The sequence below is a fragment of the Capricornis sumatraensis genome, chromosome 1 (assembly GCF_032405125.1).
Source record: "Capricornis sumatraensis isolate serow.1 chromosome 1, serow.2, whole genome shotgun sequence".
In the NCBI taxonomy this organism is placed as follows: Eukaryota; Metazoa; Chordata; class Mammalia; order Artiodactyla; family Bovidae; genus Capricornis; species Capricornis sumatraensis.
Genome location: NC_091069.1, coordinates 241,291,586 through 241,432,645, shown reverse-complemented (window position 1 = coordinate 241,432,645; position 141,060 = coordinate 241,291,586). Strand labels below are relative to the sequence as shown.

The following is a 141,060-nucleotide window of genomic DNA, read 5'->3' as shown; positions in this document are numbered from 1 at the left end:
AAGTTGCTTCCGCTGTGCTGCAGCCAGGTGGTCTGTTCTTTTAGGGCTGTTCAATGAATGTTCATTTGGGATTATACCCTAGATATTAGGGAACAAGTGTGTGTGTGTGTGTGTGTGTGTGTGTGTGTGTGTGTGTGTTTCATTCAGAGAGAAAGGTGAGAAGCAACCTTCATCTCTGGAGTTTTCTAGGGGACATTTGTTGCTCTCTTTTTGACTTACATAGCTGGCTTGGAATGTCTTCCTGTCTGACTCCCTGTTTTATTACTTATAATCTTTCTCTCATTGCTTATTAAAAACTATAGGATGAGTTCCAAATCAGAAGTTGAGTCTCCACTGCTGAATCCCAAAGACTTAACTTTGAGCTTAGGAAATAATTGTTGAATGTTTGGGTGAATATCTAGAACCCAAGTCAGTACAACTGTTCCACTTATTGAAGAGATTGTGTTTTCTCCATTGTATATTTCCCCCCACTTTGTCATAGAGAAGTTGACTGTAAGTGTGTGGGTTTATCTGGGGGTTCCATATTCTATTCCATTGGTCTATGCATCTGATTTTGTGCCATGGCATGCTGTTTTGATTACTGTAGCTTTGTGATATAGTCTGAACTCAGGGAGCATGATTCCTCCAGTTCTTTCTCAAGATTGTTTTGACTATTCAGGGTCTTTTGTGTTTTCATACAAATTTTGAAATTATTTGTTCTAGTTCTGTAAAATAATGCCTTTGGTATTTTGATAGGGATTGCATTGAACCTGTAGATTGCCTTGGATAGTATGGTCATTTGAACAATATTAATTCTTCTAATCTGAGAACATGGTATATCTTTCCATCTATATGTCATCTCCAATTTCTTTACTCAGTATCTTTTAGTTTTCTGAGTACAGGTCTTTAAACTTCTTAGGTAAGCTTATTTGTAGGTATGTTATTACTTTTGATGTGACAGTAATTGGGATTGTTTCCCTAATTTCTCTTTCTAATAATTCACGGTTCGTGTATAGAAATGTAACAGTTTCCCATATATTAATATTGTATCCTGCAACTTAACCAAATTCATTGATGTGCTCTAGTGGTTTTCTGGTGGCATCTTTAGGATTTTCTATGAATGGTACCATGCCATTTGAAAACAGTGACAGTTTTACTTCTTTCTTTCTTTCCAATTTGGATTCCTTTTATTTCTTTTTCCCCTGATTGTTGTGGTTAGGTTGTCCAAAACTATGCTGAACAAAAGTGCTAAGAGTGCACATTGTCTTGTTCTCTTCAATAAGTGGCACTGGGAATACTAGCCAGCTATGTGTAAAAGAATGAAGTTAGAACATTTTCTAATACCATATACAAAAATAGACTCAAAATGGGTTAAAGACCTAAATGTTAGACTGGATACTATAAAACTCCTTGAGAAAAACATAGGCAGAACACTCTTTGACATGAATCATAGCAATTTTTTTTTCAGTCCATTTCCTAAAGCAAAAGCAAACACAAACAAACAGGACATAGTTAAATTTAAAATTTTTCACACAGCAAAGGAAACCATTGACAAAATGAAAGCAACCTACTGTATGGGAGAAGACATTTGCAAATGATATGACTGATAAGGGGTTAATATTCAACATATTTAAACAGCTCATACAACTCAATATCAAAAAACAACAACAACACCAAACAACCTGATTTTAAAATGAGCAGAAGAACTGAATAAACATTTTTCCAAAGAGGAAATGCAGATGGCCAACAGGCTTATGAAAAGATGCTCAACCACTAAGCATCAGGAAAATGCAAATCAAAACCATAATGATATATTGCTTACACCTGTCAGAATGGCTATCATCATCAAAAAAAAAAAAAACCCACAGATAACAAATCTTGACAAAGATGTGGAGAAAAGGGAGCCCTTGTACATTTTTGCTGTGCGTGTAAAGTCGTGCAGCTACTGTGGAAAACAGCATGGAGGTTCATCAAAAAACTAAAAAACTATACCCACTCCTGGGTATATACCTGAGAAAAAAAGACAAGCTAATCCGGAAAGACACATGTACCCCAATGTTCATAGCAGCATTTATTACAATTGCCAAGGTACGTAAGCAACCTAAGTGTCCATCAACAGATGAATGGATAAAAAAGATGTTGTGTATATATACAATGGAATAATACTCAGCCATAAAAAGAGTGAAATTTTGCCATTTGCAACAACTTGGATAAACTTGGAGGTCATTGTGCGAAGTGAAATACATCAGGCAAACAAGGATAAATACTGAACCATGTTACTGATATGTAGCATCTAAAAACTAGAACAAACTAATGAATAAAACAAAAAAGAAGCAGATTCACAGATATAGAGAACAAACTGTGGTTACAAGTGGAAAGGGAAGGGAAAGGAAAGGGACGATATAGAGGTCGTAGAAAAAAGGGTTGTTATGGCATTATGTGAAATCTTCTGTTTGAAACTTCTGAAAGTTGTAAAGCACTATAGAACTTAAAGAATCTTTCATTCAATAAAAGTTTTAAATAAAAATAAATTAAAAAAATAAAAAATACATTCTTTTCCCACTGGGGGGAAAAAAGAACAACTATTCTACTCCTCAGAATGGGCTTTGGTTTGGAGCCCGGTAGACCGTAGGGCATACAGTCTGGGATACAGGCCCTGAGGTTTCTCCTCTATGGTGCCTGGCATCAGGCTAAGGGTCATTTCCAAACTCCCACCCCACTTCTGCTCTGGGGTTTTGCTCTCTCAGGAGACTGCATCCAGATGGGGTTGAAGGAAGCTCTAGAAGGAGACGAGCCTTCCAAGCCACAGTCCATAGGAGGGGCAACCAATGGGGCACCCTTCCTCCCACCCACACCTTCTTCCTAACATCTCTCTTACCATACCTTCCCATACTTTCTCATTGTGTCCTGAGGAAATCATCTGTGGCAAGACAAAGTATAGCAGAAAAAGTACTCCCTTTTAGTTAAGCCTGGACAAGTCCATCCTTCCCTGACGATCCAGTCCGTACAAAGTCAGTGTGTCAGTAGAGGAAGGAGCCGGGAATGCAGCCCCTCTGGGCACTCTAGGCCTCTGCATCAGCTCAGGTGCTTACCAGCCCCAGCAGGCTGACTGTGGGCCAGGATGACCATGGGGCTCTGTCAGAATTCTTCCAATTAAGTGACAGAACCCTGACTCCAGCTACTTCAGACACAGTGACGCGGGCTGGCTCAGGTAGCAGGAAGAGACGGTGGCGTTGCTCACAGAACGCCACTGTGGTCATTGTGCTGTGGGACTCCTTATTTGGAGCCTTGTCCTTAGCCTGCCCTGGAGCAGATAGGCTTTTTCCAGGTGGCACAAAAAAAAAAAAAAGAAAAAAGAAAAAAATGAAGTGTGGCTGCTGTTACACTCAATTTGGCAATCTCACTGAAACAAATTTCTTCCACATGGCATCCTTGTGTTCCATTTTTTAAAATTATGTTAAGCTTCCTGTTGAGGCTGACAATGTATATCTAAGTTGTAAAGAAGACCGGTCGAACTTGCCTTGTGGTACATGGGGTAAAAATGTGCCTGCCGGTGCAGGGGGCATGGGTTCGATCCCTGGTCGGGGAAGATTCCACATGCCGCAGAACAACTAAGCTCATGTGCCACAACTACCGAAGAACACTGCACAGAGTCTGTGCTCTGTAACAAGGGAAGGTACCACAATGAGGGGCCTGGGTAATGCAACTAGAGAGTAGCCCCTAACTCCACAACTAGAGAAAGACCACACGCAGAAGCAATGAAGACCCAGCACAATCATAAATATGTAAAATGTTAAAAAAGAAAGAAGAAAACCTGTCATTCACTTCAGTTCAGTCTCTCAGTCGTGTCCGACTCTTTGCGACCCCATGGACTGCAGCACGTCAGGCTTCCCTGTCCATCACCAACTCCCAGAGCTTACTCAAACTCATGTCCATCCAGTCGGTGATGCCATCCAACCATCTCATCCTCTGTTGTCCCCTTCTCCTCCCACCTTCAATCTCTGTTTCCCTCCACTGCACTCCGGTCTCTTCCTCCTTCCCCTATACAGAAATACAGAGCCCCAGCTGGCTTTTCTTTTAGTTTTATCACACTTTGATGTGCCCTTCAGGAATATTTTCTTTCATTTGCATCTTTTGAACTTTTTCTAAGGTATCAAATGACATGCTTTCTCCTATGACTTGCATTTTTCTTACATTATGTTCCTACGATTTGTCTGTGATAGGTATCGCAGAAGTCCTTTCGTTTTCACGGCGATTTTGTGTTTCACTGTATGCTTTAATTTTAAAATCATTTTCAGTAAAATGTGTCCAGTTTAAAATGTGAAATTCTTTCAGATTCACAGTAACATCTTACATAGCCCTAGTGAAAGTGAAGTCGCTCAGACTCTTTGCGACCCCGTGGACTGTAGCCCTCCAGGCTCCTCTGTCCATGGAATTCTCCAGGCAAGAATACTGGAGTGGATTGCCATTTCCTTCTCCAGGGGATCTTCCCGACCCAGGGATGGAACCCAGGTCTCCCGCATTGTAGGCAGACACTTTAACCTCTGAGCCACCAGGGAAGCCCTACATAGCCATAGTACATTAGTACATTAATAAAACCAGGAAATTAACAGTGAAAGGTACACCCAATTTTCCTTCTGCTACTACAGATAATGCTGCTGTGAACATTCTTCATGTGTCTATTGGTACACCTGTGAGTTTTTCTGAGCTGTGTACTGAGTAGATAAACTGAGATATAGAACCAAGTATGTATTTAACCTTATGCAAAACTACTTTTCAACAGTCAGTTCAGTCAGTTCAGTTGCTCAGTCATGTCCAACTCTTGGCAATCCCATGGACTGCAGCACGCCAGGCCTCCCTGTCCATTACCAACTCCTGGAGTCTACTCAAACTCATGTCCATTGAGTCGGTAATGCCATCCAATCATCTCATCCTCTGTTGTCCCCTTCTCCTCCCACCTTCAATCTTTACCAGCATCAGGGTCTTTTCAAATGAGTCAGTTCTTCACATCAGGTGGCCAAAGGATTGGAGTTTCAGCTTCAGCATCAGTCCTTCTAATAAATATTCAGGACTGATTTCCTTTAGGATGGACTCTCCTTGCAGTCCAAGGGACTCTCAAGAGTCTTCTCCAACACCACAGTTTCAAAAGTATCAATTCTTTGGTGCTCAGTTTTCTTTATAGTCTAACTCTCACATCCATACATGACTACTGGAAAAACCATAGCTTTGACTAGAAGGACCTTTGTTGGCAAAGTAATGTCTCTGCTTTTCAATATGCTGTCTAGGTCAATCATAACTTTTCTCCTAAGGAGCAAGCATCTTTTAAATTCATGGCTGCACTCACCATCTGCAGTAATTTTGGAGCCCCCCCAAAATAAAATCTCTCATTATTTCCATTGTTTCCCCATCTATTTGCCATGAAGTGATGGGACCAGATGTCATGATCTTAGTCTTCTGAATGTTGAGTTGTAAGCCAACTTTTTCACTCTCCTCTTTCCCTTTCATCAAGAGGTTCTTCAGTTGTTCTTCGCTTTCTGCCGTAAGGGTGGTGTCATCTGCATATCTGAGGTTATTGATATTTCTCCCGGCCATCTTGATTTCAGCTTGTGCTTCATCCAGCCCAGCATTTCTCATGATCTACTCTGCATATAAGTTAAATAAGCAGGGTGACAATATACAGTCTTGATGTACTCCTTTCCCAATTTGGAACCAGTCTGTTGTTCCATGTCCAGTTCTAACTGTTGCTTCCTGACCTGCATACAGATTTCTCAAGAGGCAGATCAAGTGGTCTGGTATTCCCATCTCTTTCAGAATTTTCCACAGTTTGTGTGATGCACACAGAGACTTAGGCTTTCCAGTGATAGTCCTCAGCTCATATAGCTCTATGCCTTCATCTATATTTTTCATTTTCTTCAGGAAAGTCTGGACTATTCTCATTCTCAGCTCTTTGCTATTATATGCAATTTAAAAAATCTTTTTAAAATTTGAATTTTGGTTGATTTACAGTGTTTCAGTTGTACAGCAAAGTGATTCAGTTATGCATATTATTATATGTGCTTTAAACTAAAATTTTAACTTTGAGATCATTATAGATTCACAACAGTAGTAAGAAATAAGACAGATCCTGTGTCTGATTTATCCAGATTCCCTCAGTGGTAACATTTTGCAAACCTATAGCATCATATCACAACCAAGATTTCGACCTTGGTCCAGTCAAGGTGCAGAAGATTTTCATCCCCACAAGGATTCTTCTTGAGGTCCGTTTGTAGCCGCACTCACTTCCTCCTGCCCACCCCTTTCCTAGTCTCTGGCAACTGCTAAACTGTTCTTTGTCTCAATAATTTTGTCAGTTTATGCCTTATAAGTGAAATTATACAGTATGTAAACTTTTGGGATTGGCGTTTTTCGCTCACCGTAATTCCGTGGAGATTCACCCATGTTGTGTATATCAACAGTTGGTTCCCTTCCACTGCTGTCTAGTACTCCTTGGTAGGGATTACCACCATTCATTTAACTGCTCGTCCATGTGAGGGCATCTAGGTTATTTCCAGTTTGGGGCCATCACAGATAGAGCTATTATCAGCATTCCTGTATAGGTTTTTTTTTTTTTCTTCCCATTTACTTGTTTTTGTGTGAATGTAAGTTTTTATTTCTTTGGGATAAATACCAAGGAGTGTCATTGCTGGGTCATATAGTAGCTTCATGTTTAGTTTTTTTTCTTTTAAAGGAACAGCCACATTGTTTTCCGATCGGTACATCTTTACATTCTTACAGCATCATGTGAGGTATCAGGTCTCTCCACATCCTTATCAACGTTTGGTTTTAGCACTATTTTTTAAGCTATTCTGTGAGATGTGTAGAGACATCTCACTATGTTTTAAAAACATACTTATTTATTTTTGGCAACACTGAATCTTAGTTGCGGCATCCGGGATTTTCATTATGGCATGGCGGATCTTAGTTCCTGACTAAGGATTGAACCCACGTCTTCTGCATTGAAAAGTGGATTCTCAACTACTGGACCACCAGTAATGTCCCCTCATTTGAGTATTTTTTATTTTTAATCTCCATGCGTTTGTTAAATATATTTTTAACAATGAAACAAAGATGAATATTTTTAATGATAAAAGGTACAATTTGCAAAGAAGATGGACATCATAAACCATTAGACACCTAACAACAAAGAAATAAAGATACATAAAGCAAAAATCAGAAGATATATAAGGGAGAAGAAAAAATATATAATCATAGTAAGACAGTAATATTTCTTTGAGAATATTTTATCAAGTGCAGAAAAATTAAGAATAAAAGCATCTTTATTCTTAAATTAAAAGAATGGCTTTATTCATTCACTAAAATATCATTTGGAGATTCTTATATAAAATAATCTTTATAAATATATTTTTTAGATAATAAAAGGAAAATATTTTTATGTGAATTAATTATGTTTTTAAAATGTATTTATTTTTAATTGAAGGATAATTGCTTTACAGAATTTTTTGTTTTCTGTCAAATCTCAACATGAAAAAGCCGTAGGTATATATATATCCCCTAATAGAAGCATCTTGAATGATGTCATAATAATTTAAATATAATAGATTTCTATTTATATTCATTTATATTAATCTAATATCCTAGCTATCTATCTTATAGTTGCTCAGTCATGTCCAACATTTTGTATCTCGTACATTGTTATTAGATGTCCATAGGACATTCAGAAAACCTGGCAAAAGATAAGCATTACTAAATTTCAAAATGATAATTCTTTTTATTTTTGTGAGTGTTATACATATACACATACATTGTTTTTGAAATTTTCCATTATAAATTATTATAAGATACTGACTGTAGTTCCCTGTGCTATACAGTAAATCTTTGTTGCTTGTTGCATATCTATTTTTTTAAATTAGAAATCTAGCATTCTATTCATACTATGTCAAACAAGGGGAAACAAAATGTCATAAATTTTTTAGTTAGGCTAAAATTCATAAGTTTTCCAAATTATATATTATACATATTATTTATATGTATATATGTGTACAAGGCAATGGCACCCCACTCCAGTACTCTTGCCTGGAAAATCCCATGGACGGAGGTGCCTGGTAGGCTGCAGTCCATGAGGTCGCTAAGAGTTGGACACGACTTCACTTTCACTTTTCACTTTCATGCATTGGAGAAGGAAATGGCAACCCACTCCAGTGTTCTTGCCTGGAGACTCCCAGGAACAGAGGAGCCTGGTTGGAGGCCATCTATGGGGTTGCACAGAGTTGGACATGACTGAAGTGACTTAGCAGCAGCAGCAGCAGCATGTATACAAGAGCTTTTCTACTACACTTGGTAAAGGCTTGAGAAAAAAATCCAAAACAAAAAAGAAGAGATGGAGAAATTGGAAAACATAAACTAAATGAAATGGGAGCACTGAATATGAAATAGAAAAAGTAAAATAAACTGATGAAAATAAAAGGTTCTCATATAGTCCAGTTATTTTTAAACATGGCTACTCTTTAGAAACATATCCAAAGCTCTGGCAAAAAAAAAGTAACACCTGGGCAATTGTATTTTCCGAAAAGTTCCAAGATAATTCTGATATGCATCTGGATTTTAAAAAGTGATTATAGGTTTTTCTATCAAATGATAGTTTTGGTGATATAGAATTCTGTTATTTACCTGTTGACCAGTCATGATACAATGGTATTAAGTCAGTAACAGTTACATAATCACAGTAGTGAAAGATGTTTATCAGTTTTCACAATCAATAGCCAGCACCACCCCCCCTGCCCCCGCCAAAAAAAAGGTAATTATAATTGCAAGCCAAAATGGGAACATGATTAACCTAACAATATAAAATGATTACACACAGTTTGAGGGGGTCAAGCAGAGTGACGTGGTAAGTGGAAGTGCATACACGCACATGTTTTCATCTGCTCAACCAGTCTATGTCTTTTAGTTGGTGCATTTAAGCCCTTTATATTTAAGATAATTGTTGTATGTATGACCCTTTTACTGTTTCAATTGTTTTGGGCTTATTTTTCTGCAGGTAGGTCTTTTCCTTCTCTTTCCTGCCTAGAGAAGTTCCTTTAGCATTTGTTGTAAAGCTGGTTTGATGATGCTGAATTCTGTTAACTTCTGCTTATCTGGAAAGCTTTTGATTTCGCCATCAAATCTGAAGGAGAGTCTCGCTGGGTAGAGTATTCTTGGTTGTTGTTGGTCAGTCGCCCAGTCGTGTCCGACTCTTTGCTTCCCCAGGGACTACCACATGCCAGGCCTCCCTGTCCTTCACCATCTCCCAAAGTTTGCTCAAGTTCACATCCATTGCATTGGTGATGCCATCCAGCCATCTTATCCTCTGATGCCCTCTTCTCCTTCTGCCCTCAATCCTTCCCAGCATCAGGGACTTTTCTACTGAGTTGGCTGTTCAAATCAGATGACCAAAATCCTGGAGCTTCAGCTTCAACTTCAGTCCTTCCAATGAGTATTCAGGGTTGATTTCCCTTAAGATTGACTGATTTGATCATGCTGTCCAAAGGGCTTTCAGGAATCTTCTCCAGCACCACTGTTCGAAGGCATCAATTCTTTGGTGTTCTACCTTCTTTACAGTCCAGCTCTCACAACTGTATGTGAACACTAGAAATACCGTAGCCTTGAATATATGGACCTTTGTCAGCAAAGTAATATCTCTGCTTTTCAACACACTGTCTAGGTTTGTTACAGCTTTCTTCATAAATTAGAGATACCAAGGAAACATTTCATGCAAAGATGGGCACAATAAAGGACAGAAATGGTATGAACCTAACAGAAGCAGAAGATATTCAGAAGAGATGGCAAGAATACACAGAGGAATTATACAAAAAAAATCTTCAGATAACCCAGATGACCCAGATAACCTTGATCGTGTGATCATTCACGTAGAGCCAGACATCCTGGAATGTGAAGTCAAGTGGGCCTTAGGAAGCATCACTTCAAATAAAGCTAGTGGAGGTGATGGAATTCCAGTTGAGCTATTTCAAATCCTAAAAGATGATGCTGTCTAAGTGCTGCACTCAATATGCCAGCAAATTTGGAAAACTCAGCAGTGGCCACAGGACTGGAAAAGGTCAGTTTTCATTCCAATCCCAAAGAAAGGCAATGCCAAAGAATGTTCAAACTACCCCACAATTGCACTTATCTCACACACTAGCAAAGTAATGCTCAAAATCCTCCAAGCCAGTCTTCAACAGCATGTGAGCCGTGAACTTTCAGATGTTCAAGCTGGTTTTAGAAAAGGCAGAGGAACCAGAGATCAAATTGCCAACATCCGCTGGATCATGGAAAAAGCCAGAGAGTTCCAGAAAAACATCTATTTCTGCTTTATTGACTATGCCAAAGCCTTTGACTGTGTGGATCACAATAAACTGTGGAAAATTCTTTAAGATATGGGAATGCCAGATCATCTATCTGCCTCCTGAGAAATCTGTATGCAGGTCAAGAAGCCACAGTTAGAACTGGACATGGAACAACAGACTGGTTCCAAATTGGGAAAGGAGTACGTCAAGGCTGTATATTGTCACCCTGCTTGTTTAACTTATATGCATGCAAAATGCCAGGCTGGGTGAAGCACAAGCTGGAATCAAGATGCCCAGGAGAAATATCAAAAACCTCAGATATGCAGATGACACCACCATTATGGCAGAAAGTGAAGAAGAACTAAAGAGCCTCTTGATGACAGTGAAAGAGGAGAGTGAAAAAGTTGGCTTAAAACTCAGCATTCAGTAAAACAAGATCATGATCCCATCACTTCATGGCAAATAGATGGGGAAACAATGCAAACAGTGAGAGACGTTATTTTGGGGGGCTCCAAAATCACTGCAGATGGTGACTGCAGCCATGAAACTAAAAAACGCTTGCTCCTTGGAAGGAAAGTTATGATCAACCTAGACAGCATATTAAAAAGCAGAGACATTATTTTGCTGACAAAGGTCCGTCTAATCAAAGCTATGGTTTTTCCAGTCGTTATTGATGTGAGAATTGGAACATAAAGAAAGCTGAGCACCAAAGATTGATACTTTTGAACTGTGGTGCTGGAGAAGACTCTTGAGAGTCCCTTGGATAGCAAGGAGATCCAACCAGTCCATCCTAAAGGAAATCAGTCCTGAATATTCATTGGAAGGACTGATGCTGAAGCTGAAGCTCCAACACTTTGGCCACCTGATTCAAAGAGGTGACTCATTTGAAAAGACTCTGATGCTGGGAAAGATTGAAGGAAGGAGGATAAGGAGATGATAGAGGATGAGATGGTTGGATGGCATCACTGACTAGATGGACATGAGTTTGAGCAAGATTCGGGAGTTGGTGATGGACAGGGAATCCTGGCATGCTGCAGTGTGTGGGGTCGCAAAGATTCGGAAACAACTGAGCGACTGAACTAACTCCTGCCAAGAAGCAATCATCTTCTGATTTCATGGGTGCAGTCACCATCACAGTGATTTTAGAGCCCAAGAAGAGGAATCTGTGACTGCTTCCACCTTTCCCCCTTCTATTTGCCATGAAGTAATGGGGCTGGATGCAGTACCTGGGTACAAAAATGACAGAATGATCTATTTGTTTCCAAGGCAAGCCATTCAACATCATAGTCATTCAAGTCTATGCCTCTTCCACCAATCCCAAAGAAGCTGAAGTTGATCAGTTTTATGAAGACCTAGAAGACCTCCTAGAACTAACACCAAAAAAAGATATTCTATTTATCATTGAGGATTGGAATGCAAAAGTAGAAAGTCAAGAGATAATTGGGGTAACAGGCAAGTTTGGCCTTGGTATTCTGGTTCTCCCGTTTGTGGGTCACTCACTTGGAGGGTATGGGACTTGATTTTATCATGATTGTGCCCCTCTTGCCATCTTGCTGAGGCTTCTTCTGTGTCTTTGGACATGGGGTATCTTTTTTTTTTTTTTGATAGGTTCCAGCATTCTCCTGTCAATGGTTATTCAACAGCTAGTTGTGATTTTGCTGCTCTTATAGAAGGAGATGAGTGCACATCCTTCTACTCAGCCAGAAGCCCTCACTGTGTTTTAGTCTGCTTTTCCTTAATGGTTAGTAGTGTTGAACATCCTTTCATGTGCTTATTTGCCACCTGTATATCCTCTGAAATAACTGTTCTTGTCTTTTTCCCATTTTTAAATTGGATTGTTTGTTTTTTCCTGCTGCATTTTGAGAGTTCTCCATATATTCTGGATATTAGTCCTCTGTCAGATGTATGATCTGCAAGTATTTTCTCCCAGCCTGAAGCTTGTCTTTTCATCCTCTTAACAGGATGTTTTGCAGAGTAAATGTTTTCAATTTTGATGAAGCCCACCTTATTGGTTTTTTTCTTCTAAGAACTGTGCTCTAGCCATCATGACTAAGAACTCTTCACTAAGCTCAGAGTCCCAAAGATTTTCTATGTTTTCTTCTACAAATTTAAAAATAGGGACTTCTCTGGTAGTTCAGTGGTTAAGACTCTGGGCTCCCAATGCAGGGGTTGAGATTCAATCCCTGGTCTGGGAACTAGATCCTACATGCCCCAATGAAGAGTTCGATGCTGTAACTAAAGATCCCACATGCCACAGCTAACACCCAATGCAGTCAAATAAAATAAAATGAATTAAAAAAATTTTAAGTTTAAAAATAGGTTTATGTTTTACATTTCAGTCCATGATTCAGTTTGAGTTAAATTTGTGTAAACTATGAAAAGGAAATGGCAACACACTCCAGTATTCTTGCCTGGGAGAATCCCATGGACAAAGTAGTCTCACAGGCTACAGTCCATGAGGTCGCAAAGAGTTGGTCACGACTGAATGCCTGAGCACATGAGACTTAGGTTGGAGGCTTATCTGGGGGATTTTTAAAATCTATGATGTCCAGCTGATTCAGCACCTTTGTAGTTCCTCTATTGAAATTTTTGTCCCTTTTTCAAAGATCGGACTTCAGTTGGTAAAAAAAAAAATCCACCTGCAATGCAGGAGACCCCAGTTCGATTCCTGGGTCCGGAAGATCCTCTGGAGAAGGACAGGCTACCCACTCCAGTGTTCTTGGCCTTCCCTTGTGGCTCAGCTGGTATAAAGAATCCACCAGCAATGTGGGAGACCTGGGTTCAATCCCTGGGTTGGGAAGATCCCCTGGAGAGGGGAAAGGCTATCCTCTCCAGTATTCTGGTGTGGAGAATTCTATGGACTGTATAGTCCTTTGGGTCACAAAGAGTTGGTCATGACTGAGTGACTTTCACTATACCGTTGTCAAAGATCAGTTGGGCTTTGTTACTGTTGGAGAAGGGGTGAACATCTGGACTCCCCACATGGTCTTCACTGAGATTGCAGGCAGGAGGTACTCCCCCCACCCCACCCCTGGTGGGGACAACTAGCCCAGCTCCCACCTTGGCCTTGAACACCTCAGTCTAGCTTAGCGATGATAGAAGTCTATACTCACCACTTGGACTTTGCTGGGGCTGGTAGCTGGAAGTCAGAGGACCTCACAGTTTTCTCTGCAGTGTTTAACTACAAGTTTTCTATATTACTAGGCTGCTCCTTTCCTACTTTATTGACGAGAGAGCTAACTTTGGTTGGGATTTTATTTTTGTCTGTGCTCAGTGGCATTTCTGAGTCACTAGTTTCTTCAGCTGCAAATTCAGGACATAGGCAATAACAAGAAAGCCCAGGGAACGCATCACTGTGTCCTCCTCAGGTTCCAAGGCCCAAAGCTTGCCTGCCTTCTTCTACCTTTTACAGTTTTCTTATGTTTGGCTGTTTTGTAATTATCTAGTGTATTCAATTGTAATTATCTAGTGTATTTAGCAGAAGGAATACAGAAAATTACATTTACTCCATCTTTCTACAAACACATTTTAATGTAAAGTTTTGTTGAAATATATCATGCATGCATCAGTTCAGTAAGGTTGCTCAGTCACGGCTGACTCTTTGCAACCCCATGAATTGCAGCACGCCAGGCCTCCCTGTCCATCACCAACTCCTGGAGTTCACTCAGACTCACATCCATCGAGTCAGTAATGCCATCAAGCCATCTCATCCTCTGTCGTCCCCTTCTCCTCCTGCCCCCAATCCCTCCCAGCATCAGAGTCTTTTCCAATGAGTCAACTCTTTGCATGAGGTGGCCAAAGTACTGGAGTTTCAGGTTTAGCATCATTCTTTCCAAAGAAATCCCAGGGCTGATCTCCTTCAGAATGGACTGGTTGGATCTTCTTGCAGCACGATTACTCATTTTTAATCTTTTTTACTTTCATGACAGTATGCCATTCATTCGTTCATGGCGTACTGGCTGCATGGTGGTGAATAATCTTCTAGGCTGGATAGCCTCTCAGTTCAGTTCAGTCGCTCAGTCGTGTCCAACACTTTGTGACCCCATGACTTGCAGCACGCCAGGCCTCCCTGTCCATTACCAACTCCTGGAGTTCACTCAAACTCACGTCCATCGAGTCCGTGATGCCATCCAGCCATCTCATCCTCTGTCGTCCCCTTCTCCTCCTGCCCCCAATCCCTCCCAGCATCAGAATCTTTTCCAATGAGTCAAGTCTTCGCATGATGTGGCCAAAGTACTGGAGCTTCAGCTTTAGCATCTTCCTTCCAAAGAAATCCCAGGGCTGATCTCCTTCAGAATGGACTGGTTGGATCTCCTTGCAGTCCAAGGAACTCTCAAGAGTCTTCTCCAACACCACAGTTCAAAAGCATCAATTCTTTGGCACTCAGCTTTCTTCACAGTCCAACTCACATCCATACATGACCACAGGAAAAACCATAGCCTTGACTAGGCAGACCTTAGTCGGCAAAGTAATGTCTCTGCTTTTGAATATGCTGTCTAAGTTGATCATAGCTTTTCTTCCAAGGAGCAAGCGTCTTTTAATTTCATGGCTGCAGTCACCATCTGCAGTGATTTTGGAGCCCCCAAAAATAAAGTCTGACACTGTTTCCACTGTTTCCCCTTCTATTTCCCATGAAGTGATGGGACCGGATGCCATGATCTTGGTTTTCTGAATGTTGAGCTTTAAGCCAACTTTTTCACTCTCCTCTTTCACTTTCATCAAGAGGATTTTTACCTCCTCTTCACTTTCTGCCATCAGAGTGGTGTCATCTGCATATCTGAGGTGATTGATATTTCTCCTGGCAATCTTGATTCCAGCTTGTGCTTCTTCCAGTCCAGCGTTTCTCATGATGTACTCTGCATATAAGTTAAATAAGCAGGGTGACAATATACAGCCTTGACGTACTCCTTTTCCTATTTGGAACCAGTCTGTTGTTCCATGTCCAGTTCTCACTGTTGCTTCCTGACCTGCATACAGATTTCTCAAGAGGCAGGTCAGGTGGTCTGGTATTCCCATCTCTTGAAGAATTTTCCACAGTTTATTGTGATCCACACAGTCAGAGGCTTTGGCATAGTTGATAAAGCAAACGTAGATGTTTTTCTGGAACTCTCTTACTTTTTCCATGATCCAGCAGATGTTGGCAATTTGATCTCTGGTTCCTCTGCCTTTTCTAAAACCAGCTTGAACATCAGGGAGTTCACGGTTCACGTATTGCTGAAGCCTGGCTTGGAGAATTTTGAGCATGACTTTACTAGCATGTGAGATGAGTGCAATTGTGCAGTAGTTTGAGCATTCTTTGGCATTGCCTTTCTTTGGAATTGGAATGAAAACTGACCTTTTCCAGTCCTGTGGCCACTGCTGAGTTTTCCAAACTTGCTGGCATATTGAGTGCAGCACTTTCACAGCATCATCTTTCAGGATTTGAAATAGCTCATCTGGAATTCCATCACCTCCACTAGCTTTGTTCATCGTGATGCTTCCTAAGGCCCACTTGACTTCACATTCCAGGATGTCTGGCTCTAGATTAGTGATCACATCATCATGATTATCTGGGTCGTGAAGATCTTTTTTGTACAGTTCTTCCATGTATTCTTGCCACCTCTTCTGAATATCTTCTGCTTCTGTTAGGTCCAGACCATTTCTGTCCTTTATCGAACCCATCTTCACATGAAATGTTCCCTTGGTATTTCTAATTTTCTTGAAGAGATCTCTAGTCTTTCCCATTCTGTTCTTTTCCTCTATTTCTTTGCATTAATCACTGAAGGCTTTCTTATCTCTTCTTGCTATTCTTTGGAACTCTGCATTCAGATACTTATATCTTTCCTTTTCTCCTTTGCTTTTTTCCCTCTCTTCTTTTCACAGCTAATTGTAAGGCCTCCCCAGACAGCCATTTTGCTTTTTTGCATTTCTTTTCCGTGGGGATGGTCTTGATCCCTGTCTCCTGTACAATGTCACGAACCTCATTCCATAGTTCATCAGGCACTCTATCTATCAGATCTAGGCCCTTAAGTCTATTTCTCACTTCCACTGTATAATCATAAGGGATTTGATTTAAGTCATACCTGAATGGTCTAGCGGTTTTCCCTGTTTTCTTCAATTTGAGTCTGAATTTGGTAATAAGGAGTTCATGATCTGAGCCACAGTCAGCTCCTGGTCTTGTTTTTGTTGACTGTATAGAGCTTCTCCATCTTTGATTGATATAATCAATCTGATTTCGGTGTTGACCATCTGGTGATGTCCATGTGTAGAGTCTTCTCTTGTGTTGTTGGAAGAGGGTGTTTGCTATGACCAGTGCATTTTCTTGGCAAAACTCTATTAGTCTTTGCCCTGCTTCGTTCTGCATTCCAAGGCCAAATTTGCCTGTTACTGCAGGTGTTTCTTGACTTCCTACATTTGCATTCCAGTCCCCTATAATGAAAAGGACATCTTTTTTGGGTGTTAGTTCTAAAAGGTCTTGTAGGTCTTCATAAAACCATTCAACTTCAGTTTCTTCAGCATTACTGGTTGGGGCATAGACTTGGATAACTGTGATATTGAATGGTTTGCCTTGAAGACGAACAGAGATCATTCTGTCGTTTTTGAGATTGCATCCAAGTACTGCATTTCAGACTCTTTTGTTGACCCTGATGGCTACTCCATTTCTTCTGAGCGATTCCTGCCTGCAGTAGTAGATATAATGGTCATCTGAGTTAAATTCACCCATTCCAGTCCATTTTAGTTTGCTGATTCCTAGAATGTCGACGTTCACCCTTGCCATCTCTTGTTTGACCACTTCCAATCTGCCTTGATTCATGGACCTGACATTCCAGGTTCCTATGCAATATTGCTCTTCACAAGTGTACAGCTTAATGAATTTTTCAAGAGTGAACATACCTTCCAAACCACCACTCAGATGAAGAAAAGGAATATTACATATATATGTATGTATATGTAACTGAATCACTTTGCTGTAAACTTAACCCAAAATTGTGAATCAACTATACTTCAATCAAAAAAAAAATAAAGAAAGGAATCTGAGAGATTTCTGTAATGCCCCTTCCGGGCATTATTCTGCTCCCACAAAGGAAAGAACTAATCAGATATTTCCGCAAAGATTGGTTTTGCCCCTATGTAAAGTTTGGAGAAGTGGACCCCATATGTACTCTTGCATCTCTGGCTTCTTTCATCAAATGTTGGGCTTTGGAGAGTCACCCATGGTGCTGCATGTAGTAGCAGTTGTTTCATTTTCTAGGTTGTATAGTGTTCCAGGGTGTGAATATATCAATTTATCTATCCATCTATCGTAAAGGGACATTTCCATTGTTTCCAATGTTTAGTTATTACATATATCAGTGTTATGAAAATTCTTAGATGTGTTTTTTGATGAATATATGTGCCAAATACACATGTATATTTCCTCTGACTTAAAACTCAACATTCAAAAAACTAAGATTATGCCATCTGGTCCCATCACCTCATGGCAAATAGATGGATAAACAATGGAAACAGTGAGAGACTTTATTTTCTTGGGCTCCAAAATCACTGCAGATGGTGAGTGCAGCCATGAAATTAAAAGATGCTTGCTCCTTGGAAGAAAAGCTATGACAAGCCTAAACAGCATATTAAAAAGCAAAGACATTACTCTGCCAACAAAGGTCCATCTAAGTCAAAGCTATGGTTTTCCAGTAGTCATATATGGATGTGAGAGTTGGACTATAAAGAAAGAGAGTTAGGCAGTGGGAGGATTCATGAAAGATTTGCCCACAACAAAAATATCAGGCCAATGTCAGAGGAAGTCTAAAGCAGTCCAAATATGGGCAAAATTTCTGCCTCATGCTCTGTGGCTGTAATCTTTGTGATGAATTGCCAATAAAGAAGAGATCTGGTACTGTAAGTTTAGAAGGTTCAGTTATTGGGGAGATTGTTAACAGGGGACTCCATGCTTAGCAGGGTATATCTTAAGATCCACAGGAGCTATTGTAAGAATTTTCATATGGCTGAGAGACAGAGTATGAGCTCACTGACCTCTTTATTGCTCTCATGGAATGCTGTGGTCTTCTCTTGACAATGGGAAAACAGAATGAGATCACAAGAGAATTTTAGGATACTACTCTCTGTTCTGTGGAAGGTATGGGTTACAGAGCTATCTGTGACTGGATAAATTGACACCCTGGTTGGATGAGTATTTGAATTAATAAAAAGGATGAGCAGATCCATGAGAGGTAGAATGGACTGATTTTTGAATGAGTGGCTTTGTGGGTGAATAGATGAATGTCTGAAAGAGTAGATATAATTATGTATGAATCTATGTACTTGGATGGATGTTGGAGTAAATAAATGTAGATAAATGGATAGATAGATGAATGGAAGGATGGTGGGTAAACTGACAGAGAAAACAGAGGGTTAGATAAATGGCTACATATATGTGCATGTAAGTTTGAATCGTATATGTGACATATATATGCATATAAGTTGTGTGTGAATGGAGTGATGAAGAAGTAGATAGATGGGTGTTTGATGGATGGATGGGAATAACAGAACAGAGCTACATAGCTGGGAATGATGATAATGAGCAAGTGTATAAGTGGATGAGGGCAGCGGATAATGGATAGATGACAAAATGGTGAGGTTTAAAATTAGGCCTGTATTTGCATCTTGACTTTGCATTGTAGTTGGGTGACACTAGGTGAAAACTTTGTGTAAGCCTTGGGAAATTTTTAAATATTCAAGAAAAAATAAATCACAAGTGAAAAATTTAAGGGGAAGTATTATTGAAAATAAAATACTGTTGAGAATAAAACCATTCAAGAAATAAATATCAGGGCGGGATTAAGGTCTTATTTGAAGTTAAATGTCTATAAATCAAAATGGTTTCATGAGTGAAGAAACTGTGCTAAGATTTGGAAACATTTAACTATGAAATAATAGTAGTATAAAACATTTTACAAATTATAGTTACAAACTAAAATATCCACTGGCACCACCTGGAAAACCCACAACTAAAATATAAATACTATTTATATAATCGTATAATATTAATATTACAACATGGGGGAGAAAAGGCTCTGGATCAGATGACCTCGTCTTTCACATCAGAGAGTCCAGTGATAATGCCTACATTGAAGTATGGATTGTAAAAATGATTACCCTCATATCAATATTGTTTTCCTCCAAAATCTATTTTTGTAATTACAGAAGCATCTTGTACTTTTGCAAAACTCTTTTTATTTTTATTTATTTATTTAATTTTTTGGCTGCGTTGGTCTTCCTTGCAGTGCCTGGGCTTATCATTACAGTGGCTTCTCTTGTTGCAGAGCATGGGTCTAGGCACGTGGGCTTCAGCAGTTGAGGCATGCATTCTCAGTAGGTGCAGCTCACAGGCTGTGGAGCTCTGGCTGAGTGGGTGTGGCACCCAGCCTGTGGGATCCTCCCAGACTAGGATCAAACCTTGCATTGCCAGGTGGATTCTTAACCACTGGACCACCAGAGGAGTCCCTACAAAATTCTCTTGAAGTGAATAAACACTTATTTGGAATTTTATCATTCTTTCATGTTCATTTTGATTTATTTTTCAAGTTTTAAGTACAAATGAATTCAAATGCAATAACATAACAAAAACCTATTTAAAAAATCACGTGTTTATCAAAATATTTCAATATATCTACATTTGATCTTAGCCAAAAGGTTGAGAAACAATAAAATATTTCAGTATATCTATTTAGCTTTTCTTGAACATACATGGAATGATGTCTAGAATGATACCCTCCTAATGTAAATACTAATTATTTATGAGTAGTGGCATTTAATTTTTTTAACCTCTATGCAGTGATTGAATAATTTGTAATAATATGCATTCTTTCTACAAAACTCATACTGGTTTTCCTTCATATAAAAGAGAAAATTTTTTAAAAATTAATTCTCTGCTTATTCAAATCATTTCATCATTACCTTAAGTAGTTTATTTGTAGGCACACCCTGCAACCTTCTAACTCTAGGCTTACTGTTAATTCTCTTTGGAATGTAACCTTTAATCTCAGGATGCAGAAATGCTATGCTGACTTTACTTTATATGTTTGTTAGGGAAAAGTGTTATTAAAATATTATAAAAAATATTGCAAACTGTATTTGTGGTGGGAAAATAAATTTGCTAACAATCCTTGAAAAATAATCATTGACTGTGTCTCCTCTGACCCTGTTACCATTAACCTGAGAGTATATAAACTAAGTAGAGTCTATGGAGAATAAGAAATTTAATGGTAAGCTTGCTCTTCTAAAAATACATATGCATATTCACTTTTAAATAAAACATAGAATCTGTTTTAGACAATCATGGATTCATGGGGAGTGGGGGTAAATGGCACCAGCTCCCCAGCCTGGGGCTCCATCAGGTCTGGGTGCACAGCAAACCCCCTAACCAGCTCAAGGCTAAGAGGTGGCTCATTATGTTTTATAACCACTACGTCGTATATAGAAAGGAAATGCCTGCCAGCTAAATGGGTTGAGAACCAACATTTTCGAAACTGTCAAGAGGAAGTTTTCTTTAAGAATTTAGGGTTCTGGCTGAGATGTGGTATACTCACTCTCTTTGGCTGCTATAACAAATGACACAGCTTTGGTCAGAATTTTTATATAACCAACAGAGAGTAAGAGAAATTTATTCTGACAGTTCTAGAGGCCAGAACTGGGCTGAAACTAAGAACTGGGCTGGGGCAGTCCCGGTTGGGGTTTAAAGAGGGGGTTGCATGGGGCAGTGCTCCCAGAGGCTGAGGGGAGAATTCACTCCCTGCCTCTTCCAGCTGCTGCTGGCTGCCTGCATCCCCTGACTTGTGGCCTCTGCATCACCGTCTCTACCTCCATGTTCCACTGCCTTCTCCTTTTCTGTGTGTAATCTTCTCTTCCCCTCTCTTAAAAGGACACTTGTGATTGCAGTAGGGTCCACCCAGGTAATCCAGGATAATCTCCCGGTGTTAAGATCCTTAATTACAGATGCAAAGACTTTGCCATATAAAGTAACCTTCACAGGCTAGGGGATTAGGACGAGGACGTGTGGGTCCATTTAGCATTCCACACGGCCTAAGATGGAGAAACAGCTAGCAAAGTTTTTTCTCTTCTCACACTGTATAAATTAAGGTCTCCATCTGAAAGCTGTGAATGTGTGAATTTACTCTGATCTGAATTGTGAAACCCCCACCTGGTAGGATTCCATCTCTGCCCTGGACCAAGGCAGAGGCCTGGCTCTCCTCAGCACTCCCCTGGCACCCACTGGCCTCTCTTCCCTGAAGTTTCTCTGTGCAAGAGGATAAACCCTCACTCAGAGAAGACGCCTATGCTGGTGGTCTGAGGGTTTGCTCTTCGGGACCCTGGGTGAGGACAGGAAGGCAGAAAGCGGTGTATTGATCCAGAAATGGCCACCCTAGGACTTGTCTCCACAGGAGTCCGTTCTGACCACGTGGGTGTCTCTTTCCTTTCCCAAACTGCCCTGGGGTGTTCTGGGGCAGCATCATTCACATGGAAACAATGGGGCCCACAGTGAAAAGGGGACGGTTTCTGTGTGTGTCTCAGGATGTGTAGAGTCTCTCTGGATGTGTGTCCTCTGCTTTGCACCCCACGAAATACCCAAACTTGACGAAGTCCTGGCAGCACCATGCTGATTGGGAGGGTCTCCTGGTACTCTCTGCCTGCACCATGGTTATAGCTCTGTTCCTTTTTTAGGTGTGAATTATTTGTGCCATGAATGTCCCAGCACAGGGAGGTGGGAGGAGAGAGGAAGGTGCATCTCCATGGATCCTTGCTCAGCACATATCATCATGGTCCTATGAGCTTACCCAACCAAAGACATGGAATAGGCTTCAAGGGGTATTCAGACAGACAGTACCCTGATTGGTAGATTCCTGACTCGTTGCCTTAAGGATCAATGAAACTTTCTGTTCGGTCCCCCTGCCCTCCCCCTTGCCCTCCTTTGCAGTCTCATACAAAGGCCAGTGGAAGAGCGTGATTTTCAAATTCTAAAACGTGTTGAAGCATATTGAATGAGTTAAGAAAATTCATGGTTAGAGAACTGAACTTTATAAAATAAAAACTTTGTTCTTGAAAAAGGTAGATTTTGAGAATAAAATTAAACGATGTATTAACAATTAAGATCCCTTATTAACTTGTAAAAGTAATTAAGCTAGTAGTTAATTATTAACAATTTAAATTGTTAAACAATCTAACAAGTAAGTATTGTGCTCTGAAAGAGAGAACAAATGTATGCATATATTTTAGGGTAAAAAGCTATTAATTAATTAGAACATCATAACTGCCAGATGAAGTTTGAACAATAAAGATTAAAATTTATTATAATTCACGCTGAATGTTAAAACTGACAATTCAATTTTTTTCCCACCTAATTTGTTTTCTCCCCAGTTAGACAGTACAGACTGAGAAAGCAGGGAATAAAAAAGTCACTTATTTTCTTCATTTTTTTAAGTTACAAAAAATAGCAGACTTTTGGCTTGGAACCTTCTCTGTCTAAAATAAGTTGCAGAGCAGTTGGTGCTGTGTAACATGATAATATTGGCCTTCATCTAAAAAAATCATAAATGCAAAGGTAAATTGGTGAAACTTTTACAGTTGGAAATGCTTTCCATTTGAAGCACATCAATACAAAGACTATCTATTTTAAAAGATAGTAACATGTTCAGTTCAGTTCAGTCGCTCAGTCGTGTCCGACTCTTTGCAGTGCCATGGACTGCAGCACACCAGGCCTCCCTGTCGACTCCCAGAGTCTACTCGAACCCACGTCCATTGAGTCGGTGATGCCATCCAACCATCTCATCCTTTGTCGTCCCCTTCTCCTCCCACCTTCAATCTTTCCCAGCATCGGGGTCTTTTCAAATAAGTCAGTTCTTCACATCAGGTGGCCAAAGTATTGGAGTTTCAGTAACATGTTACTGTATAATAAAACCATGAGTGTTGATTTTAATACAAAATTTACCAAAAGGCCATAATTAAATAAACCTTTGGAAAATAAAATCTTAGGTATGAGTTTTATCCCAAGGATGATTCTGTGTCTCATCTCTGGATCAGCAGTACAGTTATGATGGATCCCAACAGAGACACATGCCTGCCATTTTGACACTTTATACTGTGAGTGATGATACACAGATGCGCAAGAAGCATAACTGTATGGCTCGAGAATTATCACAAAAGAATATACCCACCAGGCATTCAAGAAGTAGAACATTGCTACAATCATGGCAGTTTTCCTCACTCCTTTCCCAGTTACTAAGCCTTCCTTTCCTCCCAAACATAAATGCTTTTCTGACTTACAACAGGCACTTTCATTCGAGTAGTTCTGGAAGCCCTGTGTGTGAATTCTTTTGTGTCTCAGTTTTTCACTCAGTTAAATGCTTGTAAATTCATCCATGAGCTCTATTAGTTGCTGTATGTGTTGTATAGGTATGTGCTCCTATATATATGGCGGGGTTATTATGGATGATTTTATTATGAAACAGCTTGCCTGTGTCTCCTGCACAAAGGTGGTGCATTTCTGTGGGTATATACCTAGGAGTGGAGCTTCTGGGTCAGATGATATGCATGTGTTCAACCTCAGTGGAAAATGCCAAAATGCATTAAAAACGATCATACCAATTTACACCCCCAACAGCAACATATGAGAATTCCTGTTCTTATCAATCCCAAAGAAAGGCAATGCCAAAGAATGCTCAAACTACTGCACAATTGCACTCATCTCACATGCTAGTAAAGTAATGCTCAAAATTCTTCAAGCCAGGCTTCAGCAATACATGAACTGTGAACTTCCACATGTGCAAGCTGGTTTTAGAAAAGGCAGAGGAACCAGAGATCAAATTGCCAACAGCCGCTGGATGATCCAAAAAGCAAGAGAACTCCAGAAAACATCTATTTCTGCTTTATTGACTATGCCAAAGCCTTTGACTGTGTGGATCACAATAAACTGTGGAAAATTCTGAAAGAGATGGGAATACCAGACCACCTGACCTGCCTCTTGAGAAATCTGTATGCAGGTCAGGAAGCAACAGTGAGAACTGGACATGGAACAACAGACTGGTTCCAAATAGGAAAAGGAGTATGTCAAGTCTGTATATTGTCACCCTGCTTATTTAACATATATGCAGAGTACATCATGAGAAATGCTGGACTGGAGGAAGCACAAGCTGGAATCAAGATTGCCGGGAGAAATATCAATAACCTCAGATATGCAGATGACACCACACTTATGGCAGAAAGTGAAGAAAACTAAAGAGCCTCTTGATGAAAGTGAAAGAAGAGAGTGAAAAAATTGGCTCAAAGTTCAACATTGAGAAAACAGATCATGGCATCCGGTTCCGTCACTTCATGGGAAATAGATGGGGAAACAGGGAAACAGTGGCTGACTTTATTTTTCCTGGCTCCATAATCACTGCAGATGGTGATTGCAGCCATGAAATTAAAAGACGCTTACTCCTTGAAAGGAAAGTTATGACCAACCTAGATAGCATATTCAAAAGCAGAGACATTACTTTGCCAACAAAGGTCTGTCTAGTCAAGGCTATGTTTTTTTTTTTTTCCAGTAGTCATGTATGGATGTGAGAGTTGGACTATAAAAAAGGCTGAGCACTTTAGAATTGATGCTTTTGAACTGTGGTGTTGGAGAAGACTCTTGAGAGTCCCTTGGACTGCAAGGAGATCCAACCAGTCCATCCTAAAGGAGATCAGTCCTGGGTGTTCATTGGAAGGACTGATGTTGAAGCTGAAACTCTAATACTTTGGCCACCTGATGCGAAGAGCTGACTCGTTTGAAAAGACCCTGATGCTGGGAAGGATTGAAGGCAGGAGGAGAAGGGGACAATAGAGGATGAGATGGTTGGATGGCATCACAGACTCATTGGACATGGGTTTGGGTAGACTCCTGGAGTTGGAATGGACAGGGAAGCCTGGCGTGCTGCGGTTCATGGGGTCGTGAAGAGTCAGACATGATTGAGAGACTGAACTGAACTAACACTTAGTATCATCAGTCTTTTTGACTATAGCCATCCTGGTGGAGATGAAGTAAAATCATGTTGGAGTTTTACTTTTTATTTCCTGAAATGACTAATGATATTCAGCTCAGTTTAGCTGCTCAGTCATGTCTGACTCTTTGCAACCCCATGGACTGCAGCATGCCAGGCTTACCTGTCCATCATGAACACCTGGACCTTGCTCAAACTCATGTCCATCGAGTCAGTGATGCCATCCAACTATCTCATTCTCTGTCATCCTTTCTCCTCCTGCCTTCAATCTTCCCCAGCATCAGGGTCTTTTCCAATGGGTCAGTTCTTCGCATCAGGTGGCCAAAATATTGGAGTTTCATCTTCAGCATCAGACCTTCCAATGAATATTCAAGGACTGGTTTCCTTTACGATTGACTGTTTGGATTTCCTTGCAGTCCAAGGAACTCTCAAGAGTCTTCTCCAACACCACAGTTCAAAAGTATCAATTCTTTGGCACTCAGACTTCTTTATGGTCCAACTCTCACATTTATACATGACTACTGGAAAAACCATAGCTTTGACTAGACAGACCTTTGTCGGCAAAGTAGTGTCTCTGCTTTTTAATATGCTGTCTAGGTTGGTCATAGCTTTTCTTCCAAGAAGCAAGCGTCTTTTAATTTCAAGACTGCCATCACCATCTGCAGTAATTTTGGAACCCAAGAAAATAAAGTCTCAAATGTTTCAAATAGATGTTTCCCCATCTATTTGCTAAGAAGTGATGGACCCGGATGCTGTGATCCAGTTGCTGTGATGTCCAGTTGTAACTGTTGGTTCTTGACCTACATTACAGATTTCTCAGGAGACAGGTAAGGTGGTCTGGTATTGGTATTCCCATCTCTGAAAAATTTTCCACAGTTTATTGTGATCCACACAGTCAAAGGCTTTGGCATAGTCAATAAAGCAAAAGTAGATGTTTTTCTGGAACTCTCTTGCTTTTTCTATGATAAAATGGATGTTGGCAATTTGATCTCTGGTTTCTCTGCCTTTTCTAAAACCAGCTTGAACATCTGGAAATTCTCAGTTCATGTACTGTTGAAGCCTGACTTGGAGAATTTTGAGCATTACTTTGCTCATATGTGAGAGGAGTGCAATTGTGTGGTAGTTTGAACATTATTTGGCATTGCCTTTCTTTGGGATTGGAATGAAAACTGACCTTTTCCAGTCCTGTGGCCACTGCTGAGTTTTCCAAATTTACTGGCATATTGAGTGCAGCACTTTCACAGCATCATCTTTTAGGATTTGAAATAGCTCAGCTGGAATTCCATCCCCTCCACTAGCTTTGTTTGAAGTGATGCTTCCTAAGGCCCACTTGACTTCACATTCCAGGATGTCTGGCTCTGGTTATCTGGGTCCTGAAGATCTTTTTGAACAGTTCTTCTGTATGTTCTTGCCACTTCTTCTTAATATCTTCTGCTTCTGTTAGGTCCATACCATTTCTGTCCTTTATTGTGACCATCTTTGCACGAAATATTCCCTTGGTATCTCTAATTTTCTTGAAGAGATCTCTAGTCTTTTCCATTCTATTGTTTTCCTCTATTTCTTTGCACTGATCACTGAGGAAGGCTTTCTTATCTCTCCTTGCTCTTCTTTGGAACTCTGCATTCAAATGGGTATATCTTTCCTTTTTTCCTTTGCCTTTTGCTCTCTTCTTTTCTCAGCTCTTTCAAGGCATCCTCAGACATTTTTGCATTTCTTTTTCTTGGGGATGGTCTTGATCACTGCCTCCTGTACAATGTGACAAGCCTCTGCCCATAGTTCTTCAGGCACTCTATCAGATCGAATCCCTTGAATCTATTTGTCATTTCCACTGTATAATCATAAGGGATTTGATTTAGGTCATACCTGAACGGTCTAGTGGTTTCCCCCACTTTCTCCAATTTAAGTCTGAATTTGGCAATAAGGAGTTCATGATCTGAGCCACAGTCAGCTCCCAGTCTTGTTTTTGCTGACTATATAGTTTCTCCATCTTCAACTGCAAAGAATATAATCAATCTAATTTCGGTGTTGACCATCTGGTGATGTCCATGTGCAGAGTTTTCTCTCGTGTTGTTGGAAAAGCGTGTTTTCTATGACCAGTGTGTTCTTTTGGCAAAACTCTGTTAGCCTTTGTGCTGCTTCTTTTTGTACTCCAAGACCAAACTTGCCTGTTACTCCAGGGATCTCTTGACTTCCTATTTTTGCATTCCAGTCCCCTATGATGAAAAGGACATCTTTTTTTTGGTGTTACTTCTAGAAGGTCTTGTAGGTCATCATAGAACTTCAGCTTCTTTGGCATTAGTGGTTGGGGCATAGACTTGGATTACTGTGATACTGAATGGTTTGCCTTGGAACCGAACAGAGATCATTCTGTCATTTTTGAGATTGCACCCAAGTACTGCATTTCAGACTTTTGTTGACTCTGAGGGCTACTCCATTTCATTTAAGGGATTCTTAAACGGATTCTTAAGGGATTCCACAGGAGTATATATAATGGTCATCTGAATTAAATTCACCCGTTTCAGTCCATTTTAATTCACTGATTTCTAAAATGTCAATGTTCACTCTTGCCATCTCCTGTTTGACCACTTCCAATTTGCCTTAATTCATGGACCTGACATTCCAGCTTCCTATGCAATATTGCTCTCTACAGCATCGGATCTTGCTTCTATCACCAGTCACATCCACAACGGGTGGTGTTTTTGCTTTGGCTCCATCTCTTCATTGTTTCTGGAGTTTTTTCTCTACTCTTCTCTGGTAGGATATTGGGCACCTACTGACCTGTGGAGTTCATCTTTCAGTGTCAAATATTTTTGCCTTTTCATGCTGTTCATGACTAATGATATTAAGTACATTTTAATGTATTTGTTGGCATTCGGATATTCTTTTTTGAGAAGTATGTGTACAAGTACTTTGCCCATTTCTCTGTTGGGTGTATCTTTTTCTTATTTTCTGTATAGAATCTGGATACAGTGTTTTATCTAAATTGGAAATCTCTTTTCTCTGTGGCTTGTTGTTTTACTCTTAATGGTGTTTTTGATAAAAGAAAGTATTGAATTTTCATGTAGTTCAATTTATCAATCTTCTTTTATGGTTAGTGATACTTGTATTCTATGTAAGAGATCATTACTGTGTTTTTCCACTTCCATTTCAACTTTGGAAACAGGTATTAATAGTCTTTATGAAGTTATGCATAAACATACCCTTTGATCTAGCAATATTTACTCCTCGGTTTTTACCCCAAAAGAAATGAAAATATAGATCCATAAAAAGATGTGTGCACAAATATTCATAACACTTTTACTCATGTTATTCTTGTTGGGTCACTAAGTCATGTCCAACTCTTGGCCATTCCATGCACAGCAGTGCACCAAGGCTTCCCTTGTCCTTCACTATCCCCTGGAGTTTGCTCAAACTCATATCCATTGAGTTGGTGATGCTGTCTAACCATCTCATCCTCTGCAGCCCCCTTTCTCCTTTTGCCTTCAATCTTTCCCAGCATCAAAGTCTTTTCCAATGAGTCAGCTTTTTGCATCAGGCATCAGAGTATTGGAGCTTCAGCTTCAGTATCAGTCCTTCCAATGAATATTCAGTGTTGATTTCCTTTAGTATTGACTGGTTTGATCTCCTTGCAGTCCTAGGGACTCTCAAAGATCTTCTCCAGCACCACAATTCAAAAGCATCAGTTCTTCAGTGCTCAGGTTTCTTTACAGTCCAACTCTCACATCAGTACGTGACTAATGGAGAAACCACAGCTTGACTCTATGCACCTTTGTCAGAAAAATAATGTCTCTGCTTTTTAATATGCTGTTTAAGTTTGTCATGGGCTTCCTTGATAGCTCAGTTGGTAAAGAATCCACCTGCAATGCAGGAGACCCCGGTTCGTTTCCCGGGTTGGGAAGATCCACTGTAGAATGGAAAATCTACCCCCTCCACTATTCTACAGCTTCCCTTGTGGCTCAGTTGGTAAAGAATCCGCCTGCAAAGTGGGAGACTTGGGTTCGATCTCTGGGTTGGGAAGATCCCCTGGAGAAGGGAAAGGCTACCCACTCTAGCACTCTGGCCTGGAGAATTCCATAGACTGTATAGTCCGTGGGGTCGCAAAGAATCAGACACGACTGAACAACTTTCATTTCCTCCTCCTCCTAGGTTTGTCATAGCTTTCCTTTCAAGGAGCAAACATCTTTTAATTTCAAGGCTGCCATCACTGTCCACAGTGATTTTGGAACCCAAGAAAATGAATCTGTCACTGCTTCCACTTTTCCCCATTCTTTTTGCCATGAACTGATGGAACTAGATACCATGATCTTAACTTTTTTTGAATGTTGAGTTTGAAGCTAGCTTTTTCACTCTCCTCTTTCACCCTCATCATGAGACTCTTTAGTTCCTCTTTTCTTGCTGCCATTAGAGTGGTATCATCTGTGTATCTGAGGTTGTTGATATTTCTCCTAGCAATCTTGATTCCCGCTTGTGATTCATCCAGCCTGGCATTTCGCATGATATACTCTGCATATAAGTTAAATAAGCATGGTGAGAATATACAGGCTTGGCCTACTCCTTTCCCGTTTTTGACCTAGTCCAGGCTTCCCAGGTGGCGCTAGTGGCAAAGAACCTGCCTGCCAATACAGAAGATAAGAGAGATAGGTTGATCCCTGGCTCACGAAGATCCCCTGGAGAAGGAAATGGCAACCCACTCCAGTACTCTCGCCTGGTGAATCCCACAGACAGAGGAGTCTAACGGGCTATAGTCCCTGGGGTCACAAAGAGCTGGACACGACTGAAGAGACTTGGCACACGTGCACGTGGTTTCAAGTCTCATTCTAACTGCTATTTCTTCACATGTACACAGGCTTCTCAGGAGGCAGGTCAGGTGGTCAGGTATACCTGTCTCCTTAAGAATTTTCTAGTGTGTTGTGATCCACACAGTCAAAGGCTTTAGCAAAGTCAGTGAAGCAGAAGTCGTTGTTTTTCTGGAATTCCCTTGTTTTAACTATGATCCAATTGAAAGCCTTTGACTGTGTGGATCACAATAAACTGTGGAAAATTCTTCAAGAGATGGGAATACCAGACCACCTGACCTGCCTCTTGACAAACCTATATGCAGCTCAGAAAGCAACAGTTAGAACTGGACCTGGAACAACAGACTGGTTCCAAATAGGAAAAGGAGTACGTCAAGGCTGTATATTGTCACCCTGCCTATTTAACTTCTATGCAGAGTACATCATAAGAAACGCTGGACTGGAAGAAGCACAAGCTGGAATCAAGATTGCCGGGAGAAATATCAATAACCTCAGATATGCAAATGACACCACCCTTACGGCAGAAAGTGAAGAGGAACTGAAGAGCCTCTTGATGAAAGTGAAAGAGGAGAGCGAAAATGTTGGCTTAAAGCTCAACATTCAGAAAACGAAGATCATGGCATCTGGTCTCATCACTTCATAGGAAATAGATGGGGAAACAGTGGAAACAGTGTCAGACTTTATTTTTGGGGGCTCCAAAATCACTGCAGATGGTGATTGCAGCCATGAAATTAAAAGATGCATACTCTTTGGGAGGAAAGTTATGACCAACCTAGACATCATATTGAAAAGCAGAGACATTACTTTGCCAACAAAGGTCTGTCTAGTCAAGGCTATGGTTTTTCCAGTGGTCATGTATGGATGTGAGAGTTGGACTGTGAAGAAGGCTGAGCACTGAAGAATTGATGCTTTTGAACTGTGGTGTTGGAGAAGACTCTTGAGAGTCCCTTGTACTGCAAGGAGATCCAACCAGTCCATCCTAAAGGAGATCAGTCCTGGGTGTTCATTGGAAGGACTGTTGTTGAAGCTGAAACTCCAATACTTTGGCCACCTGATGTGAAGAGCTGACTCATTTGAAAAGACCCTGATGCTGGTAAAGACTGAGGGCAGGAGGAGAAGGGGATGACAGAGGATGCGATGGTTTGGTGGCATTACCAACTCGATGGACATGGATTTGGGTGGACTCCGGGAGTTGATGATGGACAGGGAGGCCTGGCGTGCTGCGGTTCATGGGGTCGTGAAGAGTTGGACACGACTGAACAACTGAACTGAACTGAGTGCCATTTAGTGAGATGGGAAAGTCAGTGAAAGGATGTCTGGGGAGAAATATGGGTGTTCTGTTTGGACTTCATTCTCCAGTGGGCCCAATCAGGCACCTGCAGTCACTTGTCCCTCACAGTTTCTTCCAAACAGTCATTTATCCAGCTATTATTTCTTAAACACAACCTTTTGCTTCTGGACTGGCCCTTTCCAGCATTCACCCCGATTTCTGTGGCTTAGCTTGACTCTTTAAGGGCATGTGTATGTGTAGAAACTTGAATACCCAAAGAGGCTGAGCAGGTGATGTGGGGAGCCTCAGTAACTCTGAGAATACAGGGACCACCTCACAAGGTGGTCTCCATTCAGCTGCAGTGCCTTGTTGTAAGACTTGAGTGCTGGTCCAAGTTTTTTCAAAGAAAAAAATCCCAAGATTCAAACTCTCTCAATGTTTGAGGATAATTTAAAAACATAAGCGTCAAGTGGGCCAATTAGACTCCACGTGTTGGACCCACAGACATCCAGTTCCCAACATCTAGTCTTTAACAAGGCACATTCTGGTGCAACAATCTACTCCAGCACGTCTCACACTAACTCCCAGTACTCTGGGCAGCTTGGCCTGGCTCCAGGGAGGCGCCTGGGAGGCTCCTGCTGCTCACTGGTCCTGCCCTCTGCTCTGACCTGTCGGAGCCCCTTGGCTCAGATCTCCTCCTGTGCCTGAGCTCCCCAGCAGCCACAGAGATAAGAAGGAGGCCATCTTCCTAAGAACCTACCTGTGCCAGCCAGGCTCCCTTTCCCAAGTACGAAGCAGCCCTAGTGGCTTTTGAAACTCAGAAACCGGGTGGCATCTTGCCTCTTAAAAACCTGTTGGTGGCTCCGCATTATCCATAGCAGCATCCAGCCACTAAAGGAGCTGTATACACAGTAACCCTCCCTCTAGAGCTTGCCTCCCACTACACTCCACCTCCAGCCATTTGTAACCGTGCTTCCTTCCTGCTACCCTCCAGGCAAACACACCTCAAGCATCTCACCTGAGTCTCCAAGCCTGAAGTTGCCTCTGCCCAGGACACCTTCATTCTAAGGCTCCTGCACCATAAACTTGCTGCCATTTTTCATGATGCAGCTGGAGTTCACCTCCCTACTCCTGATCCTTACTGCACTAGCGAACTGGCCTCTATCACCTTTGTGATATCACCACACACACCTCTCCCCGTTGCGTTCTGATGCAGGCATCTGTCTGCCTCTCTCGTCCATGGCACTGTTGCATCTGGAATTATTAGCCGATCTCAACCACACAATTGGTGTGCCTTCTTGGTTGTCTTGGTTATGCCTTCCTTCCCCAACTTTAAATTCCCCCAGGGAATGGGTTCTATTTGTCTTGTTCACTGCCTCCCGCCGCACCCCCCCCCCCACCCCCACCGTCCCCAGCACCTGCCCGATGCTGGAGTCTGCGACAGGATGGGCAATCGGCACTCCTTGATGGACAGGCCCTGGATCTGCACACAGGTTTCTCTCTGATGCCCGCTTCTGTTTCAGGGCCAGGTCTCACGAGGTGCTCCGGGAGCCAGCCGGAGGAAGGAGGGATGGGAGGATAACTGAGCGCCCTGCAGCCACAGAACGGTGGTTCCCAGGCGGCGGCTCCTCGGGAAGGCTCTGCCACCCTCCACTCCCCCTCCCCAGCCCACGGCACTTTGGCGGACGTCGGGAAGCCGTGTGCGCTCCCGGACCCTCTCGGGCTTCCTGGTACTTTTTTCTCTACCTTCCTCGTTCTTGAATGTGTTTATTACACTCTCGTACTAAAAATACAAATAGACCAAACGGTGCTTTATCGCGCGGCGGGGGTGGGACATCCTCTCAAGGACACGCAAGGCTGGCGCAGGCGGGCTCAGACTGCAGATCGGCGGATGCACGGTGGGGTGGGGGGTGAGCGAGTGGACGCCAGGGCGGGTACGCTGGGCTGCTGGAAGCGGGGCTAGGTGGCGGCGGGGTCGGGAAGCGGGGGCGCGGGGGCGCTGCGGACGCGCGCAGTGGGGATGCGAATCCCGTCTCCCTCGCGCCCCTTTGCAGGGCCCGGCGTGGCGGGTGGCGCCCCCTGGTGGCGCACATGAGGTGCAGTTCTGCAGACCCCAGTGCCTGCCCCTGCCGCCTTCGGAGGAAAGGAGAGACAGGAGGCTCTGACCACAGTCGTTCAGATACTCAGATGACCCCACCCTTATGGCAGAAAGTGAAAAAGAACCAAAGAGCCTCTTGATGAAAGTGAAAGAGGAGAGTGAAAAAGTTGGCTTAAAACGACATTCAGAATACGAAGATCATGGCATCCGGTCCCATCACTTCATGGCAAATAGATGGAGAAACAAGAGAAACAGTGAGAGACTTTATTTTCTTGGGCTCCAAAATCACTGCAGATGGTGACTGCAGCCATGAAATTAAAAGACACTTGCTCCTTGGAAGAAAAGCTATGCCCAACCTAGCCATCGTATTAAAAAGCAGAGACATTACTTTATCAACAAAGGTCCGTCTAGTCAAAGCTATGCTTTTCCCACTGGTCATGTATGGATGTGAAAGTTGGACTGTGAAGAAGGCTGACCGCCGAAGAATTGATGCTTTTGAACTGTGGTGTTGGAAAAGACTCTTGAGAGTCCCTTGAACTGCAAGGAGATCAAACCAGTCAATCCTAAAGGAGATCAGTCCTAAATATTCATGGGAAGGATTGATGCTGAAGCCAAAAAAACTCCAGTACTTTGGCTACCTGATGTGAAGGACTGACTCATTGGAAAAGACCCTGATGCTGGGAAAGATTGAAGGCAGGAGGAGAAGGGGATGACAGAGGTTGAGATGGTTGCATGGCATCACCGACTCAATGGACATGAATTTGAGCAAGCTTCAGGAGCTGGTGATGGACAGGGAAGCCTGGCTTGTTGCAGTCCATTGGGTTGCAAAGAGTCAGATACAACTGAGTGACTGAAATGAACTGACCTGACCACAGTTGGCTATGCCTCAGGTTCCTCATGGGAAATGGCATGATAATTGCATCTCTTTGGTGATGAATAAAGGTGCAAACTTATGTGAAGCTCTTAGGGCAGAGTCTGGGTGCTCAACACCCTGAACTGCTGAATGCGGGGCTGCAGGAGCCCTTCTGGAATCTCAGAGTGAATAGAGAGGAAGCTGAGGTCAAGGAGCCAGATGAGAAGACTGTGAAACCCACCTCAGACTTACCCAGTGGGGACCCAGGGGAGAGCTTCTGCCTCTTCTGGAGTCACTGCTCCCTCTTCTGTAAGCTAATGTCAGTGAAGTGTAATGAGGGCCAAGGTTTAAACAAATGTTGGGCCCCGTCTGGAATCTCTAAGGTCACGTTATGGATCTGGTGTCTGTAGAAGGGGATTCCTGTCCTATCGCACACGCATGGGCCACAAAAAGGAGAAGCGGGTAGCAGCACACTGGGGACCGGATGGATGTTCCTTTGTGACTCCCAGCTCCAAGCTTGAGTTTCCAGGGCTTGGGTGGGAAGAGAAAGGAGACGAGAGGGGACGAGAGGGCATAGAGAAGCTTCTACCCCACCCTGGGCTGGGGCAGCCTTGGAACTCTGGCCAAGAAGCGGACTGCAAATGGGCAGTTCCTCCAAGCTCTAGAGGCGGGACTTCCTGGGAACTGGTGGGCAGGCAGGTGTGGATGGGGTGTCAAGAGGACCACTCCTGGAAAGATGGAAGGGCCCACTCAGGAGCCCCTTCCCAGTGTAGACAGAGTCCAGGAGGGGGCCTGAGTTAGGATGTGTTGGCTGAGGCTCAGAGGCCCTCTGTCAGGCCCAAGTGGGAAGAGGGGTCCTGGACACTGCCCCAGGAGCCAGAGGTGACCCAACTCTCCTTCATGCACCCTATGTCCAGTGAGTTCTCAGAACTCCTCGAATGTCTTCTCTTGCACCTTGCGGTTTCTTGAAATCTAGTCCATCTTGTAAGGATGGATCAAGCCCCTTCTCTGATCTGTCTGTTGAATGTGCTCTCAGTCCTTGCACCTAATTCTTGCTTCTAATTTTGTGACCTTGGAGGTTAGGGACCATATGTGCATCATCTACATCAGGGACTAAGTGAATAAATAAAGGCACAAGTGACAGCTGGGAGAGGTCTTGTTTTCTCCATTCGTAGGACAGGACTAGTCATACTGGCCTTTCAGGGCTGGTGGAAGCTCTGGCTGAGAGTCCTCCACTGAGGATCAACTCACCCTCTCTTCCTCCTTAGGGCCTTTGCCCGGCTCCTCAGCCTCCCTGAGTCTTTGACCCTTTGCCCCAGCAAGTCTCGCCCCAGGAGACCCCGTCCCCAGCCCCACATCTCCCTCCGCCACTACAGCATCCGCTTCCTCTGAGCCAGCCGCCCCCCTCATCTCCTCGTTTTTCTGCAAACTGCCTGGAGGTTCAGCCTTGCCTCAAAATCATCTCCTCGCCTTTGGGGACCCAATGTTTATGTCGCCGCCTTCAGAAAACTTTCTTCCGGCTGTGCCCCCTCCCCCAGCGCCTGGCAAACTTTGCTTACGTGTTGCAGTGAGCACCTGTCTCCATCTAGGTTTGCCCGAGTGGTGGTGGAGCCTAGAGCTTGTCCATCATATCTGCTCTCTGTCTCTTCTGAGCTCACGGAAGGATTATCTTTCCCCATCTCTGTGGCGGTTAGGCAGCAACAGCGACTAGTTCTGGCCAAGGGGCTGGAAGCGGAGGTGAAGCGTGTAGCTTCTGGGCCGGAAGCTTGCTTAGCGGTGCAAGACCTTCCGAGACTCCCTGCCACTGCCTCATCCGTCGTGGCGGTGTGTTATGTAAAGGCGGTGCTGAGCCACCTCCCTGAGTCACCCAGACTGACGGCGGGCTTTGGGTGAGCAAGACGCGAACTCCTGTCGCGTCACGTGACAGTTGGTGAGGTTTGTTTGTTTCCCAGCACAGCCAAGCCTATCCCGAGTTCCCAGTTAAAGGAGTTTGTTAAATGAGTGGATGGTGTTGTGAGCTGTAAAGACCTGTGCACATTTTCGTCACTGTCATCAAGCTGCAGCAGGTGGCTGCGGGGCAGGGACTCCATCAAACTGCAGTGACCCCCTGTGTGGTGTGGCAACAACACGGCAGGGTGGGGGTGGATCGCAGTGGATCAGTGGGCAGGGTGTGTCTTGGGAGAAAAACTTTCTCTCACTTATAATTTGCCAAGGGCTTGCCCACACCTGTATACATATTTAATCTCCGATAAAAGCTTATAATGAATTCTGTGCTGTTGGCAGAAGATGGACATTTCTCCCAGGTATTTAGTTCTTATGGTTGTAAAAAGATAGTGTTTCTCTGTTGGATTCACAGGGGGTTTTTTGTTTGTTTGTTTTCTCTTTTCTCTCTCTCTCTCTCACACACACACAGAGCCCCTGTCAATCTCTGGGAATCTGTAATATAATATTTTAATAACAGTTTGATACTGACTGGACTCAGCCCCCAGATTAACTGTATCTCTCCATCTTTGAAAGCAGCTGGGGAAAATCACAATGTGGCTTTGTTTCCTAAGCAAAACCCTGCTGACTCGTCACCAAGTGGGGGTGTCTCCTTGGAGGTCTGTCTGCCTGTAGCTCTTCCAAGGCTTTTTCTCTTGAAAGCCTTCTCCTCTTTGTCCCTTTTCTCTGTGACTCTCTCTAAACTCGTGGTGCTCTAGAGCTGACATGGTCGTGCTTAATGAACAGCTATAATGTTCTTGTTGCTTGAATAGAAGGTGGGTAAGTGAAATATTAGCTGTTCTCTCCACCTCCATTAACAACTTTACTTGGCCCTCAGTAGATTCTCCCACCTCTGTCTTGTGGTCCAGTGGACCTCCATGGGAACTGACTCAGTAGGGGAGCTGGAGCAGAGAGGGCTGGACAGCCTGATTGGAGTCCAGGCCCAACCAGTTGTTATTTGCATAAAGTTGATCACATGGTTACTTCCTTAATTTCAGATTCCTCATCTTCAAATGGAGCCTTAAGACCAATCTGGCCTCCAACATGGGGCTATGGCAAAGATCACCCAAAAGGGCTTTGGGCCAAAAGATAATTTATGGAGATCTGGCATTTAATTCTACTGCATTTTCCCTCTCCTGTGCCAAGAAGGCTCAAAGAAGGATGAGATGAAAAGGTTCCTGCAGACCCTTCCTTTTCTGGCTTTTTCATTCAGCCCCTGAAGGGCTGGCAGGGGAGTGGGTTTCCTAGACTGGATGGGGGTGGAGGGGCATCACTGGGGTACACAAGACCCTAGTCTTGGGATCCAGCCTCTGCAGAGTTTCCAGGCTCAGGGGAGAAACCGGGCTGCTAGGGGCCTCAGACCAGGAAGGGACCAAAGACTCACAGTGGCAGGACCCAAGGACATGTGGATGGCTCTGAGAGCCAAACCAAGGCTGACTGATGTTGAATTTCCAGCCAGACAGCACCACGAAGACCTGAAGTCAGACACAACCAGGAAATGACTGTGACGCATTCTGCACTTTCAGTCTTGTAGAGGGAGAATGCCACTCTCAGGACTGATAGGACCTAATATAAATGTGGGCTCTTGCATTGCTTTCCATTGCTCTCCATGGAGCCACCCAGGAAATCAGAGCCACCTTGTCCTCCTCCACTCACCTTTGAGTGGACCAAAGGCCTATTGTCAGTTTCTCAGTGGTCCAAGCATAAGTGGGCACCCCTAAGGCTCTGATAACCCCCACCACCCACATCAGCCTCACACAAAGGACCTGTTAAAAAGGCCACTCCTGGTTTCCCTTCAGCCTCATATAAACAGCCCCTGGGGCAGGGTGGAGAGGGTTGGGAATCTGCACTTTATTTTATTTCTTTCTTAAAAAATATTTATTTGACTGTGCTGGGTCTTAGTTGCGACACGTGGGATCTAGTTCTCTGACCAGGGATTGAACCCAAACCCCTGCATTGGGAGTGCAGGGTCTTAGCCATTGGACCACCAGCGAAGTCCCAGAGATCTGCATTTTAACAACACGCTCTATGAGAGTCCAACACTCAAGGAAGCTTAAGCCTTGCACCTGAAGGGAAATGAAGGTGACATCATTACAGGTCCTGCAGGCAGATTTGCTGTAGGGTAGTTGTGCTGGCTGTGACCAAGTGATCAGTGATGATTATATTAGTTCCACTTCATATCATGGAGTGTCCTACCCGACTTCTGCATATAAACTCAAGGGCAGGGATCAGAGATTCTGAGAGCCCAGCACTGTGGGGTCTTGACTGAAGGGACTTCACTGAAGGGACAAGAGGCGCCTGCTGCTTCTCTGTACCAGCATGATAAGTTGGGAGTAGCATCACCTCCTATCCCCATGGCCTTAGGCCCCCAAGGATTGGGCAAGGGACAGTCTCTGGCCAGAACATATAGGTTATGTCTGCTCTCTAGCAAATATACATGACAGTAAAAATTCATGACCAAGTTACATTATATTAATAGAAATATCAAAATAGAAAAAAAGGCTTGGAATAGCAACCATATTCTAGAATCTGAAGGCTGGCATTCATTGTTCATGAGCTCGGCTAAAGGCAGTGCCTTCAGAATTTGGTTAAACTGCAGAGAGAAGAACCAGGGTTAGTTGCAGAGAATCATTTTTCAAGCATGACCACTGAAAGGGCTGAAACTGGCTTCTGAGGTTGCATGGAGCTTCCCTTCCTGAGTGAGATCTGTGGAAATAGAGCTGGTGGCTTTGGAATCAGGCTGTCTCTGTCACTGTGACAGTGGCTTTCACAAAGACTTCAGACAATAGCACTGTGGCCACTGGTGTTCCATCATATGAGGCCTTTCCGGAGGTGGCTTCTGGAAGGGTCTTCTAAGAGCAGTGGCTCTCAAGAGATCTGCACGTGACCATGACTGATGTCCAGCAACTCCAGAGGACACGGTAAGTCAGCTCCCTATACGGTAAAGGCCAGGAGCAGACTCAGTATGCTGAGGCATGGACGGTCAAGGTTCTGTTGATAATCTCCAGGTTCTTGCTCTGTGTCCCCCACCCTGCCCAGTGAGCCTGCTCTGGGAGGCGGCCCTAGTGTAGACGGAGGGCAGGGACGCTCCAGGGAGAACCATGCCCCAGTTCTGCCTTGCACAAAGTTGGTCTCCAATAAACATTTGTGAATGAAAGGAGTCCTTTGTTGGCTTCTGACTCTGAACCTCCACCCAGGGCAGCAGCACCTCTCAGCCCAAGCCCAGGGAAGGCACCCACCTCTCTGGAGGCAGTGAGAAGAGGCTGAGAAAATGCTAATAAGCACAAGCATGTTCAAAACCAGGAAACTCAACCTCTAGGTCCTCTACTCTGTGGGCTACAGGAGGCCAGACAGCTCGAAGGCTTTTGACATTCGCTGGACTTCCTAACCTGATTGCTGACATCCCCGACAGCCTCTCTTTCCTCCACGACCCACAGGCTAAAGTCCAGACGGGGAAGCCCGTGTAAAGCCACCTCATCTGCACCCGAGTCAGCTTAGGGGAAGGTGGTCTTTCCATCACTCTGAGATGAGGAGTCCTGTCTCCCCACTGTGGGGTGGGGGCCAGGTGTCGTGGCTATCCACAGCCAGCTGCAGGTCTTCACCACCGTGTGGCTTTCTTAGTGTGAGATATACTCCTGGAAAGACGGAGATAAACCTACACAGGGCCGGGTACAGAAGAGTCTACAGTTAACGTGAATACCATTTGGATGGCCTGTCTTCAGGTGTTAGTCCGAGCTCTGGTCCTGAGCATGGGTAACTGAGAGGATCAACTGGCCATACTTCCCAACATGAGAGCTTCCAAAGCAGCCTCTTGGGCAGGAAGCAAGGATCGGAGGGGAAGCAAGTTGGTCCTCCTAGGCTCTGTGCTGGTGTTGAACCCAGATACAAAAGGGACTGCAGCCAGCCTCCCCCTCCCCTAGCCTGGCTCTGGTCAGCAATAACCCAGCCCCCTCCCTCCTTCCTCTGGGCAGATACCCAGAGGTCTCCCTACAGAGAAACCACAGAGCTGGTGAGGGACCGGCGGGGCTGCCTCAGTGAGCATGCCCATCGCGCAGGATGAGACTGGGCCTGTGGGGGCCTCGCCCAAGGGGCCAGGAGAGACCCAGCCCTCCAGCTCTGTGCCCACCGGGCCCCTGGGCACCCTGGGGGGGCTCCGGGAGGAGGGGACAGGGAAAGCAAATGGCGATGGGGTTTTCTTTCTCATTTACGAAACAGAAAGGGGGCGCCGTGTTAACGTTAGTAAATATGGGCAGGTGTGGGGCAGGTCCGCTCTCAGGAGCAGGGCAGCAGCTGAGGCCGAGGGTCAGATGAGGCTGGCAGCCTTCTCCTGCACATCGTACTCCTGGTTCTTCTTCACCCGCCAGCTGATGAAGACAAGCAGCACCGCGCCCAGAGCCTTGTAGGCCACCTGCAGGCCCAGGTACCTGTGGGGCGGGAGGCAGGACACGTGAGGGGTATGCAGGCTCTGTGGCCAGGGCCACTGAGCAGAGCAGAATCATTGTCACAGGGGCCCCGGGGTCATGTGTCATCCCCACTCAGGTAAGGATCCGTCCCCACCTGAGTGGGAGCCACCTTCCAATTCCTTTTGTCCACAAGCCTAGAGAGGCTTGTAGGATGTGGGAGCTACCTGGGACTCCCAGTCCAGTGCTCCTTGTTGCCACCTTCCCTGGTGCCGCCCACCTCCCCCCACCCAACACACAGGGCCAGTGAAACACTGCAGCACCAGCCATCTGGGAGGGTGCTGTGTCTCAGCACAGCCAGGAAGGGTGCCTTCTCCCTGCCCTCTTGGTCTGCCCTCCTCGTGGACTTCTATGCCCCTCCCACAGCATTTCCAGACCCCGTCCAGTCCCCGGAAGCCCACTCCCCCCACTTTGTTTGTGACGCAGCAGCAGGTGAGGTGGCTGAAGGGGTGCAGAGCTCAGTGGTGCTGCAGCTCGGCTTGGTCCCACCTGCCCTTGGCCTCTACCAGGAGCTATGGCGGGCCACCTCTTTCTGAGCAATAGGAGGCTGGCCTGGCATCATCGTTCCATAGCCGTGACCTCTTCCTATAACAACCCTCTTTGTGATGCTATCCCTCTCAAGGGCCAACGGGGCCTGAAGACGGGGGCCAGGACACATCAGAGCAGCCTCCAGGTCTTGTTACTTGGATGGCTCTCTGTGAGCCTTGACTTGCTGGTCAGTGGTGGCCCCCACTCCTGCCCATGGCAAGTTCCCCTCCGGCTCTCCCTCACAGGCCTGAGAGCCTCACAATTGCCACCAGAGTGATGACAGCCCTTTGCTCGGGCCTGGGGCCTGGCGCATCGTCCAGGCTCTCACCTGTTCCGGAGAGCATTGTTGTCGTAGTAGGCACAGGCCCCTCTCCTCCCCGAGCACTTCGTGCTCCACAGGATACAGGAGTAGTCGATGGTGAGGCCATAGAGGGCTGGAGCCGGCAGCCAAGCTAGCATCAGCAGGAAGAGAGTGCAGAGAGCTCAGGTCACTGGGAGCTGTCAGCAGAGGCGCCAGGGCAGGGTGGGGAGCCAGGTGCCCGGGGTCCCTATACAGCTCACAGGCATGAGAACAGCTCTGCCCCACCCCTGGGAACCACAGTGACTTTGGAAAGCAGACTAGCTTTCCGTGAAGCCTGAATTGCTCTTTCACTGGAGGCTCAGAAGAGAAGAGGGACCTGAGCCATCCTTCCAGGACAGCGAGCTGCAGGCGTCCCCTTGTACCAGCTCAGACAGGTACCAGAGTTCCCACGCTTGGGATTGCTGGGCTCACCAGGTGGCGGGAGACTCTTGAGGACACCAACTCCTCAGGCCCTCAGGGCAGCCCGGAGGCAGGCATTTTAAAGGGGAGGAAGGTGGGCTCAGCTGGCTCACCTCCAAGCACGGTCAGGGCTGGACTAGGAACTCTAGTTCTTGGAGGTTTGAATCCCACATTCTTCCACAATGGCAAGCTGCCCTTAGACAGCAAGCACCACCTCCAGGCCCCCAACACCCTGGCTGTTCAGAGCCTCTGTCCCAAAGCTGAGTGCTGAGAACTGGTGCAGGAGGGGCTGTGCCCTATGGCTGCTGAATATTCAGGTCAGTCCTGCATCCTTAGCTACAGGTCTAGACAGAGGCAGGCTTGGCCGGATCCACACCCGGGTCAGGCCATCCCATTCTCAGACCCCCTGAAAACAGCCTCCCGACTCTGTTTAGGGCCCTGTGAGAAGCTGCTTCTGGGGGAAAGAAACAGGCAATCTTCTGCTTGTGGCTGTGCTCTGAAGTGGGGACCTTTAAGAATCAGCCTCTGTATCAGACCTGCTTGCTCCCAAATCTCCAGGTGAATGGGGGATGGAAGTTGGCCACAAGGAATGACCTCCCTAAATGACGCTCCCAGAATAGAAATGAAGTCCAGAAAAATTTTCAACTAAGTTCCAGTGGGTAATTTGAAGCTGGCCAAGTCCTTTTCTCTACCCAGGGTGGAATTGCATTCTTGGGTGATGAATGGATCCCTCCAGCCTGCGATTTCTATCTGCGATCTCACATTGAGTTATCTGAGCTCAAATGAAAAAAACAAAGGCAGCAGGTGCTTTGAGCACAGGAGGGGCTGTTTTCACAGTGGTGGGAAGAAGCAGGGCAAGGTGCTCCAGAGCCTATCCTAGCTGCTGTTGAGCTGGGCGGAATGTAAGGTTTCCTTCCCAGTGGAGGTTTCAGAGCAAGTTATAAATGACAAGTTATAAATGGAAAGGCACTGTGGTCCCAACTGTGCCTCTGCCATCAGGACGGGATAGACCCTGGTGCTTTGTGTCCTCTGTGTAATATAGGCCAGAGGAGCAGAGTCTGAAGAGGGGGGCTTTAGGAGCAAGTAGCCAGAGACCAAGAAATTCCACTGAAAAAACTGGTTCACTCCTCCTTATGCCACACTCACCCAACTTTGGTAGGAGAGGGTCCCCGCTGGTTAGGCCCAGGAGAGACATCACCCACACACCCCAGAGTGATCATGGGAGTTGCTACAGAATGAAGTGCAGCCAGACTCCCGAATAATAATGCACCACAGGCTCTGCAGGGATTTCGGCATTTAAGGTCAGAAAGTGCACTCTGATGCCAACTGAAGTCTCTCCACTGAAGTCAGCATATTCCCCACTGCAGTGGGCACCCCCGGGGTCCTTAATAAATCCCTCCTCAATCAGTCCCTTTACTTCCTGTACCTGTCACTGCAAGAGTCTCCATATGAGTGCCTTGTGTTTAATCCAGTGCCTTAGGCATCCAGAGGGGACAGTCCAGCATGAGCAGTCTGGAAAAGGACCTGCAATGTCCCCACACCTGGGGCGAGCTGGGTGTTTGCAGATGCCTGCAGGCAGCGCATTCACAGCCACAGCGAGTCCCGATCCCTGTGCACAGCGCCCTGCCTCCTCGGGCTCTGACTGCTTTGGCAGGGTTTGCCAGCAGAGGGCCCCCCTTTGCTGAATAGAGGTAGGAGGAACGGATTTTGTAAAATGGAAGGGAAGCCAGGGCCGGGCTCTGCTGCGGTTCTGGCTGCGGCAGGAACGCGAGGTTTTGTTCCTACAGTGAATTCTTGGAGAGAGATAAAAAAATACCTACACTCAGCGTTCTGTTAGGCATTTGCAGCTGTGTCCACTTTTCCTTCTTACACAGTTTCGTTTGGAATTAATGCCATAGATGGGAACTTTCCGAACCTCAAGTGATGCGGAAACAGTCCATATGGGATTTGGCATTTGCTGTTGTGCTTATTATGACAGAGATGAGATAGGGCTTTCCCCCTCCCCACCCCGCACCCCACAGCCTTCTGATTTCCCTTAATCTGGGGCCACCAGGAAGGGGGCGTCTCTGATACTTACCCAACAGACGCATCAGCAAGAACTGTACTCCGATGGCGAAGGACTTTTCCTCCTGGTTCACCACACTGAAAAGGCAATCAGGAAATCAGCAAGGGGAGTACTCAAGGCTGAGCCTTCCCTCTGGTGGTGCAGTCGGCCTCGGGGCGCATCAGACCTGCCCTCGCGAGGCCCCCCTGGGTTCACTTGGGCCCTGTGCTCCTATTGTTCCTCTCAGTGGATCTCACAGTGTGATCACTGCACCAATAGCATCATCAGCATCCCCTGGGAACTTGCTAGAAATCCAGATTCTCAGGCTGCACCTCAGATGAAGAAGCAGATGCCCTCTGTATTGTAAGAGGTCCTCCAGGAGATTCTGTGCACACTCAGGTGCGGAGCACCAGTGGCCTAACGTAGATGGTGCAAACTTCTTGTCCTGAAGTTTTATTGGCTTTCCCCATAAACCAAGTTATTCAGCCTCTTTTCTCCACTAAATTTTCCTACTATACTATTTCTTCTTAATTTATTTTATACTTCTAAATAAATAAGTTTTCCTCGCCTATGCCGTCTACCCTTCGAATTCCCTGGATCCACCAGGGCAGGACCCCGGCAGGGTTCAAATGGTGCTTTCCCTCCACTATTTCCTCATCCCTGATGCTTGGCAGTCCCCTGGGAGGCAATCTGACAGCAATGCCCTTCTCCAATGTTTGGGGGCTTCCCTGTGAAATTTCCTTATTCTATTCCCTCTCCTCATCATGGCCACCCACATACCTTTCTCAGGATTACTGGGTCCACTGTGGCCCATCTGACCCGGAGTGCAAGAAGGGAACCACACTCAGGGGCCTTGAGGGAAAGCATGGGTACTGGAATGCACAGATGCAGAATGGTAGAGGGGAGGGTGATGACGGTGTTGAGACGAGCAACCTGTTCTGAGCACCTCTACACATTCTCGCGGAGTATGCTAAGAATGCAAGGGCCTGACTGTGTGCTTCCTGGGTCATTTCCCCAGGCTGTGGTTGCCGTGAACAGACCTAAGGCATGAGGTAAAATTTGCTAGACCAGCTGCAGGCTTGGTCTATAGAAGCAGTGGCTCTCCCAAGCTCAGTGCTCCTCAGCTGTGACCCTACACCCACTGCAGGTGACACATACACCTGAAGCCCTCCACGTCACCCAGTAGGACATGGGGTCACAAATAAATGATGCAACATGAGCTTCACATTGCTTGCTGTCCTGTGAGCAACAAAGTCCTTTCCCTTTGACCTAGGAGTCTTCCGACTTCTGCCAGCATCCTTGTGAAATAGTAACAGAAACAGGAGCTCAGTAGTTTGCACGCTAACTTGTAAATAGGATAAAATCCCAGACCCCTCAACTCCTAGTCTTCTGGGGAAACTAGCTGTTGATAAGAATAGTAATAATAATTTGGTGGTAATAATTTTTCTAGTAGTCATGTATGGATGTGTGAGTTGGACTATAAAGAAAGCTGAGTGCTGAAGAATTGATGCTTTTGAAATGTGATGTTGGAGAAGACAATTGAGGGTCCCTTGTGCAGCAAGGAGATCCAACCAGACCATCCTAAAGGAAATCAGCCCTGAATATTCATTGGAAGGACTGATGCTGAAGCTGAAACTCCAATACTTTGGCCATATGATGTGAAGAACTGACTCATTGGAAAAGACCCTGATGCTGGGAAAGACTGAAGGCAGGAGGAGAAGGGGATGACACAGGATGAAATGGTTGGATGGCATCACTGACTCAATGGACATGAGTTTGAGTAAACTCTGGTAGTTGGTGATGGACAGGGAGGCCTGGTGTGCTACAGTCCATGGGAGTGCAAAGAGTCGAACACAACTGAGAAACTGAACTGAACTGAATAATTTGGTAAATAGAGATAATGAACCATTATGCAGAGCAAAGCAAAGCAAAGCAATTTACCATACAATTCCCACATGAATCCTTTGAGGTCAATATCATTAATGCCCTTTCATTCATGAGGAAGGGCTTCTTAGGTGATACAGTGGTAAGGAATCTGCCTGCCAATGCAGGAGACACAGAGATGTGGGTTTGATCCTTGAGTGGGGAAGATCCCCTGGAGTAGGAAATGGCAACCCACTCCAGATTCTTGCCTGGAAAATTCCGTGGACAGAAGAACCTGGCAGGCTATGTCCATGGGGTCACAGAGCTGGACACGACTGAGTGACTAAGCACACACATACATGAGGAAATTGAGACTTGGTGAACTTGGCAACACCAAAGGACATTTAGCCAGTTTATGGTAGAGCTAGGCCTTTGACCCTGGACCGGGTCTTCCAAATCCTGTTTTTCCATCTCTGTTGCCAGACTGATAAGGACAGGAGGGAGGTAGGCAGGGGGTAAGTTATGCCAACTTGGTTGAAATCGTATTTTCTCCTTTCCAGAGGGTGAGGTGAATGGAGGGTCATTTGACGTCAACACCTCAGGGGCAGCTTGGTGTCACTGTAACAGGACACCTGCCTTGGCCTGCCACCTGTCCTGCCCTGCCTTCTGACCTGGCTCCTAGGACACGGGGGCTTTTCTCATTGTCATCCTTTCCATAGTCCTTATTCTGTCTCTGGAACTTTCCTCGTTTTCCTTCTCTGATTTTATGCCTCCAACTGAATTCTCCCCCCTCCTGTTCTTTTGAGAGTTAAAGATAGGTGAATCTACAGGTGTGGAGTCAAGAGTGGAGCCTGGCAGACTGGAGGGGTCACGTGACTCAGCCAGCAGGCTCCGCCTCCTCTCCAGGCTCCGCCCTCCCCTCCAGGCTCCGCCCTCCTTATACAGGACGGAGAGGCGGGGACACCCACCAAGTGAGGCTGCAGCGTGGGACTCCGCACGGGCTAGCACCAAAGCCCTGGCACTGGTGCACTAGCATTATCTCCCTGTATCACCTCAAGAACATCTCGTGTCCGAGGACTCAGCGGACCAGGAGAGGCAGGAGAACTATGTCCATGGGGTCACAGAGCTGGACACGACTGAGTGACTAAGCACACACATACATGAGGAAATTGAGACTTGGTGAACTTGGCAACACCATAGGACATTTAGCCAGTTTATGGTAGAGAGATAGGCCTTTGACCCTAGACTGAGTCTTCCAAATCCTGTTTTTCCATCTCTGTTGCCAGACTGATAAGGACAGGAGGGAGGGAGGCAGGGGGCAAGTTATGCCAACTTGGTTGAAACCGTATTTTCTCCTCACTTGGTGGGTGTCCCTGCCTCTCCATCCTGTATGAGGAGGGCGAAGCCTGGAGAGGAGGCGGAGCCTGGAGAGGAGGCCGAGCCTGCCGGCTGAGCCACGTGACCCCTCCAGTCTGCCAGGCTCCACGCTGACTCCACACCTGTAGATTCACCCATCTTTAACTCTCAAAAGAACAGAGAGGAGGGAGGAGAATTCAGTCGGAGGCATAAAATCAGAGAAGGAAAACGAGGAAAGTTCCAGAGACAGAATAAGGACTGTGGAAAGGATGACAATGAGAAAAGCCCCCGTTTCCTAGGAGCCAGGTCAGAAGGGAGGACAGGCGGCAGGCCAAGGCAGGTGTCCTGTTACAGTGACACCAAGCTGCCCCTGAGTTGTCGACATGAAATGACCCTCCATTCACCTCACCCTCTGGAAGGGGGCAGCTGGCCGTTAAGTGAGGGGAGCGTTGGGAAGGAGAGGCGCACTCACCGCAGCACCATCATGTAGAGGGGGTTGTGCGAGACGCAGGCTATGAGCGCCACGAAGGAGATGAGGAAGGTGGTCGGGAGCAGGAAGTGGGCGCAGGAGACGGGACACGGGCCTGTCTTCGCTGAAGCAGATCCCCCGCCGACACAGCTGCAGTTCAAGTAGATCTTGGAAGGAGACGGAGGGGAACAGGGGAAACCTGCTGTTATTATTTCGACTCCACACACTTTAAATGGCTGCTCCAACGGTCACCCCTCTGCCCTCCCTGGGGACCTGGTAATGCTAGATGCAGAGGCTGGAGAGGAGACGAGGTGGGGATTTCGAGCGCCCCAGGGATCTCGCTTCTGATCACTGGGCAACAGTGTTTGTTTCACCAAAACCAGTCGTCCAGTGTGCGCTGGACTCCTCCCGCAGTTACACCGCGAGGGGATCTGCAGGAATCTACTGCCAGGTATGGTCCACCAGTTGTGGACCTGGGTTTGGGAGGGTCTTCCTCTCGGCCAGGCCACCTGCTGCCTAGCAGTAGTGGTTTTCTGGGTTTTTGTTTTTGCTGTTTGTGTGTTTATTGCAGGGACATTAAAGGAAGAAAAAATAGAAGGAGACACCACTGGGAATGGGCTTCCCAGGTAGCTCAGCTGGTAAAGAATCTGCCTGCAGTTCGGGAGACCTGGGTTCAATCCCTAGGTTGGGAAGATCCCCTGGAGGAGGGCATGACAACTCACTCAATATTCTTGCCTGGAGAATCCCCATGGACAGAGAAGCCTGCCAGGCTCATGAAGTCGCACAGACTAGACACAACTGAGCGACTAAGCGCAGCGCAGCACAGCACCAGTGGAAACACAGTGAAATCCACTGAACTTTCTGCCTGAGATAAATTCCTCCTGCCTCTAAAGGTCTCTGTCTCAAGTCTATAAGTCCATACAGCTCAACATTGTTGTACAGCTCACCTTAGTGGACTGTGTGTGTCAGGTGGCTTCATCTTCCCTCTCACATCATCTGATGGACCAGCCTATGGTCCAACTGCTTTAAGTGTCAAAGCCATTAGAGGGCAGAGATTGGAGCTAATAAACTGGTATGCTTCCTTCTACCAAGGATTGGAACTATGGACCTTCTTTACTTGGGCTGCTGGGAAGCTCATAATTAAGTTGTATACAATGTTGCTGCTACCTTCCTCATCTGGATTTTTTACACATATTTTCCCTTATAATTTGCTATATTTTTTTCTTGATATTATGCTAATGGATCTTGGTCTTGATGTGCTTGTGCTGTTATTGGAAACTTGTCAAGATTATTTCTGGAGGTAGACGAGTCAGAGGTAAGTAAATAAAGATAAGAAAGCCACAGAAGCCACCACAGGCTCCTCCAACAAGGAGGCAACTGAGAAAGCATCTTGCCCAAGCTCTTGGTCCTTGCACCTCCTGAGAACCATGCTCCTCTGCCAGCAGAGGTTGCCATGGAAGCAGCCTTGCCTGTCCTCTCAGGGAAGATGGCTAGCCTTGCCCATGCCCTCCACACAGGTTTAAAGGAACAGGCTGCATCCTCTCCTTAGGGAGCTGCATAGACTTCCCAGTGTTCTTGGGATAAAGAACGTCCAAGTCTGAAGCCAGAGCCCTGCCTGCTCCCAGGCCTAGCTGGGTATGACCCTCCTCCACACTCTGTGCCAGCCCTAGCCTTCTCACTCTTCCCATTTGCCAGATCATTCATGCCCTTGGGTCTTGCTCTTGCATTTGCTTCACTCCCAGGTCTTCATAGCGTTTTCTTCCTCTGGTGGTTCAGTTCTAATGTCACCTCCTCTGGGAGGTCCCCAGATATTCTCTGTCTCATTAAGTCTCTTCGTGGCATGGGCTACCTTCTAAAAACACTCTTGTGCCTTTATTTGGTGAATACAAGTTCAAGGAGGCAGGGACATGGGCTGATGGTTTCCCCACTGAATCCTCAGCTCCCATGTATGTGTCTGGTGTTCACTAGGTGTTTGTTGAATAACCGCACAGACAACTAGAGTTGGTTTGCTGCTCTGATCTGGGGAGGCAGGGAGCACTCTGAGGGCTGGCCAGGACCTTGCCAAGTGAGCATTGTGAATGTGATCTGTGTGAGTGGGAGGCTGTGGCTGGGAAATACCTGATCTTGCACAGATGTGCCCTGGGCTGAGGCAGCACCCTGGGTTCTAGTCCCAGATCTGCCCCTGAATAGCTACAGCCTTCAAGCCAGTTGTGTGGCCACAGCTGAGAGTGCTCAGAAGGGTTGAACAAAAGGGCCTCTGTCACCACTTCCGGCTCTAACCTTCCAGGTCCACATCACAGGCCCTCTGCCCTCGATCTATGTGGGCCTGTCCATATGGCTTTGCAACACAACCAGGTTGCAGGAAGCTAGTGTGCCCAATAAGGACCCATCAGGGTGAGACTGGCAGGCTTCAGCAGAAGGAGTGCTCTGGCTTGTTTCTGCTTTGAGCATTGTTAGGCTTCAGGAATGTGAATTCGTTGGACATTGGCCAGTCTTTAAATGACTTTGGGCTGTAAGCATCTGATCATGACCCTAGGGTACGGGAGGTGGAGAAAAGGTGGGTGTGGCCCAGAGGCCAGGACCCTGGGAATGAGTGGTGCAGAGCCCTGCCTCTCCCAAATGGAGGAGCAGGCTGTCAGACACACACTCAGCAGAGACCAGGGGCCCCTCCGGCCCTTACCGGTTTCTTGAGAGCTATAGAGCTGAAGTTGACTTCACTGCAGCCAGCGTGGCAAGGGGAGAGGTATTCCACCCCATTGTCTCCACAGACCGGGTGGAAGACAGAATCTGGGCACGAGCAGTCCTGGCGGCAGGCGGGAGGCTGTGGACGTATAGAACTTGATGTGCTGCCAGCAAAACAGGAAATGGGAATCAAACAAAGCAAGACCAAAGGAAAACCTCGCCACTCCAGCCCAGCGTGACTTCCCCGCCTGGTTAGCGTGCTTGTGCTTCTCTGTTTGTCTTGGGCCAGGGCCACCCGGAGATCTGAATCATGTCTACTGGAGCCAAGGGTCAACTTGGCCGGTGTTCATGGCACCTCTGCTTCTTCTGCCAGTAGGAGCCCAAACCTACCAACTAGTCATTGGGAATGCTTGGTTGGCAAATCCCCCAATGCAGAAGGGGTTGAGATGAACAACCTGCCAGAACTCTGATGAGAGAGAAGGCAGATGCTATGGGAAAGCCACAGGTGATATTTCCCTTCCTTTCTCTTTCATCTGGGCTTGGGCTGAGGCCCCTTGAGGTCATCTAGGGTCTCAATGGCTCCTGTCTCTGGGTCTATGTAGCCATCGCCCAGGTTACTGCATCCCCTGAGCTTTAACCCAGGGGTTTCACTGGCTGATCGCACCAATCTCTCCGCCCTCCATGTCCAATATTCATGATCTCCTCTGGGAAGGGTGGGGGTTAGGGGCTGATAAACCACAGTTCAGAACTTTGCTAAAATAATTATTCTAGTACTGGTTAACAGTGATGGGGCATCTCTCATGCTCCAGGCACTGTGCCTCGGGGCTTTTCATGCACTGACATCACAGTAAATGTTCTGATAATGATGCTCCCTTTGTGGATGAGAAACCTGAAGTAAATTTCCCCAACTAGGAAAGAGCAGTGCCAGACCTAGGACCTGGTCTGATGACAAAGCCCTGTGCTAAACACCCAGTGAAAGCATTCTTGGCCTCTGTCAACCACAGCCAGAAGACCAGTGCAGACTGGGAGTGGGCCAGAGTCGGGGGAGGGGCAGTTCCATCCTGAATAACACGCCCCTCCTTCATACCCTCTGGAGACAGGAGAGGTCCTTGCACAGAGAAAGATAAAGCACCAAAGCTGAAAAGTATGCTACCTTCCAGCACTGCAACCTCACTGGGCAAAATCTAAAAGAAGAGGTGTGGAAAGGTGGCTCTGAGGAAAAAAGCAAAAAAGCACATCCCCTCCTTGGCTTCAAAGCCCTTCCTGAACATGAAGCCAAACTTAGAACTTAAAACCATGTTGCTTTATGCAAGCCGACAGGTATCCTTTACCTGCCCTCTTCCTCACCTGCCCTAATTTTTTAAGTCTGCCATCACTTTCATTGTTCTTCTCCAAACCTTTTCAAGTGTCTGTCTCTCATCTTTCCTCAGCAGCTCAATAAGACTCTGTAATTCTAGCTGGTAGAGAGCAGATGCTAAACATAGCTATTGCCTGGTTCCTGAGGCTCACAGCACTACAGATTCATCTTGAAACCGAACAAATTAGTTTCTGGTGCTCCTTAAAACACAGAACCCTAATCCTGATTGCTAGTGGCCCACTAGCACCCCCTGATTTCTTCTCATAATTGAGCACACCAAGACCTGGCTTTCTCAGTTGCCACATACGAGATCAGATGAACAAGGGAAAAGGAGAGAGGACAGCTGAAGCAGAAAGAAGATGTGGCAGCCACCTCCAGGTTCTGGACTCAGCAAAGAGTGTTTCCTCACCCTCGCTCCCCTTACCTGGGGGGGTAGACCTCCGCCACGAGCGGGGTGGAGCAGCCCATGAAGAACAGAGGGGCACAGAGGACCATGGAGACGATGATGATGGTGGCAGCCACACGGGGAATGGTTTGCAGAGAGAAAACACAGCGCTTCATGAGGATCCCTCCAAGCAGCATCCCCAAGGCCGCAGCAGGGAGGTTCACAGCACCTACAGACAGAGAGAAGCTGGTCTGGGCGCAAGGCCTTGGAGTGCAATGTGGACCACCGAGAAGGGGGCATGGCTTCCTGAAGGGACATTTGATATGTTTAATTGCAACAGTAATAGATGACATTAGTTGAGCATTTACTGTTTGCCAGGCATACTGACAGAGTTATCTTGACATGGAGGATTGCCCTGCCTGTGCAAACAATAAAGAAAGAAGTGGGACCCTTACAACCAGAGAGATGTGGGTTGAATGTGCATTTATTAGAAAGTCAAAGTGTTAGTTCCTCAGTCGTGTCCAACTCTTTGTGACCCCATGGACTGTAGCCTACTAGGCTCCTCTGTCCATGGGATTCTCCAGGCAAGAATACTGGAGTGGGTAGCCATTCCCTTCTCCAGTGGATCTTCCTTACCCAGGGATAGAAGCCGGGTCTCCTGCATTGCAGGCATATTCTTTATAGTCTGAATCACCAGGGAAGCCCAAATAACTCTGTGCGTGCATGCTGCTGCTGCTGCTGCTAAGTCGCTTCAGTCGTGTCCGACTCTGTGCGACCCCATAGACGGCAGCCCACCAGGCTCCCCCGTCCCTGGGATTCTCCAGGCAAGAACACTGGAGTGGGTTGCCATTGCCTTCTCCAATGCATGAAAGTGAAAAGTGAAAGTGAAGCTGCTTAGTCGTGCTGACTCTTAGTGACCCCATGGACTTCAGCCTACCAGGCTCCTCCGTCCATGGCATTTTCCAGGCAAGAGTACTGGAGTGGGTTGCCATTGCCTTCTCCTCTGTGCGTACATAGCTGCATCCAATTCTTTGTGATCCCGTGGACTGTAGGCAGGCTCCTCTGTCCATAGTATTCTCCAGGCAATAATACTGGAGTGGGTTGCCATGCCCTCCTCCAGGGGGTCTTCTGGACCCAGGAATTGAACCCAAGTCTCCTGCACCTCCTGCATTGCAGGCAGATTCTTTACCCACTGAGCCACCTGGGAAGCCCTTATTAAGCTTTTCATTACCTGGCCCTTTATTGCACTGTAACCACATGGGGTTAGCAAGGCACTGGTGGTGCTTCCTGTTTGATGTGCTAGTCAGAGGCCAAAGGCTAGAAGGGTGAAGTCACAGCCAAAAGCCACACAGGAGGTCAGGGGTCATGCCCTGACCACCCTGCCACATCCACATGGTCAAGTTCACCAGTGAATTGGCCCCTGTCATTCCCTTGGGTACTTGGTGGGACTGCATCAGTATTTTGAAACCTCAGCTGCCAAAAACACAGGTGCTGGATACTGGCACTCCCTGCCAAAGACTCTGCTTTAACTGCTCGAGGGTGGGGCCTGGACATCTGTATTTCTTAAAGCTCTCCTGGGGAGCCTAAAGTATAGGGGCTTGAGAACCACTGGGCCCCCCAGTCCTTATCCAGGTGAATGTCTTCAAGCCCTTGGAGAAGAAAAACACCCAGCAGCATCTTGCCTAGCCCCCAGCTCAATCCGTGCTCTTTCCTCTCTTGTCCCTGATGATGTCAGGACCTTTGGGAGACGGTCAGGCTTTCAGCCCCTCTGACAGGGAGGAAGCAGCCCCCAACCTCCACCCACTCCTGCCCGGAATGATAGGGGCCCAAGATATCGGCCAAGAACATTCTGGATTGCCAACCAGGAAAAATGTCCTTAAAATCCTTTCTCCTAGGCAAGAACCCTCTGGCTCCTGCCCTTGTCTGGTCTGGCGGTGCACCTCCCTGGATGAACAGGCGGAAGTCCCGGCTGCGGCAGCCCTGGGGACTCACCGATGAGGAAGTTGGCATAGGCTGCGGAGGCGCCGTACTGCTTCTCCAGGAACTTGTTGAGGAAGGTAGAGAGGCCGGCAATGACGGAGGAGAAGGTGCACTGGGCCAGGACCACCAGCATGAAGAGTGGGTTCATCAGGAGCCTCAGGAAGATGCGGGGGAACCCTGTGGACAGACTGCTGTCAGGGTTGCGCCTCCAGGTAGTGGTCCCCGGGGTCCACAAGCCTGACCGCTGCCCTTCCTGCCCCCCCCCCCCCCCCCGCCCCCCAGCAGCTCTCCTCTCTTCCTCTGGACAGAAACCCAGGCCCCAAGCTGCTCAGAGGCCAGCTGGGGGCACACAGCCACTCAGGATCCACTCAACATGCTCATGGGCTAAATAAAATGAGGAGGGGCCTGGAAGAAAGCAGGTGGCAGGTGATTACACAGGACAGCCGCATCCATGTGAAGGGAAGAGAGAGGAGAACGCGGGCCAGACTGTGAGGGTGGGGCTGCCTCTGCCTGATTCTGGGTCTCCTGATCTCTGCAAAGCAGCAGTCAGCAGGGCTGCTGGCAGAACCTCTCATGAAGGGATGGGCCAGCGTTGGTCTTACTGCCCCTCACCACACCCAACCCCACATGGGCCAGGGGACCCTAGACCACCCCTACCCCAAGCCAGCCCACCCAGGACTGCCGGGTCACTCAGTTACTTTTAATGAAATCCACCAGGGATCTTCTTGACTTGGCCTCTTCCATCTTCCTTGCTTCATCCATCATGGGATGAGTCCTCTGAAGGCAGCAAAGGGAGTGAGTATTAACGGCTTCCTTGAATGTTAACAGGTTCCTTACAGTCATCTTTCCCAGGCCCTTGATCCTTCTGGTCTTAGTGGCTCACGGCAGGGTGGTGCTCAGCCACCCTGGAAGTGTGTGGAAGGGTGTCCAAACCAGTCACCACATGCATGTCAGTGAGCCTGGTGCTTCGGCCACTGGCCAGAATGCATCCACGCTAGGGCCTCCCAGATGTGATTTCATATCTGTGCATATTATTTTACATCTAAGTGTTGGCTGATGCCAAGAGGCATCTGAGTGAACATCAGCCTTTGTCTGTCTGTCACGGCTACACTTCTTCCTTGTCCTCAGGTTCCAGGAGCTATGGGCCACACTCTGGTCTATAATGACCTCGTTCCCAGCTCTCTCTTTCAGTCTCCTCTGTGGAGTCCCTTCTTTCTTCTGGGCCCAAAGTTGGATCCTGTCCAAGGCTCTGACCTGGCTCTTAGCCTGCACTTTCTGTGCAACCCCCCTCAGTGAACTCGCCTTCCACTTCTGAACTTGTCAGCTGCAGCCCGAGGCCCAGCTCTGAACCACTAAACAGATGCAAGGCCCCCGAGCTCAGACACTGTTAGGAGCCCCCAGCAGACTCGTCACCAGGCGCAGGCGCTCCCATTTATTTCATGCTTCCTCCATGGTGGGCCCCGTGCCCAGCATTCTGCATACATTGTCCCGTTCCTCACAACCTCCTCCTGAGACAGGTGCTCTTATCTCTGGTACTTTAATATTTACTTTTATTTACTTATTTGGCTGTGCCAGGTCTTAATTGCAGCATGTCGAATCTTAGTTCCTAGACCAGGAATCATTGAGAGCACAGATTCTTAGCCATGGGACCACCAGGGACGTCTCCATCTCCAGTACTTTAAAGTAGAGGAAACTTAGGAGCAAGAAAACTTGCCTAGATCTCTCAGCTAGTTTAGAAGTAGCAGAGCTAGATTTAGGCTCAGGTTTGTCCGACTCCAGCATCACGATGGTGTGCTGCCACACTCTGAAATTCTTCTTCAGGACAAGTTGAGGCCGTCTATCCCTGGCCCTCCCCACTGGCCGGGCCTAGATTTCACCCAGTCTCACACACCTTATTGCAGAATGTCCAGCTCAGCCTCTGGCTCTAAGCGTTGGCACAAACTTTAGCCGCTCACGGCTAAGTCCGAGGACATCTATACTGCCCTGTCTCAGGCACCCGGCAGCCATGGCCCTGGTCCTCAGCTGTATCATCTCTCCACTGGCCTCATCACATCTCCAGCCTTCATTCCTTCCCGACTCCCCAACCACAACCTCATGTAGTTGTCACCCAAGTGGGCGCCAGTCACTTAGAACTTCATGAGGTCAGAACAAGTTTTAGATCCTTCAGGCTTACATCAAGGCCCCCACTCAGACTTCTCCCCACTGTTTTCCAGTCTCATCCTTCCCTGATTTCTTTCCCCAATAGACATGACTGGACGATGCATGCAGGTCAGTCTGCTCAAAATATGCTCCACTCTCAGCCCAATCGCACACTCTTCAGCACTAGCAATGTCTTTTTTACTCAGTCCTTTAGGATTAGACATGACCAGCCCTACTACATGCAAAAGTCAACTGCTCCAGGTCACATATTCAGTTTTTATTGACTCCTAATTCTTTACCTCACTTTAGATAACTCAGAACTTTCCCCAGACTATATTCTCTCGAGCCTGCCTAATCCCTGAGATGCTACCATGGTGAGGGAACACTGATGAGATCACACCTTTCGGAAATTCACAAGCACGCTCACCTTTCAAAGCCTCTGAGAAGTCCTGCATCAAGAAACTTGATTAGATTTCACCCAGAATTAAGTTACTGAAACTTGTCAGCTTTATTATCTATCCCTCCATACCTCCTGGTGGCTCAGATGGTAAAGAATCTACCTGCAATGTGGGAGACCCAGGTTCAATCCCTTAGTCAGGAAGATCCCCTGGAGAAGGAAATGGCAAACCACTCTAGTATTCTTGCCTGGAAAATTCCATGGAAAGAGGAGCCTGACAGGCTGTAGTCCATGGGGTCACAAAGAGTCAGACAGGACTAAATGACTGACACAGTACCTCCTTTTAGGAAACTCTTATAATAGGTGGAATTGTGGGTTCTCAGAAGCTTACCTCTATTCCTGTGGGTATTGCTCGAGGAAAGAAAAAGAAGGGGAAAGAGGTGACAACCAAGCAGGCAGAGGAAATGAGCAGGCCCAACCACCAGGCTCCTATCCATCGGGGGTCCCCGGGGCTCAAGTTAACAGAGGCTGAAGAGAAAGCACAGGACACAAGTATTTGTTGGATGAATGCATGATCTCACTTTACTCATCAAGGGAACTAGCACCTTGGTCAAGACAACATCCTCTCTCTCTTCCCAGAGAACAGAGGCCTGTGGGAGGATCAGCGAGGTTAACCTTGCCCTGCAAGCACCATTTCATCGGCCAGTTTCAAACCCATGTCTATTCGTGGTTTCCAAACCTGCACTCTTGATAACTGAGTGCTCTGCCTCCCACTTTCGTTAACCCCTAAAAAAGGAAGCCTCACAATCCTTAGAAACTCAAAAACCCACCATGAACAGAGTAGGGTCTTGGGTAAGCAGCTGCTTTCTCCTGTGCAGCCTCCCGTCCACGTCCAAGGGGCTGCTGTTGTGTTTCTCTTTGTAAGTAAAGAAGCTCCATGGGCATGCAGGGAGGGGAAAGAGGGAGAACACTGTGCTGGGCACTGTCCCTGGTGGACTGGGAGCTCAGGTGCCAGTCTCTTTGGGTAATGAAGAGCTAGGACCCAGCTCAGGAAGTGCCAGTGAAAGGCAAGCATGGCTTGACCCTGAGCAGACAGCTCCTCCAGCTTTGCCCTTTGATTTAAGTACAGGTGGATGACACTGAGCGGATGACACTGTGGTCTGACAGTCCCAAGGTCAGCAGTCTGTGGTGTCTGGCAGCATGATTGCCCACATTCTTTGAGAGACAGGCAGGCTCTGATCTGAGTGCCGGGCACTGGGGTGGGGATGTTATTTCTGAGGGTCTGGCAGACCTGCCTTCCAGCCATATCAGGCCTGCGGGAATTTACATACCACCCACACGCTCCCCATGCATTCCCCGTCTTGGCTTTGTCCAGATGATCTCCTCCACCTGGGAAGGCCTCTGCCACCAGCCACCACCAACTGTGGAATTTCCACTCACATGGGATGCAGACAAGCATCATCTCCCTGGGAGGCCCTCCCTCATCACCTCACGCAGAAGCGCTTTTCTGGCCTTGGAACTGCCAAAGCACTTTCCCTGTCCCTCTGTTACTGTGCTGGCCCTCTCTGCCTCGCAGGAGGCTGGGGGGTGTCGGGCAGGCTTACAACAGCCACATGCCCTTGTAGGAGTCATCCTGGGGTCGGCTCCCTGAATGGTTAACTCAGTACATGAGCTCTTGTCTGTGGATTGTATTTTCTCATCCTGAGATAGAAAGGCTTAATCCATGTCACATTGTTAATAGCTCACAGCAATTTTATTTCACTATCATTAGCCCCATTTTACAGATGAGGAACTGAGGCATAGGAAGATGAAGGTTTGTGCCCAAGATCAGTAGAGGTGGTAGAATTCAGCTAGTAGAGGTGGAACCGGGATTAGACACAGGGTCCCTGCTATCTGTGTCCACATGGTTAAACTGTTACACTCTTCTGGGTGGGAGTCATAATCCATGTGTATATTTCACATACTGCTTCTTCCTTTCCCTTAAAGAAGTCTCAAAAAATTTTAAACAATCAAAACCATCTTAGAATCAAAGAATTATAGAGTTATTTTTAACACCACGACCTCAAAAGGCAGCTGTGATGGCAACAGCTGAGGCCCCGCCCAGGCCTCAAGGTTTTCCACTGCAGAAAGTGTGTTTTCTTAGGGAAGAAAGTGTGTTTTCTTCAGGGGCAACCCCTGCTCCATCATTCAGCCTGGCCCTGGAGAGGGGAGGTACATGCTATCTGCTCTCCACCATCTGAGGCCGGCTGACGACTGCAGGTGGGAGGGAGGGAATGGGAGGCGAGAGAGCCATAAGCATTTAAAGTTCAGCTTCATCCTTGCCCTGACTGGCTGCGGGCTGCGGTCCTGGCACACACTCACCTGTGTCCACCCTGCCATAGTCTACAAAGATCTGCAGCATGACCGAGCCCAGCAGGTACCCGAAAGCTGGTCCAAACACGGCGATGGCAAACAGGATGGCTGGAGAGGGGAAAGAGAAAGGATGCTGAGGGGGCTGAGAGGACTGAGCAGGGCACCGGCTCTTTCCCTCACCGAGGGGTTCCCGGGACATTCCCCAGATGTCCCCTGGCCCTGACAAGTCCACACATGTAGCATTTCCCATAGACAATGCCAGAGCCACTCGAGACCCTGGAATGTGCAGAACCCAAGCTGCTTCTCCTCTGGCTAGATTCCAGAGCGATCTGCTTGCTGGGACAGAAGCGGCCTCCTGGGCATTTACAGATGAAGACCCAGGCGTGGGCTGGGGGCAAGGCTCCTTGCAGGTATGATGTGTCAGCCGTGGTGGGAGCTTGTGGGCCACAGAGCCTCTGGATGCGGCCTGTCTGGTCTGGGCTCTGAGGATGCTTAGTGTGGCATGTTCTAAGGGAAGAATTTGGTCATCAGCTATCTATTTTGGGCTTCCCTGGTGGCTCAGACGGTGAAGCATTTGTCTGCAATGTAGGAGACCCGGGTTCGATCCCTGGGTCGGGAAGATCCCCTGGAGAAGGAAATGGCAGCCCGCTCCAGTACTCTTGCCTGGAAAATCCCATGGATGGAGGAGCCTGGTGGGCTACAGTCCATGGGGTCGCAGAGTCGGACACAACTGAGCGATGTCACTTTCACTTTATCTATTTTGCATGTTTTTCTATGAGGCCAACTTGTCCTGTGGATGGCTCAGAAGACGCGTGTGCTGGCTGGCGCCTGGTCTGGAAAGCAGTGGTACTGCTCTTGACCAGTGCCTTGACCAGATACTTGACCACGTACTGCTGGCCAAGGAGCTGCCCTGTTCCTGGCCCGGGACCAAGGGGTCATGCAGATCCTCTAGGGGACTCCCACGGCCCCAGCGCACAGAGACCATGGGCCCTGTCCTGCTGGTGAAAAGCTGGGGCCTGGGCTGGGACTCAAACAAGGTGCGTCAGGTCCCCAGACCTCTGTATGCCTTGGCTGTGCCACGTGAGGACCCGCCCCCACCCCAAGCCCTCTTCAAGCCTGACTCACAGATGTACAGGGGCGAGTTGTTGGGCTCCGAGAAGTCATCCACGTAGGAGATCCCAAATGGCTGGATGGGCACCGTGCCGATGCCTGCCAGTAGCTGGGCAATCACCATCAGGCCCCACATGCTGCTGGTCTCCTTCCGAGAGTCCTGGGGGCTGCCGTGGCACTTGCTGGGGGGCAGGCCCTGCCAGGCTTTCTGACAGAGCTCGGTCTGGAGGTGGCTGCTGTTCCCTGCAACGAGAGAGCACACACTCGTCATCGCCACCCTGGTGTCCTGCTGCAGCCTCTAAACCCGGCCTTCTCCCAGGCCTTCTTGGAGTGGCTCTAGAAACAACAGTGAGAGGAGGGGAGAGGCGGGCTCCCTGCTCTAAGGGGACCTAGCCCTCATTGGGTGGGAGAGGCATCTTCCTCTTCTGGGGGACCATTCTTTCCTCTCTCTGGGTACTGGCAGGGGGGTGGTGTTGGTAACACGAAGCTTCTGTCTTGGAGGCAAGGCCATCCAGCAGGGAAATGGGGAGCCAAGATCAACATCCAGGCTTGTGGGCCTTCGGTGCCCCTGTGGGCAGCCTCAGGCTCAGGCCCCCAAGGTGTGTTTTCTCTTTAGCAGGACAGAGGTCATTCTATCCCCCCAGAAGACAGTGTCACCTCCAGCCTGGAAGGCTCCCAGGGGTCATGACTCCCAGAATTCTCCCTCTTGGATAAGCCACACATTGGGTCACAGTAGGGAGCCCTATTGCCAAAGGCCTTGAACGTGCTATCCAGTCTGGCCAAGGATCAAGAATTTGGGATGCTAAAGGGACTTTGACACCCACTGGTTCAAACCTCCTGTTCCAGATAGGAGGTGAGGCTGCACCTACTGTGAGGGCCCCAGAGGCCCCAGTGTGGCCTGCGGGCACCAGTGCCCATGGCTTTGGGGACCTGGCCAGGCTGGCCTGCCGTTCCCATGCTGCTGTTTCCAATTTGGCCCACACTAAACAGACAGCACTGCCAGCTCTCCAAGGCCTTGAGGGCTCCTTTCCATGAGATGCCTTCTTTCCCAGCCTTGAAGAGGCCAATGGAAACCACTAACATCCCTGATCCTGCTCCATGGGGTTCAGTTTCACTCTCATTTCTGGTCCTTTCAGAGAGGACAGAGCTCTGAGCTAGGTGGACCTCAGAGTCCCGTGGAGAGGAAACTTGAGGGTTGTGGACAAGATCTGTCCATCCTCCTCGACTCTGCCTGGTGCTGTTGAGCTCAGGGCTGCTCTGGGCTGTGGGGCTGGGGAGGGGTCTGCCCTCCTCATCTCATCTCCCCTCCTCTTCACCAGACACACATGCTTCATCCAGCCAGGCCTCCCCATCTCCCTTCCTCTTCACTGGAGTTTGTGTTGAACACGTGTGAAAACTGCTGGCTTGGGGGTCCCCTCATCAATCAGCGAGGCCTGCTCAGTAAAAGCGAAGGGGGCCAAGAAGTCGTCTGGTCAAGGTCATCCAGGCCTGACAGTAGCTGCGTGCAAGGAAGCTCTGTGTATCCAGGCCAGTGTCCAGTCCCTTTGGTTAGTGTCCCTCCATCCCACCCATTATCCCGCCTTTCAGTGCAGGGTATGGGGTTCGGGTAGAGTGGTCCAACCACGAGGGTAAGTGGGAGACAGACTCTTAGAGGGATGTAGTTTTGCTAACATGGGAAGGAAGCTATAACATCTTGTAGATTCAAGAAATACCTAGTAGTTTGGAGAAGAATATGATCCCTAATTTATAAAACGTATGTGATCTGATTGAATATGCACAGAAAAAACTGGAAGACCATGGCTGTCCCAGGGTGACGAGATTGTGGCATCTTTGCATGTGTGTGTGTTTGCCTTGGTGTACTTTCTAATTTTTCTATAAGGAACACATGATGCTTTTGGAATAAAGCAACAGTAAAAACTTTTCAATTAAAAATATTTTTCATAAAAAATATATAGCCAAAATTTAACAATTGTTCCCACTTCTTATTTCTTGGTTCCAGAGCTGTTGCCCTGGGCCTGCAGAGGTATGCGTCACACCATGGCCAAGTTTCTCTGACACCCATCTTCCCCGAGGCCTCTCCTTGGTGGAGCGCTGGGCTTTTCTCTGACTGACATGCTCTACTGTAGAGACCCAAATTCCAGCACCAGAGTTTTTAAACTTTCATTTACTGAACAAGCAGAGACTGCCAAGGCTGTGACGTACTTTGTGTCCTGCTTAGAGGTTACTGGCCCATCCAAGTGGCTGCTTTGGGGCAGAGCTGGCATCTGAACCCATGTGTGCCTGATTCAAAGTCCTTAATGAAATCAAGTCTGAAATGGCAGCTCTGCAAAGATCCAACACAGGTTTTGCAGGGATGGGGGAGGCAGGTCTGGGGTGAGTCCTCTGCTCCTCTCTAGTTACATTCAAACACATGAGCCCTCTGATCTCTGTAGGTGGCTGGGAACCTGCTCCCAGAGAGAGGTATCCCGGGAAGGGCTGGCTGCTGGGAGTTCTGCTGAAATCCGAGACAAAGAGACAAAACAAGCAGAGTATAAGGAGTGAAGAAATTGGTTTTGGTGAAGTTAGCCAAACACAGAAAGACAAATACTGTATGATCTCACTATACGTGGAATCAAAACTAGTCAAATACACAGAAGCAGAGAGGAGAATGGTGGTTGCCAGGGACCAGGGGAGGCGACGGTGAAGAGGAAGAAGTTTCAGTTCTGTCAGAGAAGTTCTAGAGATCTGCTAGATGGCATAGTGCCTATAGAAAACAATACCACACTGCAGACTCAACATTTCCTTACAGGGTAGATCTTAAGTGTTCTTAACACACACACAATAATAATTATTATTATTAAAGGAAACTTGGGGACACGATGGATATGCTTTGACGGTGATGACAATTTCATGGGTGTATCCTTAAACTCATTAAGTTTTATATATTAATATGTACAGCATTTTACGTCTCAATCACATCTCAATAAAGGCATTTTTTTTAAGAAAGAAAAACTGATTTTAGCCCTAGGTAGCTGCGTGATCTTAAGCAAGTTTCTGACCCTCTCTGAGCTTCAATTTCCCTTTAGGCAGAGACCATAATGTGACTAGATAGGGACAGCTCCTGTGGGTCACTAAAGGGCTAGAAGGCAATAGTTTCAGAAGGGAGCACACATGAAAAGTCAGACCCGCTGCTCAGCCAGCATGGCTGACGGCTGTGGCGGCCCCCTTGTAGGAAGGCTGGTATGACCCAGCGGTGCTACAAGGCCTGACTCTCACTTTCGTCTGGAAGCACAAAACTGTGAAATGCTCCTGCTGAGAAGGAGGAAAGCCCTTCACTGCACTCAGGAACCCTGTCACCAACACTGCCCCATGTCCAGCACTCAGAACCAGAGGTGCGGTGCTGGCAGACTCATGCCCACCCCCAGGAGGAGACCCAGCTGGCCATGGGCAGGCAAGACCCATAGATGTTGGAATGGCAGGATTGGGGGCCTGGGACCTAGGTCCTAGTCCTGAATCTGACTCCCTACATCTGTGACCTTGACTTTGAAAGACCTCAGAGGATTCCAGGGAAGGGGCCACACACTGCAGAGGGTGGGTGGTTGCTGGTGAGCTCACAGCTCACTCTGGGTCCTCAGTGTGGCAGCCACTGGGACACCCCAGCTGATGAGCATTTACACATGGTGGGTTGTGCTAGTCTTCAAAAAAAGACCCCACTACCCTTCTCAAGACCATGTGGACAGGTTCAGGAATGAGGCCAGAGCAGGCCGCCTGACCTGGGCCGCCTGCTAACCCAGCTGGCCAGGTGCAGCTCTGTGGCCACTCCGCCAGCACACATGCCCCGCTCACCGCCCTCTGCCAATTTTGAGCTGACGCATGTCTAAAGGACTGATAAATTAAAAAAGCTGCCGCCAAGTTCTCAAATGGGCATTTGTTCTCAGAAGATTCAAACGAATTTCAAGTAGATTTTGTATGAGGAAATGAGCGAAGTTTGGAGTTCCCTAAAACCATGCGCTGTTGTCACTTGCAAATAAGCTTGGCTAAGCTGCCTGTCCCTGTCTAGGTGTGACAAAAGCTCCCTCTCGATGTTGTCTCATCAGCTATGGGGTGGCAGGACCAGGCCTCCCTTTTGCGCAAGGTGGCAAATGACCACCTAGGGAAGCATGGCCCCTGCCCCCAGTGCAGCCACTGAGGGACCACGCCCAGACCTGTCAGCCTCAGTGGACGATGCCTGCCTCAGGCTTGGCTGTTCAGTTTCCTGGTCAAGAGTGACTGGGGGCAGGCCCTCTGCTGGGGTGACTGAGACAAGCCCAGGAGCTGCCATTCCAAAGCCTCTGACTGCTGACGGACACTCATCATCAAAGAAGCAACCACAATATCATCAAAATATTGGTCAAATAAAAATCCCATTGAAATACCACTTGCCGCCCTTCGAAAAAACAGAAAACAAATGCTGGGCATTGCTGGTGAGAATGTAAAATAGTGCAGTCACTGTGGCAAATAGTATAGTTCTTCAAAAAGTTAAAAATTGAACTACCATATTATCCAGCATTTACACTTTGGGTAAATAGTATTTCACCCAAATACCACTCTGGGTATTTGCCCCCAAAGAAATCAAAGCTGGGACTTGAACAGATATTTGCACACCAGTGTTCATAGCAAGATTATCCACAATAGCCAAAAGGGGGAAACGACGCAAATGTCCATCAACGGATGAATGGATAAACATAATGTGACACACACATACAATGGGATAATACTGAGCCTTATACACATGCTCCATTACAAAATGAATGACCCTTGAAGAAGCCTGACACAAAACTACAAATATTGCATGATTCCATTTACATGAGGACCCTAGAATAGATAAATTCATAGAGACAGAAAGCAGAATGGTGGCTGCCAGACAGGGGCTGGGAGGAGGAGGAAGAGGGATTAGTGTTTAAGGAGCACAGTTTCCATTGGGAAAGATGCAAACGTTCTGGAGCTGGATGGTAAGAATGGTTGTACATCAGCATGAAAGTGTTTATTGCCCCGAACTGGACACATTAAAATGGCAAATTTTATGTTATGTATGCTGCTGCTGCTGCTAAGTCACGTCAGCCGTGTCCGACACTGTGCGACCCCATAGACGGCAGCCCACCAGGCTCCTCTGTCCCTGGGATTCTCCAGGCAAGGGCACTGGACTGGGTTGCCATTTCCTTCTCCAATGCATGAAAGTGAAGTCGCTCAGTCGTGTCCGACTCCTAGCAAACCCATGGACTGCAGGGCACCAGGCTCCTCTGTCCATGGGATTTTCCAGGCAAGAGTACTGGAGTGGGGTGCCATTGCCTTCTCCAATGTTATGTATAGTTAACCACAATAAAAAAATACAGCCTGGTATCCACTGAGTTGGGCTCCCAGGGAGCACTAGCAGTAAAGAACCCACCTGCCAATGCAAGAGATGTAAGAGATGTGGGTAGGATCCCTGGGTCGGGAATATTCCCTGGAGGAGGGCACAGCAACCCACTCCAGTATTCTTGCCTGAAGAATCCCAGGGACAGAGGAGCCTGGCGGGCTACAGTCCATGGGGTCACAAAGAGTCGGACACGACTGAGGCAACTAGCGTGCACACTCACATCCACTGAGTTAGAAAGGAAAGTGTACCAGCGAGCATGTGGGGGAGGCGCCAAACCCAGGCTCTCTGGGGAGAGGATTTGGGAAGGATTCCTGGAGCACATGGGCTCTGCACTGAGAAGACTCAGTAGGAACAGACAGAAGGGGAGAGCGCAGAGGTTTAGTGGGGTCGGTGTGCAAACACCACTGTGGTTGAGGCCTGGCCAGCCCTGGAGGGCTGCTGTGTCCCATGAAGGGGCCTGGATTACATCCTAATGAGAATCCAGAGGGTCATGATCATGAAGGGGAGATTAACCAATGTTCAAGACTCATATGTAAATAGCGGAATCGACCCAGCCAAGAGCTACTTGAACGGTAAAACAGGTGAGGCTGTGTGCTACGTGAGAGGCAGGCAGGGGTTGCTGGTCCAATCGACAGCTGTGAGCACAGGATTGCTCAGCCCAGGGTGGGTGTGCAGCAGATACACAAGGCCAGGCTGGTTGTATGGGAGCAGGAGCCTGAGAAACAAAGGGCCAGAGAAAAAGTGCTTCTTTTAAGAGTTCTTGTTCTTAATTTTGCTGATTCTTATTATTTGACTAAAGTCACATTCATTAGAACATTGTTGCTGGCAGAATTATTTTCCTGTGAGCCATTTAACAGTGATCAAAGCTCAAAAAAATGTTGACTGGCTTATTAAGCCTTTACATAGCATGTTGCACGGTGCACCAAAGCCACAAAAATCCTCATGAAATTTCACCTAATGAAGTGTCCAGGACGCAAAATTCTCTGGGGATCTTTTAACTGTTTACATTAATTTTTAGAATGCTAGATTATCTGTCAGAAACTGCCTTTATTAAACATGCTCATTTTCAAAAATAATCAATTGGCCCCAGTGAAATCCAACTCTACTGAGTTCCTCTTGGACTATTCTGCACTCCAAATTGATTCAAGGTCTCCCAACAAAGTTTCTTTTCCTTATGCCAGCCCTAAATGGGGCCAGCCCACCCTGACCAGGCTCTGACACAGGTGAAAGGGAACGAGAAGTTCCTCCACCTGGAAGCACCACCCTCAGGAAGGGAAGTGGCAGCTGTCTGTCCTGAGGGCAGGGTGCCCTGGACCCAGGTAGAGTAGGGTGTGGTGGTGGGTGAGACCACTGCTTCCTGACTTATTGTGGAGAAGGTGTTTGCATCAAAGACAGAATGTGGGCCTTCCAAGAACCCATGTCTGGGCCTCCCTGCAGTGGGCAGCCATGGCCAGCTCACTCTGGTGAGGACAGTCTTCTAGAAGTTAAAACATTAGGCTCTTCTCTTAAAAACAAGACAGTGATGGAGTGAAAAGACCTTGTACCAGGATCCTTTGGCAGAAATGGGGGCCTCAACTTTCTGCAGCCCATCCCCTCCTCCTCCCTGGAGCAAATTCAGGAGCTCAGCCCATGTGAAGAAGAAAGAGCAGCCTCTCTCTGTTTCTCGGGCATTCCAGCAAAGGCGGGGCACCCAGTCCTCTCCACTGACTTACAGAACCTCATTGCTCTCCTCCTCCTCAGACCTGCCCACCATCAGATCCTGTGATAAGGTCAGAGAAAAGCCCACCAATTCCAGCCACAGTCTCAGGGGCTGCCTGACTCCGCCTTGAGGGGCCTGGGAAAGGGAAGGAGGGAGGTGTGTTCATTAGCTGACTGTCAGTCTATTTCCCATCTTCCTTGAGGCCCACTTCTGGAAGGCTCAAGCTTATCAGAGCACATTCTTCTTCCCATAAAATACCAGAGATCTAGCTGTGCCAGTTATCACAGGGCTGCGAGACGCTAACTAGAAACAGGCCGGGACCTCTCCCTGCCTTCAGCCATCCCCGTACCAGCCCAGCTGCATGCCAGTCAACCCTCTGACTCATCCCACAATTTACATACATAGAATTTCAGCTCTAATTTCTGAACAGCTCCTCCAGTTTGGAAAGAAGGGACGTAGTAACAGGAAGGGCTACCTTCCTGGAGCAGGACCCACAGAGATGGGCAGATCTGGGCAGACCAAGGTCTGGCCTCTTCACCGGTCAAGGACACACAGTCCAAGTGTGGCCAGGCTGAGGCAGTAGGCTATCAAGGGTCTAAATAAGGATCTCTGCACAAAAATCCAGCACTGGGGCTATGAGAGGATGCTAGAAGGGTTGAGCAACACAGGAAGGCCGTGGCAGCAGTGGGCTTTCCTTTGACTATCTTTCTTGTCATTCTAGTAGAGAAAAGAGAGAATTCTTGCCAGGAAACAGGAGGGCAGCACCTTGAGAGCTACCCATTACCTCCCCATTCAGAAGGCGGCACTGCTGGTGGGTGAGTAGGGCCCAAGGAGGAGGAGGTTAGCAAGACCCCAGAAGCAGCCCAGAAGAGCACAACAGAGAAAGGCAGTGGTGCTTCCGGAGAGTCTCCTGGAAGTGCACCCAATGTGCCAAGCCTCGCTGGGCTATCAGCAAGCTCCTGGAACCTCATTCAGAATGGTCCACTCTGAAGGACCTATTTCCTCATCCTCCTAAATTCAGCTACTCAACAGTTCTTCTTGAAACTCTGGCAACACCCACCAGGAGGCCTGGAACAGGCTGTCCCAAACTCATGATGGAGATCTCCAAGTCATTTATAAAGTGACCTATTTGCAGAGCAGAAGTGGTTGGGTTCCTTGTCAATCCATCACGCCCCTGTGACAACACGTGTTCTTTTCCAACTAGACTAAGCCTCCCCTTTAGACAACAATTCCTATGGGCACATGCCTTCTGCCTTTCATTTTGGGAATCTAAGAGAACATGTTCTTCTGCACCAGCAGAAACAAACAGAGTTGGGGTTGACAGCCAGAGTCGCATGCCTGAGCAGTGTAAGGAATCACATTTTGAAATCAGACAGACCAGATTCAAATGGGAATTCTCAGAACCTTAGTCTCCTCATCTCTGAAACAGATATAGATACTAACATCAACTTTGTAATAGTCTTATTCAGATTAAAACTAACAACAGTAACAAAACCTGGGATACGGTGATTACACACTAACATCAATTTTCATTCAAAGTTTCAAGCCAGAAACTTTGAGAAATTCAGACAGATGAGAGAGATGTCAGGACTCTTGAGACAGGCATTGTTGCCTGGGGTTTTAAGACTTGGGAACTGGGTCCAGAAACTAGAAACAAGTAAGATCAGTGCTGGTTACTAAAAATGAATGGATATAATAAAGGAGCTGAGGGCAAGTGGGTTGCTTGCAAGGATTCACATCCATGCAGGAAAAGAGTGAGCTTAGGGGAGTGGAAGAAGAGGGTTCCTTTGCTCTGTTCTCAAGACTGGGTTTCCAAGGCTGAGACGGAGGCTGGACACCCTTTCCCACATAGCTTTCCAGTATTAAAGGGGCCATGGGGGAATGCCTGCTTGTACTGAGAAGGTCATGTGACCAGCGAGGTCGGTGTGAGAGGGCCAGTCCACGATGCACAGGGTGCTGCTGCAGATAAAGGACGTGCCTCCAGCCTGCCACCCCCGCCCCTGCACCCACACCTGCTCCTGCGGAACTGCCACCAGACCAAGGAAAGAGGAACTGCCTGGCTCATCTTGTCATCAAAACTGTTTCTTAGTGGATAGGAAGGAAAAAAGACACACCTGAAAGAACAGGAGGGAGGCCCAGAGCCATTTAATTTTAGTATTCAAAGAGAAGGCGTGCTTAATTTGCACACTCCCAGTTGGGAGTGAAGCTGAATTATTGTTCACAGATTTATTAACAGGCTGATGAGGAGCAATTTGAAGGGGGAAAAAATGGGATTAGCTGAGCCAACATGAGTTCATCAAGAGCCAGTCATGCCAAACCAACCTCATTTCCTTTGTTAATGGGGCTCCCAGACCGGCAGGAAGCCGTAACAGTGTTACTGGACTGGAGGAAGCCTTTTGACAAAGCCAGTCATGATATCCTGACTGATATCCAGACCAGATGCAGACGCGTGGCTGAGCATCCTCTGGGGAGAACATCTCAAAGCGCGCTCCGCGCAGGTGCCGACAGGCCAGGGTGACCTGGAAGACGGTGGCTCTCAGGTCCATCGTGCAACTCAGCCCTGGGCACGGCTGAGAACAGCTGACATATTTGTGAACGATGTGAATGGCCTGAGGCTGGTATCATTGTTTAATAAGACAGTCCAAAGGCTGAACATTCCAAATTAAGACCAAGGTTATGAGGAGGGGCTCCAACCAAAGGGACTGAATCTAAGGGAGTCCATGGGGCTGCTAAACCAAAGGGTCACATGGGCAGCTTACAAACAGCAGAATGGTTTCTCACAGTTCTGGATGCAGCAAGCCCCAAATCAGGGTGCCAGCATGCTGGGGTTCTGATGGGAGCTGGACTGCTGACTTCCTGTTGCATCCTCACCGGGCTGAAAGAGCCAGCCAGCTCTCTAGCCTCTTCCACAGAGGCATGGACCCCACCAGGGGGCTCCACCTCCATGAGCTCCCTGCCTCCAAATACCTGACTGCCCTTGGCTGCTTCCCCCTTTGATCTCTGAGCCTTACTTACATCCCCTGATGGAGGCCAATCCAAGCTCTGGGTCCTGCAGTCCTTTTGTTCCCTTAGAGAAAGAGCAGGAGCTCCTCCCTGTGTCCCCTGGGGGGTCCTCAGAGGCGGCCTCGATGGTTTCTTCAAACCATAGTGCTTTGCAGGACAGAGTCTGGAACCCTGCTTCTGTGGGGCCATCCCCCTGACAGTTTTCCTGGGGTGACCACAGCCTCTGGAATAGTAACCAGTCTTCCTTTCCAGTCTGAGTGTGGACTCTCCTCAGGAAACCCACCTCCCTGCCTTGGGTGGGCCCAAGACAGTCCACAGTGGGTCCCCAAGAGGCCCTCTTCCCAGAGGAGCCAGGACGCAGGGTGCAGCCTGGCTCATAGGCGCCCCTCCCCTCCCCTCCAGACCCAAGCAGGCCTACACCCCCAGCCTCATTCCTAAGCAAGGAAAATGATGAACAAACCTCCAGGGGAGGCAGAGTGACACTCAGGTCTCTACTGGGGCCTGCACTGGAGACCCAGAGAACAAGGGTTGTGACTCTGCCACCCAGCAGAGGCGAGCACTCTCAGGCCAGCTGCCGGGGCTATGTCTCGGAGAGGCCCATTCTCTGTGGCCCCAGCTCTTTTCCTGGCCATCCCCTGACAGGCAACACAGCAGCCTGGTGTTTTCTGTCTTGTCTCCACACACATTTCTCGTCCTTCCTATACTGTGTATTGAAAATGTGTTCCACATCAAGTCTCATTAACTTCGCTGTGCTCATCTGTTCAGGAATATTTTCCTCTCAGTTGACTTAATAACACTCATGTGTTTTGTGACTTCCCCCCTTTCCCCTCGTTGTTTTCTCTTCCTTTTCAGGGTAAATAGGTCCAACTGACCAGGCTGTGCGATCATACACCCACTCCCGCCTGCATCACACACTGACATTTCTGTAAGTGTAGGACCCCAACTCCTGCCGGGCTGCTCCCCCACGTCCATCCCTGCCTGCACCTCCACACTCGCAAGAACCCCACCCTCTCCACACCTCTGGTACACACCCACACCGCCCCCCATCACACATGCACTTCTTCCCTCATGCACCCACCTCCTCCACGTACAGCCACCTCACCACCACAGAGAATGGCCTCCCTCACACACACTCCCATACACCCCCAAAACACATTCCTTCCCCACTGTGTCCCTCTCACCCCGTGGCAGACGCTGCCCCTGCAGCAGCCCTGAGCTCAGGTCCCTGAGCAGTTCCCTCGGTGCAAGGACCCTGCATGGCTCTGGGGTTCAGTGCCACGGGATCTGCTCTGGGGCTGAGCATCCTCCAGAAGGGGCTCAGTCACTCAGGGGCCTGAGGCTCCCGTCCCCAGGCCTTCCCACCACCCTCCTGCCACTTTTGATGAACAAGCGTGGGTGAAGGGCTGGCAAATTCACAGATAGAGGACTACAAAGCAACTCTTCCCTTTCTTTTCTTGACCGCTCCAAAAATACCATGGACTCCCCCGACCCCACTGTTCCCACAGGAAAGCCCCTCCCGTGTGCATCCATTGTCTGCGAGGAGCTGACTTCCCTCTGGCCTTGGCTCAGGACCTCTCCCAGGTTCCACCTACTCCTCCCAGACACTGGTTTCCGAAGACCCTTCTTCTCTCTCCCGGGGGAAATGGTCTCCTGTTGGCCTGTCTCCCACCTATCCCAACTTCTCCACGCATTCCAGAAGTGGTCTTAGAGGCTTTGGCTCGGTGGCTAGTCTTTTCTCTAAAGGCGCCAGGCATATTTCCGGACCCCACTGACATTTAGAAAATCTAAACACTCAAAAACGTCTGCATGGTCTTTTTAGAATTAGCAATTAGTTGTTAAAGGTCTCTGTGATTCCCACAATGGCTCCGTCTCTAATTTGTTTTTCCTAAAACACTTTTCATTTCCCATGTCCATTTCTGGAGCAGCTCTGCTCCAAAGGGAAAGAATCAGCAGGCAACACATGATAACAGGTCCAGGGGTCACTGCTGATGAGTAAGAGATTTCAAATACCACATTAAGGGCAGGCAAAGAGAAATGTGCTGAACAGCTACTGTGGGCCAAGCACTTTACCTACACAATTTAATTTTACTTTTGCCCTTAGAACATGCTGAGAAGTGGAGAAATTATTGTTCCCACTTTACAGATTAAGAAACTGAGGCTCAGAAAGGTGAACAGCAGCTCGCTTGAGGAGACTTAGCACCCACATGGCTTAGCTGGGATTTGAAAGTCTCTGTTCTCTCTCCCCATTACCAGGTACCTCCAACTTAAGGGTCTAGGAACGAATCAGAACAGCAGCCTAAGCTTGAGTAAAGAGAAATCTTACGGCCTCACATGTGAAGGTGTGGCAAGGACTATGCCCAGGCGGGGCCATGCTCCAGCTAGAGCAGAGGACAGATGGCATGGTGAGGACCAGGGAGAAGCTGCAGTCAGATATCGCAAGGACGCCCAGCCTGTTGGCTAGGAGCTGTCAGACACTCCATAGAAAGCAGGCGCTTCCTCATTTGGAACCCTAGTTTACCCAGCATAATACATGTGTTGTCCCCACCACCACTGGTTATAAACGCCACCACTGAATGGTTGCTGCACGTGCCAGCCACTGGGCTAAACTTAGAGCACACATCCTTCAGTCCTTGCAGCCGGGCGAGGGAGGCTCCATTTTATACAGGGAGGTAATGAGACTCAGCTGTGAAGGAAGTGGCCCACGGCCATGCTGTTAACGGGTCTCAAAGCCCAGCTTCGGACACAGGATTGTCCAGATGCATGTCACCCTTCAGGGTGGTGCATTTAATGAAATTCATTTGTTGTTGATGACTTGCATAGTTCAAAACTGAAGTTCCCATAGGAATACATTTGAAGAATCATACTTCAAATTTTTCCCATGAAGTGAAACTTTATAAATATTTTTGTTTGCACATATTAGCAGAGTACATGCCCTCTCTGCACTGGCACCCACAGCCTCAGCTAGGTCCCACAGTGTGGCTCCTGGGCCAGAGTCCTCCTTAGCCCGAGCCTCTGGCAACATGAAGACGCCCTGAAGGTAGCCCAGCCCTGAGCACTTCCAGCTGCTGCTCTGATCCCAGCCAGCACGAGGGGGACTGTGTCCTATTGTTGCAAATAGAATCGACACAAACAAAAACACAAGGCCCTCACTCTCTTGGCCAGCAGTTCCTTTCTGCGGGCTGAAAGGCAAGTCTTGTTCTTTCCTCTGTCCCTGGAAGGTGAGCTAAAAGCTGGAGTGTTTGCCTAGGAGCAGGGAGGATGGTGGTGGAAAGGACCCGAGCCACCCGACCATACCTAACAAGGGGCAGAGGGGCTGCTTTCAGAGCCCCGCCCGTCTCCACCCACCCTTGCTGGTGGCTGTTCTGTGCAGAGCCAATGCCCTTGGTATGTGGCCCAGGCTAGGGGAGGCCAGGGGAGCCCGCCCTAGGCTAGGCAGGCCACCGTGTGGCGCCTGGCAGGATGCCGTCCCCGCAGCCAGGCCCCAGCGCCTGGGGCTCCCCTGCTGATTTCATTACCCCACTCTTCTTGCTGATGGGGAAGGGCTGGGACCTTGCGTTGGAGCGGGCATGGCACAAGGCTTTCCGAAGTGGCCAGCAAATCCTGATTCTCCTTCAGAGCTGGCCTCAGATCCTTTGTCTAGATCAAGGAGAGGGAAAGAGCTTAGACCCCTAGGCTTGGGTCTGATTTCCTCTTGGGCCTACTTGAAGCAAGACTCAGGCTTAAACAGTCCAAACAGATCCAAGGCCACAATGAATGTATAAGAAACAATTAGTTCACTGGTGATTACCCTGGAGGTGGGGAAAAGAGTCCCACGGCCAGAACTCAACTAACATTTCATCATTAGACGTGGCTGCTCCTGTTTTACGTTTTTTCCATTCCAGCTCTCTACCTCCCCACTGTAGGTCTCACAACCCACCTCCCCACTGCAGGTCTCACAGTCAACCTCCCTACTGTAGGTCTCACAATCTACAAGGGATTCCCTCCTGGCATGCAGAGTGATTCATCTCTTGGACCCGATCTGCACATATGACTAACAATAAGCCTGGTATTTAAGCAAACAGCAATCAGTTATCCCTTCAGCGCACCCCTCGGTGGCCCATCTATCCTCAGACATGCTCAATTCCAATACAGTGGACCAAGGATGAGTACTTAGGGACTGGGCCTCTCACTGGCTGCTCCTCACAAAACCATTGCCACGTACCACATCCCTTAAAACAAGTGCAAATTTATCCCAAGCCAGTACATTATCACACAGTTAGCTCCAAAGCAGTGGCATTCCCAGGATACCAAGTAAATGCAAATATAAAGCCACTCTTGAGGCAATTTCCTACCTAGACCACAAAAAATGTCCACAGGGGGAAGAATTCCCACTATCAATGACCCCGCCATGGAACATTATATAACAGAAAGGAAACACTCCACCATGAACAAGAACAAGCAGACACAGAATGTGGGAGGATTAGCATTCTAAAAATCTGTGCTAATAAAACAATCAGAAAGGGATTATAGAAAGAAATACACTTAAAATAACTGAGGAAACTAAAATGAAAATATAAATCATAAGGGATTATCAAGAAACCATGAAAACAGGGCAGGTAATTTGGAAAACTATTTGAAAGTTATACTAGAGAATGTACTTCAGGAAAAACGAAGTTAAATCCATAAGGGCGGGTGAAGTGCGAGAAGCAATGGTGAGCAAAGAAACCAGAAAGCTTGTGGGTAAATAGAAATAAGTACTGAATTATTCATAAACAATAACTATAGTAATAATGGCCACTGGGAGGGAGTTAAAGACAGGAAAACTAAAATCTTAGTCAACAATAACATGGAAGACGGCAGAGGATGGTGGGCATCCAAACATTACAGGACCCTTATTTTGTTCTGTTGGAGAATAGAGATATTCATCAGCTGTTTTTGTTGTTGTTCAGTTGCTAAGTCATGTCCGACTCTTTGCGACCCCATGGACTGTAGCCCATCAGGTTCCTCTGTCCACGGGATTTTCCAGGCAAGAATACTGGAGTGGGTTGTCATTTCCTTCTCCAGGAGATCTTCTTGACCCAGGGATCAAACTCATGTCTCCTGCCTTGGCAGGCAGATTCTTTACCACTGAGCCACCTGGAAAGCTCATTCATCAGCTGTAGAGTTTGCTAAATCATAGTTCATTGTTAAAATGTAAGGGTAACAGTGATGCACTCAATATGCCAGCAAATTTGGAAAACTCAGCAGTGGCCATAGGGCTGGAAAAGGTCAGTTTTCATTTCAATACCAAAGAAAGGCAATGCCAAAGAATGCTCAAACTACTGCTCAACTGCACTCATCTTACACGCTAGTAAAGTAATACTCAAAATTCTCCAAGCCAGGCTTCAGCAATACGTGAACCGTGAACTTCCAGATGTTCAAGCTGGTTTTAGAAAAGGCAGAGGAACCAGGGATCAAATTGTCATCATCTGCTGGATCATCGAAAAAGCAAGAGAGTTCCAGAAAAATATCTATTTCTGCTTTATTGACTATGCCAAAGCCTTTGACTGTGTGGATCACAATAAACTATGGAAAATTCTGAAAGAGATGGGGATATTAGACCACCTGACCTGCCTCTTGAGAAACCTATATGCAGGTCAGGAAGCAACAGTGAGAACTGGACATGGAACAACAGATTAGTTCCAAATAGGAAAAGGAGTACGTCAAGGGTGTATATTGTCACCCTGCTTATTTAACTTATATGCAGAGTACATCATGAGAAACGCTGGGCTGGAGGAAGCACAAGCTGGAATCAAGACTGCTGGGAGAAATATCAATAGGCTCAGATATGCAGATGACACCACCCTTATGGCAGAAAGGGAAGAGGAACTAAAAAGCCTCTTGATAAGTGAAAGAGGAGAGTGAAAAAGTTGGCTTAAAGCTCAACATTCAGAAAACTAAGATCATGGCATCAGGTCCCATCACTTCATGGCAAATAAGATGCAGAAACAGTGCAAACAATGTCAGACTTTATTTTGGGGGGCTCCAAAATCACTGCAGATGGTGATTGCAGCCAGGAAATTAAAAGACGCTTACTCCTTGGAAAGAAAGTTATGACCAACCTAGATAGCATATTCAAAAGCAGAGACATTACTTTGCCAACAAAGGTCTGTCTAGTCAAGGCTATGGTTTTTCCAGTAGTCATGTATGGATGTGAAAGTTGGACTGTGAAGAAGGCTGAGTGCTGAAGAATTGATGCTTTTGAACTGTGGTGTTGGAGAAGACTCTTGAGAGTCCCTTGGACTGCAAGGAGATCCAACCTGTCCATTCTAAAGGAGATCAGTCCTGGGTGTTCTTTGGAAGGACTGATGCTAAAGCTGAAACTCCAATACTTTGGCCACCTCATGCGAAGAGTTGACGCATTGGAAAAGACCCTGATGCTGGGATGGATTGGGGGCAGGAGGAAAAGGGGACAACAGAGGATGAGATGGCTGGATGGCATCACCGACTCAATGGACGTGAGTTTGGGTGAACTCCGGGAGTTGGTAATGGACAGGGAGGCTTGGCGTGCTGCAATTCATGGGGTCACAAAGAGTCGGACATGACTGAGCAACTGAACTGAACTGAATTGAACAGCAATGCATACTGCGTTCATAGACTGGCAGACTCAATGTCAACTATCCCCAAAGTGACCTACGAATTTAATACAAGTCTAATCAAACTTCCAGAAGGTTTTTTTTTTAAACATATAGGCAAGCCACTTATAAAATTTACATGGAATGACAAATGAATAAGAACAGATGAAGCAATTCTGAAAAAGAAGAATAGTGTTGGGGGAATCACACTACCCAACTTTCAGAGTTATTTGTAAAACTACAGTAATCAAGAGCGTGGCAGTGACAAAGGAACAGACACACAGACTAGTGGAAGAGAAGACAAAGTCTGGAAATGGACCCTTACAAATATGTCCAACTGAGGGCTTCCCTGGTGGCTCAGTGGTAAAGAATCTGCGTGCCAGCGCAGGAGACGAGAGTCTGAACCCTAGTCCAGGAAGATCCCGCACGCCATGGAACAACTAAGCCGACGCGCCACAACTATTACACCTGCGCTCTAGAGCTTGGAAGCCACGGCTGCTGAGCCTCCATGCCACAGCTGCTGAAGCCTGCACACCCCAAAGCCCATGCTCTGCAACAAGAAAAGCTACCGCAATGAGAAGCCTGCACACCACAACTAGAGAGTGCCCCTGCCGCTCACTGCAACTAGAGAAAGCCCATGCAACAAGGAAGACCTGGCTCAGCGAAAAATAAATTAAAAATGTGTCACTTATTTTATTAAAAAAAAAAGTCCAACTGATTTTTTATAATGATGCAAAAAAATAATGGAATAAAGAGAGTCTTTTTGACAAACGATGCTTAAAGGACTTAACATCCATATGCAAAAAGACAAAAAAGAATCTTATAAAAAACTAACTCAAAATGTAAATGTGAAACTATGAAACTTATAAAAACACATGGTAGAAGTTTTTCCTGACTGGAATGTAGCAAAAAATGCTTAAATGTGCACCAGAGGCACAGGAGGATTGAGGGGGTGTCTCACCAAGTTGGCAGCGGGGCTTCTGGATACCTGAACTCTGCCGTCCTATCCCACCAAAAAGTTTCCTTGGCTTCTCTCCCCAGAGTGTATCTGACAGTCAAAACATACAGAATTAGGCACCCTCATCCCCTTGGAGCAGTAATGGGAGGCCACTTACCCATGATGGTCTTGGTGTATTGGTAAGGCTCTGAGAGGAAGTGTGGGAGGGTGAGGACAAAGGCCCCCAAAGCTAGCAGAAGACCCCCAATGCCAATGAGCCTTGGACGGTGCACCCGGCTGCCAAAGTAGCTGACGAAGATGATGAGGATGGCGTTGCTAATCTGCAGAGAGAGCAGAGGAGCCAAGTGAGACCACAGGCTATGTCCTCACCCAGCCATAGTGGACCTGACCATCAAAAGAGAGAGGCAAGACGCTGCCTGCTGTGACCTAAGGGCTCAAGCAGAGCTGTGGTGCCAACTCTGCCCAAAGATTCTTACAGGGGGCCAAGCATGCAGTTTCAGCTTTCCCCTGTTGTCAGAAACCCTTCCCAGCCTCAGCCTTCTAGGCCAGACAAAGGAAGTATCTAGAAACTATGGGAAGTTCAACCATCTTAGGGCCAAACCTTTTGGGGCCAAATTCAAGAAAGCCTCCTATTCTGGCTGGCTCCTAGAAACGTGCATTTTCTCTAAGTGAAGTCCCTATAGACTCTGATTTCATAGTCAGAATAACCACCAAGCAACATGCACTATCTCATTTCAGCATGCAGCAAGACATTTTGCAGGTGGCACAATTGGGACTCAGTATATTAAGTAACTTGCTGTGCCCATGAGGTCAGGAGGTGGCTCAAACCAGGACAACCTGAGTTTAAAGTGCCCTGTATTAAGAGTGCTGGTCTACTGCCCCTTGCAGAAGTGGGTTTCTGCCTCAGAAGCTCTGCTCCTAATCAGCCCTGGCTCTCCCTGGTTTGGTTTCCACTTCTGTGAATGAGGGATGAGGATTCAGTCAGTTCAGTTCAGTCGCTCAGTCGTGTCTGACTCTTTGCGACCCCATGAATTGCAGCACGCCAGGCCTGCCTGTCCATCACCAACTCCTGGAGTTCACTCAGACTCACGTCCATCGAGTCGGTGATGCCATCCAGCCATCTCATCCTCTGTCGTTCCCTTCTCCTCCTGCCCCCAATCCCTCCCAGCATCAGAGTCTTTTCCAATGAGTCAACTCTTCACATGAGGTGGCCAAAGTATTGGAGCTTCAGCTTTAGCATCATTCCTTCCAAAGAAATCCCAGGGCTGATCTCCTTCAGAATGGACTGGTTGGATCTCCTTGCAGTCCAAGGGACTCTCAGGAGTCTTCTCCAACACCACAGTTCAAAAGCATCAATTCTTTGGCACTCAACCTTCTTCACAGTCCAACTCTCACATCCATACATGACCACAGGAAAAACCATAGCCTTGACTAGACGGACCTTAGTCGACAAAGTAATGTCTCTGCTTTTGAACATGCTATCTAGGTTGGTCATAACTTTTCCTCCAAGGAGTAAGCGTCTTTTAATTTCATGGCTGCAGTCACCATCTGCAGTGATTTTGGAGCTCCCAAAAATGAAGTCTGACACTGTTTCTGTTTCCCCATTTTATGTCCCATGAAGTGATGGGACCTGATGCCATGATCTTCGTTTTCTGAATGTTGAGCTTTAAGTCAACTCTTTCACTCTCCTCTTTCACTTTCATCAAGAGGCTTTTTAGTTCCTCTTCCCTTTCTGCCATAAGGGTGGTGTCATCTGCATATCTGAGGTTATTGATATTTCTCCCGGCAATCTTGATTCCAGCTTGTGCCTCTTCCAGCCCAGCATTTCTCATGATGTACTCTGCATATAAGTTAAATAAGCAGGGTGACAATATATAGCCTTGAAGTACTCCTTTTCCTATTTGGAAACAGTCTGTTGTTCCATGTCCAGTTCTAACTCTTGCTTCCTGACCTGCATACAGATTTCTCAAGAGGCAGGTCAGGTGGTCTGGTATTCCCATCTCTTGAAGAATTTTCCACAGTTTACTGTGATCCACACAGTCAAAGGTTTTGGCATAGTCAATAAAGCAGAAATAGACGTTTTTCTGGAACTCTCTTGCTTTTTCCATCATCCAGCAGATGTTGGCAATTTGATCTCTGGTTCCTCTGCCTTTTCTAAAACCAGCTTGAACATCAGGGACTTCACGGTTCATGTATTGCTGAAGCCTGGCTTGGAGAATTTTGAGCATTACTAGCGTGTGAGATGAGTGCAATTGTGCAGTAGTTTGAGCATTCTTTGGCATTGCCTTTCTTTGGAATTGGAATGAAAACTGACCTTTTCCAGTCCTGTGGCCACTGCTGAGTTTTCCAAATTTGCTGGCATATTGAGTGCAGCACTTTGACAACATCATCTTTCAGGATTTGAAATAGCTCAACTGGAATTCCATCACCTCCACTAGCTTTGTTTGTAGTGATGCTTTCTAAGGCCCACTTGACCTCACATTCCAAGATGTCTGGCTCTAGATTAGTGATCACATCATCATGATTATCTGGGTCATGAAGATCTTTTTTGTACAGTTCTTCCGTGTATTCTTGCCACCTCTTCTTAATATCTTCTGCTTCTGTTAGGTCCATACCATCTCTGTCCTTTATCGAGCCCATCTTTGCATGAAATGATGAGGGATGAGGATTAAAGCACCCCAAGTCCCTTCCCAACTGGAAACACCAGTAACTCAAGCTCCTGGTGCCCCCTGGAAGGCCTGCTCTCTGAGCCCCACCAAAGAGGGGAATCAAAGGCCCCAGCTTGGGGAGCAGGCTCTTCAATGGTAAAAGAGGGGCTGGCAGATCTTCTGACCTTGACTCCAAGATGGTCATCTACCCCAGGAAGTAAGTTCACCCAAGCCAGAGGAGCCCTGGATGTTAGCACGCATAGCCCCTGCCCTGTCCAAGCCACAGTCTCCTTCCAGCTATTAAAGCAGGTTCCCCTGTCTCAGGAAATAGGGGCCAGAAGCTTGGTATGTGGCCCTTCTCATGATCATCAGTGACCTCCTCATTGCCAAGCCCACTGGCTAATCCTCTTCTCACTTGATCTCTCAGCACCTTTTGATTCAGTTGACCACTGCTCTCTTCCTAAAACCCTCCTTTCACTGAGTTTCCATGACACCACCGTCTCCTAGTTTGCTGCCCCTGGCTGCCCCTTCTCAGTCTCCTTGGCTGGTTCCTTCTTGCCTCCCTGATCTCTCAGCTCTCAGAGCTCAGGCTCTGCACCTCAGCTCTCGTCTTGGGAGCTCAGCCAGTCCACGGCTTTCCTTGTTCTGCACGTGCTTCTAATCCCCTCATGGGGGGTTAGAAGCACATCTCTATAAGTAAATGTCATACTTATCTTTAGAATGATATGTGAGCAGAGATTTTTTTTTTCTGTTCATTCCTGTCTCCCCAGCACCTAGAATGGTGTTTGACACACCGTTGGTGCTCATGAAATGTTTGTTGAATAAATGAATGGATGAAGGAGTAAACGGTAGGCTTTTTCAAGAAGAGGAAGGATTACCCAGGAGACCCCTCCTGTGTGGCCAAGAAAAAGAATGGTTTATGACACACAGAGCAAGGGAATATGAAGGTGGGTGAGGGTGCCTAGCCTGACTGAGAAGTTGCGCCAGTTCCTGGCCAGGTGTGGTTCTAGGACATTCTGTAACCAGTACCTGGAAACAAAGCTTTGTTATGCTTCTTAGATTTTATTCCCTTCTTGTTTCCCTATCATTTTTCAGGAAGTAATTGTAAATGTCAGACCATATCAGCTAAGCCAACTGAGGCTGACTTGCAAGGTTTTGGAGAGGAATGGGGGAGCGCCCCAAAGGGAGGCTCAGGAAGGACTTGGGGGCGCCCAGCCCCAAGCACTGGGAGCAAACTGGGCTGGGTTATTGGAGGGAACTGGGCCCCTATGGCTCTTATGCCTGGCTTAAGCCCTTGGTTCCCAATCTCTCCTTCAGCAGTGGAGCTCCTTTGAAAAAAATTATTCTCCTTAATAGCAGCAGCAGCTATTCTAGCTGAGGAGAGGAGGGGCTCTGCAGCCCAGGCCACATCCCCTCAGCCCTGACCTGGCCCCAAACAGCTCTGTGGACTTCGTGTCAGAGCATTTGTAACGCATCCCTGCCCATTAATGTCTCAAAACAAAGGGACCCAGGGCAAACCACAGCGGGCATTAAGGGCTACTGTAGGTGAAGCTGGTGCTTCACTGGCAGATGCTGACATCTTCCCTGCCAGCCAAGCCCCTCCTCCTCTGCCGGCCTGATCCGACCAACCCTGTCTCCTCTTCCCCTCACTGCTGGGCCCCACTGGCTTGGAGACTGGCCTGCAGCGTGCAGGCTCCCATCTCTGGCTGGCTGCACACTCCAGGTGATCAGATGGGTTTGCCTTCCCCTCCACCAGGCCTGTTCTTTCTCACACCCTTCATGCTTCTGACAGGCAGCTGCCTTTTGGTCTGTGGTGCCTCCAATCCCCTTGTGGCTCAGCTGGAAAAGAATCTGCCTGCAATGTGGGAGACCTGGGTTCAATCCCTGGGTTGGGAAGATCCCCTGGAGAAGGGAAAGGCTACCCGCTCCAGTGTTCTGGCCTGGAGAATTCCATGGACTGGGCAGTCCATGATGTTGCAAAGAGTCGGACACAGCTCAGCAACTTTCGCTTCACTTAGCCTTCAGTCCTGGCTCAAGCAGCTACCAAATCCTGTCTTTCCTTCCTTTGCAGGATCACCAGGAGCCTCTTCTCCCCCAGCTGCTCAAGCCAGGCTTAGTGAAGGCCTCCTAGCCATCTGACTTCAGGATGCACCGTCCTCTACCTCAGGTGTCTCCCAGACTCCTCTCCAGAGGGCTCATCTTCATTGACTATACACCCAGCCCTGACTCTGTTCAAGAAGCCAGGCCAGTTCCTTACTGCCCACCCTAAAAGCTGGGAGCCTCGAGCTTGACCATGAAGCTCCCTCTTATTTGGCTGCTCTCTGCTTTCCCAGTAAGACCCCTACTTTCCTAGTCTGTTTTTAAATGCTGGGGTCAGAATCAATAGGATTGGGACCTCCCTGGTGGTCCAGTGGCTAAGACTCCATATACTCCCAATGCAGGGGGCCCAGGTTTGATCACTGATCAGGGAACTAGAATCCGCATGCCACAACTAAAGATCCCTCATGCGGCAATGAAGATCAAAGATTCCACATGCCACAACCAAGATAGGGTGCAGCCAAATAAATAAATAATAAAATTTTCAAAAATTTTTTAAAAAAGAATCAATGGGATTGTACTCCACACATTCACCCATTCACTTCCCTTCAACACACACAGATACACATCCAGACACACACAGATACACAAATACACACAGACAGACACACAAATATACACACAGATCACAGACACACGCAGTCATACACACAGACACACACACAGACTCACTCACACAGAGGTAGAAACAGATATACACCCAGAGAGATGCACATTTTCTTACAAAGCACACACACAGGATTGTTAGGTTCGAGGAATTAACTTTCTTATATTTGCCTTGGACTATGCCCATAGGGATGGAGAAGGCAATGGCACCCGACTCCAGTACTCTTGCCTGGAAAATCCCATGGATGGAGGAGCCTGGTAGGCTGCAGTCCATGGGGTCGCGAAGAGTCGGACACGACTGAGCGACTTCACTTTCACTTTTCACTTTCATGCACTGGAGAAGGAAATGGCAACCCACTCTAGTGTTCTTGCCTGGAGAATCCCAGGGACGGGGGAGCCTGGTGGGCTGTGGTCTACGGGGTTGCACAGAGTCGGACATGACTGAAGCGACTTAGCAGCAGCAGCAGCAGCATGCCCATAGGGATGTCTAAAACCTGATTGTTGAAAAACTCATCTGAGTTTGGGAAAGAGAAATCAGATATCCAGAAAACAGTGAAAATATCACGTGGGCCTGGGAGTTCAGAGGAGGGTCTGAGGCCCATGAGGCCAGCAGGCATGACTGATGGGTCCTAGGGCTGCACGTGTGCAAGGGTGTGCCCATCACAGTGGAGGAAGTCCATGGAGGCGGAGCGCGTGTCAAGAGAGGCAGCAGTAGAAATTCCAGCAGTGTGTCCGGGGACTAGCTTTTGGGCAGAGCAGGGCTGGTGGACAAAGAGCAGGGCGGGGGTTGTAGAAGAGGGGCTTTGTGGTGGTGGCGTCAGACAGACCTGGGCTCTGATCTGGTGTGGCCACCAGGATCAGGTAGGCTTTCTGCCTAAAAGACATGACTGCTGTGAAAACAGTCCTCCTGCGAGGACTGCAGGGGGATCTGCCCTGGCGTGGTGGGGCGGGTTCCTGAGGGGCACTCCTGTGTGGGCCTGAGGGGACACAGGACTGAAGGGTAAAGGGGCCTTTCCAGCGGGGAGCTGGCTGGGGGATGAGCTGGCTGGAAGGTGGTGGTTGGGGGCCGCTGGGAGACCTCCCGCCTTCTTTTCCTCTCACCTCAGAAGCTGCCCATGAGAGGCCCTGCATTGGCCTGAATTTAAATCAACAGAAGATCTAACTGCACCTGGGCTCCTGTGAGGGGGAGGCTATGGCCTCCACCCCAGAACAGTAGGCCTCGTGGAAAGAAAAGACAGGAAGTCATAGACCTGTGACCTTGTCTGGGAGTCAAGGCCACCGAGTTGGCCTCCGGGAGCTGCTCCCCTACCTGCGTGCCTGTGGCTCGTCTTCCTTTGGATGGGGATGGACGGAGGGCACATAAACTGGTAGGTGGTCACAGAACTCAACCAGAGGCACGGAGTTTGAAGTCAGCAGGCCTGCACACCTCGGGCAAGCTGCTGACCTTGTTGAACCCCAGTGCCCTCACCTGTTGGAGGAAGTGCAGCACCCGCTCACAGGGGAGTGGTGAGGAGGTCAGGAAACTCCGGAGGCTCTCAGCTCAGTGCCTGGTGCCAGAGGAAGTGTATCTGGCTGTCTCCATCCCCCATGAGCCCCCTGCCCTGATCTGCTCCTCCAGAGCCCCCTCCTGGATCCTGTGAGCACGGTGATGCTCGGGTGGGTTCCAATGGACTAGAGCATCTTGCTTACCTCATTCAAGCTGGAGATGAAACCTGAGGAAGAACTGGAGAGGCCAAATCGCTTCTCGATGGTGGTGAGGCTGCTCTTGAAGTAGGCACTATACAGGAGCTGGCAGAGCTGCAGGAGGCCATGGCACAGCACGAACACCTGGGAGGAGACTGGGCAGTGAGGTTGCTGGACAGGGAGCCCTGCTGCCCACTTCTGCCCTCCACTCTGGGGCACAGAGGCCCAGCAGCCTGGCCCGTTCCCTCCCTTGTTCATTGGGAACACGTTCCCCATCAGGTGGTCCCAGGGTGAAATGCCATCATCCTCAGACCCGTTTCACCCCGACCTTGGTCAAGGCATGGCAGCCATTCCCATCATTTCAGCCATTCTTGTCACATGGCAGAAAAACCGCAGGGTTGGAGAAGCATCCTTAAAGGTCTGACTCATCAGATTGTTCTCTGATAGCTCTGCCCTCCCTCCTGGGTCCCATGAAGGTTGAGGGTCCCCTTCCCAGCCCATTCATGTCACAAACAAGCAGGGGTGTCACACTGCTCCACACCTCTTGATCGGGCCTCCATTCCCCCTCCCCATCAACACCCATCCCCCTAGACTCCCTTCTCACACCCCAGTGAGGCTGCAGGATGGGCTCTCACCCAGGCCGTTTCAGTGAACACACCGGCCCAGCTTGTTACCACCTCTTCTTATACGAGGTGTTTGTGCCGATGCTGGCTCCTCCTCTGGATGAAGATAAAGGCCTGGGAAAGGCATCCCACCCTGTCCCGTAGGCCTTGTCCTGTGGGTGTGAGTAAACGTGACGAGCAAATCTGCTTTCCGTGGTTGACCGGGACAGATACACAGCGGCACGGGTGGAGAGGGGTCGTGGCATCTGGAGTTGGCTGCACGCTCAGTGCTCCTGGGCTCTTGGCTGTTGGGCTGAGAGCAGGCTTGGAGCCCCAAACCCCCTGGAAGTGCCCCTTCTGAGGACAGCACTTCTCCTTCAGGGAAGGGCGGGGTGCCAGTCTGTCTCCTAGTCTGCCAAAGCTCTTCCCTCACTGGAAGGGCTGGCATCTCAGGAAAGCAACAGGGATCCACCCTCATTTCTATTTCCTTGTTAAGCCAAGCCAGCCGTCCACAGGGGCCCCACTCTAGGCTTTGGGGTCAGAACTGACGTCTTCCAACCTGCCAGTGTAAAGCCTCTGGAAGCCCAGGGTGCAGCCCAAGCTGCCTGCCCATACATCCAAATCAAGGTGGCCAACACACACAAAAGCAGACACTTGTCCAAGCACTGCCACTCCCCTCCTGAGCCTGCCTTCTTTTCAACCCATCTCAGAAGCTGCCTGTGAGGGCCTCTGTGTCAGCCTGCATTTCACTAAGTCAAGGGAAGATCTAACTGCCTCTGGGCTCCCGGGAAGGGGAGGCTGTGGCCTCCACCCCAGAACAGTGGGCCTGGTGGAATTTACACTGTCCCTCAGTGATGCAAATCAAAGTTAGAGGGAAGAAGGATGGGCTGAAAGGTCAGAAGCCAGGATCAGCTAGGAGACGCTGTAAACCAGGGAGAGAGAGCAGAAGCAGTGTTGGTGGCTCAGCTGGTAAAGAATCTGCCTGCAATGCGGAAGAACTGGGTTCAGTCCCTGCGTTAGGAAGATCCCCTGGAGGAGGGCATGGCAACCCACTCCAGTATTCTTGCCTAGCGAACACCCATGGACAGAGGAGCTTGGTGGGCTACAGTCCATGGGGTCGCAGAGTCAGACCTGACTGAGGGACTAAGCTCACACAGTCTCTACTTGGTTCCCTAGCAGTTTGAGGAGCGAAAGGTGAGGATGGTGGGGAAAAACATCTGTCTCAGATCTTTTCCTGAAAGATATGTCTTTGATCTTTCCAGTAAATACAAAAATCCCTGCAGACATGACGTGGAAGACTCCACCTAGAGCTAGGGGGCGCCTTTCTCACCTCACACCCCAGCAGAGCCTACTGCACTGCCAGCTTTCAGCCACTGCAGCCCTGTCAGGTTGGGGTCCCTTACTGGCGCCCCAGCAGAAGTGCTGGTGTGTATATGAGACCCCAGGTTCCAGTGGACTCAGCAGATGAAGAGGAATGAGATCTGTGGCTTCAGGGGAAGGAAAGATGAGCAGAAGATGCCGGGTAAAGAGACTGAAGTGGATAGAAGGTTTCAGTGGATTTCTGTGTAGAGCTGCTCAAGGTCACAGCCATCTGCCTCATGGGTGGCAGGAGGAAGCCTGTTCACTCGCCACCCCTGCCTCCCCAGGGAGGCTCAGCTCTGCTTCTTCTCGTGTACTGGAATTCTCAACATTTTGTGATAAAGGTAGTCTAGAAAATGATCCAGTCTCTCTTACAAATGGTGAAACAGAAGTCCAGAGAGGGAGAGAGGGGGTGGATCCTAGCGCCTCAGAGCTGGGGAGACCAAGGGCTCACGAGGGCAGGAACCTGCCATGGCCATTCCACTGTGTGAGAAGCAGGCCCCAAACTGGGCATGCCAGGCACCTGGGGAGCCCAGCGCCTGCTAAGCCCACAGCATCTGCTACGTCCAGGATACAGGCAATTTAGTCTTGGACGCCTTACCAGCTTATCTTCTCCTGATCACCCCCGAAGGTTAATGCCCCCCAACCTGCCCTACTCAAATTGTCTGTAGTCACCATCCCTGGACACGGTGCCCTTTCTGCACACGTGCACTGGAAACCCCGTTTGTGGTGCCCACATCTCAGACTATGCTCCAGAATGTCCCCCAGGGTTTTTACACTCAAGGGCATCACACGTTGTGCTGGACATGTCATTACGGACATTCTCAGACCCCTCCCCTAGACTAATCGCTTCCTAAATAGGGCCCAGTGTCCTCCCCCCACAAATCCCTCCAGTTTTTCCTTCATTCCTGATCATGTTCGCTCAGTGCCCTAAGCCAGAAACCGGAAATCCTCCTGGATGCATGGTCCTCACCTCTGACATTTGGTGCCACTGTGATTTCATCTGGCGCCTCTTGCATTTGACCTGCCTTCACCTCCAGATTATGTCTGGCTTCAGGCCCTCCCTCTCTTATCTCCGGCAGCTTCCTTCAACAGCCTCTCACAGATCTCCTGTCTGCCGCCTTCCAGTCTTCCATCTCATCACTCCAGGAAGAGCTTTATCAAACATCAATGTGAGCCAGTTACACCCAGATTAATACCTCTCACTGGCTCCCCACTTTTCACAAGATGAAAACCAATGCCTTTTGGAGTGTCATCCCCGACGCTACAGGTCCTGGACTCTGCCTGCCTCTTTTCCATAGTCTTCTAGGTGGATCGTGTTTTACAAAGACGGCTACACCAATGTCTCCTGTCCCACATACACCCCTTACAATGTGACATGACATTCATCCATCAAGAAGTGGGATCTGCATTCTCTTCCTTTCATTATGGGTCAGTCTTACCTATTTGCTTCTAAAAAAGAGAAGGAAGCAGAAGTGATGCTCTGTGACCTCTGTGGCTAAGTCTTGAAAGTTAATAGTCAATCCCCCAGCTCTTTCATGGGAACTTAGACCCCAGACATCACATTGTAAGGAAGCCCCTCTTCCCTACTCGTGGGGGATCCACATGGTGATGTTCCAGCTGATAAATCCAGTTAAAGTTTCAGCCTGTAGCCAGCTTAGGATTCCAGCCTTCAATGAAAGGTGAGCTATGCCCACCAAGCCTTCCACAGACGGCGGATCCATGCGCAATCTAAATGTTGCCATTGTTTTAAGCACGAAGTTTAAGGCTGCTTTGTTATGTAGAACTGGAGCTAGAACCTCTTGTCTTTGAAACTTCATCAAGGTCACACACTATCCCACAGCGCACACTCACTGTCTGTGTCTTTGCTCAGTCTTCACGAAATCATCTTTCCCATCTCTGTCTGGATAACCCTTCAGTGGTTCCCTTGCCCAGCACAGGGCTCAGCTATGTGTCCAATTCAAAGTAGCTTCCTAAAGTCCTGGCACCTGATGCTGACTTCTGCGCAGAGGCCTCCGGATGGCTTGGCACGTGACTGGCATTCAGGGTGGCATCCAGCAGAGGGCTGAGGGGTGTCAGAGCAGCCTGGGAGGGACAGAGGGCTGGGCCAATGTCCAAGGCAGTGGGGAGGCAGGGAGTGGCAGCTTAGAGGTTAAGTTGATAAGGCTCTTGTCCTTGATTTGAGGTGGAAGAAAAGGGGCAGAGTTTCCAGCCTGAAGGCCAGGAAGGGGTCAAGGCTGTGTGTCAGATGGAGGCCCAGGAGGAAGAGTCCAGATGGAGAGAGAGGACAGGAGTTCAGGTTTGGAACACCCAAGTTACTGCATATAAAGTTCAAAAATACCAGTCTCCCTCTAACCAAATCAGTAATGAATCAACAGGAGTGATTGATCTCTACTCGAGCAGCTGGTTGGTGGCTCAGATGGTAAAGAATCTGCCTGCAATGCAGAAGAACTGGGTTCAGTCCCTGGGTTAGGAAGATCCCCTGGAAGAGGGCATGGCAACCCACTCCAGTATTCTTGCCTGGCAAACCCCCATGGACAGAGGAGCCTGGTGGGCTACAGTCCATGGGGTCTCAGAGTCAGACCTGACTGAGGGACTAAGCTCACACAGTCTCTACTTGGTTCCCTAGCAGTCTGAGGAGCGAAAGGTGAGGATGGTGGGGAAAAAAATCTGTCTCGGATCTTTTCCTGAAAGATGTCTTTGATCTTTCCAGTAAATACAAAAATCCCTGCAGACACGATCTGGAAGACTCCAGCTAGAGCTAGGGGGCGCCTTTCTCACCTCACACCCCAGCAGAGCCTACTGCACTGCCAGCTTTCAGCCACTGCAGCCCTGTCAGGTTGGGGTCCCTTACTGGCGCCCCAGCAGAAGTGCTGGTGTGTATATGAGACCCCAGGTTCCAGTGGACTCAGCAGATGAAGAGGAATGAGATCTGTGGCTTCAGGGGAAGGAAAGATGGGCAGAAGATGCTGGGTAAAGAGGTAGCAGTGGAGAGAAGATTCCAGTAGATTTCTCTCCAGAGCTGCTCAAGGTCACAGCCATCTGGTTTCACTACTGAGCTTACATGGACAGGACTCAGGCTACTGGAAGTTATCAAGTACCTGTTCCATGGCCAGTGTGACATGGAGCAGCAAACACTTGACCCCATGCAGGGCAGATGGAAATCCATCCCTTGTGAGACTGTGGAGCTTATGAGCATAAGGAGATGGACTGGTGGGAGAAGGAAAGGTTTGCTTATTGGGTTGCAACCCATCCTCCCCACCATTTAGACAACACGGTGTTGTGGGATTTGATAGTTGGGGTTTGGAACTCAAACAAGCCGAAGCTCCCATCCTGACTCTGTAATGAATGGTGTGACCTCTGACTGTGTATTTGACCCTCTGATAGCAGTTTCCCCACTAGCAAACAGGAGCTTTGACAATACCTGTTCCCGCTGCCTTGGTAGGCTTGCATAAAAGGGTCTGTGTTTAAAGCCCTAGAGACCTGCTTGACCCACAGCATGTGCTCCACATTCTGGAGAGATAGCTAATAAGCCCAGGCTCCCACCTCTCCTCCTCCTGCCCAAATAATTGAAACTCTCTGTTGCTTTCCCATCTCCTGTGGCATGAAAACTCTAGGACAGAATTTCCCACAGTGTGTTAGGCAGGTCATCACTTGTTTGAGATGCTCCGAGTTGAAAGAATTCCCAGGAGAAAAAAGTTTGGAAAACTTTGCATGCTACCATCCTTCTTTGTGAATATTTACAGTTCGTATTAGAATATTAAAGTCTCTAAGAAAACCTTCAGTAAAGACTGGCTTTTAGCTTTGTTTTACCCAACTTTCTCCATGGCTTCTTTAGCCATATGACCCCCTGTATATAAATGAAATGTCTATAGACTCTAGCATTCTGAAGAATATGGTTTATGGAAGGATTCCATGTCCCTTTTAAAAGTAGCTTATGGTAGAATCTGGGTCTTGAGATTTCTTCACAAAAGGAAAAGAAAATAAAGATATATTACATGGCTGTATTATCTTTTTAAAAATATCCCACCAGCATTTTCTGTCTCCTCACTCAACTTTTTTCCTTTTCATAGCAGTTATTGCTTCCTAGGAGAGTGAAAAAGCTGGTTTAAAACTCAACATTCAAAAACTAAGATCATGCCATCTAGCCCCATAGCAAATAGATGGGGAAACAATAGAAACAGTGACAGGCTTTATTTTCTTGGGCTCCTAAATCAATGCAGAGGGTGACTGCAGCCATGAAATTGAAAGACACTTGCTCCTTGGAAGAAAAGCTATGATAAACCTTGACAGCCTATTAAAAAGCAGAGACATTACTTTGCCAACAAAAATCTGTCTAGTCAAAGCTATGGTTTTTCCAGTAGCCATGTATAAATGTGAGTTGGACCATAAAGAAGGCTGAGTGCCGAAGAATTGATGCTTTTGAACTTTGGTGTTGGAGAAGACTCTTGAGAGTCCCTTGGACTGCAAGGAGATCCAACCAATCAATCCTAAAGGAAATCAACCCTGAATGTTCATTGGAAGGACTGATGCTGAAGCTGAAGTTCCAATACTTCTGGCCACCTGATGTGAAGAACCGGCTCATTAGAAAAGACCCTGATGCTGGAAAATATTGAAAGCAGGAAAAAAAGGGAACAATAGAGGATGGAACAATAGAGGAACAATAGAGATGGTTGGATGGCATCACTGACTCAATGGACATGAGTTTGAGCAAGCTCCGGGAGTTGATGATGGACAGGTAACCCTGGTGTGCTGCAGTCCATGAGGTCACAAAGTGTCAGACATGTCTGAGCAACTGAAGTGAACTGAATTGCTTCCTAAAATTACATCACACATTTATCACTTATGGTCACCACCCCCACCAAAATCCAGACTTCACAGAGGAAAAATGATGTGTGTTTTTTAAGATGCCATGTCCTCTTGTCTGGAACAATGCCTAGTCCTTAATTGGGGCTCATTCATTGTCAAGTGAATGAATAGGTCTTTAAATAGTCTAACTGATGAACTCTCTTCCAGAACATATGTCCATCAGAGGAGCCATTTGGGAAGCTGCAGGTTTGTTCCAAGGGTCTGTCCTCAATCATTATAAATTTCCCCTTCAGCATTGCTTTTTTTTGTTTGTTTTTTTGTTTTTATCATTTGTTGTTTTTATTAATAGAATTAAAATTTTATTTCGGTTTCCATAAAGAATTCTATACAAAAATGAATGGGCTTCAACTGCCAGCACTTATGTTAGTTTCCACAGTCATAATTCTTCTGTTTATCACAATGTTCCCAATCCAAGCCACATGGCTGAATCAAGCAGTTTACAAAAAAAAAAAAAAAAATAGTATTTTCACTATGTGTAGTAAGCAAAGAAAAATTTTAATCAGCCTACAAGCAACTCATCAATCATTTAAAATCAGTGCACTTTATTATATGTAAAGTGAAATGAAGTGTTAGTTGCTCAGTCGTGTGTGACTCTCTGTGTCCTCATGGATTGTAGCCCACCAGGTTCCTCTGTCCATGGAATTCTCCAGGCAGTAATACTGGAGTGGGTTGCCATTCCCTTCTCCAGGGGATCTTCCCAACCCAGGGATCAAACCCAGGTCTCCTGCACTGCAGGCAGATTCTTCACCATCTGAGCCACCAAGGAAGCCATATAATACATAAACTATACCTCAATAAAGTTGATTTAAGGAAAATTTGACTTCAAAATGATTTGCAACCACCAAGGTATTCAAAATAATCTTCTGAGGCTTTGAAGGGAATTCCACAAACAGTTTTTTTTTTTTTTAACCATGAGCGTTGGCGGTGTCATTGGAATAAATCTGTTAAAGAGTTCACTTTAAAACCATCAAAATCCAAGTAGATATTTAAGTGTGTGTGTTAATGTAAACATCTAGCTTTTCGTGTGTGTGTGTGTGTGTGTGTGTGTGTTAAAACTATACAAGGCTTCAGGCACATCTTGTAGAAGGAAGTGCGAAGGGAAAGTTAATGCGAGGGAACAACATTCTTGCAGGGTGTGGTGGACGGGAAGCTCTAAAACATCTAACTGTTCACGTTCACAGCTCTATTCTTTTTCCAATCTTAACAAACATGGAGAGGAAATTCAGACAGGAAGGAAGCAGAGAGATTGGAGTGGTCATGAAGATCTTTCTTCTAATAGAGATGACTCTTTTCACCACCTTTGCCAAAGAGCTAAGAATGGCTGAAAGATGCTGAGACACCAAGTGAAGGTTCAGAGTGGAACCCCAGGCCCCAGCCAAACTTCAGAGCTCTATGTAAGTAAATAATCAGACTATAAGGGTAAACCATTAGGACAAAGAGTGAAACCCTTATGCTGAGGATGAACAAGAAAGGGCCAAAGTCCAGCCCAGCCATAGTTTCTTCTGCTATGCAGGTTCATGGCCTTCTTTTCTGAACTAAACAGAGAACTATGATCTGAAGCACCTAATTAGAATTATAGGGACGCTAGAAGAATCTCTGAAATGTGGCCCTCACAGGATTACTACCCATCTAATCACTGACTCTGCTGTCAACCAACTCTGATTTTGTCCACACGCATCCCGATGAAGGCAAAACTCTAGAAAATTCAGCCGATGCCTTAGGCTCACCAGGATGTGATGTCTCTGAGATGGTTTAACACACTTATGGGAACCAGGAGTGGGAAGAAAGCCATTCAGGAGCAGGAGGTGGGGCGGGACTGGGACACTGGCTGTGACCTCCCAGTTTAGATCAATGTTCCCATCCTTAAACAGCAGGTGTCAGTAGTCTAAATGGAGCTATCTGGAAGGAAGGAAAGAAGGAAGGAGGAAGAGTAAAGAGTCAAGAAGAGCTCAGGGAAACCTTAATCTTGCCCTGCCCAGCAGAGCAGCAGTTCTAAGTGAGAGAGGAGTCTCAGAGGTGCCACTTGCTTTCGGCCCTCCAACCTGTGTGGGTCAAGATCTGGCCCCAGAATCCCTGTTGTTCCTCCTCACCAGGCTGAAGTGGACTGGGGCAGGGAGGCAGGAAGAGCCGGAGGCTCGCACGTCTCTTGGGCAGCACCAGAGCTGCCCAGCCACGGTGACAACCCAGCTGGGTGTGTGCCACACTGCCATTCAGAAGCCCCTTTTCATGGTCAGCTGGGATCCCTCCTACTTAACCACAAATCCACTTCCATTTATGTTCACTTTTTTCTTTTATTTTGAATTCAATGTATCACATGCACATGTGTTTTTAAAAAGTTGTCATATGGAAGGACTAAGAATGACAAGGTCAGCCCTCTGCTCAACTGTAGCCTACCTCAAGTACTACAGTCCAGGGACATACTCTTTTTAGTGTTTCTGTCGATTACATCCACATATCTCAACATAATATTCTTGTTTGGCAATTTCTTGATGTATCACTTTTGACTGTGTGCCACGATAGAAGAGGATTTAGCTCACTTATTCAGGTCCCCTCTCTCTCCCTCTTCTCCCCAACTTTTAATAATTCTACCAGTATACGTATCCTCATTGGATCACTTCACTTTGTGGCAAGCAAGCTTGGAGCCAGCAGTGGGGCTTACCCCCTGGGTGCCCACCCACACCAGCTGACGGTCCCTCAAGGCATGGAGAGAAGCCCAAGGTAAAGGGCCGAGCTGTATTAACCCCCCAGGTCCAGCTCCACTTGTCTGTCACCTCTGCCTTCTTCCATCCCCACGCACTCTGAACCTGCAGCTCTCCATGACTGTGCCAAGTTCCAAGCCCAGGGGCTCCCCTACCGTCAGCCCCACACATGCACTTCAGAGTCCACTCTCCTCCACTTTGCCTCATCTATCGACACTTTCCAACCACCCTCCATCTTGCTGAAATTTTTTGGATATTTCATCCACTCATAATTTCTGTACTTTTCTTTTTTCTGTTATTAGTTTTCATATTTTTTTAATTCATTGCTCTTACCCTAACGAGGGTATTAGAGGTGAAGGGAGACAAACACATGCTGAGCCTGCCATCTTGAATTATGAACCGAATCCACCTCCTGATGCTAAATCCAATTAAAAAATTAATAATTCTGTCCCCACTTTTTCAAAGGAAAAAAAAAAAAAAAGGTGTATGTACTTGTCAGGGGCCTAAGTAGTCGAGCGAAGAAGTGTACCCAGGCTCTTCTCCACAACCTTCCCTCCCTCACCCCCTAGGACACTCATGCATCCTGACACCTCATTCAGTTGACTAGGATTTTCCAAAGTGGTCAGTCTATCTCCAACAGAAGTCACATGGCTGGAGAGTGGTGCTGGCTTAGGGTGTCTCTCCATCTCCACTTAAATATTTCTATTTTTTTTAGTGTCTTTACTCTCATAGCCCATTCTCAGTCTTGGTTGGAAGTTCACCCAATGGGTAAGATCTGGGAGGTGAGACTCCAGGCTCAAGAGGTCCTAATGCAACAGGGACAAAGAAGGAAACTCCGAAAAGGTGATTTCCGGCTGTTTCCCAATGACCTCAAAGAGGCAGCATCTGAAAGGAAAGGAGGTCTGTGTGTTGGCTCCTCTGAGCTTGAGGGGAGAGGGGAATCTTGCCCCTGTCCTGCCAAGAGAGGAAGCAAAGCAAAGATGTGTCCTGGAGTGAAGGCCTCCTTCAGCCCCACTGGCCTGCTTACCCTCCTGTACCTTCAGCAGGGTGTGACTTTGGATCCAAACCACGGTTCAGTGGCCCCAAAGGGGAATATGTCTTTTAAGAAGTGATTCAGGAAATCAGGTACATTCCCACGTGGGAAGAAAGCCTGAACAAGATAAAGCTCAGAGATTCAAAACAGCCAGCCCAGGGTCCAAGCGGGTGGTAGTCACAGAAGGTACTTGTAGTAGTGTCTTTCGTATTTTCATAAACTAGACAAAGCGTTTGATTAGACACGGTCCTGGGTGCCCTGGGAAGTATGAAAATCAGACAATCTAAACAGAACAACACAGATTCCCCTCACAGCTTCCTTGTTCCCTAAGAGGGCAGTGGCCCGTCTGGAGAGCTGGGACTCTGATTCTGCCCACTGGGGAGGCCCCTACGTGTCTCTGCCCGGCATCCTCTCGCTAGCTTTTGCTCTCCACACCGTGACCTTACTCTCTGGCACATCATCGGAGGTCTGCGGGAGCGGCTCCATGGAGGACTGGAGCCTCAGTGGAGGCCGGGAGTCCACCAGAAGCCACAGCAAGCCCAGAGGGCCACAGCACTTTAGCGGTTTCCCCCACGGGTCACACTGCTTGGTGGGGGTGGGGGGTGGGCCAAGGACCGCTCCAATCCAGGTCTCCAAGGAATTGGGTCAGACCAGGATTTTCCAGCCAATTTTTAGTTTAGCCCACTCGCTTAGAAAAAAAAATCTCACCTAAAGGCCTCTAGGTAAGAGAAAATTGAACAGGACACTGCAAGCCCCAAGCCACATAATTCTGTAGTTTTTGTTGTTACTGTGACTAGGAGAGGCCTTTGATAAGACTGAGTCCTGAGGGCCCTTGGATGTGTAAAAATCAGCACTATCTGTAAAAAAACATGTGGATTTCCGTGGCAGCGGAAGGGCCACTGCAGTGATACCAGAAATCTTCAAACGCTTTTGGCTGCCGTTGTTTTCCTTTGGCTTTTCCCTGCTGGTAACTGTCTGAAGCTCAGCCCCAGCCATGAGGAAGTCAGATGTCTAGACTCTCCTGGTAGCATTTGTGAAGGAGGATGAAAGAGCAAAGGGTGAGAGATGGCCCAAGGTGACCAGGACATGTGGCGTGGGCTTTAGGAATCGCAGATTTAAAAAAATTCTGGAAGAGATGAAACATGAGCACACAGACCAAATGAATTTATCAGATTAGCTAGAAGCATGGTGCTCAAGGGTTCCCAGAAAAATAAAAACTTTGAAACAAAATGATCATTGACATTTATGTAAGTATGTGTCCAAATTCTTTAGAAATTTCCAAAGTCACTTTTATTTTTTAAGTCAGAAAAGTTTTCCTTCTCGGAAAACAAGTACCATTTGTCTTTTTTTTTTGGAAGTTGGCACAAGAGTGATTTGTTAGGTGAAATAAGGCGCCATTCGGGAAACTTTGACTCCATTTGTGGCAGGAAAACACCACTCATACTGTATTAATATAGAAACTTCACCTATTTTATATTCTTCCTATTCTTTGTAAAACAAGATGGGATGTTAATATTTTCCCTCACCTCCCTGAAGGGTTTGCAGATTAAGCCCTTCCCTTCCTGCTCTCAAGGAAGGGGAAGTGAGTTTTCGGAGAGAAAGTAGGGTGTGGAAGCATGTATTGGAAGACCCCAGGATCCTGGGAAGCTGGCCAGGAAGGAGGGACCCCTCTGCCCCAGAAGGCTGGTTCATGGCCACAGGGAAGCACTGAAGGGCAGTTTCCTCACGTCACCTTGTCTGTGTAATGATTAGTTTGTCTGCTTGTTTTTCAGTCTGTATCTTCTGCATCTGGCTGAGAATCTGGCACATGCTGCTGCTGCTGCTGCTGCTGCTAAGTCGCTTCAGTCGTGTCTGACTCTGTGCGACCCCATAGACGGCAGCCCACCAGGCTCCCCCGTCCCTGGGATTCTCCAGGCAAGAACACTGGAGTGGGTTGCCATTTCCTTCTCCAATGCATGAAAGTGAAAATTGAAAGTGAAGTCGCTCAGTTGTGTCCGACTCTTCGCAACCCCATGGATTGCAGCCGACCAGGCTCCTCCATCCATGGGATTTTCCAGACAAGAGTGCTGGAGTGGGGTGCCATTGCCTTCTCCATCTGGCACATAATAGATGTTTAATAAATACCTGTTGTATACAGTGAATCCTCATACCCCTGAGAGGCAAATACGATTCTGCTAGTTTAAGGACAAGGGAACCGAGGTTCAGTTAAGCTTACAAAATTCTTTTATCATACAGTTGGTAAATGGTAGCACCCAAGGTACGCCAAGAGACACCATCATTCTGCTCCACCCGGCACCCTGATCGCATGAGAGATTGGGCAAAGAAGACACCACTGAAGCTGTCTTCACCAAGATAGCTGGTTACCTAACTGCCAAACCCAGTGCCAAATCCGATGGCAGGCTTCCCTAAGTCCTGCAGCACCTGACACTCTTGTTCCCCTCGCCATCTCTGATGCCATCGCTTCCCGAGCTAGTGCAGTCTCTGTAAGTGTTCCTCCTTAGAAATTCCTGTGGGAGCTCCTTCTGTTCCATCCTCAGCCCCCTTGTCTGTCTCTCTGCGCAGACACACCCCATGGGCATCCTGCTCGTCCACCACAGAGCTCACCCTCGTGGCACACCAAAGCCTCTAGTCCATGCTAGACTGCAGACCTCCCACCTCCACCCCCTACTTCCCACACCTCGACTTTACTCCCAACAACCAGTATCTGAAATTCATACCTCAAACGACCACGTGACCCTACGCTGCCTCCTTCGGATTCCAGTTCTCTCCCTGTACTTTCACCTCCAAACCAGGGTTCTAAGCCACGCTGTGTCTCCACCTCCACAGCCGCCTTCCATCCAGAGGCTGGCAGGCCCGCCTGGCCACTGCAGGTCAGGTGTGTCTATCCTTTCCTGAAGCCCACTCCTTCCTCCTTCCAATCTATTCTCTAGCCAGCAGCCAGAGTGATCTTTGAAGAATGGATAACATTCACCACAAAAAGGCACAAGTCAGCTTGATAAAGTGCCAGAGGGACAGCACGCAGAGCGAGAAACTGAACATTTCTAGCTTCCCAGGCAGCCTCGGGCGCCCTCTCAGTCACCCTCCCCTCCAAGGTAGTGATCTCTTGTCCTCTAGCAGCTCACAAAGTTCGCCGGTTTTGGACTTTACAGAAATACAATCACATGGTGTGTCAGCGTGATCTTCTGAAGATGGAGATCAGAGCCTCTCATGACCCATGAAAAATCCCTCCAGTGGAATTCCACCAGCTCAGATCAAGATCAAGCAGAGCACCCCAGCCTGCAGGGCCTCCCTGTTCCAGCTCGCGTCCACCTCTGGCCTCGCTGAGCTTCCCGCCACCACAGCCTCTGCTTGGGTACTACCCTAGCTACGGTCTGGGATAACAGGCAGTAAAATTTGTAGCTGGCTGGAAAACTCATCACCTGTGTGAGATGACGTATTACCTTAGAGCTTCTGGGGGTGGGGCCCATTCTGTCTACCAGGGTCTGGGGCGGGGGGCTCTTCATTCCCACCCCCTCCCTTGTTTAGCTTCTACTCACGTATCTATATGATGGTGAAGAATGTCCCTCCTGTCACACATTCTCCATTGTTCCTTCATGGCCCTGAGCCCAGACTGCAATTACAACTACCTTGAGTGTTTGGGGCCCTACGGCAATCCTGGCATCCAGCACAGAGCCGTCGCCAGCCAGCGGGCGGAGGAGGGAAATTACCGCAAAGAACGGCTGGCTACTACTTTATGAGGAAGAGGTGATCTGCTCAGCAAATATCCGACGATAAATCAAAGGGAAAGAATGAAATTCAGGGAATGTAACCACTGGTTACATCAGCACCTGTAAGCCACGAGTAGGAAGATGTAAAATTATTAAGGCAGATTGTGAATTCCTTGAAGATATAGGGGTTTTTCCCTTTTTTCCTTCTATTGTGCCCATTTATCTCCCAAGGAGATAAATCAATTACTTAGCAAATCCTTGTTAATTCTTTTCAGCAGGGTGACACCCAGGGCCAGCTGCACATCAGAGCTCCCAAACATCTCCATTTGGAAAAATGAAATCCTGGACTCATGTTCACCTCTTGGCCCTGCCAGGCTTTTTAACAGAAAGACTGGAGTCACACTGAGCAGTGAAGGGGGGCAGGTCTGGGTGTCCCCCCCAAGGCTGCCCCATGTAGAGTTTGAGGTTCTATAGGGAACGGTAGGTGCCCCAGCAGGACGAGGAAGTAACCCTCGCCCAGGGAAGCTCTGCCTGGAAGCCTGTGCTCACCCTCTCAGAGGCCGCCGAGTTCCTGATAAACCACAGCACACCCAGCCCAATCAAAGTCCCTGGAAATCTGAGAACCAAGCTTGAAGAACCTGTAATGGAGTCAAAGACAGCAGACACGCCTGAGACAAGGGTGGGCCGGCTGCCCGCCAGGACAGGCCAGGACATGGGCGTGCACGGACGCCAAGCCTCCGGGCCTGCTCATTGTCACTGTCCACCTCGCTGGCCGACCTGATGTTAGAGCGCCTCCTGAGGCTGCAGTGTTCCAGAGCCGTGCACGAGCAGCAGAAAGGCATGCTCGCTGCGACAGGCCGCCCCTGGCAGCAACATTCTCCTGCACAGAGGCATCTTCACTCCCCATCCTGCTCACTCCAGCATTCCCCGCCCATTCCCAGCCACAGTGATCCTCAGGCATGCCTGCTTCCTTCCAAGACCCCATCAATCCGAAAGTGACAGCAGCTCCCGGGAAACTCCAGCCGGCCCCTGCCAGCGGACGAGATATTCAGGGCAGATGCCCCAACAGAGCACAATTGCCACACTTTGTGGCGTGACTTCCTTCTGCTTTCCTGGCCGCTAGTAGGAGCACGGCAGGAGGAAAGGCTGTGTCAGATGCATGAGGAGGATGACGTGTCCTTTCTAAGTGCTGAGTCCCACCCTTGACCTCCTGGAGATCCCCAGAGGGACGTGGAAGCTGGTGGTCTCCATTCCCTACTGATTGATGACAGTCAAAATATCAAGGATATGAACCCAAAGGAACCATGCTACCTGCAGATAACTCTGGCGGGGAACCCAGAATATCTGTCGCCATCATGCCCCATGGGCCCCCACTTCCCCTCCCCACAAGCCCCTCTCCCCTCCAGACCCCAGGTGGTCCCCCAGCATCTTTGTTATGACCCTCATGACTGATCTTACCCCTGTCTCCACCCTCTGCCTCTGCTAGGGACACTTTCTCTGACCTGTGCTGTCCCCAGCCTCTTTGCTGGATATTATGGGCTGAATTGTGTCTCCAAAGAGATATGTCAAAGGCCTAACCCCTGGTGCTTGTGAATGTGACATTATTGGAAATAGGGTCTTTGCAAATATAATCAAGTTATGGTGAGGTCATCCTGGAGTAGGGTGAGCCTTAATCCAATGACAGGCGCCCGTACAAGAGCAAATTTGGATCCAGAGACACAGGACACTGAAGGCAGAAGACACTGGAGTGATGTGGCTACAAGCCAAGGATTTCTGGCAATCACAGGAAGCATGCCTGCAACTCCCTTGGTCCTCTTCATTCTGTTCAATGACAGAATCCTGTCCCTCTGGCCCAGATGTCCTCAGCTGACCCTGCTAGAAACCATCTTTACCTCTCCCGGGCCCACTACATTTCCTCCTCCAGCTTCAGAGAGTCTGCACTCACCCCCTCTTCAGGCGACTGAGAAAGCTGGTTGCTTTCTTAGCTGTTCATGTCCCTCCCAATCCACCCAGCTGTTTTCCTAATTCTTCTATTGCTCATGGTTGTCCTCTGTGGACAAACACCAGGACAGCCAAGGCCTCCTATGCCTCTGCCCCTCCCACCCTTGACTTGATTGCCTCTGGGCTCCCCTGACCTGGGTGCCTCCTTCTTATCCCCAGGCTCTCCCACATTCTCTCCATTCCTGGAGGGACCTGACTCACGTTCCATGAGAATTTTCCCTAAACGTGTGGACCTCTCCTCTGTGGGAGCCAAGCAGTTACAGAAAGCCCATGTGGAATGGAGGGGCCTTCCTTGTCTACACAAAGTGAAACCGCCTCCCCTCCTGCCTTTCGAAGCTGTCCTGTAGGGTGCCCTGCCGTCTTAGCAGAGGGCAAATTCTCACAGGTAGCAGGGTCAGTCTCCAGGCATTTCTCCACAGGCCAGAAACGTCTCCCCACCAATCTGTCTGGACCTTATGAAAGACTGAACTCCAGACTGATTGGCTTTTATTTATTTATTTATTTATCTATTTATTTATTTATTCGACTGCACTGGGTGTTAGTTGCAGCATGTGGTTTCTAGTTCCCCAACCAGGGATTGAACACAGGCTCCCTGCCTTGTGAGCATGGACCCCCGGGGAAGTCCCCTGATTGGCTTTTCTAGGCTTGCTCTAAACCAAAGCCTGCAGCCTGCAAACCTTTAAGAGGTCTTCTGGCTCAGCAACCCCAACACACTGAACTTGTGTCTACTCTTTAAATGTGGCCTTTTTCATCCAGGTTCAGAGTCCTTGTGTATGCTTCCCTATGCCTAGAACATTCTCCCACCCCTTCCCTTGCCTCCTTGCTGGCCTGATTCCCTTTGTCAAGCTCTGTTTGAACATCGCTTCCCTTATTTAGGCTACTCCCCTGCTGACACATCCCCTTAGGAACCTGTGGACCTCTCTCTCTGACACCATCACAATTGGGATCCCAGGGCCATCATGGTTATCCAGCGGATCAGAAAGACCTTACTTAGTTCAAAAAACACACAAGTCAAGACAACCTTCACGGGATGCTGTGTCTCCTTATGAAGACTGAAATGGTGCCTCCCTCTGGCAAAGGTGCAGACACAGTCTACAATTCCCTTGGTCTATTTGCTTTAACAAATCTTAGGGGGGGCTAGAGGAGGCAGGGGATACAGGGGTACATCATTGCTAATTTCTCCCAGAAGGAACACTTGAAGTAATGTGATAAGCAAATGTTTATTGAATATCATTATGGGTTAAGCAGGGCTCAACCCCTCTGGAGCAGTTTGTAAATACGATGAGGTATGTGTACACACATACACCACCCCACACACAACACCTTACATGTTTCCTGAGAAATCTGTAGGCATGTCAAGAAGCAAAAGTTAGTATCAGACATGGAACAACTGACAGGTTTAAAACTGGGAAAGGAGTGTGACAAGGCTGTATACTGTCACCCTGCTTATTTAACTTATATGCAGAGTACATTATGCAAAATGCTGGGCTGGATGAATCAAAAGCTGGAATCAAGATCGCCAGGAAACCTATCAACAAACTGAGATGCGTAGATGATATTACTCTAATGGCAGAAAATGAGGAGGAACTAAAGAGCCTCTTGAAGAGGGTGAAAGAGGAGAGTGAAAAACCTGGCTTGAAACTCAACATTGAAAAAAAAAAAAACTAAGATCATGGCATCTGGTCCCATCACTTCACGGCAAATAGAAAGGGGAAAAGTAGAAGCAGTGACAGATTTTATTTTCTTGGGCTCCAACATCATTGTGGATGGTGATGGCAGCCATGAAATTAAAAGATGCTTCCTCCTTGGAAGTAAAGCTGCTGACAAAAGTCCATATAGTCAAAGCTATGGGTTTTCCAGTAGTCATATACAAATGTGAGAGTTGGACCATATAGAAGGCTGAGCACTGAAGAACTGATGCTTTCAAACTGTGGTGTTGCAGAAGACTCTTGAGAATCCCTTGGACAGCAAGAAGATCAAACCAGTCAATCCTAAAGGAAATCAACCCTGAATGTTCATTGAAAGTACTGATGCTGAAGCTCCAATACTTTGGCCACCTGATGCAAAGAGCCGACTCACTGGGAAAACCCTTTGGCTGGGAAAGACTGAAGGCAGGAGGAGAAGGGGGCAGCAGAGGATGAGATGGTTGGATGGCAACATCGACTCAATGGATATGAGTTTGAGCAAACTCTAGGAGATGGTGAAGGACAGGGAAGCCTGGTGTGCTGCAGCTCGTGGAGTCACAAAAAGTCAGACATCACTGAGCGACTGGAAAACAGCAACCTGCAGCAGAGTAGAGGCAGGGAGGCCAGTGGAGGATTTGGGGACAAGACTGAAGAAGCCTCCAGTCAGGGTGTGTCAGTAGACCAGGGGACATTAGCAAGGGAGAAGGTCATGACTAAGGAGAGGTGGGGGTGGTGAGCATCTGAAGACCAAGGAAAGGGAAGCAGGAGGCTCCAAAGACAATGGGGAGCAGGGTAAGTGGTGGGAGGCAGAAGCGGGCTGCGGGGCAGGGAAAGACCCAAGGGGACATTAATGGAGCCATCCCTGGTTTCAGGCGAGCTGGCAGGTGCCCCTAGGGAAAAAGAGCCTCACTTCTGACAGCTATTTAACCCCACACCCAGGAAGAAAGAAGATCCCTTCAGGACCATATAGAATCCAGGGACTAATCACTAAATTAAAATGGTGACTCAGTAATCACTATTTGGGGTCTTGAAATCAATCCCCTTAGGGCTTTATGTTGACAATCTTTGAGCAAGAAGGCAGCTGTGGGAAGATGTCTTGTCTGATTATCTCTGTTACCTTTTGTTCCACGAGGGCAGAACCTCATGTCTTGTTAGACGTCACACAGAGGCACGACACCATCTATGGATGGAAGGTTTGCTTGCAGTGGAGCCCCAGGGATCTCTCCTAACAGAACATCACTAGCTAAATTTGCAGAAGGATCTGGAGGAAAAACCGGACTTTGATGAGGCTCTCAGGGACATGGGAATTCTGACTTGAAAGATAAAGGATCTGGTGCCTGACAGAGGTGACCTGATTTCTAACAATATATATGATTTGGTCCAAGTCCAGTCTTGTGTCTAGTCTTTAAATGGGTAAGTCTGTTCGTCTGGCCCCCTGCTCCAGGGGTGGGCAGCTCTGTCACCGAAGGCTACATCCAAATGCGGTGGTCAGCACATCTGCTTGGTCTTCTTTGCTCACCCCTGGCCAGCAGAGTGGCCCAGGATATCTCTGCCCCAAAAGGAGCCTCTATTCCAGTTCCCCTCTCTCCACCACTTCCATTTATCTCTGGCCCTTTCTGGACTGAGGGCCACCCCTTCCACAGCCTCACCTCTTGGACTCCTATGTGCCTCCCCTTGACCTCCGCTTTGTCTGCCTTCCTCCCCACTCCACTCTTCAGGTCAGCAAAGAGCAGGGGAAAGGCAGAAACACTTGCAGGGTCTGGAGAGGGCAAGGTAGAAGACACTGGGTGGGATCCAGCCTTCGGCTGATAGGAGAGGACCATCAGCACTGCAGAAAATGCTCAAAACCTTTCTTGGAAAATTTCCTCGGGTGTTAAGTTGGACTGAGAGAGGAAAGGAAACTCTTACGGGAAAGGTCAAGGCAGGAGGCCAAGCAAGGCATGCTAGCCTCCTTCCCATCAAAAAGTACATTAGATAAAAGCAATCGAACATCCTTCCCTGGTACCCGCACCCTTGGCCGCTTCCTCCCACCTCCGCCACCCAGGGCCCCAGGGAGTGCCCAGGGGAGTGGGCCACAGGGACCTCCACTGTTGCCCTGTGGCCTGGAGGGGTCGTCCAGGGTATCAAGGTCTTTTCTATGACGTGAAATGTCCAGTCTAAACACAGGAAATGAGGGCAGAAGCGAGAGCAAGGGGGAAAGCAAGCCAATTTCTCAAATTCCCTGTTCACCTACAGTAAACTTTAAGCTATAAATATCACTAGTTAGAATACCCCTGATCTTGACCTCTGAGAAAATTTGCCATTTCCAAACCACCTGTGGGAAAAAAGAGGTTAAAATGGAACTCAGCCTCGCACAGCACGCCTGTGTGCCCAAGCTCCCCTGGAGATTCTCCCAATTTCAACACGTGGCCACCATGTTCGTCAAGCCCAAGAAGGCTCTGTCCACCCCCTCCCCTCCCCAACCTCCTTTCTCCACGGTGTGCCCTGGGAGGCCTCCACTGGCCTGCCTGGAATGCTTCCCAACGTTCTTCCCATCAATTACGACTCCACATTAGATACTCACATTCCCTGGCAAACATTTCCGTTTAATACGGTTACTTCACATCAGTCACTTTAACGAATACTGTGGGGACAAGACTATCATAGCCACCTCAGTGACCTCTGCTTAGGAATCAGTGCTCTGATGTGTGCTTTGCCTCAGAGCAGAAGTTCTTGAACTTCAGGGCACAGTAGAGTGGCCTAGTGGGTTTGTTAAAGTGGTGTGCCCCACCACCAGCTTTGGATTCAGCAGATCTGCAATAGGGCACAAGAACTCGCATTTCTAACCAGCTCCCATGTGATGCCAATGCTGCTGGTACAGGGGCCACACTTCGGGAACCATCGCCTCAGATTCAAGTAAGGCCCCCTGAACTCTAACCCAAATCCTTCTTTCCAGCCTTTCCTTCCTGGAGACAGGGCCTAACCGCTGTAAACCCATTACAAAGGAATGAGGGTAAAACTGAGAGGCACACCCTTGATTCCTCTGCCCTCCCCTTGGCCATCTGCCCCTCTGGGTGTGGGGTCTGTTTGCATGCTAAGGATCTATCAGCGCTGTCATGGGAGCAGCCAGGAGCATCCCACAGCTAGCTCTGACTGTGCACCTCCATTGGCCTCTCAGCTCCTTGGAACATCCCCACTGCCTTGCCTGGAGCGCTTAACGGCAAGTGCAAGGCAATGTGGTTTCATCATCCACACGTGGTCTGTTTGGCTGTGCTCTCTCCCAGCAGGTTTCAAGACTCCTGAATGAAATCATCAATAAGTATCTGTAGATGGGGAAAGATTAGCTAAGTGAATACTTTACACCTACAAGCTGCAGCCTTGGGGGCGGCAGACGTGAGCTCACCCCCTTTCCAGTATCATGACCAACTCATGTCTGCAGCCCAGGGGGCTATGACCACAGCAGCAGGTCAGAGATGAACACCAGTGGGCAGAGTAGATGTCGGTGATACACTGGGGGTCTGCTCTGTGGAGGGGAGAAAAGCACAGACTGATGACGGGATTTTCACTGTGGGAAGGAGAAGATGCCATGCCCCATTTCAGGCTCCCTTGCAGAAGCTCACCCCTATGTACCCATTCCTCCCATCAGTGATGTCAGCAAAGCCCCTCTGCATATCTCTCCTTTTGCAGGCCTATTGCCCAGGGGTGCTCACCTCTCCTCCCTGCTGCCACATTCTGTTCCATACTTGTCCTGAACGTCACTGCCCTTTGACCCTGTGACAGCACTTTTGATGTGTCCATTTGGCTACACTACAGTCTCCAGTTATTCAATCAAACATTAATCTAGGTGTTGGCTGTGAAGCAAGTTTGCAGCTGTAATTAAAATATATAATGAGTTGACTTTCAGGAAGATTATCTTAGATAACCTGGGTGGGCCTGGTTTAAATAATCAGAAGACATTAAAAGCACAGTGGAAAAAGAGAGAGATTGACTCCCCTCAACAGGAGCTTTGGCCCAATGCCTGCGATCATCCTTTCTTGACTGCTTGCCCTGTGAATTCTGGGTTTGCTTATTCAGCCCCCACAATTGTATAGGCCAATTCCTTGAAATAAATCTCTTAATGCATATATCAATACATACATATGTGTGTTTGTATCTATTGGCTCTGGTGTGATTAAACCCTGCAGTAGGCAAAATAATGGCCCCCCCCAACCCCTATATACTGACACTGTGCTTAGTTTTTCAGTCATGTCTGACTCTTTGCAACCCCATGGACTGTAACCCACCAGGCTCCTCTGTCCATGGGATTCTCAAGGCAAGAATACTGGAGTGGGTAGCCATTCCTTTCTCCAGGGGGGAAATTATAACTGTAGATCAGAGAACTGATGATGCTGGAGAAAAGAGCCCAGAAGTGAGCTACTTTCCTTTCCTTGAGTCTGGGTAGGAGACAGAAGTAAGGGACCCAAGTCAAATCAGCCTGTTAGTTGCTCTGTTGTGTCTGACTCTTTGAGACCTCAGGGACTAGGGCCCTCCAGGTTCTTCTGTCCATGGAATTCTCCAGGCAAGAATACTGGTGTAGGTAGCCATTCCCTTTTCCAGGGGATCTTCCCAAATAAGGGATCACGCTAGGGTCTCCTGCATTGCAGGTGGACTCTTTACCACTGAGGCACCAGGGAAGCTGGTGCAGGAAAGTATACATGATATGTATAGGGATACTTTCTTTTTGTAAATTCCTGTTAGACATTACTGTGCCTTTTTTTTTTTTTTAATTTTGAGGTACTGTGCTGCTACTGCTAAGTCACTTCAGTCGTGTCCGACTTTGTGAGACCCCATAGACAGCAGCCCACCAGGCTCCCCCGTTCCTGGGATTCTCCAGGCAAGAACACTGGAGTGGGTTGCCATTTCCTTCTCCAGTGCATGAAAGTGAAAAGTGAAAGTGAAGTCGCTCAGTCGTGTCCGACTCTGTGCGACCCCATGGACTGTAGCCCATCAGGTTCCTCCATCCATGGGATTTTCCAGGCAAGAGTATTGGAGTGGGGTGCCATTGCCTTCTCCATTGAGGTACTATATGTCTTATTAATTCTGGAGATTTTTTTGTCATGTTTTCAATACTATTTCACGTATTCATTCTGTTCTCTTCTTTGGGACTCTTTTCAGACTTATATTGGACTTTATTTTTACTGTTTCCATGTCTCTTAAACTGCCTTTTATAGTTTCCACTTCTTTTTTTTATTTTAACTCATGAAACTATACTTTCTTCAGCTTTCATTGGGTTTTCTCATGTCCTTTTTCTGTCCCAGAATCCCAGCCAGGACATCACACCACATTTGGCTGTCTGGTCTCCTTAGGCTCCTCTTGACTGTGACAAGACATTCAGACATTCCTAGTTTGGAGGAGTATTGATCAGATATTTTATAAAATGCTCTTCAGATTGGGTTTGTTGATGATTTTCTCAAGGTTAGACAGGGGTTATATATTTCAGGAGGGAAGACCACAGAGGTGAAACGCTCTTCTCACCCTATTAGTTAAAGGGTACATATTTTCAAGATAACTTATCACTGGTGATGCTAAACTTGGTCACGTGGCCAAGGCTGTGCTTGCCAGGTTTCTCCTCTGGAAGTGTCACAGTTTCCATTTCTTTATTCCTCTACGCTGTGTTCAGGTGACTCTTCAACCCTATCTTCCACTTACTATCATTTAGTGCAGATGTCATTAAGTTAAGGACTTCAAATTGGGAACTTATCTAATCTGTTAATTAACCAGTCATTGCATCTAACCTACTACCTAACCATTCACTTTTTACTTTCTATAGCTATGAATTTCTATGTGTTTCTCCAATTTACTTGTTCCTTTGTTCTCCCCTGGTGTTTTCTATTTCTTCGTACACTTCTTTAAATGTGTCAGTATATATTTATATGTATTCACTGGCTCCACTGGTCTTCACTGCTGCGCGTGGGCTTTCTCTAGTTGCCAGGAGTGGGGCTACTTCTAGGCGCGGTGTTTGGGCTTTTCTTCGTGGTGGCTTCCCTTGTGGAGTGTGGGCTCCAGGGCACATGGGCTTCCGTGGTCGCTGCCCACTGCTCAGTAACTGTGGCTCCCGGGCCCTTAGAGCTCAGGCTCATTTGTCATGTTGCAGGGGCTTCGTTGCCCTTCAGCATGTGGAATCTTCTCAGACCAGGGATCAGACCAGTGTCCCCTGCATTGCATGGTGGATTCTTAACCACAGGACCACCAGGGAAGCCCTCAATACAATTTTATAGTCTCTTTCAAAGTGTACCATTATTTCAAAATCTTGAGGTGCTAGTCTTCCTCAATGATATATGTGCTGTCTGTGGCTTATGGGGGGTCGTTTCCTGTGTGACTGTTTAGTGGAAGCTCCTCTTCCATGAGCACAGCCTTCTCTTGGGATACTTTCGGCCTGGATTGCAGAAGTATCCCTCCGGAGTGGTTTTCCTCTGTGTCTACCAGAGAGCAAAGAGTTAGCACCAGTCCAGAAGCAATTTCTTCTGCTAATTTATTTGATTAGAGATTCCCATACTGTGTGGATAGTATACATTCTGCTTCCAAGTTCACGTGGCTCAGACATGAGGTTTTGATTTCTCAGAATTATTTCACCTAAAGGTCCAGTTAGAGATATGCCTCTTACCTCTAACCAGGTGGTGGGCAGAGTTTTTCTGGTTATTTTCTCACCAAGGACTCAATTTCATGCATGAGTCTGTGTGCCAACACCCTATGTCATATTTGGTGCCTGTGAGATTACTAATACCCAATCTCCATCACGAGTTTCTTGAGAGTCTCTATACACAGTTTCCCCTCAATCCTTGCTACAGAGTCAGCAGATACACTGTTCATCACTTCCTGCCCCTGAAGATTTCACTTCCTTTCTTACAAGTTCAGCTCTGTATTCAAATATTTGATGGTATTCTATTTTATCCAAAAACTCTAAGTATTTGTGATAGGAGGGTCCCATGTTATGTAAACCTGTCATATTGATGAAAACCACAATTCACTATAGTTCTCTCATCTTACTGCAACTAACAAGAGCCTTTAGAAAGGGGTTGTTTTATGTACCTATAAACAGAAAAAAAAATTTTTTTTAAGCGTTTGAAAGACAGGCACCTTCAGATTCTCAGTTGTGTTCCCCATGCAGAGGTTAAATAGCAGAAGCATGAAGGTGGCATGTTGGAGTTCAGAGTACATGACCCCAGATGTATTGAGCAGAATCCAGCTCTGTTTCTACCTCCTCCGCCCTCACAAAACCCAAGTCTTTCCCCTCTTATTTGACACACAACTTTGCATCTATCTGTGCATCTGCCCGCTGTTTATGTCGCTCAGGAGGGCTTGGTCCACTCTGTTTTGTTCATCATTGTGAGACTAGGTGATCAATAATTACGTATTGCATGAAGCAGAAACATCACTTTGCTGAAAAAGGTCCATCTAGTCAAAGCTATGGTTTTTCCAGTAGTCACATATGGATGTGAGAGTTGGGTCATAAAGAAGGCTGAGTGCCAAAGAATTGATGCTTTCAAACTGTGGTGCTGGAGAAGACTCTTGAGACTCCCTTGGACAGCAAGGATATCAAAACAGTCAATCCTAAAGGAAATCAACCCTGAATATTCATTGGAAGGACTGATGTTGAAGCTGAAGCTCCAATACTTTGGCCACCTGGTGTGAAGAGCTGATTCATTGGAAAAGCCCCTGATGCTGGGACAGATTGAGGTCAGGAGGAGAAGGGGACAACAGAGGATGAGATGGTTGGGTGGCATCACTGACTCAATGGACATGAGTTTGAGTAAACTCTGGGAGACAGTGAAGGGCAAGGAAGCCTGGCATGCTGCAGTCCATAGCGTCTCAAAGAGTCAGACATGACTGAATTACTGAACAATAATGAATAAATGAATGAATGACTGCATTTCAGGCAGCCATCCTGACACCATTCCTGGCCTCAGAGTTCTGAAACCCCTGCTGTTTATGACATTAGCAGAGTGCCAACTTGCAAACAGTGGTCACCAAATGACTCACGGCTGACCAAAGTGATTGCATGAAAGCCCACCCAGGGATGTTGCCACATTCTACCAGGTATAAACTCCAGACTCAGCACTGGATCCCAGGCACCCCTGAGCAGATGCTGTCCTTCCTGGCCTCTGTCCTCACCACTCAGGCCCACTCTTCCTAAATGGCACAGAGCCCATCAGGTACACTCACTTCCCTAAGATGTTTGGCCAACCCTTAGGACTGGATTCCCAAGCTCTAAGCCAGCCTTTGGGAGTGGGCACCAGAACAGCAGAGAGGCCTCCTGGACAGAAACACTTCTCAATCTTCCCAGAAAAGAAAATGTTCCATAGGTTTGCCTCTCTTTAAGAACTAAGGTATTATTATCTTACTTCTTCTCCATCACTGAGGAGCCATAAAACTAAAAAAAAAAAAAAAAAAAAAATGCAGTGGGAGGACTTCCCTGGTGGTCTAGTGGTTAAGAATCCATCTGCTGATGAAGGGGACACAGGTTCCACCCCTGGTCTGGGTAGATTCTACATGCCAGGGGGCAACTCAGCCCATGCGCCACAGCTACTGAGCCTGAAAGCCACAGCCACTGAAGCCCATGTGCCTAGAGCCTGTGCCCTGCAACAAGAGAAGTCACGACAATGAGAAGGGGTGCACTGAAACCAGAGAAAGTCTGCATGCAACAACGAAGACCCAGTGCAACCAAAAAAAAAAAAAAATGCAGCAGGAACAGTGACCGGCATAGGAATGGTCCTTGCAGACAATCCCGCCCCCTGGCTGCCCTCCTGGCCGCATCCTTGGTCCATCCTCGGGGACCTGGAGAGCAGCCTCCTCCCACCTCACATCTCATTTCACAGACCACAATGACAGACCTCGCTGCACCAGGCAAAGGTGTGTGTGTGGGGTGGGTATCATCACAAACTTCAGGGCTTTTAATTGGTAGTTTCTTCTAATTATAAATGCGGGACACGTTGATTATAAAAACATGAAAAACACAGAATGTCACAAAGAGGAAGAACAAAACCGTTTATAGGCTTCCCACCCAGAGAACGACCTCTGTTCAGGCATATCCTCTTCAAGTCTTGTGGATCCGGATCATCTCTTCACACGGATGTCCATCCTGCCACCTCTACTTAAATTTATGGAAAGAACTCTTCCCTCAAGTCAAAACTGTTCACAATAAATCTTTAAAACCTGACTTGTAAATATTTCATAGGCGGATGTCCCAAGATTTATTTACTGTCTTGCCAAATGCTAGATACACAAGTCGTTTCCTCACCATACGTTTCTGAACAGATGAATTACATGATTAAGCATTGTTCAGTGGACTGGGTTTCCATTTATTCATTCAGGAAGGGTTTCTAAGCCTCTTGATTGCTGCCCCCACCCCATGCCAGGGCCTGTTGTCAATGCGTATTTGCTGTGGGTGAGGGAAGGTGCAGCAAGGGAGGAAAACTGAGGAACAAGGAATTTGGGGGCCACCAGTATCAAGTTTGGCTTGGGAAAATAAAGCAATAAATATAAGTAAGCAGCCTGCTGTGTCTGTCGGTCTGGAGACTGAAGTAGCAAAGGCCTGGCTTGGCTGGTCGGGGTTTGGGGTGGGACACAAACTGGCTCTTAAGACAGTGTCCCTGAACCCCAGCTCTGTCACTGTGTGATGCAGCAGTTCCCTCGAACTGCCCATCAATTTTCTCCACTCTACAACGTGGACATCATGCGCCCCACAGCACAGAGAGCATTGCTGAAAAGACCTGACCTTGTTATGTCCCTAAATTTGGCACATACAGGTGCCCCCCAATGCGCTGGCATTCACAACTATATACCCATATGCCCCATGTTTTATCACACAGATGCGTCCTAATAAAATGCATTGCATTTTGTGGTGATAGCTCAGAAAGTCATAATTGCTCCTAAAAATGTGTTGGTGCTGAGGGTGGGAATTCTAAATACTTGTGACTTTAAGGTAAACCAAATCAGGCCTGACTAACACTTGTCCCCACTCCTTGTGAACTATATGTACACGTTTGTGTATTAAACTTACAAGTTGATTCACAGGACCCAAGCTTTCCCGGGACAGGGAGGCTGGAGCAGCAGCAAGCCCAGCAGGGCAGCGTCCCAGGAGCAGCAGCAGTCTGAAAGGGAAGAGGTAGCCACGGCCCCGAGGCTCACTTGTCCAAGTCAGTGACAGGGTCCAGGGCTGCAGATGGCCCACTAGCAAGGCCAGTTATACATCACTTTGGCTTGCCCATGGGTGGGTGGGATGTGGGGGGTGCAGTCTAGGGTACAGGCAGGGATCCACAGAAGTGTCCCCATTGGCATTAGGGCAGATGCCCTCCGTAAGGGTCTCCGTCCCACTCCCTGGTGATAAAGTCAGGGAGTGTGGTCCCAGCAAGCCCTGTGTCTGCTTGCTCCAGAGAGATGTTGCCCAGCTGGAGCCTGGAGAATGGACCCAACAACCTATCCAGGGCTCTTCCACGCTTGGCAAGGATTCTCAGTAAGAGCTCCCAAGCCGGGGAGAAGTGAGAGAAGACGGTGGAGAGAAGGCAGCGTGTGAGTAGGCCTTGGGCTCCTAAGGGCATAACAAACTGGCAGGGCCTGATGGGGTGAGGATGCCCATCATAGGAAGATTTTTGCTGGTTCCAGGAAATCCCAGGCCCACCAGCCTCCACAGGGCCTGAGACCCCCTTGTGAGTGATGACCAGAACCAGTGAGGTTCTGGTCACAGCTCTGTGATCCGGGACAAGAGCAGTTGGGGTCCACATCTGCCCCTCAGCAAGACCTACCTTCAGGGCCAAACAGGCTTTTAAAGAGGGTAGCCCAGGCCCCTGGGGCTTTCTGTGTCAACCCAGTTAGAGGGACCTGTGGGAGAAGGAAGACTGCCCTTGTATCAGACACAGTGAGGAAAGTGACCAGGAAGAGGGGCTCTGCTGGATCGGCTCCAGAGGATAGACACAGAAGGGCAGACAGGACCCCACATGGGAGAGAGCTGCCTACTGCCTGTGGGGCCACAGCTGTCGGGCCTGCCTGGTGATGTGGTGAGGTCCCCATCACTGCTGTGCAAGGACACTGCCAAGAAGATTCCAGCCTCTTTGAATACATGAGCTTTCGCATCACTGAATTTCAGTTAATTCAGTAATTCTGAAAAGTGTAAAGGGCACTGTGTTTCATATATATATATATATATATATATATATATATATATAAAACTTTTAACATTTAATAGAAACTATATATAATATTTTTTATTGGATCTTACATAAGATAGCCACTACAGAAACTTAACATAGTTTAGAAGCAAGATGGATGGTTAAGAAGGGCCCAGTCCTGTGGGCTATTTTCTCAGAGGCTATAGGTCAGAGACCACTGAGGAGAGGAGCTTCAGATGACTCAATTAGGGAAGAGGTGAGGAAAGGCTAAAATATAGGCTGCTGGACAGAGATAATGAGCCACTGGGATTATCGCTATCCCAAGGCTTGGGAAAGAGCATTGCAAAAATCTCTCTCCCCTTAGGCACAGCCCCAATCTCAGCAGCTATGACGGGAATCACCTACTCTCTTCTTTGCCTAGAGTGGGAAAACATCACAATTAAAAAAAAAAAAATTACAATTTAAAGACACTATTGGTCCCTGCCCCCAACATTTGATTAGACTATATAGCATTCAATAATCCAGAAGAAAAACAAGGTAGCCCGGGTTGTCCTTTAGTGAGAGACAGTCAGAAATACTTCCTTAGAGAATGGGAAATACAAATCCCCCAAGGTCAACTGGTTTCCAAAACAACTATCAGCTGACATGGGCGGGTTCTGGCTTCCCGTGTGCAACAGCCACTCCACTCTGAGGCAATGGTTTGCAGAGGCTTTCTCAGAATTTTGAGATCCCTGTGATCGGCACCCATCTCCAGCAATCTGCGTGTGGTCCAAAACGTCCACTGGACCTTCAGCGATTTCTTTGACCAGATGATCTTCAAGGGCTAGTGAAGGGTCAAAAAGCAAGGGTGAAGGAGGGCACTGCATACCATCACCCACAGCTCGGGCTTATACGTCTGAGGCAACTTGAAATGCAGTGGGCAGCAGAAAGGAGCTTCAGAATGGCTGACAGGGACTGGTTTGTTGCAGGGCACCTGTTCACGCCCCTGGCAGCACTGAAGACAGCCCGATCTGTGTCCTCACAAACAGGAGTCTGGTCACTGGAATCGACAAAGACCAAGCACCTCTGAGTGAAAAGAGTGGTATGAGACTGTTAGGCAGTACCGTGTGTGGCCAGCTTTCTGCGCTCCTACAGCTTGCCTGTGTAGTAAGGCTTCCACTCCATAGTGCTGATGATACCACTGAAGACATTTTAGATGCTTTAATTTCTCTCGTTCTTTGGCCAGAAGTCTCTCCGGGCCACTCAGGAGACTACTACCTAGAGCTTCATGTTCCGCTTTGTAATTATGTAAGCAACATTGCTTCTTCTCTTTGAGCAGATGCTGAAGTCATTTAAACTGGTCAGTGGACAAAAACTTCAAACGAATAAGCTTCTCATGCATAATCAAGGCCACTTCTTCAGCTATGTAGATGCCAGCATGTTCGAAATTTGGCTGGCTTCACTGTGGCTACATTTTGGAGTCTAAGACCCAGCTCTGTCCCACCATGTGAGCTCAGCTGGCACAAGAATGCTTCACCCAAAAGCCCTGGACTGGTCTCCTTCGCTTGAGCATGAAGTACCAGGGCATTCCCACGGGCATGTTCAGCACAGAAGGGCACCACATCTTTCTTCTCAGGCTTTGGGGCAGCACTGGGACATCTTTTCCATTTTTCGCCTCTTGCAAGGCACATTCTTGTCTTTGAGGATATGCTGAGCACAACTCCTGCCCCACCAGACAAGGTTGCGAGCATGGGCGATGGATGAATGAGTGAACAGCACAGGGCCTCTTGAGACCTGGGCACTGGGGTGATCCTCACTCGATCGGTTAGCAAGATGTGGACCTGCATCCTGGTCATACTGAAACCTCTGCCGCTGCGCCGCTCCACTCCAGCGCTGTTTCTATAGCTCAGTTTTATCATTACTTGTGTGGATTCTACACAGTAGGTTAAAAATGTTGTACAAGTCATAATGGGCAATGAAGGCAGGGCCAGACGGGAGGACTTTCACGTACAAACAAGAGGGAGAAGTGGGCCCTGCCACCCGTCTTCTCCTGGAAGCCTCCAATTTCTTCCTGCCGTGAGGTTTATTTCCATCCTGGGTACCGTCCTTGACCTGCCATAGTCTCCTCTCCCACCCTATAATCAGGGGCTGGAAGTCCATTCTTATAAAATGTCACAGCAAGGAAAGCAGTGGGGTGACCCACTTATCCCCATCTGCCCAGAACATCTTCAGTTTTAAAACTGAAGGATGGGGAACACGTGTACACCCGTGGCGGATTCATATTGATGTACTGCAAAACCAATACAATATTGTAAAGTAATTAGCCTCTAATTAAATAAATAAATTTATATATAAAAAAAAACCACCCTGAAAGTCTACATCCTGGGAATCCCCTCGGTCCTACACATACCGAGGCCGTGGGTCACACTGAGAGGCAGGGCGCTACAGATCCTTGTTTCTTGGAAACATGGGGGCCTCTTTGGGAGCTGAGTGCAACCAGTGACAACTGGGGAAGTGCCTCCACAGTAGACATGCAGTACAGGCTTGTGAGCGAAAGATGCTTAGCTCCCCCCACTTCCCTCAAATGCACTGTGAATAAAAGGCAAAGCAGGACAATCTCATCAGGGCCTGGACACGGCAGGAAGGACTCCTAAAACCAGTCGAATCCATCCTGCAGTCTCTCAGGCAGCCAGTAGGGCAGGACCAGTGTGGCCCTTGCTGCCTGCTGTCTGCCCCCAACCAGGCACCCCCTCTCCCCAAGCCCACAGGGGCCTCACTGCATCCTCTAGCCAGCTCGTCTCCAGGGGTGTCCCAGGGGCTCAGCCCAGGCATGGCCTGCACCCACATCCCATACCTATCCCACTGACATTTCCTAGGTATCGTTCCCTCCATGCCCAACAAGCTGGCTGGGTGAGTTAATCACATAAACTAGTTCTAACTTGAGGCCTGTGGTATCATTTCCCAAACTCTACCTGGGGTCACACCTGGAAGACCTGAGCCAAACATGGTGTGGCTTCTTGGAACATCAGTGTTACTACAACATTTGGGGGTAGACACAACATATTATTTGGAAGCACACAGATATATCGTGGGAGAAAAATATAAAATTCACTTGATTCTAGGATAAAATGTCAACTACCACAGAAACGCAATAATCACTGTTAGTTAAACCACATCTCCAGAGCCCACCTTCATCCCCTTATCCTCCTCCAGTGTGGACATCTGGTCACTCCTTTAGAATTCAGGGCCAGTCACTAGCTTACTGAAGCTTACTGGTGCCACCTGCATTTTAACTGAGGCCTTCTGTGCTCCAGGGCACATCTCCCAAGGGCGTTGGATGGGACACACTTCAGAACATACATCAGTTAAGGCTGATGTTTGGGTAAACAAAACTCATCACTGGGACTCTCGGGGTCCTAAAGGACTTGCTGCGGCTGCTGCTGCTAAGTCGCTTCAGTCGTGTCCAACTCTGTGCGACCCCAGAGACAGCAGCCCACCAGGCTCCCCCGTCCCCGGGATTTTCCAGGCAAGAACACTGGAGTAGGTTGCCATTTCCTCCTCCAATGCATGAAAGTGAAAAGTGAAAGTGAAGTCGCGCAGTCATGTCCGACTCTTCGCGACCCTATGGACTGCAGCCCACCAGGCTCCTCTGTCCATGGGATTTTCCAGGCAACAGTACTGGAATGGGTACACACTAAATCTTAAAGAAAGGGTTAGTGTTCCCACATTTCTAGAGGCAGAAGTCAACCCTGTAGGGGTCAGTGCTGATGCTGACCAGACTGAGTGTCCCACAGGTCACAAGTCCTGGGGTTACTGCCCCAGCTGGGGCTCTCTGCTCAACCCACAGCGTCTGTGACATTTCCACCCAACAAGGTGACGAGGCTGGGGAGATGGTGAGAGGGCTGATCACTGCACAGCATCATCCCAGCCATCCAGCCTGCAGTGTAGTCTGAGTCTCTGGGCCTTGGTTTCATCCATCGCTTCTGATCAAATTTAATCCATTCCAGGGAATCAAGGTCCTCTAAATAAAGAGAGCTGAGATTAATTGCAGACAACCCAGCCAGCCCATACCCTCCTCTTTTGCCAGGTTTCAGAGCAAGGTGGTGGCCAAGAAGAGCAACCCCACATCCAAGGAGCAGTGGCTGCACGGGCGCAGGAGGGCTGAGAGGAGCTACTCCATGTTCAGGGTCAGGAGGGGCAGCGGTGAGGAGATACCCCTCATCCAAGGTAAGGAGCCGTGGCTGCGCTTTGCGGGAGCAACAGTGAAGAAATACCCCACGTCCAAAGCGAGAGAAACCCAAGTAAGATGGTAGGTGCTGCGAGAGGGCATCAGAGGGCAGACACACTGAAACCATACTCACAGAAAACTAGTCAATCTAATCACATGGACAACAGCCTTGTCAAACTCAATGAAACTAAGCCATGCCGTGTGGGACCACCCAAGACGGGTGGGTCATGGTGGAGAGGTCTGACAGAATGTGGTCACTGGAGAAGGGAATGGCAAGCCACTTCAGTATTCTTGCCTTGAGAACCCCATGAACAGTATGAAAAGGCAAAATGATAGGATACCAAAAGAGGAACTCCCCAGGTCTTTAGGTGCCCAATATGCTACTGGAGATCAGTGGAGAAATACCTCCAGAAAGAATGAAGGGATGGAGCCAAAGCAAAAACAATATCCAGCTGTGGATGTGACTGGTGATAGAAGCAAGGTCCAATGCTGTTAAGGGCAATATTGCATAGGAACCTGGAATGTCAGGTCCATGAATCAAGGCAAATTGGAAGTGGTCAAACAGGACATGGCAAGAGTGAACGTCGACATTCTAGGAATCAGCAAACTAAAATGGACTGGAATGGGTGAATTTAACTCAGATGACCATTATATCTACTACTGCGGGCAGAAATCCCTCAGAAGAAATGGAGTAGCCATCATGGTCAACAAGAGTCCAGAATGCAGTACTTGGATGCAACCTCAAAAATGACAGAAAGATATCTGTTCGTTTCCAAGGCAAACCATTCACTATCATGGTGATCCAAGCTTATGCCCCAACCAGTAATGCTGAAGAAGCTGAAGTTGAACAGTTCTATGAAGACATACAAGATCTTTTAGAACTAACACCCAAAAAAGATGTCCTTTTCATTATAGGGGACTGGAATGCAAAAGTAGGAAGTCAAGAAACACCTAGAGTAACAGGCAAATTTGGCCTTGGAATACAGAATGAAGCAGGGCAAAGGCTAATAGAGTTTTGCCAAGAGAACGCACTGGTCATAGCAAACACCCTCTTCCAACAACACAAGAGAAGACTCTACACATGGACATCACGAGATGGTCAACACCGAAATCAGATTGATTATATTCTTTGCAACCAAAGATGGAGAAGCTTTATACAGTCAGCAAAAACAAGACCAGGAGCTGACTGTGGCTCAGATCATGAACTCCTTATTGCCAAATTCAGACTTAAATTGAAGAAAGTAGGGAAAACCACTAGACCATTCAGGTATTACCTAAATAAAATCCCTTATGATCATACAGTGGAAGTGAGAAATAGATTTAAGGGACTAGATCTGATAAGAGTACCTGATGAACTATGGAATGAGGTTCATGACATTGTACAGGAGACAGGGAGCAAGACCATCCCCATGGAAAAGAAATGCAAAAAAGCAAAATGGCTGTCTGGGGAGGCCTTACAAATAGCTGTGAAAAGAAGAGAAGTGAAGAGCAAAGGAGAAAAGGAAAGATATAAGCATCTGAATGCAGAGTTCCAGAGAATAGCAAGAAGAGATAAGAAAGGCTTCCTCAGCAATCAATGCAAAGAAATGGAGGAAAAGAACAGAATGGGAAAGACTAGAGATCTCTTCAAGAAAATTAGAGACACCAAGGGAACATTTCATGCAAAGATGGGCTCAATAAAGGACAGAAATGGTATGGGCCTAACAGAAGCAGAAGATATTAAGAAGAGGTGGCAAGAATACACAGAATAACTGTACAAAAAAGATCTTTATGACTAAGATAATCACAATGGTGTGATCACTCACCTAGAGCCAGACATCCTGGATTGTGAAGTCAAGTGGGCCTTAGAAAGCATCACTATGAACAAAGCTAGTGGAGGTGATGGAATTCCAGTTGAGCTATTTCAAATCCTGAAAGATGATGCTGTCAAAGTGCTGCACTCAATATGCCAGCAAATTTGGAAAACTCAGCAGTGGCCATAGGACTGGAAAAGGTCAATTTTCATTCCAATTCTAAAGAAAGGCAATGCCAAAGAATGCTCAAACTACTGCACAATTGCACTCATCTCACATGCTAGTAAAGTAATGCTCAAAATTCTCCAAGCTGGCTTCAGCAGTACGTGAACCATGAACTTCCAGATGTTCAAGCTGCTTTTGGAAAAGGCAGAGGAACCAGAGATCAAATTGCCAACGTCCGCTGGATCATGGAAAAAGCAAGAGAGTTCCAGAAAAACATCTATTTCTGCTTCATTGACTATGCCAAAGCCTTTGACTGTGTGGATCACAATAAACTGTGGAAAATTCTGAAGGAAATGGAAATACGAGACCACCTGACCTGCCTCTTGAGAAACTTATGTGCTGGTCAGGAAGCAACAGTTAGAACTGGACATGGAACAACAGACTGGTTCCAAATAGGAAAAGGAGTGCGTCAAGGCTGTATATTGTCACCCTGCTTATTTAACTTCTATGCAGAGTATATCATGAGAAACGCTGGGCTGGAAGAAGCACAAGCTGGAATCAAGATTGCCGGGAGAAATATCAATAACCTCAGATATGCAGATGACACCACCCTTATGGCAGAAAGGGAAGAGGAGCTAAAAAGCCTCTTGATGAAAGTGAAAGAGGAGAGTGAAAAAGTTGGCTTAAAGCTCAACATTCAGAAAACGAAGATCATGGCATCCGGTCCCATCACTGCATGGGAAATAGATGGGGAAACAGTGGAAACAGTGTCAGACTTTATTTTTGGGGGCTCCAAAATCACTGCAGATGGTGACTGCAGCCATGAAATTAAAAGACGCTTACTCCTTGGAAGAAAAATTATGACCAACCTAGACAGCATATTCAAAAGCAGAGACATTACTTTGCCAACAAAGGTCCGTCTAGTGAAGGCTATGGTTTTCCAGTGGTCATGTATGGATGTGAGAGTTGGACTGTGAAGAAAGCTGAGTGCCAAAGAATTGATGCTTCTGAACTGTGGTGTTGGAGAAGACTCTTGAGAGTCCCTTGGACTGCAAGGAGATCCAACCAGTCGGATTCTAAAGGAGATCAGCCCTGGGTTTTCTTTGGAAGGACTGATTCTAAAGCTGAAACTCCAATACTTTGGCCACCTCATGTGAAGAGGTGACTCACTGGAAAAGACTCTGATGGTGGGAGGAATTGGGGGCAGGAGGAGAATGGGACGACAGAGGATGAGATGGCTGGATGGCATCACCGACTCGATGGACATGAGTTTGAGTGTACTCCAGGAGTTGGTGATGGACAGGGAGGCCTGGCGTGCTGCGATTCATGGGGTCACAAAGAGTTGGACATAACTGAGCAACTGAACTGAACTGAACTCAGAGCAGGTCTCCCAGCAAAGCTCAGATCCAACTGGCCCTACTCCTGGTCTCATCTCAATCAGCAACTTGTTAGCATGAGATGGGAATCTGAGAACCTAAAAGGACCTCAGAGATCACTAAGCTCAGACCCAAATGTTCATGGACAAGAGAATCTGGAACTGAGAGGCATTCTGTGGCCATGGGAAGGAGGGGGTTGGGAGTGAGCTGACACCTGCGGGAATTCCTGCTTTGCCACTGACTGGATATGTGGCCTTGGATGAACCTAGATTTCCAGTATGAAATGGAAATGCTTATACCTCCTTTGCAGGGCTGTTATTATGAATAGAAAAAGTTTAGAAACATATACTGAAAAGTCAAATTCAAGGGAAAAGACAACCATTTAGCTCAAGCCAGAAGTAAAGTTGGAGCATGTAAATACATAAAATTCCATCCAGTTACTAAAAGCAAGCTTTAAATCTGCTCTTAACTCTTCCTAAAAGGCAAAGGAGAAGGGAAACTGAGTGGGTGATAAGATTTGGTAATCATACCATTGCAGGATGAAAGTCAAATTTTACCTGATAGCGAGACTTGCTGTTTAGCTACAGTAATCAACACATGGGGGCAGAGAGATAAACACATATCAATGAAGCATGATAGAAAACCCTGAATGGACCCACACAAGTATGGCCGACTGATCTTCGACAAAGACCCAGAGGCAGTCTAACAGAGTACGGACAGTCTTGTCAACAAACGGTGCAAGAACCATTTATTTGTCCCTAACCACAGGCAAAACAATGAAACCTTGACTTAAACCTCACACTTATACAAAAAATTAACTCAAAATGAGTCACAGATTGAAATGTAAAAAAAAAAATACATAAAACTTTTAGAAGAAACACAGGATTTCTCTTTTATGAGTTAGGATTTGGTGAAGAGTTTTTAGACAACAATAAAAGCAGGATCCATAAGTTTAAAAATGGATAAATTACACTTTAAGTTAAGTGTTAAGTGAAGTGAAGTCGCTCAGCCGCGTCCGACTCTTTGCGACCCCATGGACTGTAGCCTACCAGGCTCCTCCCTCCATGGGATTCTCCAAGCAAGAGAACTGGAGTGGGTTGCCATTTCCTTCTCCAGGGGATATTCCTGACCCAGGGATCGAACCCGGGTCTCCCGCATTCCAGGCAGACACTTTAACCTCTGAGCCATAGACTTTATTGGAATCGAAACCTTTTTCTCTGTGAAAGATTCTGCTGAGAGGATGAAAAGCTACAGACTGGGAGAAAATGTTTGCAAACAGTATGCCCAGTGAAGGACTTGTATCTCATATATGCAAAAGAAAAAAATCTCAAAACAATAATTCAAAAATACAATAAGAAAAGGGACAAAATACATGAACACATATTTCAGTGAAGACGGTATTGCTGCTGTTGCTGGTTAGTCACTCAGTCGTGTCTGACTCCTTGCAACCCCGTGGAGTGTGGCCTGCCAGGCTCCTCTGTCTACTATGGGATTCTCCAGGCATGAATAGTGGAGTGGGTTGCAATCTTCTTCTCCACGGGATCTTCCTAACCCAGGGATCGAACCTCAGGCTCCTGCATTGCGGGCGGGTTCTTTACCAACTGAGCCAGCAGGGAAGCCTGAAGAGGGTATACACCTGGCAAATGAGCACATGAAGAGATGTTCAATAGCGCCAGCCAATTGGGAAATGCAAATCAAGACCACACTGAGATCTCACTATACACCAATCCAAACAACTAAAATACTCCTAGTTCCCTGAGACCTTGCAGGGGTCACCACCCCTCTTTGGGTCCATTTTTTATTTGGAGGAGGTTCTGGCCAGTTTTGACATTCTATTGTTGTATAAAAATGGGGTCTTCCAGTTTATTTTCACCAGTGGCAGTGCCCTTCTGTAGGAGAGGAATTCTTTCAAAAAAAAAGAGGATAGCTAAAATAAAAAACAGTAACAACATCAGTTCAGTAGAGAAACTGAATTTCTCAAACCTTGCTAGTGCAAATGTAAAATGTTATACCCACTCTGGAAAATAGTTTGGCAGTTTCTTTAAGAAAAAAAAAATCAACAGGAAACCACCATGCGACCCAGAAAATGCACTCCTGGGCTTTTCATTTCAGTTCAGTCAACCAGTCGTGTCCGACTCCACGGTCCCAGGGACTGCAGCACGCCCAGTTTCCCTGTCCATCTCCAACTCCCGGAGCTGGCTCAAACTCATGTCCATCGAGTCAGTGATACCATCCAACCATTTCATCCTCTGTCATCCCCTTTTCCTCCTACCTTCAATCTTTCCCAGAATTAGGGTTTTTACCCCAGCAAAATGAGAATTTATGCCCACACAAAAACCTATACATGATTGTTCATAGCAGCTTTATCTGTAATAGCCCCAAACTGGAACAACCCACACGTCCTTCAGAAGGTGAATGGCTGGACAAATCATGATAACATCCATGCCATGGAACAGTATTCAGCAATAAAGAGGAACAAACTATTGATACATGGAACAACTGGGAATGATCTCAAGGGCATTATGCTGAATGAAAAAAGGAATCTCAAAAGGTCACACATATATTTCATGATTTCATTTATATCATGTTCTCAAAACGACTAAGTTACAGTGCTAGAGAACATATTAGCGTTGTCAGAAGGAGATCTCAGTGGCAATGGGATAGTCTTAAAAGCAGAGGGATGGCAGTTCCCTGAATCTGTACACGTGATCAAATGGCCTTGAACTATACTCACACATTACTGCAATGTCACTCCCCTGTTTTTGGTCTTACATTTGCAGCTATGTAAGGTGAAACCCTTGGAAGGAACCAGGTAAAAAGTACATAGGTCCTCTCAGCACCATTTTTCCTATGAATCTGTAATTATTTCAAAATAAATCCTTCTTCCACTTGCCTTCCTGATAGCTCAGTTGGTAAAGAATCTGCCTGCAATGCAGGAGACCCCGGGTTGATTCCTAGATCGGGAAGATCTGCTGGAGAAGGGATAGGCTACCCACTCAGTATTCTTGGGCTTCCCTTGTGGCTCAGCTGGTAAAGAATCTGCCTGCAGTGTGGGAGACCTGGGTTCGATCCCTGGGTTGGGAGGATCCGCTGGAGAAGGGAAAGGCTGTCCACTCCAGTATTCTGGCCTGGACAATTCCATGGACTGTATACTCTATGGGGTCGCAAAGAGTTGGACACGACTGAGTGGCTTTCACTTTCACTTTCCACTTGTTAAATTCATCACCAGGAGACAAAATGAAAACCAGGAAAGGGCTTGAGGCACAGTCACAGGAGGAAAGGATGTGAATAACCTTTGACCTCCACCCCACCCAGTCCCATAATTCTCCCTCCTTGACCCCCAACACCCATAAGCAGAGCAGGGTGGGCCTCTCAGGGGACAGACACCCTGGAGAGCATAACATATGCTGTCCCTTGTGTCAGAGAAACAGCCCAGGAAGGAAAGAGCATGTCAGCTCATAGGCGGATGAGGGCATTCTCTGACCCAGGGGATTCTCTTCAGTGTCTCCCGAGGCATGGATTGCAGGTTGTGGGGATGTAGCACTTTCCTCTGGAAACTGAGAAGTTAAGCCCAAGCTGCTGCCCCACGGCTGGGGGTCAGAAGCCTCTGGACATTATGGACACAGGCCAGAACAAAGCACCCCTCCCTCACTTGGGGGGTCACCAGAGTCACTCAGGCCCAGCTGTGAGCTCTCCTTCTTCCCACTGCTCTTCCCCCGCTTTCCACCCCCACTGACAGCACAGCCATTATTTCGCTAGGCTGGGACCCTGGGTGTGAAAGTTCCCAAAACGTGGGCAGCAATTACCAATCAACCACTCCTTCTATAAGATAACCCCAGTTTGGCTCCAAAAGTTTCATTTTAAGAAGAAACAGATCTCTTTGAGGTTGCTAGGATATGTTAGCCACCAAGGTTTCCCCCTCACCTCTCTGACTCGCGCCCCACAAACATTGAATGAACCTGTTCTTAATTTGGAGCTTAGGAGTTCTGAATGCTGAACTGCTCCCCCTGACAACAGCTGGTGAGCGAGTATTCTGCTGCTGCTGCTGCTGTCGCTTCAGTTGTGTCCGACTCTGTGCGACCCCATAGATGGCAGCCCACCAGGCTCCCCCGTCCCTGGGATTCTCCAGGCAAGAACACTGGAGTGGGTTGCCATTTCTGTCTCCAAGGCATGAAAGTGAAAAGTGAAAGTGAAGTCGCTCAGTCGTGTCCGACTCTTCACAACCCCATGGACTGCAGCCCACCAGACTCCTCCGTCCACGGGATTTTCCAGGCAAGAGTACTGGAGTGGGGTGCCATTGCCTTCTCCAGAGCAGGTCCTCTACTTCTTAGTTTAAAAATTATTTAATAAGAAAAGGAGTTAAAAAAATACAATACACAAAGCAATTATTTCTAAGAACGTGTGTTTATAATTTATATTCAATAACATTCTAATTAGCCTTATGTTATTAAAAAGCATTACATGTTAAAAAAAAAAAAAAAAAAGAATGCTGTAAGCAAGGTGGCTCAGTGCTAAAGCATCTGTCTGCCAGTGCAGGAGACGTGGGTTCGATCCCTGGGTTGGGAAGATCCCCTGGAGGAGGGAAAGGCAACACACTCCAGTATTCTTGCCTGGAGAATTCCACGGACAGAGGAGCCTGGTATTGCAGTGAAAAGGAAAAATGAGGAATGAGTTTTTCTTTCCCTTTCCTGAGAACAAAGAAGATAAAGAGAACAGTGAACAGTCCCGAACTTTCCTAGTTTTTACTTTTAACTGTTCCTAATCTGGACTGCAGCCATGAAATCAAAAGACGCTTACTCCTTGGAAGAAAAGTTATGATCAACCTAGATAGCATATTCAAAAGCAGAGACAGTACTTTGCCAACAAAGGTCCGTCTAGTCAAGGCTATGGTTTTTCCAGTAGTCATGTATGGATGTGAGAGTTGGACTGTGAAGAAGGCTGAGCGCCAAAGAATTGATGCTTTTGAACCGTGGTGTTGGAGAAGACTGTTGAGAGCCTTGGACTGCAAGGAGATCCAAACAGTCCATTCTAAAGGAGATCAGCCCTGGGATTTCTTCGGAAGGAATGATGCTAAAGATGAAACTCCAGTACTTTGGTCACCTCATGGGAAGAGTTGACTCATTGGAAAAGACTCTGATGCTGGGAGGGATTGGTGGCAGGAGGAGAAGGGGACGACAGAGGATGAGATGGCTGGATGGCATCACTGACTCGATAGACGTTGAGCCTGACTGAACTCCGGGAGTTGGTGATGGACAGGGAGGCCTGGCATGCTGCTATTCATGAGGTCGCAAAGAGTCGGACACGACTGAGCGACTGAACTGAACTGAACTGAACTGAATCTGTACTCTGTAACTAAGCTTGCTTTTTTGCCCCCTAACTCTGCATGTCTGTAAATAAGTTTGATTTTCTGCCCCCTAATTCTGCATAAGCTACATTTTGCACCTATTATCTTCTGGTTCTATGCCAATTACATCCTGTATTTGGTGTTCACCTTTATAGCACTCTCTTGGCAGATCAACCCACAGAAGTTTTTCTGTATCAGAAAGAAGGCCCAAGTAAAAATACACAATGGACCCAACTACTGGGCCACCAGACTGCCAGAGGCTACCTGAAGCCAGCCCGTGGCTATTTTTGAAACAATGCAGGAGGAAGAAGACCAGATCCTAACACCTTTGCTCCTCATCACTGACCCTTAACCGCAAGCGCTCATCCTACATAAACCCCTAGGCCCCTCCTCAGGAGGGGTGGCACAGTTCTTGAGGCATGAGCCTACTATGTTGCCCTCTCCGCCAGCTAAGGATTAAAGCCACCTTTTTATATCCTCCAGACTCTGTCTCTGTAATTTTTATCCGGCTTCAGTGGGCAGAGAAAGCCAAGATTTTGTTCCCCAACACTGTGGGCTGCGGTCCACGGGGTCACAAAAGAGTCGGACACAACTGAGCAATTATGCAGGCATGCACACAAGTCAGAAGCAATAGTGACTCTCCAGAGTAAATAATAATTGTACTGACTCCTGCAGAAGGAGGTACCAATGCCTGAGAGTCACCCCATGCCTGAGAGTCACCAGGCTCTTGAAATGAGACCAGGAAGAAAAAAAGATCTGAACCTGTTAGTGCCTATACACATCTGAGCTGCAGCCACTGGTCACAACTGGGGTGTGTCACCAGAGTCTGGAGAAACCCCTGACTGCTCGGAATAAGTACACCCAAGGTATCTCCACGTGCTTATACAGAGCTATCCAGCACTGTGCAATAGACAGGGCCAGGCACACAGGGCTTAGGGTTTGGGGCTCTGACTTCAGAGGCTCACATTCCTGGTTCCTCTACACACCACCCTTTCTATGTATCCACACCCAAGAGACCAGCCTCGCAAAGCCTTGTTTTCCTCATCATTAATGGGAACAGTAACAGTGTAAAGTTGATAGAGCTGTAATGAGGATTGCATATGGGTAAACTATGTCCATAGTTCAAGTACATTCAGACAGATCCGTTGCTGTTAGCTACTATTATTATTTTTGGGATATTATTATTATAAACTACAGTTTCTCTTAACTATTAACTGTGTCTCACAGAATGAGGTATAATTGGTGGAATAACAGATTCGAAATGACGTTTGTATGCTAAGTCTTGTTTGCTGAGGCAAGAACTGACCTCACAATGATGCCAATACCAGAAAGCCCAGCATGATTTACAAAGTTATTTCCTCTGCCTCTTTCCACATAATCCTTAGGAAGCCCTCCCCCACCAGCCCTGGGGGGTGGGGGTTAGGCATTGTTCATATTACCCAGTTTTTTTCACTTAAGGACTCTGAGGCTCAGGAATGCTTTCCTGTATCACCTAGTTAAGTAAGGGGATGGCATGAGGCTTGAGTCTTAGTCCCCTTATTTCATGCCTTTTCCCAAACCATATGGTATGTGGGGTATTACAAGAATGTCATAAAGCTTATTGGGCTTCCCATGTGGTTCAGTGGTAAGGAATCTGTCTGCCAGTGCAGGAGGATTTGATCCCTGGGTCAGGAAGTTCCCCTGAAGGAGGAAATAGCAACCCATGCCAGCATTCTTGCCTGGAAATCCCATGGACAGAAGAGCCTGGCGGGCTAGAGTCTATGGGGTTGCAAGAGTTGGACATGACTGAGCGACTGTAAAGCCTATTGGTCAATCTGTCCCAACAAGGAGGAACCTGGAAAAACGATGGGTCCTCAGGCTGGGTGTCCCTTGTTCCTCCCTTATCACACATGCCACAAAACATGTGCAGTCCACACCTCCTGGGAAGGTGCAGGGCAGCCACCAACCTTCTTATTGGGAGGAGGAAATCTCTCATCAAATAGCAAAGCCCCCAAATGTCAGCAATGTCCCCTGGAAGAAAAGGCTTCAGGGAGTTTAACTCATGGAATTCCAGCCCCCAGATTTGCCTTGAGATATCAAATTTCCTACCTGTTTTCAAGCTGGTAAGTGAAGCTAAGTGAAAGTTGCTCCTAACTCTGGCCTAAGAATTATTATGGATTAAGGGAAGAAATGATTGAAAAAATTCTGGTTTTCAGAGTGCATAAAAACTTTTAACTGGTATGAGTCTTAAGGAGGCCAACTGGCCTGGGCCCAAGCCTCAGGCACGTGTGACTAATTCATCAGCATGTGATAAATTATCTTATATTTATAGATCTTCAAAGAAACTGCTGCCGTAAACTCATTTATTTTAGAGACTCAGGGCGGGTCTAAACAGATCAATCTCATTTGGGGTTACCCTGGCTATGAGCTGTCCCTCCTGCTCCCAACACTAAGAGTGGTGAAAATAGAGGACTTAGCCTCAGTCTGGCTCCCTCCTGGGCCTCTTTCTTTTCAGACCACCTGATGATTACTCTGGCCCTTTCCTCCTATTTGCTAATTTATAAACACCAAATTTTCCACAATTCTCTGCTGAAACCTTTCTAAACTTTCTTAAAATGATGGGACCTAAACCACAGTGTTCTCATCAGGGTCTGGCCAAAGGTGAAGAGATTGGAGGATTATTTTAAACTCTCTCAAAATTTCTGTCTTACTTACATCCAACCATGGAATCAATTCAGCCTAGTGTGGTATGGGGAAAGAACAGAAGCAGGAGTGGGGAGCCCAGCTCTATTGCTAACAATATGTGTAAGTACACAGATGGGTTCCACTGTGACCTCCAGATCCCTTTCTTTTGGACACAAAACCAGCCCAGGGAGACCTTTATCCTTCCTTCGTGTGTTTCGGGTTCCCCTTAATTGTACCACTGGAGGCTTTACCGCCCCAAATCTGACTGCGTGACCGCCATAAACAGCCTGTCTGCACCATCTGCCCTGACTCCAAGGAAACCTGACCTGGGCTCCACCACCTCCCACATCCTCACCACAGGAGGTGCATTTTGCCCTCCCAGAAGAGGCAAAAAAGCCTGAGTGTGCATTCCACCCTTCCAGTCCTCTTGGACCTGTGAGTGGAGGAAAGCAACCTCACCACACAACTGCCTACACCCAGCTTTTCTTCACCCACTCCCCATAACTTGCCAGGCACCTGCCTAAACTTTATTGCATAGACCAAAAGCCGCTGCTTTCCGGGGGCTAGTTCCGGACCTGGAAAGCTGGTCCAAGAGCTGCAGTGTAGGTTGCCAGCCTCGGGGGAATTCTTAACATTGCAGGCAGCAGCCCCATCAGGTAGCAGAGCCCACGCGCTGGCTGCCGCCCTCAGGGACAAGGAAAGCATAGTGGAGAATGGCTCTTCCGCCACCCACTCAAGCTGAGACGGGCTCTGATCTTCATCTCAGAGGGACCACAGCCTGTCCCCTACAAGGCGCCAGACCAGGCACTTCCAAGCCCACGCCTTTAACAAAGTAACTCCCACAGGAGCCCAAAACCGTGTCCCGGAGATGTTCTTGTTCAAAGAACTGGGCAATTCCCTTCCCTAGTGCCAAGACTACCTGAATAGAGTTGGCCCAATAAGCAGGTAACTTTCATCGCTGCTTCCTACCCCGAGGAGGGCGTGTGAGTAAGCGCACGCACACACATACACACGCACACGCACGCCTGCACACATACATGCACACACACGCATGCACACACACGCGCACACGCACACACCACCGGCTTGCCTGGCAGGGCGCCCCCTTGCCCGCGGTGCGGGGTCCGCGGAGATGCGCTGGGGAGCGCAGCACCGACCGAGGGACTGCGAGGGTGGGCGCCCGCACCCTCAGCGGCTCCCAGGCGCCTGCAGCACCGACGCCGGGACCGCGCCGACAGAGCGCCCTGTGCGGCTCGGGCTCGACGGCCCCGCTTCTCCGCTCACCTTAATGTTGCTGAAGATGGAGCGGGGATGGCAGCCGGCTCGGCCCGCAGAGGCGGCGCTACCCTGGCGCGCGCCGGGCTTGGACAGGAGCCCCATGGAGGCGGCAGCACGGGGCGGGAGGCCGGGCGAGCGGGGCCGGGGCTCCTGGGCTGCGGCGGGCGGCCAGCGGGTGGCGGGCGCCGTGTCGCTGGCCGGAGGAGAGTGAGCGCGAGGGTGCGCGCCTAGAAGTTTTATAAGTGGCCGCCGATGATGAAACGCGCGCTCCCTCCTCCCTCTTTCCCTTCGGTGTCAAAGGCGCTGCGAGCCCCCGCCCCGCCGCCGCCGCCCCCCTCAGACAGGTGTGACGCGGCGGCCGGCGGCGCTTGACCTCTTTCCGGCCGAAGTTGTCTCTGCGTCCGCAGCTGGGCTGGGACCCGCAAGGCTCGACCGCCCCGGGAGAAGGGCCCGCCCGCCGGAGGGTGGGGGCGGGGGGTGGCGGGCCGGGGAGACGGAGGTCTGCAGGGGGGGCGGCCGGCTGCAGAGCGTGGGGGCACCCGGGGCGCTGGCGTGGCAGGGTGGGCGCCGCGGGCCCGCAGGCTCGAGGGGGCCAGAGAAGGGATCGGCAGCGCCACGGAGGTGCAAGACAGGAGGCGGGGGCGAGGGGAGCTGAGGGAACCAACGGGAGCCAGGGTGGTTGGAGGGGAGCCGACGTTCGTGAAGGGAGGGGGAGCTTCCGCGCCCCTCCCGATGCGATCTGGGAGATTTACAGAGCCGGTCTCTGCTTGTTTGCACTCGCCGAAAACCTGGGCTCTCAGTTCCGGTGATGGCTCTGAGACTCGCTGAGGCTCTGTTTGTGTCGAGGACTGATTTATATTTAAACTGCTCTTTGCACTAGAGAGGGGCCGGGTAACAAAGGTGGAGAAGTGGGGGCCGCCCCGGGCTGGACCCGAGCCAAGGTAAACTGGAGGTGCTGTCGAGTGTCAGCATGGCTCGCTCTGGCCTGGAGTGTTGCCAGGAGGGTGGGAGTGGGGAGGAGCGGTGAGAGTGGGGCCGTGGACAAACGGGGTACACCCACTGATCTCCTTTTCAGGGCTGGAATAGAACAGACGCTTAGTTTTTTTCCCCCAAGATTTTTCCACCAAGATACATAGTGCTGGAAAGAGAAAGAAGGGGAGACTTCCAAGGGAAGGATAAGAAGGTTCTACCCAAAGCAGCTGCACTGAGAAATCTAGTTCTGGAGGTGTTTTTCCAGTTCCCTAATTCCTGTCATTCTTGAAGAGCCAACGTTTTCAAGCCACCACCCCCCCACACACACACACATCCCCGCTCCCAACTATTCCGAGGAAAAGATGCTCCTCAATTACCAGGAAGATTTGGCTAAGACAGGAGCCACAGGACAGATGGACCACGTAGGTCTCCTATTTCTACCCAAGGCTTGATTGATGCCTTCCTGGGCCTGGTCTGGGCTGTCTGTGTCCAGGGGCTTCTCCTTTCCACCTGCAGCCCCAGGACCCTGGGCACAACAGCACATAGTGCTGGAGGAAAAGCCACTGGACTGTAGGCGGCTTTGGGCCAGTTGGCTCACCCACAGATCAAGGGTCAGCTAGAGAGGCTTTCAGGAGCCCTGCAGCAGGCCCAGATCCAGAGGAAGCATGGAACCGGGTTGGTTAGTAAGCCAGCTTGGAGAATTTGAAACACAAAGATGGCCCCCTACGGAGCACTCAGCGTGTGCTGGGCACTGGGCTTTCGCAGCCGTGGTGGACTCCACAGGCATTCTGCTAGCACTCCCAGATGCGAGGCCACAGAACCCCAGCATTAGCCCGACAGTTACTAGCACTGTTATAATCTGGATTTTACAGATGATGATGAGGTCAACCAAAAAGAGTGCCTGGAAGTCATAGAGCTAGTAAGCCATGAAGATGGACCTAGCTTTCCTGACTCCAAAGCCCAGACTTATAGCACTATACCTTTGAAAAGTTATCTATTCTAAAAGCCTCATTTCACAAGTGAGACCAAGCAGTTAGCAGAGAAGGCCCAGGTCAAGGTTATGGTCATGTTAGGGCTGCATCACTAGAGCATCTTCCTCACACACTGAGTGAGGCCTTGCTGTGGTCCTCTGATAGAATCCCAGGCAGGGTCAGCCTCTCCAGCCCCACCTTGTCCTCCTCCATTAATCTTGCCTTTGCCCATTCTCAGGACTAACATCATCTTTAAAGGAAAGGTCTATTCAGATGTCCACAGATGGTTAGCTGCCATCATCTACCTTTCCTAGGGGGAGTTCACCTAAATGGAGTGGAGACCCAACAGTTGGGCTAACTGAAGTTGGGACTTCAATGAGTTTTATTGGTCTTTCGTAACAAAAAGACACTAGTAGGTAGTCCAGAATCACGACCTAGGTGCCTTCAAGATTCTTAAGTGTGTACGCTTCCCTGGTTGCTCAGATGGCAAAGGATCCGCCTGCAGTGCAGGAGACTTGGGTTTGATCCCTCCGTTGGGAAGATCCCCTGGAGAAGGGAATGTCAACCCACTCCAGTATTCTTGCCTGGAAATCCCATGGCCAGAGGAGCCTAGAGAGCTACAGTGCATGGGGTCACAAAGGGTCAGACTCAGCTGAGTGACTAACACTTTCATTTTCTTGTCCTCATGGCTGGCTCCTCTACCAGCTTCCTCTCCTAATTCCAGGGAGAAGACGGAAAATAGGAAGGGGCTGTGATCACTTCAGGGAAGCAGATCTCTCCTGTGCATGCTCCGCTGCTTTTCCTTAAATCTTGTTGGCCCAAACTGGGTCACACGGTCACCCATTAGAAGGAGGCTAAGAATTGTAGTTAATATCTGACTGCTTCCTTTCAGTGTCTACAGCAACCCATTTCCCCTAAAAGAACACCCTCAGCGTCTGTTTCTAAGATTCTTCTCAGATCCTGTGATTTCAGCAAATACTTCTCAGCACTAGAAAAATAAAGCGCAAGGACAGTTCCTGACTTCAAAGATTCTAGGATCTCAGGGTGGGGAGCAAGAAGAGAAAGCATCAGAGTGAGGTAGCAAAGAGCTGTTGTGTACATTGGCTGCGGGAACACAAAAGAAGGGCAACAAGAAAGCTGCCTGGAGGAGGTGACTTTCAAGCTGAACCCTAGGGACTGTAAGGCCTGGGAGGATTAGAGTGAAAGAAGGTAAATCTACTCCATGATTTCAGTCTGGCTGGAACTGAGACCAGAAGACAGTGAGAAGGTGTGCAGTGAAGATGTTGGAGCACCGAGTGGCATGCAATGAAGTGCAGGCCTTATTTCCAACATGCTGCTGCTGCTAAGTCGCTTCAGTCGTGTCCGACTCTGTGCGACCCCATAGACGGCAGCCCACCAGGCTCCCCCGTCTCTGGGATTCTCCAGGCAAGAACACTGGAGTGGGTTGCCATTTCCTTCTCCAACGCATGAAAGTGAAAAGTGAAAGTGAAGTTGCTCAGTCGTGTCCAACTCTTCACAACCCCATGGACTGCAGCCTTCCAGGCTCCTCCACCCATGGGATTTTCCAGGCAAGAGTACTGGAGTGGGGTGCCATTGCCTTCTCTGACCAACATAATGGAGAGCCTTTAAAGGCTTCTGAAGTGACCATGCTGGTTTGCATTTTACATGGGCCTATGGGGCAGTCTGGAAGACATCTCAGGAGCTCTGCAGCAATGGGGATGATTCTGGGGAAGAAGGAAAGGCACAAAAGATGTTGGGCATCCAAGTGTCAATGAGGGAGATGTTAGGGATGACTCCCAGGGTCTGACTTGGGCAACCTGCTTTGGTGATGCTGAGTGCTGAAGAAGGACCCAGAAGGAGCAGCAGCAACTGGGGGAATGTGGTGAGTCCCTGAGGCTCATTAGAGTTCAGATTGCCTGGAGTACGTGCAGGAAAGAGATCCAACAGGCAGATTGGCATAGCAGTCCCGTGCTCAGAGGATATGCTGGGCTAGAGGTCGGGGGCTGGGTATCCACATGGAGGCACTGGGTAAGCCTTGAGAACAGATGTGTCTCCTGGTGAACATGTGTTGAACTAGGTCCAGAAGCAGCCACAGCAACACCCAGTTGGCACAGGGGGTGGAGCCAGCAAAAGAGACAGAGGGGAAGAGTCCAGCATGGAGAGGAGCAAACCCCAGAACACACGTCTGCATGTTGATAGAGCCCCGGGGCAGTGTTCTGAGGAGGAGGTCAGGAGCATGCCTGGGATGCTGAGAAGGGACGATAAGATCCAAGGATGGCCATTGGACCGGCAGGAGTGTTTGTGCTGGGTGATATGAGCAGAGGCCAGACTATGTGGCCTGAGGAAGACCTGAGAGGGAGAAAGTGCAAACAGGGGCCAGTAGAACTGGCTCCAGGGGTGCAGAGCAGAGGAGAAAAACAAAGGAGCCAAGCAGCTTCTCATCTTAGCCCTGAAACTTCCTCTCTGCCTGAAACTGGAGCAGTCACGTTCCTCTCGGGCTTTGGCTCATGCTTCTCCCCCTGCCTTGTAGCGCTTGGTTTCTGCCCTTCAAGGGTGGCTCCTGTTACTATCTGTTCTGGGCCCCCATAACAACAATAGAACTAAAGGAAACTAAAGGTCATTGTGCCCATTTCACAGATGAATAAACCGAGGCTTGGAGCTCTTCCCTAACACACACCGTGTGTTCCTCCTGCCTTCATTATCACAGGTAGCAGTGGAGACAATACGTGTGTTGCTGAGGGCACAGACCCCCGAGTCACACATAAACGCCACTGCCCCTCCTCACAAGCTGTGCTACTTTAATAAAGAGGCCTGCATCACCTCTCAGTGCCTCTGTGCCCCTTCCCGGCTGTCATAAGTGTGCATGAGGCCGTGCTAAGTCCCCAGTGCTCGTGCGGGAGTTGCTGGTGCCCAGTGGGCGCCTGGTGGTTGGCAGGATTGAGCTTGGTCTCTTCCTCTAAGTCAGTTGTGAGCCCTTTGGGACAAAGCTTCTGTGTTCATTCTCTTCGCCAAGCATATCCTGTAGCTTTAAGATGTTTATTAAGTGGAATCAAGCTGAAATGAATCCCAGAAAGACCCAGTGACTGGGGAAGGCCTCATTGCTCCAGAGGCCTCCAAGCCCCTCCTGCCGCATACCAGGCTCCCCTCTCCCGCTGCCCTCCCTTCCACTCCGCTGCCTCCACCCCCTACCCTAGGCCTCCCTAGTCAGCCTTGTTGTCACTGTTGACTGGCCAGGGGCCCCTTGGTGTGTTTATTGGTCCCCGGGCCACACCCACCACTCCTGCAGCCGCAGATGGAGGTCTATGACAGTTTGGACTTAGCTGTGATTTGGGGCTAACTCTGCCTGGGTTGGGAAGATCCCCTGGAGAAGGAAATGGCTCCCCACTCCAGTGTTCTACCCTGGAGAATTCCATGGACTGTGTAGTCCATGGGGCTGCAGAGAGCTGGACACGACTAAGCGACTTTCACTTCACTTCACTTCATTGCCCACCTAGCTCCTTGTGTGCCAAGGTGATGGGCGTGGGGTGGGGTGGGGTTGGGATGGGGCAGGGGTCCCCCAGTGACTACACCCCCAACTAGGTGCAGGGTATCTCTGCATCCAGATGACACTGGTGTGGCAGCCTCGTCCCCAGTGAGCGGCTCTGGCCACTAGTCTATATTTTTATTGAACAAACGCTCAGTGTTGACAGTCCTTGCCTCGCACTGGCACAAAGCTGATTCACTTAATCCTCAAAACAACCCAATAAGAGGAGTTACTTCTATTAGTGCCATTTTATATTTGGAGAAACTGAGGATTAGAGAGGTTAAAATAGCTTGCTCAGGGCCACACAGCTAGTAGGTGGCAGAGCCAAGATTCAAACCCTGGCTGCTCAGAGCAGAGTCTCAGCTCCTAAGTGCATCCTCTGCTCCCCACTCCCCCACCGGAGGGCTTTTCAGGGCTCTGAAGTCCACCTTGGGCCTCACCCATCCCTGCCGCTGAGGACCTCCGCTGCCAGCAGCACACCAGCCTGAGTGGGGGTTTGAGCACAGCCTGGGGCCACTGGGATCCTTCTCAGTCCAGCTCTGAGGGCCCTTCATGCCTTTCTTCTCTACCCACACCTTCCCTCCTGCGGCACCTTCGGCAGGCCACCTGAGCCTCACTCAGGGGCTGACCTTTGCTCCCCTCTCCCCACGGGAAAATGCAGCAAAGAGAGGGAGGGGCAGGGTGTCCCACTCCTGGGACCCCAGCTGCATTGCATGTTACCTATGGGCCACCAGTGTTTGCTCAGGGTGGGCACACTGATGGCATGTCTGCTTTCTTCCCAGAAGGGCTTTTCACGGCCTGATGTCTTGTTCCAGCTCTGGGTCTCACTCCAGGTCACTTGCTGCTTTGAGAGGAGGTATGGCGGGAGATTCAGCAGAGGCAGGAAGAAGAGAGACCCCCACAGCCCTGACTCTGCACCCCTCCCCCTGGGCAAGGAGCCCCAGCTGGCCCCCATCCTCTGTGCTCCGTCCATCCAGGTTCAGGTTGTCCCCAAGCGGAGTTATCACAGCCAGTCCTCCTGTGTGATCACCAGCCAGCCTCCCTGCAGCGCACCGACTTCACTGCAACCTCCTGATCCTGCCATGTGAGGGCCCCGGGCACATGGATCCTGTCCTATGGATGTTGCCAAGTAACCAGAAAACTAGTGCTCTGTCTCTTTGCCATGGCGTTTGTTTTTGAACTGTTTGTTAATCTTTAGGTTATAGTCTTTCAAAAATAATTTAACTGTGTTTGAACTCTACTCCACCCATCATTTGGCACCGCTATTAAACCTTTACTGACTTTTCTATTTTTCCTGTTTCTTTCCAATAAGCATGTTTTTTCCTAGAAAAATCACAGTGTACTATTTGGCTCCTACTTTTTACAATAAGCATTTTTCCATGCTGAGAGGGGCTTGTCACCATTTTTTGAATGGCTGTGTGGACAACCAGGAGTTATGTAAGCTTCCACTGCTGATGAATGTTGGGGGTGTCTCTAACTTTTGTCTTTTGTACACAGGGACTTGATGGATAACTTTTTGCAAAAAAACTCTTTGCCTTAGGACTGATGGCCAGCAGTGTCATTTGAACACCGCTAGATATTTTTCTCTGTGATATTCAAAATTATGCCTCCTGCTATATTTCTACCACTTAGGTCTCTTCTCCTTACCAACGACAACCCTCCTGGCCCCTGTAGAGGGTGGCTGGCCCCCAGGGGAAATGGCCTGACTTGCTGTAAAGTCCACCCAGGTCCTGGGGTCCTCCTAAGGTCTTTCTTATTTCCAGTGGCTCAAACAGAGCACCAGAACTCAGAGAGACACCTTTAGGCTGACCCACGGGTGCCAGGTGATGTGACTGCCTTGATCTGCAGCTCTTTCCCCCTCCCCCAGCTCTGGAGAAAGAACTGTAGGTCAGAGGTCTTGGGTAGGCATCTTCCCAAAAAGAGCTGATCCGCACGTGTATGGTCCAGAGAGGCACCCCTTTTTCTCTCTGCCCTGTCAGCTTACTGGCTGTGTCACGTAAGGCAAGTCGCTCAACCTCTTGGTGCAGCATCGGCCTCTCGGAGCTGCATGAGGAGTGAGCGGGACTCACAAGCCCTCGATATGATTACCACTGTTAGCATGGTTGCTTTCTCCCGGCTCAGCAGTGCTCCCGGCTCAGCAGTGCTCCCTCCTAGGCCCTGTTCCATCCTCAGCTGTTCCCTGCTTTTCTCCTTAGGAGGCCTCCTTTCTCCAGAAATGTCTTCCCAGAGGGAGCCTGGCAGACCTTAATCCAGCCCCTGCTGTGGAAGCTGCATGCGGGGTCAGGGGGGGTCACCTGTCACCCAGGCCTGAGGTGGCTGAAGGCATGAAAGGCCCAACCTGCCTGTCCCTAAGGAGCTTAACTGGAGCCCCATCCTCTCCTGATGCTGGAGATGAAGTTGGGGGGGGTCCAGGAGGGGCACTGCAGAGTGAGGCATCCTCCTAGGTCCCCTCTCCACTCTCCCCACTGAAGCATCCCCTCGTTCCCTCCACGTGCACTAGGAGAAGCTGGGCGTCCCAGTCCCCGCCCTGGAATTCTACCCCCACCACCCCCTGCCTGGGAGCCAGAGGCCTGGGCTGCAGCACAAACACATAGACAGTTCCTCGCCCCGCCCTCTCCTTGAATCTTCACACTTGTCCACAGCAGGGTCAATCCACGGGAGCCCCGATGGAGGCTGTGCTAAGCACTGTTCGAATTTCTGAAAGTTCCCACCCAGCCTGGACAATTTTGATTGTCCCCCGGGGCACCGGATCCTGCTCTGCTCCCTGTCAGGCTCTGGGTCAAGGTCTGGCTTCATGCTCCCACCTGGCTTCTGAAGGCAGTCGATTCTTTTGTCAGTCTTGCTTCTAGACCCAAATCTCCTCCTCCTGTATTTGTCCAGGTCTGGGGCCTCTTCACTGGAAAGGCCTCTGGCTCCCTCTTTCCTTCTCTCCTACCCACCATAGCTCCCAAGTGTTCTCTGAGGCCTGCTTCTGTCTCCTCCTCTGAGAGGGAATGGGTCCCACCTGGCTGGAACACACCCTCTGTGCTGTTTGGACGGACCCCGTATCAGGTGGATTGTGAGCTTTCGGGGCAGGGACCAAGGACAAACACACGGCGATAGCAGGATGCCCGGGAGACAGAACAGGAGTCCCCCACCACACCTGGGATCCCCATTGCACTGATCACACAGACCTTACCTCCCAGATAAACAGACCTGGGCCTTCTGGGGCACCTGACCTGATGCAGCCAACCCTTCCTCTGACAGTTCCCCATTCTGTCCTCTGCCGCCCCTGCCCTTCCAGGAAGAAACAGCTCTGCTTTCTCAGTGGTAACTTTGGGGCCTCTAGAGCTCTGTGGGGCCCTTCAACTGGGCCAGGGTCCCTAACACACCCTGGCCCGTGTTCCTCAGGTGCTGAGTCACCTGGTGAGGTCACTTTCCAGTGATCTCTCCGTGAGGCCTCCTCCCTGGTCATGGGTCACCAGGCGGGAGCGCTGGGGGGTGTGGCCCCATTGCTGGGAATTCGGGAAGAGAATGTTGATTGCTTCCGTGTGAGGCCATTGGGGGAGGAGGAGGAGGGCCAGCCGGAGTGTTGGAACCCAAGACCCGGGAGCCCACAGCTCCCTCACACTGAGGTGCTCTCGCTCTGGCCACAGTGGCAGGAACGATGGCCAGCAAAGTGGACATCTCCTGCCGGCCCTTCCCCACGTCGCCTGGTTCCCCCCTTCCCACTCTCAGGTTACGAGCTGAGGTGGGTGGGCCCCACTGGGGCAGAGGGCATGGGGCCTGGGCCTCTGCTGGAGCAGTCGGGAGAGCATGCTTTCTTCGGGGGCTGCCAGCAGTGGGGACGCCTTCCTGGAGGCGGGGGTGGGGGTGGGGCGCAGATTCTGGGTGAATCTGCCCCAGGATGTGACCACTGAAGGAGCAGGAATGTGGGACAAAGTTCACTGAGGCTTGTGACTGTGTCCCTCAGGCACTGGGGACCTCAGCATCTGGACTTTGCAGTTCTGTGAGGCAGTGAGTTGATCTTGGCTTCCTGTTGCTCACAGGTAAAGTACGCTGATGAATCCAATAAACCAAGGTTTGGACAATGCCAGGCAATTCAGAGAGCGGCCTCAGAGCCAGAATCTCACATAACCTCGAAGCTGCCTTGCTGGGCAGGTCTCGCTGTTACTACTCGGAAGAGTAGAGGAGGAAAGGTCAGAGGTGAGTGTGGTTTGGCACCTGCGTCTTCTAAACACAGACCTCATCCTTCTGCTGGGTCTCATGTGCCACGGAGCTCTACTGCCGTGCTGGAGTCAGGCCCTGCCCGTTGAAGACACAAGGATGGGGGCTGGACTGCCCACCACCGGAGGAGATAGCCAAGCTGCAGAGGCTCCAGAAACATGTGGGGAAACAGCTCCGGGGGCGGACATGGTCACTAAAATTCATGCTCAGAAAGAATCTGTAATAATGAGGAAAACACTATGTCATAATGTCAAATAAAAAATAGGACAAACTTATAGATTACACACACATATATATATTTATATAATACTCACAATTATGTTTTTCAAAAGGCATAGAATTTTTTTAAGACTAAAAATATAGCAAAATGTTAAAAAGATGATCTTTCCATGGTGGAAATGTGAGTTTTTTCATCTCATTTTTTCTACATCTTTCTCATTTCTTTGATAAATTTGCTTTATAATGAAGCAAATATAATAAGCTTTATTTAAAGAAAAAAACAGAAAATCACTGGGTCACATAGCAGTTTTCCATAAGTACCATTTTCAGTATTGAAAACAAACCAATCCTTTGCCTGAAATGACATCAGGGAAGCTACTCTTGGTCCAGTCCTGCCTTGACCATTCTCCCCTGGCGTTCAAGTTCCAGTCAC

The 141,060-nt window shown here is 48.1% G+C and overlaps 1 protein-coding gene, 1 long non-coding RNA gene and 1 pseudogene across 2 annotated transcripts in view; 1 reads left to right on the top strand and 2 right to left on the bottom strand.

The window, feature by feature from the left end:
• Positions 1-36,709: 36,709 nt before the first annotated feature.
• SLCO2A1 (solute carrier organic anion transporter family member 2A1) lies at positions 36,710-130,865 on the bottom strand. The gene is made up of 14 exons (XM_068970013.1): positions 130,743-130,865; positions 84,838-84,975; positions 77,955-78,117; positions 60,186-60,413; positions 59,070-59,168; positions 57,100-57,236; positions 54,871-54,949; positions 54,185-54,349; positions 52,232-52,421; positions 50,449-50,614; positions 47,772-47,935; positions 44,114-44,178; positions 41,605-41,728; positions 36,710-40,712 (listed from the first exon to the last, which is right to left on the bottom strand). The coding sequence occupies exons 1-14, from the start codon at positions 130,836-130,838 to the stop codon at positions 40,592-40,594; spliced, it is 1,935 nt and encodes a 644-aa protein (XP_068826114.1). The 5' UTR covers positions 130,839-130,865; the 3' UTR covers positions 36,710-40,591.
• Positions 114,546-115,744, bottom strand: LOC138090229 (KAT8 regulatory NSL complex subunit 2 pseudogene; annotated as a pseudogene).
• A 9,453-nt stretch (positions 130,866-140,318) lies between the features above and the next one.
• The window catches only part of LOC138089180 (uncharacterized), a 5,328-nt gene continuing 4,586 nt past the window's right edge, over positions 140,319-141,060 (top strand). Inside the window, exon 1 of the long non-coding RNA XR_011145785.1 lies at positions 140,319-140,387. This is a non-coding gene — a long non-coding RNA (uncharacterized lncRNA). The remainder of the gene's footprint in view (positions 140,388-141,060) is intronic.

Bases quoted from the DNA above. Each gene is read 5' to 3' on its own strand.
- SLCO2A1 (XM_068970013.1), bottom strand. From the start codon at position 130,838: ATGGGGCTCCTGTCCAAGCCCGGCGCGCGCCAGGGTAGCGCCGCCTCT. The intron at 57,237-59,069 runs GTGAGTGTGTGC...CTTTCTCTTCAG, and splicing joins CTATGGCAGGGTGGACACAG to CCTCTGTTAACTTGAGCCCC. The intron at 47,936-50,448 runs GTAAGGGCCGGA...TCTCCTTCCAAG, and splicing joins CTATAGCTCTCAAGAAACCG to ATCTACTTGAACTGCAGCTG.